Raw genomic sequence first — 144179 nt, forward strand, 5'->3', positions numbered from 1 at the left:
CGAACTGAATGAAATACGTTGTCTTCTACTTGTTCTCTTTTCATATACACAACTGTCTTTCTGCCTCACTCTTTCCTCTTTTCATTAAAGATAAGTCACTCATTTGTATTCTACGGCAACAACCAAGATTAAGGTAGATCTAGAAAAAAAAAAAACATAATTTGCATGATGCATTGGCTGATTAAGCTAAGCGTCCCTCTTAATTGTGTTGTTTTGCACATGGTGGGGCTTTCATGCTGATACTCACTCATCCCATGCAATCTTACCAATTCAGTTCAATTTCCTCCCCTCTTCACTGCATCCATCAGACTTACCTCTTGCTGTCATGTATATGACAGGTTATGGTCATTGGAGTACTGAATGAATAGTGAATTATTTGTGAGTCTCTTTGGGTTTATCAGCAGGTCTATATTAACCGGGAGCACAGTGATCTGTCCTCGCATTTGTTGTTGTTGTTTTTTTTCTCTCTCTGTGCATGTGTGCATGCATGTGTGTGTGTGTGTGTGTGTGTGTGTGTGTGTGTGTGTGTGTGTGTGTGTGTGTGTGTGTGTGTGTGTGTGTGTGTGTGTGTGTGTGTGTGTGTGTGTGTGTGTGTGTGTGTGTGTGTGTGTGTGTGTGTGTGTGTGTGTGTGTGTGTGTGCGCAGGCACATGTTGAAGTGTCCTCCCTGTAGCCAGCTCTTCTCTTTTATCCTAATCCAATAGGCAGCAAGGCGCTGACATAATTGTAGATGGCCACACTTCGATGGGAAACTGCACTAAACGCATTACAGGTGACTTGAGGGGGATGACACAAAGGGCACTCTTACATTATGTGTCAAATAAAATCAGACAGCCAAATACAAAGTACAAGGCTATTGTAAGGCATGCGAGTGCACAAAAACCAATTACAAGAATGCGGTTGTGACTTATGTTGCCTGGAGCAGCTCGGTTAGGTGTGAGACAATCATCCAAAGCAGCAATCAGCTGGGGGGGAACTTGAAACGCCTCTTGGGATGGTCAAACACCAGCAACAGCTGAAATGACATGAGCTATAACACATCACACAGCGTTGTTGGTGTTGTGATGCAAGTATTGACAACACAACAAAGGGTGGAACAAAGGAACACAATTTCAATAATGTGTTATTGTCCAGCAAAATCAAAATGCCCCTGATTAAATCATATTTAGTTTATTTGCATTAAAGCATTGGGAGATAAACTAAATCCTGAAAGTACCAACAATTAACACACTAGACATAATACAGAAGAAAATAAGAAAATAATTCTGACACAAATTCAATAGCGTAAGATAATAAAGCTGAATGTGCAATTCCACATTAATAGACCCCGAAGCAAGCAAAATGTACTAATAAACGTCATCAATCTGATTCAGGCTGTTTTTCTCTGAAGACGCCTTTCGATGGAAAAGCAGTGAGGTTTGGACGTCTCACACACTGAAAAGGAGATTTGTGTTTTGCTTCAGCATTTACATGACTGTGTCCAAAATGCATCACTGCGCATCACTATACCACTATGAACTGAGCAGAACAAAACGAGAGACCTTCAAGAGACAAAGAAGCAGCGACAATAGTCTATAACAGCATCAAGAAAAACAGTGCTGAGGAAAGCATCAGTTTTTTTAATTTTATTAAATCACTTTTTTTCATTTTACTGCTGAGAAAGCTATATGGTCCACAATGTATATTGATTAAGGAGTAACACGTGAAATACTGGTTTGGACACAGCCATTTGTATATGCCTAGAGGCTATGTGCACCGGTCGACACGCCTCAATCATTAATGTTGGATAGATTAGTCGACTGTGCTCCTTATGCTGACATTCAATAAGAATTGTATACTTCATTGTAGATTAAGCAATTAAAATTGTTGTACTTGTAGTCTCCAAATATGGTAAAATTAGCTTAGTACCTTATTGTTTGCTTCTGAATTAGCTGGAGTAGCTCGCTGTGTTTTCTGGCTGTGCAAATGCACAAATCTCATTGACTTTAACGTTAACAAAAATAAATATATAAATCCACCTGAGCAAACTAAAGTGTTTTTTTGTGCCCCCAAGCTCAGACGGAAGCATTAAGGGTGAAGTGCAATTAATTCTTACTGTGTAATAAGAGTTTTCACTTGGAAACGAACAACAAATTGGATCTCCTGATGAGTTCATCCAGTTGCACTTAATTTCATGGTCATTAGAGTGACTTCCAAGACTGCGCTAGGATGCTGTGAAAGTCATAGAGAAAAATTCTTTCATTTGAAAGTGGCTGTTAAAGTATTCAACATACGTCCCATTGACCATGGATATGATACTCCCTGTGTCAGTCCAATGAGCCTCATACAGCCCAATTAGACATTGAGTGGGTCAGATCAGTAAAATGATAGCACATTCAAATTTTGGAAAACTCCAAATGTTGAAATTTTTTTCGGGAAACATTTCATGTGGAAGTTTACATTCTTTGCAATGTCTTTTTTTTTTAAAAAGAAGAAAAATGCTGTAATATCAATATTATGCCTTCCTCATTCATGACTTTCCTCGCAAAATTGTCAAAAATGTTCTTCATCTGCAGCATTTTGCAGCCTTAGATATGAATGCATTTACAAAATCAAGCTCACAGTGTGGCTTTGATCCCAATCCCATCTATAGCTATATCTCTATCTCGGAAACGGCAGTTATTTCATTTTGTTATTATTATTTAGAAAACATTACAGTTACAGTTGCTCCAGTGCATTTAAGATGTTCACTTGAAAGCAGCAGTAGTTATACGTTGACAGAGGCATTTGCTATGTGGGTCAGATGCATTGTCCTGCTGTTACACTTGGTGGTACAGAAAGTCCTCATGATTTCAGGACAAAGGAACTAATTTACTTCACGCCCCCACACTGCTCCAATCAGGGTCTTCTGTCACACAACACACCAATACAAGGACATGCAGGCAATTTATTACCTCCAAACTGTCTGCCAATATTTTTCTCTCTGCTTGCTATTTAAAGCCACAGGTAAGCAAAACAAAGCTCAGTAGACGGTTTTACCTTTGGCTTCAGGCAATACATGGGTTTTTTTTTTTTTATATTGCAACATTAAGACACAAGGCAGTCCAAAGTGCTTTAGAAGAACTTGCAAATGGATTCAAATGAAAAGAACATGAAAAGAGTAAACAAAGTTATTATTACTGAGCAAACTGATCAATAGTATAAAGTACCTGTGAGCCTTGTTAAATATATTTCCATTCCACTTCATTCATCTGTGTTGGTCATCAGTCATAATTTGTACTGCTTATTTTGTATGAGAGGAGTCCTCGGGTCTCATCAAGTGTTTTTAATGCGTACTGCACTGGAAGTAGCTGGAAAAAGCCGAGCCATAACTTGTAGATCTTGTAAACCAGAGGGGGACGAGGATATAAAAATACAAGGACGGCTCAGCTCAATACAAGACAGGCCAATTCCATTTCTTTCCCATTGCGTCACAAATCATGTCAACAGTGCATCGATGCATTAGCAGGAAGAAAAAAAACCTGGGGCTGGGGGAGTACAGACACAACCTCCGTCAGCACCTTTATCAGGGCATTTGTCTGTGTTTGCCTGATTGTAGCGCAGCATGTTAAATAGTACAAATGACACTTGTTGCCTGCATGGTGTCTTTTGCTTCACATAATGTTAGTTTTCAACGGAAAACATTTTTATGGGAGATAGTTTCATTCAATATGAACAGAATAATAATTATTCATGGCCATGATTGCTGGTTTACATTGAGATGTGTGAAGTTAAGTTATAAAAAATTCTCAAACCGTGAAAACCATATAGTGAAAGGTTAAACGACTAAACTGGCAACAACTTCCAAACAAAAGCTTTTAAGAAAATGTAAAACAGCTGTAATTGCTCATGAAATGACTGAATGAGGTGAAAAAAACTAATCTAAAAAGCTAAAAGAGTGAAAATGGCGAAACCAGATTAATTGGCCCAAAAACTAAAACACATGTTTAAAAAGAAACTGTTGAACCAATGGAATCCAAAACTTAGACAAAATACTCAAAGATCTCCCCATAAGTGAATGTACTTGTTGGTACTAGATTATACATCCATGTTTTGTGTTTTATTTGTTCTTTTGTTGTACTCATTTGCCTATGTGTCCATGATTTGTTGTTTCTTACACTAAAATATATACTGTGCATATTGTTACTGAATGTAAACTGTGGAATGAATAAAGAAAATTGACAAGAAGAAAAACAACTTTTTACATCATATAATCTTTGTAGGCTATACAAATGTAAAAGCTGTAATATCTTCAATTTAAAGTTTAAACACATTGTGTGGCTCAAAATTAATTTAATTTACTGGAAAGTGGCACGAAAACAAACCCTGATATGGGGTGTTGACCTGTAGAAGCTACATACTTCTTAATTGACTTGACATTTGGACAAAAAACTAATGAACTGACATGATAAAGAAACCTGTGCAGGGCTTAACCTCATAATTTGCAGGTGCGCATTTTCCTTGTAAGAAGAGGGTTTACAAAGAAAGTATTACTGCAGCCGCCGCGCGCTTTAATAAGGACATTGATTTTGTCTGTAGTGATGGATGCTCCTGCTCTGGATGTACATCGATTAGAAGTGAAATCACGCAAAAAAAACAAAAAAAAAACCTCAAAGTTGACGCACGGTAGAAAGTGCAGCTTTGGGCAGGCTGGGTGTGTTTTGCGCTCACGTGTCAGGGCGGAGCGTCCCTTCCTGGGCTGTGGGGGCCGGTGGATGCAGGGGGTGCCGGGGGGTGAGGGTGCGGGGCGGTCTCTCCCCCCCCCCCCCCGACAGTTGAAACACTGAGCGAGCCTCTCATGGCGTCACTTCTCCAATGGACTCTCCACGTGAGCAGGCTGCAGTTCTCCCAGCCACCACGGCCCGCTGCGAGGATCCAACCTCAGTCATTAACAGAGTGAAACGTGGAGTTTTTTGAGAGGTCTGGAAGCTTTGGACACTTTGAAGTTATTCGTTTTAAACATATTGAAGATGCATTTATTTTTATTTCTCCTCACTGCACTATGTTCAACCTGTTTGACAACCCATCAAAAGTTTATTCAACCTATTTGTGGAGAATAGATTTCAAAAAAACAAACAACACAAGATGAAGTGATTCTTTATTTCAGTGTGGCACGTTTCTAACCTATTTGATATCAATACTGATACCTGATTTAAGATAATAATCAGGATTGTTGACCAAGAAATGAAAATAAATCCGTTTTTTCAACTGTGGTGTTAAGTTACTTTTTAATCACACCCTTTTGCATCGTCAATAGCAGGCATTCAGGTGAGACTCTCTGTAAGTATACTGAATATCTATGATTTAAATCCCCCTTTTCAGATACACCCAGACACTGATCTATGTATATTATTGGGAGTTGTCTATTAGAATAAGTTACCTTTTGACTACAAACACGCAAAAGGTTAGAATATGTCATCAAATTTTCAATTGAAGCATGATTTCCGCAGTAGCAAAGTAGATTATATGATGTTCATTGTAATCTATTATGGGGAAATTACATATTCATTTCACAAAAATGCTAAGACTGCTTCGTTACAGTAACGTAATTCATTACTTCCAGCTCTGGTTACAGTAGTAAGTGGACAGAAACCAGTAATATGACATGTGATTATAAGGAAAAGCTTATGTGCACTGATATATTGTAATAAGATATTTTATTGATTGGTTGATTGATTGATTGATTGATTCATATATAAACTGAAAGTAGTAAAAATAGCATGGGAAATGTATAAAATCATTGCAACTATACATGTTGGTTAAAAAAAACAGCTGGACATTCAAAGTAATATAACACAAAAACAATTGCTCAGTATAACAAAGTATAGTGAAGAATATTCCATGATGATGCATTCATATCTACATACCTAAGTTCAAACTGCATTAAGATGTTTAAGTTGCTGAAACATACATTCAGAGAATATACATGCATGATTAAAAGTATGCACACGGTTATCTTATTGATTGATGAAGTGAGAAGTTGTCCATGTCCATGACAGTTGCTTGGACTTTCTTGCCAGAGACAAAAAGCCGAATCCAGAGTTTGTATGAGCGGCAAGGTGTGAACAGTAGCTGTTGTGAGAGATCGTGGCAGCTCTCAGCCCCTCCGGTGGGTTTCTTTTTGCTGTGGCTGTCCGCTTCAGAGCAGAGTGGATAGTTGGCGAATGAGGGCGCTTCTCCGCCATGTGAACGCTCACTCTCTCTCTCTCTCTCTCTCTCTCACACACACACACACACACACGTACACACTTTATCCGTTTCTGCGGCGTAAAGGGTGTATCTTCCCTCCAAGTCGACCAGATGATGAGCTGAGCTGCAAATAAGTGAAATAATAAAAAAAAATATATATATATATACCTGCAAGAGGAAAGTGCGCACCAGATCGAGAGCGTTGGTGCGGGGATCGTCTCGGCCGGAGACTCGCTCGGAGGAACCGGGCTGCAGAGAGCCAGCAGGACCCCCGTCTGTTGATGTTGACCACCAGATGACCAACTTTTGAAAAGTCGATCTACGCCGTCGTTGATTGCAGCTTTCCGGCTCCGAAACGCGTAACAAGTAAGTTTTGTGTATGATTTTTGAGCAGTTCCAGCTGTGTGTTTGTCCGTTTTACGCAGCGTACGCACGACTCGGAATCTTGAAACTGCAACCCCCCCCCCCCCCCCCCCCTCCCCTCTCTCCACATCGGGCAACTCTGCAAATATTCCCGACTTGTCTGAAACATTTAATGCGATCGGACCTGTGCTTTACACACTGTTCATAAAGACGCGCACGAGAGGTTAAGTCTTTAAATTCCTCTACAACTTGGCTCGAAACGACCAAAGTCTGACGGGTCTGGAGAGGATGAAATGACAGCCGGGGTAGGATTTGACGGCTTTCGAGTCTCAGCAGTCACCCCGGGAAGTTGTCTTCCCCGTAATTTAACGCACGCTATAAAGACGAGCTCGCACAGACCACTGCAACCTGGTTGAAATGAGATGGAACTGCTTTCCATTGGACAGTCTTGTCTGCGACTCTCTCGTTACCGATTGCTCTTGTTAATCACACACGTATGTGGGTCTTCAGGTCGTTTTTCCAACCCGTGTTGCATTGTGTCACGCAGCAGGCAAACCGTAGTAAATGTTTCAGACAAGTCAGGGATATTTACAGTGGGGTGCCTGGTGAGTGACACATGTTGCAGTTTAAAACCTTTGAAGGTATGTACATCTCACAGGAACACAAATCCATTAAACTAGTAGTTACTAGTCACTCGTAGATGGAAAGATAGATAGATAGATAGATAGATCGATAGATAGATTATCCAGTGTTGACCTATTTGGACTGAATACATTTTTAAATACCACCTAGGTTAAGTAAATCATTCCTAATATGGAAAAGTGTTTCGTGCCAACACAAACTAAATAAAAAAAGTCTAATTTCTGCTAACGCCTTGAGCAGTTGGGATATTGTAAAGCTTGCAGGCTTCCTTCTCAGTTTGTTTGCTCTTTATAAGTAAACACTTAATTTGTACTAACTGGTTGAACTCACTGCAATAGAACACCGGAACTGCATTACTGTTAATTAGGGGGCACAGTTACTGCGCCGTGGTGATGCACCGCAGAGGTCCTGCATGTGTTTAAGGTGTTTCTGTATCAACTCACCTGAACGTGTCATCATGAAGCTCTGCAGAAAGCCTGAAAATGATTCAGTACAATCATGCAGGACTTGCATGAGGACACAACTCTGGTGCACATTTCGCCACAATCCAGGGCCTTTTTCAGCTCGGATCTTTAGAGTTTGGTGGCTTGTTTGTTTTGCGAGGTAAGCATTCCCTTTACAAAAAAAAAAAAATGTGTTTTTCCCCCTTTGGTCTTGCTTAACTCACTGTTTTCGCTATCGTACATGTTTCTCTTAATGTCTTCTGTATGCGATGTATCTTTCAAATGTATTATAGTAATCACCAGCAACCTCTCACATTACTGGAGTTATGGACATCATCAACGCCCTTTTGGTTTAAAATTCTGTGACTCAACATTTGTCTGAAAATAGCTATGTTTAATGAGATTTATTTTTGAATCAGTTGCTCAGAACGAGTTCAGAGGAGAATGTGACGACAGACGTCTAATGGCTACAGTTATACAGTTGCACTGACAAGGTAGCTGAAGAGACATTTTAATGGATGAGGCGAGGAGTTTAGTCAGAGACATTAGTTCCATCAGTCTCTGTCTCATTAGTGCTGCACTAAATATATACCATTAAGTACATCTTTATTTTTTGGTACATTTTGATACCTAAACAACACTGTAAAAAAAAAAAAAAAAAAAAAAGTGATATTACACGCGGCTTGTCTTCATAGACGATTATCAGGATGTGGTTGTGCATGTCGGACTTTCAGAGAGAAACGGTATATTTTTGGTAAATAAGAGAAGAATGATATCCATCTATTCCTAATCGAAATCTAAATCATATAGCCTTTAGTCATAGGCCATTGGATATATTGGACTTCCGGTGGCAACCATGTCGACACGGGGAAACACCGCGCTATAAAAGCCAACTAATACCCGGATGTATATGACTCGAAACAGTAAAATGTTGAAAATCCGAACATCTAATGGCTTCTTTTGTTTGATCAGATTATTTGAAGAGCTGCTTCCGACAAAAGTAGTAAAGAAAAACAACTGTTACTTAGTTATAAAAGTGAAAACATTTGATTTGTGGTCCTTCACAGCTATCGGTTGTGCACCCTTGCATGTCCGTACATGCACAAACACAGTTTGGAATTCTACAAAGCAGACATTTTCCACAAAGATCGATTTTCAGATCTCTGCAGCACATATGTTTCTTTTTGGTCTCTGCTGGACTCGGCCTTTTGCTAAAAGTCTTCTGTTCTGATAAATACAGGTTTTCTGCATATACGCACACGTGAGCACGTCCATGCAAACACCTCGTTGTCTCTTCTTTAGATGTACACACACACACACGCTACTATTGCACATATAAGTCGGGCTTGCAGATGTGTGACCTGATCTGTTCCAGTCGAGGCTGCTCCCATGCCAGCGTGCTGACTCTGAGTTTTCCACACTCGCTGAAATAAGAGAGGAGGCATTAGAGCCATCCAGTAGCCATATCTGAAGCGCTTGATAGTGCTCATAAACACACATGCACACATGTTTAAATTCATGTGTACTATGCCTGCACTTAGAGACCCCCCCCCCCACACACACACAAACGCACACGCACACACACACAAAGGGCTTTCAAACTGACAGAAAATTCAGTTTCTCACTATGTCAGAGTTTTGTTTCACTGTGACATACCTCATTTTTGCACATACGTTCCTTCTTGTTTTTACAAGCTGGTATAACAGGTTCCCGTGATGACATATACGGACGTCTTTCTTTAAGGTCTCACAGGTTTTCTACATTGTCGTTAATGTGTCACCTCAAATGGCCTACTACCGTACACATTGGCCTCCTTTACTGGACTCTTTTATGATGGTTTATAGGCACAGTTTTTAATCTTTAACTTGTCGACATGTTCAGTGCTTGTGGGAAGTCGGACAGGTTGGTGTCACTTTCCGTTAAGCCAACAGCTCAAGTATCCTTTTGATGAATTTACTCGTAAAAGCTGCTTTGAGGCATCACACTCACATCCATTTAGCTTTAAATGCCTTGATTATAGTTTATTGCCTTTGGGTACATTTTTACCTCATTGCCTTTGAGAAATAGTAGAGATTTAGTTATATAGGGTTGGAAAGTAATTTAGTGAGTGCTTCAAATAAGTTAACAACCTTGGGAAGGATAGGTTCATATCATTTTTCTTCTTTTGCCCGCTCGGAGCAGCATAAGAGCTGGGATTTTAGTAAAAGCTTTGAGCTTCATGGTATTTGTTGTGATTGAGACTCCAATATATTTAAAGAGAGAGATGAAACAAAGGAATAAAAGACCATGAAGAATGGCTAATAGCAAGAAAGAAGTCAGCAAGCCACCTGAAGCCCTTCATGTTTTTATTTGGGGTTGTACGTTACTGTTGGTCGAGAGATGTGAATGAGACTGCATATAGCTGCAGCCTTACTCCATAAGCTCAGAAATGACTGGGAAAACTTTACAAACGCAGTAGAATTGGATAGAAAAAGTTCCAGTGTGAACGGCAATAGGCTTTATCTGCTAAAAATGATTTGAATCCTATTTGATGGATGACTATGACTAATAAAGGCATAATGTTTAACACATTTGTCTACCGAAAACTGGGATCTCACAGATTACATATTGGTTTGTGTTCTACTCATGAGAAAACAGACATGCATTTGTTTATCGTATGATACGTTGGTAATCCATCCATCCATCCATCCATCCATCCATCCATCCATCCATCCATCCATCCATCTCTTATACAGCTTCATTCAGTTCATGGGTGCTGGAACTGATCCCAACTAACTTGAATAACGCAGGGTTTCTGGGAAAACCAAAACAAACAATCACAGACACCTCAAAGCAAACTGAATTAAGACATAAGACTAAGTCCAGTTGCCTTGAGACGTTTCCTACCTGGACAAAAGTGAATAATATTCACATTCACACCTATCGGGAATTTATAGTGACAAGCTGACCTCCATATACAAGAGTACTAACCACTACAGGGTAAGTAAGTAGACTTAATGGTTTAGTTTAAGTGAGCAGTGTCCACTTATTGTGCAAAGAGAAGGTATGTATAACATCTGATCAATGCCGGCTACACAGTCCTGTCATTTTGGATGTTCTACAAATGAATAAACCTGGACTTGGATGCAGGCTTTCTTTCTGCTCTTAAGAGTTTCAAACAGAAATGTAAGTGACCTCTCACCTCTAACCTCTGTTTCCTTTCGCTTCACCCTCACACCACCACCCAATCGATTGCTTACTTCATCCTCCTCCTCCTCCTCCTCCTCCTCCTCCTCATCCCTTCTTAGCTGTTTTTAAACAAACACTGGTGAATACTACAGATTTGAGGAAACGCAGGACAGGCATAGTGTGTGTGTGTGTGTGTGTGTGTGTGTGTGTGTGTGTGTGTGTGTGTGTGTGTGTGTGTGTGTGTGTGTGTGTGTGTGTGTGTGTGTGTGTGTGTGTGTGTGTGTGTGTGTGTGTGTGTGTGTGTGTGTGTGTGTGTGTGTGTGTGTGTGTGTTTTAGGGCAGAGGTAGTGGGAGGAGAGTTGACCACACAAGCTTGGACTAAATGTTTACCAAGGGACCCCAGAAGGCTCAAGCTGCGCCTCCCTCTTTTCCGATTGGCTTAGACAAGCTCTTCCTGCGACTCTGACAGCCTGTAATTGGTCAAGAGAAGGAAAAGAAATAAGGGACAAACATGCAAGACATGGGGATGAAGAGTTAGCCTTGCCAGGGCTTTCACAGACGCTTTCACATGAAAAATGGGTGGGACTAATGCTGGGATTAACATGAGGCCACATGGTGGACTGAACTGGCTGCCTGGACCTCTTATACATTTCTTTCACTGACCAGACTGCAGAAAATAAGATAATACGGAGGGAAAATGGTGCAATGAACTTACCTTCTCATTGAATAAGTATTACATGTTCGAGATATAACCAGAACAGACATTGCTTAATTGATGTACTTTGTAAAGATTGCTGGCAGTGAAGAAAGTGGAGGGAGTCTGAGGTGATTTGAAGAAAAAAAAAAAAAAGCAAGTGTGGAAAATGAGGATAATTGTACAAGCAGCATTTTAGTGAGACCAGATGATCCTGCTGCTTGACAGCTCTCTGCCATGAATTCTTCTATTGTATAACTTGGCCTTGTATGGCCCCTGGACAGTTGGAATTCATCCACACACACACACACACACACACACACACACACACACACACACACACACACACACACACACACACACACACACACACACACACACACACACACACACACACACACACACACACACTGGGCATTTATACTGAAGGAAAATTTCAGTTGCTCACTACATCAGGGAGTTTTGTTTCACTGTGACAAACCTCAATTTTGCGAATGTGTTCTTTGATCTTCTTACATGCTGGTGCTTCAGTTCTCACTTTTTCTTCAAAAAGTTAACTGCGTAGGCTATGTTTAATTGGCACTGTGGCACAGAGACGGATAATGGCCTCACACAGACATTTTACTTGTCATCATTTCTTGATGTTCTCTGTCTGAACTTTTGCCTTTCAAGAGGCTGAATTTTATAAGATTAACTTGTCAGGCTTCGAGTTATTCTCCTGGCTGGAACATAGAGGCTGAACAAGCAGGCGGTATAGGCATGATTTAGCTGGGATCACATCCGATTCCATCCCCTGATCGAATAGTTGCTCAATACTAATTAGAGTGCTTTCTGTGCACACATTTTTCCCATTAAGATGACAAGAATTATTCCCTGAGCTGAAAACCTCTTCTGTTCAGTTGCTTTCTAACACATCGTGTGGACAATTAATCGGACCAGTCGCGTTTACCCCGCGATACACAGTGAAACACATAATTTACTCAGTCACCTGCCAAGCTCGTGAAAAGTGTTTCGCCCGCTCTCTTTCCAAACTGCTTCCAAAGTCGACATTACAGCTAGCTCTGTTTAACAAACCATCTGGCATGTCAGGTTATCCAGCCTTGTTCAAAATGTGGTCTGAGGTGCCCACATTATTGGTTGCTCAGTAATTCTCAGTGTAAACATGAAAATAGAGATGTCCTCAAATTGTTTCACTCAACCTCAAAACCTGCAAACCATAAGACAGAGAAAAGTGGGATGGGAGAAATCCTCAGTGTTGTAACTTGCTGGAGAGTCCTCAGTCCTCAGACGGCACTAGAACTGGGGGAAATGCAGGCAGGAACATAACCTCCACGTTTAGGGTTGTTGGCTGCTCAGCGAACTTGTGGAGACACAGCTGTAAATAGCCAAGGGTGCGGACTGGAAGTTTGGCCTATATTTAGAGGTCTTAACTGGGGGAACTTGTCCGTCAACAAGATCTTATTGACCCACGGGGACTTTTTTACTTATTTTCTTTTTCCGTCAAGAAAAAGGTTTTTGAGCATTTAACGTCTCGCTCGTCGAGTTCCAAATGATTTGCTCTAAAAATCAGCAAAAAGGAGCTGGATTTGTAAAGATGTGTATTAAAAGAACACGCTCAGTATGCAGGAGGTTACTTAAGGTGAGAAACTGTGAAATATAATTCAACTTAACTTAATACTCTTTTCCTGAGCTCGTCGCGTTTTTTTTATTGCACAGTTTTAGTTTATGGTCTGCAGCCAACACCGTTTTTGTTCACCCTCATCAATCTCATCAACACAGGTTCCAGATGCAGACGAGCAGATCTACTTTCTGCAGGCAGCCTGACCCCAGATGCAGATAATGAGGCACACAATCATATTTCTCTTTTTAGTGAGTCGAAACCAAAAAGAGAACAAAGAGAAGACGAATGTCAAACCTCCCAGGGATCCTTGTGCAACACAACTGTAAATAAACATTGTTTGCAATATTAATTCACTCCAGTTTACTGTTAGCACATGCAGTGCTCGTCAGCACTCTTAATAATATTATTCGTTACTTGTGAATTGGAGATGTGAAATCTTTTTTTCTTTACCATGTATATATGCAAAAGACGTTTTGTATAATTGCATTTAAGAAATGTTCCTTATTGAAAAGTGAATTGTTTCGTCAGTTATTTCTACACTGAAGTATTCTGTATTTAAAGTTGTAATTATGATGAGTTTTCAATTTGATTGAAAAATAGAGGGAAAACGACTGACTTTATGAAATACTCAAATATTTTGAGTTGCTGTATTTCTTTATTTTAATATTTTATCAGCTAAAAGGCTATGGTAACTATCTGTCTCTATTCCATACTGCGTTATTCAACAGCCACCAAGCCAACATGACAAAATACAGTTTGGTAAATCATTTTTAGTAAGAAATGTCAAGCCTGTTTTTAACACTTTCTCTTGGTTCCAGTTTTTGTAAATAAATACATCTATTTAAACCATCCTAAATGTTTCTTGCCATATCAAAAAAGCCTTTTCCGCTGTCTCTCCCCTCAACACCTGCCAGTCTGAAATAAAATACTTGTAAACCTCAAACTACCCAAAACCTAACAGCGACAAACCAGAATTCATCCTAATTGGAACCAAATATGAATTACTATAATACCTCCTCTTTTTCTCTCACCATCACATTAGCAGTCTTGGTGTTGTCCCCAATAGGTCATTGTTTAATTTCCACATCACTATATCACCTTTATTACTATAGTGTGTATTACTAAATACTATCTGGTCTGTGGATTTCCCTATAAATAATTTTATTTGTCCTTCCCCCTCCCCTAAAACAGCTTTTATGTTCTATCTTTCTCACAGCCCCATCAGCTCCCATATATAGATTGTAATTCTCTCCTATTTCAGATTTGTCACAAAAAACTCCAGACGCTTCAAATGGCCCAAAATTGAGCCGCTCATATTATCACCAAAACACCCTCATTCCACCACGTCACCTCAGTCTTACAGCAACACGACTGATTTCTGATTAAAGTCAAACAGACGACATAACTCTTTCTCTGTGCATTGAAGGTCTCATCTGTCAGACAACCTCTACATTATCAGCTCCTACCGTCCCTCAGACCCTCCTCCTCCTCCATCCACCTCACTGTGTCCTCAGTCTGCCCCAGCACCATGGGGATCATAGCGCTCAGCCCCTTGGTTCCCACCAGACATCCACAACATCCACTTCTCTCCCTGTTCAAAACCAGAGTGAAAATTCACCTGTTCTAGACTGCTTCCTCTCTGTGATCACATTACAACCTTGATTCTGTGAGCTCTTTTTTTTATCTGTATAATGTCTATAATGTCTGTTTTGAAAGGTGCTTTTGAATAGAATGTGGTAATGGAAAGCAACTTTTTTTTTTGTATATTGTAAATAATAGGAATAAAACTAAAAACTTCATGTTACATCAGTTTCAGATCCAGTGTAACATTAGAAATATGATTACTTTACTAAAATGCAGAAAGAAAACAGAACACTGTTTTGGTAAATGTATTTATCATTGTGTAAATGAAATTGTGAATTTTTTGTCTGTATTACAATTTTTGGGGATGCACCTGTGCTGTTTAAAATAAGAACTTTGAATGGAATTGTTTCAAATAATGCAGAACTGGTACAAACACAAACATAATCCTTTTAATTTGAAATGCTTCATTTGCAAACTGAGATTTCATATTCACCAGTTGCAAATGAATGGCAACCCAATATCTGCTCACTGGTCAGCAAGACAGAGACAAACACAAGGGACTTCCGATAGTCTGGGAGGTGGTTTTCTTTTTTTTCTTTTTTTTTTTTTTCCACAACGGCACATCATGGAGTTTTTTTCTGATGATAATAATCCCGGTGCCTCTGTCCCGCTCTCATTCTCTCCTCTGTGTCTCTCCAGCGTCATGGCTGTCTGGCTGCCCTGCTCCCGTCCCGTGCTGCTCCTCACTATCTCCTCCCTGGTTTGGACATCCCCTCCAGGATCCGCATTTCTTATTGACGGGGACGACATGATATCAACAGGTAGGTTAAAGTCAGCTTTGCAGCTTTGTGCTGAGATAACTAATCAGGGAGAATAATATGGGATGACGCCTAATCATTGGCCAGACAGTTTATCAGACTGTTTACATGCACGTCGTCAGATATTAACGTGTTTGCGCGCCACATGCTGTTGACACTTGTTATCGCGTCTTATGTCAGACATCAGTTGCAGAAAGCTGTTTGCTTGGATATACATGTGGAAAAGGTTCACTGTTGAGCAAACGTCGTACTTTCCTGATTTGGCTTGTCAAACAGGTTAGTGATCAATCGATCCGGGGTAAATAAATGGCTGGGGAGTCTTTTGTCAAAGTCCAGGGACGGGACGATGCAGGATGTTCAGCCAGCTAATCCAGCTGTCACAGGACCATTTGAAATAATTAGGTGAAAGAATGCTGCGGACAAGGAAACAGGCCCAGAGTTTGAAATAATTTAGCACTTAAAGCCTCAAAGCCAAAACGACATCCAAGATCGCAAATTTCAAAATCAAGAACACTGTGTTTTATTGCATCATTTCTGCAGCACATGGAACTGGACTAAAACAAACTATAATAACCCAACTGGAATTAGAAGTTGTTATATATTGTAGCCTTGGCCTGCAAATGTCTTGTTTACTTTAAGTCTGGGCTACCTGAGAGCAGACGGCACCACGATCGAGGGAAGTTCTCACAACCGAGAAACACCAACGCCAGTGAATGGATTGGTTCTGTTGTTGCCTTTGTCAAAATGCCTCTATCACTCTTTAAGAGAAATAGGTTACTGTCTGTTGTTTGGTGGGTTCAGTGTCTGCATTCCAGAGTTGGAGTTTATGAGGGTTGCGTCTGGAAGATGGATGTGCAGGGATTTTCTTTCAAAAGGTTTTTATTGTTCATGGACCTGCTCCACTTTGCATAACCATGACTGGACTTACTCCAAATTGAAGTTAATGGACTGTGGATTTCAGGCATATGCCTTCTTTCCCCCATCCAAAGTGAACTGGTGGAAAATTCAAGCTGAGATTGGGTTATTTATTTATTTATTTATTCATTTATTTGTGACTTGGGTTTTGGTAAGGGCTGTTGGGGAGACCTTTGATTAATACCTACTACCACCTCCTTGGATTAACTTAAAACATAAACACCACAGAAACAGTTACTTTACTTTCATTTAGGAAATAATCAGTTAGTTTTGGAATAAGCAATGGTTTATATCGTCTATCAAGTAAATATATCAAATTAGTTATTCTAAAATTATGTAACAATTTTTTTTTCTGTCTTTCATTTTTGTTCTCCCCGAATGAGTCCAACATTTGTCCAGATCTATTCAAACGTGTGTGCACTGAATGACACTGAGAGTATTTGGGAACGTGACGAAAGTCATCCTCGAATATACATTTTGGTGAGCCGCTGTCCTGCTCGTGTATTCTTAGGCGCATCTGCTCATTGCTTGAAGGAGCTGAGCCAGACGGCATTAGACAGAGACCTGAGAAAATCTCTAAACCATCGCTGGACGGCTCGTCTGGCTGCTCCCGCACTTGTTTCCAGAGTGGAAAGGACGCTCATTACCTGGAGAAAAGACTGGGGGAATTTTAACTCTGTCATGTGGACTCTTGATTTGCACGTGCACTTTGCACATGAACACCAATTGTCATCCCCCCTGTATTTGCAGTGCTTTGTTTGGTGGTGTCGATCAGGACGCGTCGCGTCAGCGTGGATATTGAAAGCTATTAGGTGGTTTGAATGTTGTTTAAGTTATTTATAGTGCAGCTGACAGCCATGGCTAATTTATCTTCTTCATTTTTGCTGCATAAACATCCACAACATATTGGATACAGCTGACATTTAATGATGTGCAGTGTTCACTGTCCCGATTTAGGATGTGGCCTTAAGCGTTGAGTGTAAATATAATATACATTGTGACATGAGAGAGGATATTTTACACTCACTTATAGGCCGACGCAAAGTACAGAGTTAATGTTTCATAAGCAGTTATGCCATATTGTCTGACATATTGGAACAGGGCAACAGTTTGGCACTTAACCATGATACTTCATTTGTTCTTTGTGTGGGTCCAGTGAAAAACAACTGGAAATATAGCACTGGAATCTGCTGGAGAATGCAAGCTCATCTCGTCTTCTTCTGCCAAGCGTAGATCAAACCCAGTTCTTTCTCTGGTGTGTTTTGTCTGTGGGGAACGTTGCCATTGTTAATAACTACATGTTGACTGATGTTGTGGACTCACACTCAGATTCATTCAATGAATTTGGTCTTGGTTTTGCTTATTGTGGTTCTTTGTGTATCTGCAGCTTTCTGTTCTGAGATTGATGAATGAATCAAGGCTTCAGCAGCCATAATTTGTGAAACAAATCATTTGGCACTTTTTTTTTTAACTGGTTACTTAAAAAAAGTGCAATTAGTGGCTTAAAAATTTCTCACAACCCAATTTTTTTATTCAAATTCAGATCATGTAATCTGCTTTCATTACTTATAAAATTCCAATCTGTTGTTGAGTATACCCACATTGCAAATCTTAATTTGCATTTTTAGAACTAATGAGTTTATTCTCCCAGCCGAGAATTTTCCCGTTACCATTGTGTAAAATGTATTCACTGACTGACTTATTTGTTTTCAAGCTGGGATGTTTCATACAGGTAAATTAATTAGACTAAAGGAACAAAAAACTTTGTGATGTTTTTGGGAGGAGTAGTTGTTAGTTGAACACTTGATAAGCTCAAGGACCAATTAGACATTTCCAAACTGCTCTATTTTATTTTATTTTATTCCGTGCAGATTGTCACAACCTGCTTTAATGTTCTTTTCCCATTTCTCACTCTTTTCTATTCTGGATCTTTCCTCACCTTCCTTCATCAGTCACTTGAAGCAAGTCTCTTGGATAATGTTGGGTAGGGAGATGTGGCGATTGACTGGCCTAAAGCGCCACGGCTTGTGTCGCTTTATGATCCATAGAAATTGTTCTTTTCGTCCTATTCCCATGATGATTTCATGGTGGACACAACTATTAGATGTGCAGCTGTTTTTGTTTTTTTCAAAATCTTTGGGAACATTTGATTTCAAAAGCCTGGATGCAGCGTTCATAGTTTGAATTGAGAGTCCGGCTTTCAAAACCATAGAGGAAAATAGCATCGCTCTGTTGATAGAGCGGTCGTCTCCCAATCGGAACGTTGCAGGTTCAAGTCCCATTTCTACATGCTGAAGTGTCCTTGGGCAAGACACTGAACCCCAAACTGCCTTGGTGAATGCAGTGTGAGAGTGAGTGGTTGGTGGTGGTCGGAGTGGACGATGGCGTAGATTGGCTGCCTCACTTCCTTCAGTCTGCCCCAGAGCAGCTGTGGCTACTTACGTAGGTTACCACCATTCAGTATGGCCGGAGTGAATATTGTAAAGTGCCTTTGAGTGTCCTGTGTATATAAAGCCCATGCATTAGTATTAAGATCAATTTTGCTAGTAAAAGGAGTCATAGTATCTGCGAAAGTTTCCAGTTGTTGTACTTCAGCACAAACTCTTTAAAGTACTCTTTCCAGATCTGTAAAACATCAGATCAAGACATACAAGATCCGTCTTGTCGAGCCAGAGGGAGTTTGGACCAATCTGTTTCTCCCAAAAGAGACTACTTTGATGACAGTAATGAGAAACTGTTTCTTTAAATGGCCCGTCAGCTCATCCTTTTTTTTCTTTTTTTATAAATTCTTGCATTTTCCCAATGTTGTGTCAAGGACACTGTCACAAACTGTCTCGTGTGTGAAAGGTGTGACACTAATCTGGATGAACACACTGTAAACATTAGCATTTGGATTAAGTGATTATGGTTAAAGACCACATTGGCATCCTGATTATAAAGTAATTACTCTCATTATTTTCCTTTGGAAAAGCATCAGTCACGCTATTGTTTTTGTTTCTTTGTTGGAGGTTTTCAAAAAAGCATATGATTAAGAAGGGAACAGAGAAGAAAGCCGGGCATTGTTACTGTTATTTACTCACATTTTAGTGCCTTGAGATGATACAGCAGTACACATTTAATAATATCCCAAAACCAAGTTGAACTTACAAGTACATTGATATCAAAGTTATCACTTGATAGTTGCACATAAAGAGGATTTCATTTCAGCTACCACTTGTTACATATTAAGACGCCTGTAAATATTCCCATGTCAAACAAAAGGGTGTGTGCAGTTAAGTACTTTGTACAAACAGGCCAAGTTTTGAGCTGTGTCTTTACCCTCGGGACTTTTGACTATGCATTAGCGAGCAAACTGAAGTAAAAGCCCGTCTCTTTGGATTGAATTTACCTGTAGATAAGGTTTTCATACCAGCTAATGATAACCCGGGTGAGGTCAATGCGCTAAACATTTCAACGGGTCGACCTTCCCTCAAATGTGAAAATGGTCTCCAGTGAGCGCCGCGGTGCTGTGGCTCTGGACTTCCTCAACAACCGTTAAGACATCGGTAAACACAGAGCGGCCGGTGATAGCGTAAGCAAACACATGCAGCTTGTGCCTTTCTCAAGCTCGACCAACAGCCACGGCACTGGCTCCACATTTAAGATTCTCATTTAAGAAAAAATGGCACATTTATTACGTCAGAAAAGGCGTTTTTGTCATGTTGACTGAGCTTGTTCAAAAATCACTCTGTTGTTGCACAGGAAAGCTTTCCTCAAATTGTCTTTCCGCCGCATTTTTAAGTCTGTTGTCAGGTCAGCCACAGAACAAGCCGAGATTAGATTCTAGGAGATGCTCCTTTATAGTTAAAGGCTCACCAGAGCGGCTATAGGCAGTGTTTGACTCTATCTTTCCCCACACATGTACACACACTCCCCCCCCGCCTCCTGCAGCCTGCCCTGTGTGTCTCAGGAAGACTCACTCCTCAAGCACAGAGATTGATCCAGTTGAGCCGGGCTGTGTTCTTGGCCACAGAGGTGGTAACCAGTGGTAACCGTACAGAGGCTGGGTCTGCCCGTCTTGTACACACAAGCTACGGTTACATCTGCTTCAAAGACGAGCAGTGGGTGTGAGCAGTGAAGCTGGGGCCTCATGTGGGATACTTTGCCTGAAGTTAAACACAATGTTGGAGACGTGAGAAGCAGGCGAAAAGAAATGCATACTGCAGATGGTGGGAGCTGTGGGAGAATACACATTCGGTGGAATTATGTGTAATGGAAAGATTGACGCGAAAATGCTGAATCAACAACGAATGGATCTGAATTGGAAACATTACCTCACTTTGACAGCTGCAAGTTTAATAAAAATAAAAAAAAGAAATTTAAAAATCAATTATAAGCAGCCAAGCTGCCGAACCACTGAAAAAGTAGTGAAAGTCAAGAAAAGAACAAGTTCAGAGCTACTGGTGTGTTTGCAACGCAAACTACAAAATACAACAGTGGTAGCAATTTCAGCCTGAACGTGAAGCCGCAAACATTTGATGACTGGGGTGTTTGTTGAATAGTCAGCCCAGGATCGCTGGGACCTGTCAAGGCGAACAGTGACTGAAGGCAGAGACGCAGTCGCACACACACTACCACTACAGGCAATTTAGGGTCAACGTTTAGCCTGAAATGCATTTGTTTGGACTGTAGGAGGAAACTGCAGTACCTGTTGAGAGAAAACCCACATACACACAGGACACACATACGGATAGCACATAGAAAAGCCCCCAAGCCCAACATAAGGAAACGTGCGTTGAGTTAAAATGTGTGTATTTAATCATTTTTTCTGAACTGGAACCTAGGACTTTCTTGCGACCCCACATGTTCGTAATATAACCTTTTTCTGGGTTATGTTTGTGTAGCTCCTTTACCTACTCTTCTTACATCAGTGAAAGTAATCTTGGTGTGTAATGTTGAAGTGTGACGTTAAAGTATGATGTCCTAAATTTACAGATGCGTCTTGACAGGTTTGATTAGAATATCAGTGAAAATGTAATTGTTTTGGTAATTATTTCCACAGACACAACATACAATGTTTTAAGTGTATTTAAAACTTTAATTGTGAAATTAATGTGACCTAGTTTAAATGAAGGTAACAACATGTGATCTCATAGATTACAATGTTTTCATTTTCCCTGATCAACAAGCCAATTTCAGAAACTATAAAACCCCCAAAAAAGTCTTGAACTCTTTCAGGTGATGTGTAATAATATAAAAATGTGAAGAAAATGGACAGTTTGAAATTAGTTGAAATTGAAATTTAGCTCTTTCATTGTTTTCAAAACTAATGAAATAAATAAAGAAACTGTGGCTACAAAGATGAGTAATTAATAAACCGAATGTAAAATGAAAAAGAAAGTTAAGAATAACATATTAAGAGAGCTCTAAATCAACACATACATGCCATTTCATGCTTGACAGCACAGCTGGTCTGGAGTGATACAAGTGTGTGAGGGGTGAGCCGGTCAATAATGGACATTGGGGAAAGGACGAGGTGTGCTTTCAAAACGAGCAATAAAACTTTTAAAATGAAGCATTAACGCAACGGGCAGTCTGTAACGAGGTGTGTGTGTGTGCGTGTGTGCGTGCGTGCGTGCGCGCGCGTGCGTGCTCGATAAGTCACGTGATGCCTCAAATGATCACTTAAAGAAACAGTACACATGTGGAACTCACAGTCACTTGCATAAGTGTAATAAAAGAAATAATTGCTCATTTAACGAGGGGTATGAGCTGTTAAAGAGTGCTTTTTGCAAACATGATGTCAGGATTGCAGTTGTCAGCAGGAATTCGGTGTAGGCAGACATTCCATAAAAGATACAGGCTCTTTTTCATTCATTTAGTTGAATGAGTGTCGCTTATAACAAACGGCTACAGCGGGGGTTGACTCATAATTTAACCAGAGATCTCACGCCGCAGTGTGAGGACCACACACACACACACACACACACACACACACACACACACACACACACACACACACAGCAGCTGGATGCAACATTACTTTGTCTCAAACCTGTGACAATCTGCTAAAGTCTCACGTCTTTCCAGGTGTCAGGTCTCCAGACTATACGTCAGATGCTCAGCACTCATATATATTTACTCCCACTTGGACATGATACGCTATAACTAAGCCAATTCTGTGGCTTGTCGTGGCATTAGAAGAGATTAACGTCATTAGTTCAAGCTAATAAATTGCTGGGAGCAGAATAAGCTGACGGGGTCACTGCATGGTTAAACACACCAGACTGTGTCAGCTGGACTTCAAAGCTATAAAGATTGTTGGGAATCATGAGGATCAGATGAACTGAGCTCTTGTCATCCAGACCTTCCAAACTTTAAAGGAGAAGAAAAGCCATATGTCCTGTTGTGTTACTGGGAGGAAAAGCAGGATGCATTCAAGCAATTGAACAATGGCACTTTGATATTCTTTGTCGGTTCTTGTTTTGAAGGTGTAAGTTTAGTCCATATGTATTTGTGTGCGTCCGCGCACCTACATGTGAAACTGCTCGTGCGTGCAGGCAGTTATTTATATCACCTGTTTACATTCCCTGGTTTGTATCTTGTTGCATTCTCTCACCTTTCTCCCCTTCTCTTCTGGCCCACTTGTTTTCCTTTCTGGCTCGGTCAAATGCCAGAGAGTCCCAAAATCAGTTGTTGGACTCTGTCATTTCTGACTTGTTTTTTTGTTTGGAAACATGTCCCTGAAAGAGAGAAACTGGTCAAATCAAATGGTGAAACAATCTGATCGGAAAGTCAGCTTTAGCCAACGCCCCTGTACTGTCGGCAGGTGCAGAAAGACCAGTGATCTTGGAAATGACTGCTCCCATCCGCTCAAATCTGCATGTTTGTTATTTCTGCAGCACACTAAATCACAAATTTATTATGATTGCAACATTCACAAGTGCAATATCGTCTACTGAACCAAGCGCCCACCGCCTTTGTAGATTGTAGCGGTGAAGATTGTGAAGCAAATGAAGAGAGCACAGTCTGTGATGCCTGAGAGGGTAGAGACCAGCGAGGGAAGTGTGATGGGGGAACTTGTGGCTAAGAGAAACAACCTGTCTGTTATTTGCAAGTATGAATCCAATGCAGAAAGACATTAACATCATATATATAATTAAGTCTTCAATTCATGGTCACCACTGCACACTGCAACACTATCACATGTTCTACTAGTATTGTGCATCCTAATTCAGTATTTGTTTCTTTCAGACCTACGTTTTTCCTTTTATTGATGGTGCCTTTTACCTTTCTTTTGATCTAGATTTTTACCCGTTCTTTGGTGTCTTAACAGTTTTTAGCTAACATATTTTTTTATTAATTGATATTGTTTCTTGGTTTATATAAAAAAAAAAAAATTATAATCCTGTGCTGCATGACTCACTGTAACACCACATTCACTAAGGGGTACAAGTAAAGAAACCTAAATTACCTATTAGCTATTAGTTTCCTTCCTTCAGAAAATCCAACACGTGTTTGAATAGGCATTGTGAAATCATTTTCGGAGTATAATGAAATTCTATTCTGACGGATTGTGCTATTTGCCTATTTTTTAATTTTCTTTGTGTGTGTGTGTGTGTGTGTGTGTGTGTGTGTGTGTGTGTGTGTGTGTGTGTGTGTGTGTGTGTGTGTGTGTGTGTCTTACTCTGAGCACAGTGTCAGTGTGTGCTGCCAGTTTCTCCATCTGGATAACAGAAATACACACACTCGGGGTGACAGAGCTGCAAGAAGCACATATCTGGCACGAGTGTTGTGGTGACAGTCAGAAGTCAGCAGGGAACAGGAGCACAAATGTGAGCACAAGTGAGGTTAGGACCTATGTTCAACATCAGTGCCCGCTGCGTTTGGACATGTAAAACTAGTCAATACGGAAAATTACAGCAAAAAAACGAATCTGCATCGATTGGAGAATAGATATCATCTGTAAGAGTCACAATATATATTAAAAAAAAATTACAATTGACACTCTAACGTGTCTCTGAAGATTAAGTCAAGATCAGCCATCCATCTTCTACATCAGTTTTATCGACCTAAAGGCCGCAGGAGACTTAAGTCAATCCCAGTTGATATTTGGCAAAAAGGCAAGGTACACCATCGATAGGGCAGAGTGGATATTATGACTTTCAGCACTGAAAAAGTACAGACATTTATTGTAGTGATCATCTGTTTAGTCAGAATTTGAGGCTGTGTGTGTCCTGAAGAGATGGTGGACAGTACAAACAAGCTGTTTGGAGTTGCCTGAGCTGCTCTGGATGACAGAAAAATACAGAAATCATGTACTCTTCAGGTAGTTGGGCTGCAACATCATCAAAAGCACATTTGCAGTTTTCTGATGAACCAGTAAATTTGGCTCGACTCAACCCTACTGTTTTGATAATTAGTTCCTTGGTCTTGTGCATTTTTTTTTTTATCACCCCTGTCAAGCTTCCAAACAATGAGCTGATGTTTTAAAAAAGGCTGGCTAGTCAAGGTAAGGTAATAAGCAGAATGTCTTTCAAGACATATGACCAAAGCCGGTTGACCTGATTGGATTTGCTTTGAGATGCCTCCTGGACAAGTGAAAATATGCTGAGCCAAGCAAGCAGAGTCAAATTCAACTGGGGAGATTTGTTTTATCAAAGCCTTACAAAAATGTTTTCTGAAACACATGGACATTGACTTCCCAGGTCAGGGTTCCTCTCTCGTCAATCTCAGTCTATTCCAGCCAGTCCTCTATAGAGAAAACACAGCGAGGCAGACAGTCACGGGCACCTATGACAAATTTAGTTTCAAGAGCATGTTTTTGTAAACCAGAGTAAATTTGAACAGATCCACACATGCGCAGGGGGAACCGTAAACTCCACAGAGAAAGGCCCAGCTCAGTCTAACACACAGCATTCTTACCATGAGATGAGAGTGCTAACCACAACACCACTGGGCTCTCAGTGTAACTGCTAAGAGGACAAACAGTTTAAGATTTGTACGACATGTTCCTATGTTTCTCTGAGTTCATTTGCACGCGGCATGGAATTCTGAGGAACGTCCCTGTCGATGATAGCTTCGGCACAATGAATCACCTTCAGTGCTTGTGAACCTTTTCTGGCAGAACCAGTTTCAAAAGATCAACAATGCCCTACAGTTCCAAACTAGATTTGCTTGTCCTGCATTTAAAAGTCTTTTCAACACGAAACCGATGCTCCTATTTCCATTTCAAAACATGGACAGTCATGGACAATCTATAGTTGAATTCTGTGAGCCTGCAGTTATACTTGGCATGAATACACTCAGGCTTTTACTAAGTTGTGTTATCCTCCTGTGTTTTTCCCCCACCTTTCATCTGTCCATGAAGCAGCTTTGTGAAGCGTGAACGAACTCAACACTAACTTCAATCTGCAAATGAGCTGGAAAAGGTTGTAATTCATAATGCCACAGCCTCATTTCACTCCTCATTACTGGCGAGCCTGTCACAATACGATAACTGATCAATCCTGCTTACAGCTGGTGAGAAAGCCCGGGGCCAGGAAGCTTTCTTTAGCCCTTTTAGTGGATTTTAAATCTTAAGGGCTAGAGCTACCATGGAAGTAGATAACAGTTTGACTATATGGACTTATGAAGACAGGACACACACACACACACACACACACACACACACACTGGGCATTTACATTTACTCACTACATTGGGGAGTTAAATTTTTTTTTACTGTATCTTATGTTTGTAAATATGTATTATTATGTTGTGTGCCTGCCCGGGGACTGCAGATGGAAACCAGCTACTGCTAAAATCTTAAATCTACATGTGCGTGTGCGGTCACAAAATTACTTTTATTTGCAGCTGAAGGCTTTAAATTGCTGATCATGAAATAGCAGCCGACAGGCACAGACAGGATTTACCTTCCCATCGCTTAAACTCTATGATGGACGGTTATATATTGCTACATGTATAAAACTGCGAGCACAGCCCCGAAGAAATTTGGCAGGTAATGAGCCTTTATATATGGTGACATTGCCTCTCAGCTGGCATGCCAGTTACAACTTGAACAATTCCTTTTTGCTATTTCTGTCCTGTTAAAATGACATTGTGGTGAAAAAAGAGACACTGGGGAAAAGAACATGAGTCCTTTGAGGAGTGGCTGCACAGCCTTTCCCCTTTGGCACACTTCGGAGTATAGCTAAAACAAAAATGCAAACAGACCTTTTTTGTAAGAATAGAATTCCCTTTGACCCTCATTATAGAGACAACAGCCTTTGTATTTTTAGGTTTCTTCCCCTCGACTTATATAAACGCTGTCATGTAACTTGATATATAAAACAAAATGTTATAACAAACATCCCAGGTTAGGGAATTATCAACATTTATATGCTGCAGTGAACGCGACGATGCAATATCAGGTCTTTAAAAAAAAGATTACAGAAGGGTTTTTTTCGGGGGTGGGTTTAATTGTGGTTGTGTTGCCCTTTGTCCTTTTGTGTGAAATCTGCAGCCCACATAGTTACTTTAAAACAAGGTGATACCTTAATATCAGCAATCTGTCCCTTTTTAGTTTTAAGTCTTCCTTGCATTCAGTGTCTGAAGAAAACTCTTTGATGGTGGCAGCTGGAATTTGTAGAATGGGGGAGGGAGGCCGAGTTGAAGCAGCAAACCTCTGGGAACCATGACAGAGTGCAAGGGGATGAAGGGAGGTAAGGCGGAAAAGGCACAACTGTGTAGGAATGCAGTGCGTTATGCACCTTCACTGGCATCAAATGGAAACTAAACAAAGTAATCAAAGCTTCCACTTGGGGGAAAGTACAAGTGTTGTAGTGTTTGTGGTTTACTTGTGTTTGTCTTTGTTTTGCAAAGTTGTATGAGTCTTTGAGTAAATCAAATATGAATGCTGTGAGTACATTATTTGTTGTGCTGAAGTAAGCAATGTGAGTTTATGTGGAGATCATTTGTCACGACTCATGGTGAACCCAAAGGCAGACTCGTACAGGTTTATTCAAAAAGTCCAAAGGCGGAGGTGTCCAAAACACAATCCAGAAGTCAAAATCCGGAGTCCAAAAAAGTCCAAAAGTACAGGTAACATGAGAGAAAACACAGAATGGCACAGAATCTCAAAGACATGGTGGTACAATGAAAACCTGACACAGGAGCGAGAGGGGTTTAAATATACAGGAAAGAAGAAGACACAGGTGAGGCATGTGAACACAAGTAGACGCACAGAGGGAAACAACGACGTGAGCAAGGCAGTTGAGTACCAAAATAAAACAGGAAGGACGACAAACAGATAAGACACTCATTCTTTACACAGATGAGCGATAGGACATCATTTTGTATTGTGTTCCTAAACTATGTTAAGAATATGTTCTGCTCTCACCCGTTCTAAATGCTTTGCCTTGTGTTCTGAAGCATGAATATGTTGTGGCTCTGGGCGTGATTTACAATGCAGCCAGTGAGAAGAGGGAACCGGGGGGAGTGTGGGTAGAGCAGAAATCAATGGTACCTTCAGCCGCTTATTTATGGTTGCGCCAAACTCTAGCTCTCTGTGCTCGATGAGAAACTGATCTGCAACAGGAGAGAGAGGGGAGGGACCGATGATGAGGGGTGACAGGGTGCCAAGGGAGATGTGGAAATAGCTGAGCCAGTATTTCACTGTGGGGCAAAGGGGATAGAAATGTACCAAATGTGTGTGATCAACAGGCAGATTTTTAAAGTCCCAATGATTAAAGTCTCACGAAACACAACCCTATGGTCAAATAAGTTGTTTATGTTCCACCTGTATGCACATCTTTCTATTATTTCACTTGGAGCAGAAGCCAATGTCAGATGTCCACACTGTAAGGCAGTCCAATATCCTGCCAGAATGTGTGAGCAGTGTTGCATAATTCATGGTTTCATTAGCTATGTGTAGGTCTGAACCTCTGCCACTGAGGCTATATGGTGTTGATTTATGGGTTAACTGTATGTGCAGTACAGTATGTTGAAAAAAATTTAATCTGCAAGCAACCTGACTCATTTGTCAGCTTGAGTTGCTGCAATATTTTAACTGTAATATTCCATACACTAAAAACATTCATGGTTTCTATATTTGTGTGAATGGACATTGTGTTTTTACTGTGACGTATAATAATCTCCTAAGCTCACAAGCAGCTCATTCGTTAAAAGCCATTCTGTTTTTCAAGGGCTGTTGAACTTGAGTTGTTTTGTCCTGCACCATGTGCTCTCACCCCTTGAGATTTACATTAAGCTGCAGTCCACCTTCTCGGATCTGCTGTGAGAAGGTCACTATGTCGATCTGCAGAGGTCATCGTTTCAGAAGGAATGGGGTTAATTGGAATTGGTTTTTCTCAGTATTGTAGCAGCAAAAATCCAAATCCCTGCAGGGTTGAAAGTTATTAGTAAAGGTTGATTGATTAGCTTAATGCAGTGAGTTTCTTTGTCTGTCGTGTCTCCAACCTTAACCTGTGTCTGACTGTCTTTCAGCTCCCAATGGGCCTCATTTCATTGAGTGCTCTTCGAGGGACCAGGTGACATTCTGCTGTTGGTGGAGTCCAGGCACCTTCCACAACCTGTCCTCCCCCGGAGCACTCAGAGTCTTCTACCTAAAGAAAGAGTGAGTCTAATATCCATATCGTACATTTTGGTCAATGATGGGAAGCTTCAAATAGACAGTCATACAGACTCAGAGTTACTGTGCTGTAACTACCAGCATCAGAAGGTGGTCATGGAGTCCAATAGTTCTGAAAACAACAGGTAACGCCGCTGTAACGCTATTTACACATGACGTCACCAGCTCTGCCACGCAGGCAACTCGGCACAACAAATTGATCAATTAATCTGTCTTCTACCCTTTTGATGATTTTGATTGCGTTTGCTGCATTACTTGAGTTAGAGAAACATCGATTTTAGCCTGGCCACTCAATCAAATGATAAACAAATTGAATAGCAGGCTGTCTATTTGTATGACCTCGTGATCTGCCACTTGACCAACATGTTGGGGAAGCTGCTGTGTGGCCTGTGCATCACTTCATGTGACCTTCATGTGGGCCTTGACATAGAAAGAAACACTACTGTCATTATATAAGCGAAGATTTTCTAAAGTGTTATGCTTTCCTTGATTTGTCCGACTTTCGTTGCTTTTGTTACTCTTTCAGACACCCCACCAGCAAATGGAAGGAGTGTCCTGAGTATAACTATTCAACTAGAGAGTGCTTGTTTGACCGAAACCACACATCCATTTGGGTCACCTACTGCATGCAGCTTCGTGGTCAAGACAACATCACCTATTTCAATGAGGACGACTGTTTCACGGTGGAGAACATTGGTTGGTAGCCAAGATTTGAACACACATTATGATCTTTCACAAGTAGGCCACATTAGATAAAACCCAATAAACATATTGTGTTTTCCACATTCAGAACTTCTAAAAATGGACCGATTGTGACAGAATGCTTCATAAATGTATTCAGACATTTCCCATTATTATTATTCAGAATGTGGAGTACTCATAAATTGGTATTGATAGTGTGATAGCCGGGTTCATCTATCATTCTGCAATCTGGCTCAGGTTAAATTGGATGGAAAAAATGTACATGTAGAATTTGTAGAGGAAACACATACAGTCAAAAGATTGAAAAATCATATTTCATCATGTTGTTTTGGCACAAAATTCATGTGAAATATGAACAGTTTACAAATGACTGTCAATCTCATTTCAATTCATCGTTATTTTTTTTCACGAACTCTTTTCAAAGCCGTCATAACAGATTTATTTCCTCAACTGTTAAGATTAAGTTGGGCATTGTCATGAATATCTTGATTTATTTTAAAACTTCAGGATTGAGTACAATTTTTTTAAACAGCCTTTATACGTGTAGCGCAAGATCAAATAACTTTATTAACAAGGTAACCCCCTCGAGATTTAACATGTCATTTGCGAGGGGGTCCTAAAACAAGCGTCTCAAAATGAAAAAAAAAAAAAAAAAGAAAAGAAAAGAAAAGTGGTAAAATGACAACAAAAACAACAACAATCAAAACACACAACATGCAAACACGACAGTGACTCTCAGCGTTTCTGCATGATCGTACCACAAATTAACATTTTCTGTTGTTTTGACTTCTGATCTTTTGCTTTTCTTCATAGTTCGACCTGATCCACCTGTGTCTCTAAACTGGACCCTGTTGAATTTAAGTCCTTCTGGGCTAAGTTATGATGTCATGGTCAACTGGGAGCCCCCACCCTCTGCAGATGTCCGGGTGGGCTGGATGCGAATTGAGTATGAGATGCAGTACAGAGAGAAAAACACCACAAACTGGGAAGCTGTGAGTTCTGCTCTTTGATTTCCCCACAGCAGTCTTTCATTTTAAGCACATACAGTTAGCCGACTTATAAACTCACATTTTGCACATGCATAAGCTCTCACAGATGACAACATGCATCCACTCTCCTAATAGTACAATTTAGGTAGGTCACAGAGGCAGAGTTTCAAGTTTCCCCTCCCCTCCCCCATAAACTCTTGTGACTAAAATTCAGTATAGCTTTGTTGGCAACCCAGAGCAAGGTCCTCTGAGAAAACACTGCCTCTCTGAAGGAAGTGAAGGGAGGGATCTGTAGGTCAGAGGCCATGGGACCTTGTACAAGCTGATATTCATTACAGCTTGGCAAGCCAGTTTGACGACTTCAGCCTTGGAAACTGTTTTAGACCCTTCCATTATGATAGCATGTTCCGTGTCCAATATATCTGAAATAGCTCCACAATTGTACCTTCAGAAAGGTCACAGTTACATGCATCCAAAAATAAGCATGGACTCCTTGGACCCCCTGCTTTTTCCTCACGTGGCTTTGATGTGTTTCTATCAGGAGCACCACATCATGAAAATCTAAAACTCAATCCGTTTTACTAATCCATCGTCATTTTGTGTCCATAAATTGCAGTTGGCGATTCAGCCTTATACAAAGCAGACAATCTACGGTCTGCACATTGGAAAAGAGTATGAAGTTCACATTCACTCGAAGATGCAGGCCTTCACTAAATTCGGCGAGTTCAGTGAGTCGGTCTTCATTCAGATGGAGGAGACTGTACCGTTAGGTAAGCAAACATTGACAGTTTTGTTCTTTGAAATAAATTTTCTTTAAAAATGTCTGACTTGATATTTTAGGGCAGAAACAACATAAAATCTGTAGTTTTCTTATTAACAATGACAATGATGAAAACTGTGTTGGGTTTTGATTTCTTTTTTCAGTGTCCTCAGCCTCGCTCACGCTGGTTCTTATTTTTGGGATTGCGGGCATCCTCATATTGATCATGCTCATAGTCATCTCTCAGCAGCACAGGTAGGAACAGCCTCAGATTGCAAATGTCAAATGAGCCACTTTGTGTGCCGCGTGTGCCCAAACAGACACACAAGTACTGAAAACTATGAGCACATTACTTACGTCATGTTCTCATATCATTGCAGACTAATGATGGTTCTGTTGCCTCCAGTTCCTGCCCCCAAAATTAAAGGCATCGATTCTGAGCTGTTAAAGGTACGTTCATTGGGAATAATGACTGCTTTATTACTGAATTTTTGAATGAATGGATGCAATTGTTTATGAAGAGTGAATCATGAAAACAACTCATACAATTGTATGAATGTATGAATGTTTTGTACAAACTCCACGAAAAGTAAATAGACAATGAGAGGATGACTACAACATTATTCGGGTTTTGGTTCAGTTCTGTGGGTGTTATATTGTCAGGTGGTGCATTCAAGAGCTTTATAAACACAAACAAATGCCTGATCCTTCAAAAAAAGAAAATAAATCATCATTGGAATAATTAAAACAACAATGCTGCTCTTTCATAACCAGACAAAGGTGAAACACAGTGACATGTTTTTTTTATTCCCACACTATCATATGAATCACTGCAGTATAGTTACATTCATCAAAAAAAAACATTTGCTCAATGTAAACTTTTATATTGTTATCATTATTTGTATTTTATTTGTGTCTTACATTTAGACTGTGTAAGGTTCCTTTTGTGTCTCTGTCAAGTTCACGTTACTGACCTGTTTGTCGCTTCCTGTTTATATTGTGAAGTCCTGTCTTGTCTGCATGTCTGCATCTCTGTTCACTTGTCCTTCCTGTTCACCCCCCCCCCCCCCCCCCCTCTCCATGTGTCTGATTAGTTTTGATGAGTTCCACCTGTGTCTTCCCTAGTGTATTTAAGCCCTTTTCCTCCCACGTCTCAGTGCTCCAACGTCATTGTCGCTTGTCTTTGTGACCCCAGCCTTTTCCCAGTGTTACCTTGTATGCTTCGCCGCGCTTTTTTTTGTCCTGCCTGGACTTTGACTACTCGCCCTTGGATCAGCCCTCTGGTTTTGTACGCCTGGTTTTTGATAAACTCTTTGAATATCTGATCTGTGTCTGAGTTTGCGTTTTTGGGTTCATCTCGATCCGTGACAGACTGTTGTGTGTGTGTGTGTGTGTGTGTGCAGAAGGGAAAGCTGGACGAATTGAACTTCATCCTGAGCGGCGGAGGTGTTGGTGGCCTCCCTCATTACGCCATGGATTTCTACCAAGATGAGCCATGGGTGGAGTTCATCGAGGTGGATGATGAGGATGCAGACAGTGGAGAGAAAGAAGATCACCAGGGATCAGACACACAGAGGCTTCTCGGCCTGCCCCAGCCCATCAGCCATCACATGAATAAAGGGTGTTCCAACGCTATCAGGTAAGGGTGACAAGCCTTTTATCACATGTGACAAGGTAACTTTGCAAACAAATTTCTATTCTTTGACTTTCGTCCTTCCTTCTCCGCTAGCTACCCTGACGAAGATTCAGGCCGGGCCAGCTGTTATGACACAGCCCTGTCTGAGCAAGACTCCCTAATTCTGATGGCCACTCTTCTGCCAGGCCAAACAGAAGATGAAGGCGGCTCCACTGATTTTGTAGAAGCGGCCCCAGCCTTGGAGAGAGGGGAACAGGCTTTTGTCCAAGCTCAACAGACATGGGTCAACACAGACTTTTATGCTCAGGTTAGCAATGTCATGCCATCTGGGGGTGTTGTGCTGTCTCCGGGCCAGCAGCTCAAAATACAAGAAAGCGCTGCAGCTACGGAGGAAAAAACACAAAAGAAGGGAAGAGAGGGTGAAGACAACAAAGAGACTAGAGAGAGGAAGCAAAAAGAGCTGCAGTTTCAGTTGCTAGTAGTAGGTCCAGAGGGAAGCGGCTACACCACAGAGAGTAATGTCCAGCAGATCAGCACTCCGCCTAACTCCCACGTGCCTGGAGATGGATACCAAGCTATACACCCTCAGCCGGTGGAGACCAAGCCTACAGCCGCAACAGAGGATAATCAATCGCCCTACATTCTTCCTGACTCGCCGCAATCCCAGTTCTTTGCCCCTGTTGCAGACTTCACCGTTGTGCAGGAGTTGGACAGTCGTAGTCTGCTCCTTAATCCGCCCCCCAACCAGTCTCCCCCTCCCTGCCTGCCACAGAACCCTCTAAAAGCCCCTATGCCCATAGGTTATATCACCCCAGACCTGCTGGGGAACCTCTCCCCATGAAAATGACAACGCCACTTGACCTTTATATATGGGACTGATTAATCAATAAGTCCCCCTGCAGTCACACTACCTGATTCCTGCTGGAAACCGATTTAGTAAAAAAAAAAAAAAAAGGCAGCACACTGGGTGGGCGAGTGTGCACGAGTATCCGTTTCCACGGGGTGCTGAAATGAAGACGCGAACGGCGACAAGGTGTACTCTCAACATTTCGCATCTGCTTTACCAATTGGTGCGATGCAGATGTTGCAAGATGTAAACATCACAAACTAAACATTCAGTTTGCTCTTTTTGTCTACATCCGTACAGCCACGCTTGACTGTAATGAGTCAAAAAGAAAAAAAGCGGCGTCATGTCAGTGCTGATTTGCCTAAGATTGCCTCGCTTCTCTGACTGCTTGTGTTTAGAGCATTGGCATTGTCGAAGTCGTAATCTTACAGAGCAATGTCGGTCAAAGATTGATGAGGGGAAGACGAGCACACACTATAGTCATGGTCTCATGCTACTTTGAGATTCTTGAGATTCTTACTCACTTCGCCATTTTATATTAGTGCTTCAGCAGAAATATATTTTTTTACAAAGGAAATAAGCCGAACACAATGTTAAACATAGCTATGCAGATGTAACTTGCATTCCTGGCCTCAATATGTCTCAACAAACGCAGTTCATATTTTTATAAATACTTGGCCAAGCTTTGAATAAATCACGTCAAGATGAGTCCCTGTTAACCATATTATGTATTTTTTTGTTCATATTCGTTATGTTGAAAGGCACTCTGGAAAATGAAGGAAATCTCAGAGTAATGTAGATATAATAGAGACAGATGAAAAGGGAAAAACAAATAAACCGTGGCTCATTGCAGTTGAATAAAACAATTGATATTTAAACCTTCAGATTATTGTAAGTATATCCTTTTATTGGCATCATCACTGAGAACGTAAAATCGATTTCACCATTGAAATGTGACTCTTGCAGTAAGAGGTGGAAGTCCTTCACTCACGCCTGCGAGCCACTCAGTAGAACGTGTAGCACCTCTAAGTGCCTTGCTGAAGGGTACATTAATAAGGTTAATTTAGGAGAAGGAAAGGGAATCACACACACATCATGCTATTCAGATAAATCTGATATTACATCCTTCAACAGCGACTCCGTTTACCCTCTGCTCTCACTTGCAATCTGCTTTTAAAACGGAAACTTTAACGGTGTCAAATTAAAATCATGCTTCTCTCGCACAAAGGGGGGCAGTGTTGATTCACGATGTGATCCTTCACAAACTTTCATAGTGTTGGATCCTTATTTTGGTGAGTAGTTGCAGTGGTCCAATTGGTAAAAGGTATAATAATGCTCATCATGTAGAGTACATCACTATGTAGTTGCCAAGAACTTCAGCCATTGTTGTGTAAACTGTTCTTCCAGCTACTTCTCTGAGTGACTTAACACGCCATCATGTGATGCAAAGCTGCATTGCAGGACTAAATAGGTTGTGAAAAGTTGGAAAGCTTTCTGACTTTGGCAGATATACCAGCAACATCCCACAAAATCATCTCCGAGGTGATGTCAGAACTGTTTTTATCTCATTTGGCTTATTATCACAGGTTATATTAATTTACAGTAAACTTAAATATTTAACATTGTACCAATAAGATTAAGCTTTTTTCGTGAGAGTTTGACTTTCTACATACAGTAATGATATTGCAGGGACAGTAACTGGAGTAAGCTGAAAGACTGTGAAAGTAGTGTAATAGATGTAATCAGCCAACACTTTATACGTCTTACTTGCCAAGTACATTGTGCTAACTACATGTGCCTACGACGGTGTTACTGGCTTGCCATTTCTGTGCTGCGGTACTATGCTTATGTGTATAGATTTGAGCATTTATGTATCGCTAAGTAGAAAAAAGTTCTGCTATATGTACAAACACTAATGCACAGACTTAATACCAGAATATGTGCAAAGATTGACACAGTAACACACAAGCATGCACAGACACACAGAATTATTAAGAAAATGCCTTAATCTTGCCTTCTCAGTTATAAAATGATGAGCTGAAAGTCTGTTAAATCACAATGTGCATATTTCCAATCAACCTCATAGAAGCAAACAGACCAAAAATGTTTTTTTTTTGTTGTTTTTTTATGGTCAGTGGAAATATTAAAAACATTTAGTTCCAAGTTGTGCTCTAAAATAAAGCTACTGGTAGACAAGTATTTGGATCTATATCGAGTGTACATCTGCTCCTGAAGAGAAACAAACAAACAAAAAACAAAAACGTGCAGATATAGATTGGGAAATATGTGCACAGTAGTGCATGATTCTCTTCTCATTGTGTTGCGTAAAAAGACTTTTTGGTAAAATAACTACATTTAGGGCATTTTTAGGGAAAAGTTAGGCTTAATTGTTTAGCAGCATTAGCACACAGTTTAAAATGATCCTTGTTTGATTGTAAGTGTAAACTTTTAAAAAATGTGTCCTATTTCTCGTGAGTGTTTGGTCCTTCACATGTGTTTAATCCTTTGAATTGTATTACAAAGACTTGACAATATGCCTGTCACACACACACACACGACAGCATGGCATACTGTGTAAAACAAGCTGCGTCAACAGGCTGATGCAGGTTGTCTCAGATGCATGGTTTGTGACACAACACAGTGTTTTTATTATAATGTGTCCATGATTGAATCATGGGCATTGTTATTGTCCTCAAGCTGGCCTCGAACTGAGTACTTCTCATTACAGGCAAAACATACTTTACAATACAGAAGAAATGCAGCTAGCATTTACATTATGTTGCTTTGGACACATTTTTGGGGATATGCAGGCAAATGCCTCAGACAGAGTAGGTAAGTTGTACGGATAATCCCTTAATAAAGACAGACACAAAGCTAGAGCCATGAAATGACAATTTTTGAAAATGTGAATCTTATAAATGTGTGCCATTCTCTCTCTATCTCTCACTCTCTTTGTCTCTTTGTTCTGTTGTTCCTGCCTGTAGTGCAGATAAAAACCAGCAAGTCCGTGCTGTTGCAGAAATGTCTTAATATATTTGCTAGTGCTATTAAATTACAGTTATATATTTTCATGTTGTTAGTGTTTGTAGTCAAAATATAATGCTGATGCTCGGTACATGTATCCTACGTTCAGCCTTACTGTGGTGTGAAGGGATCAGCCAAGAGAGTGCAACGATCACTGTGTTGTGTAAAATTGTAAATGCTTTGTGATAAAAAAAACCCAACAACAAACAACTTCAAACAGAAGAGGACTGATGTCTATAAATGGTGCATGGTCTGGATAAAATGGGACGCTATGATTTGTTTTAGTTGTTTGTTTCGTGATCTGTAGCAGCACAATCGGACTGTTAGGCTCTCAGACTTTTTTTTTTTTTAACAGTGTTTACTCCCAACCAGAGATCCCCAGAGAGAGAGCCGTCTGTGAATATAAAGGAAAATGACAAAAAAATAATAATAATGGGGAAAAGCACTGTTAATGTTTCAGTTGTGCCACAATGATTGTGAATGTGCGCAAACTGGAAGATGCAACGCAAGCATAATGCTGAGAAACCATCTAAAAAAAAAAGTGAAATAGTGACATCTCTGAAAGTATTTTCAAAGCTTACAGTGAGCTGGATAAAATGGGGGTGTTGTTGGTTTGTTTTTCAAGCTTACTGTATTGATGTTTACGACATTGAGACTCTGAGTTTTTCTCTCTTTTTTGCCATGAGCTTGTTTATGTCATTGTGAGCTTATAAATGTTACAGACACTTTAGAAGAAGCACTTTGCACACACACACACACACACACACACACACACACACACACACACACACACACACACACACACACACACACACACACACACACACGTTTTAAAAAGTACTCAGATTTTGTATTTTCAGACTCAAGTGTGAATTACTTATTACAATATGTGTTACAACATGTGATTATGTTTAATAGCCAGCACAATAATCAAACCACAAAGAACTGAAACTATCAATAAGCTTGTACAAATGTCATGTAGATAGAATGTATTTCACACTAACCGGTTGCTAGAATGATCTATTGTAATGGAGTATTTAATATTTTTTATCAGATTTATGAATAGATAAAGCAAATAGAACTTTTACAAAGTTATATCAAAATATAGGCAGAGTGAAATAGTTTTATTTTAACTATCTTCTCTTGTTTTTTTTTTGTTTTGTTTTTTTCCCCCACTGTGCTTTTCCTGCGTCTCAGTATTGATAAGTGCATTTTGGGTAAAGCTATTTTATAATGATGCGTTCTGGACGTGGGCCTCTTGGTTTTGCATCGTGTCTAGGGTCATAGTAATGTGTCTGGAGGAGATCTGGCTGGAATTTCTCGAGGTTGTCACTCTTTATCAAACAAGGAACAATGAGCCACACTTTTCTCAGCTAGTTAGGGAAATATCTTAATTCTTGACTTGAGTGCAGCAATTGTTAGTCAGGTTTTTTTTTTTTTTTTTTTTTTTTCATGATGTTCTGTGGCGCCACTCTATTTTCCTTCCTGTGTTATTTATTTGTTTATTTAGAGCCCTCAGATCACCCCACCACCTCACCTGACAACCGTAAATTCGGAAGCATCACCAATATGTTCTCCGTTATGTGTCATGCAAGCTCATAAAACTGGAATAAGCCTACATGCTGGATTTAGAAACATTTGCATTGTAGTCTCAAGACTGAAAAACAGTTTGTATTGAACCCAGCAAATCATTATTTTTTATTATTATTGTGCCACAGTCTTATATCTTTGGAGCCTTGTCCTCATGCGTTGGCTGCTGTTTTACTCAGGGCCAAGAACTGTAATGAGCTTTGATGATCTGCTATTGTTCTTTTACCAATTGAACCTTTGTGGTGTTGTATGTGTGATCACTAAGCTCTTGACATGTTACACAATAAATATATGCAGCATTTGGTGTGTCCTGTCCGTCACTTTGTTTTAGAAATACATTGGATTGATCTTAATACTCCCTCTGATCTGTACATTGGAATCGTTATTCCACCCGTTTAGTGCTGATGCACGCGCAATCGAGATTGTGTTATGGATTATTAGTAATTTGCCATGGCATCTTAACATGGACCCCATTTAGCATGAAACTTAATATAGTCTTCATAGACTCTCATTAAGTCACTAACAACGGTGCCATTTAAAGCACACCAGCAGCATGATGTCAGGCAAAGGTCAACTCAGATCAGCACCATGACAGAAGAAAAACAGAAATGAAGAAAAACACACAGCACATTGTGGCGGGTGTTAACGTGCAAATGGTTTTGTGCACATACGCCAGAGTAAAGTGGGAATAGCATGCATGTGCTCCGTGGAGGGAGACTGGGTTGTTTGTGAGCAACACAGAAGAACTTTGTGTGAACGAGTTCACAAGTGTGTTGATTTTCTCGCTGCCCGCTGGTGGAATAATCAGAGAGGAAAGGGCTGCAGAAACAGTTTGAGGAGAAAGCATATTGGACAATTAAGACAGAAGCTGTGTACTGCGCTGCTCTGTGTGGGGCTGATTGAATCAGAGAGACAGCCACTCACAGCTCTTTGTCTCAGGACATTGCAGGTAATTACCCATAAGTCACTGTTCTCCTGTATTGGATCTTCAGCCCAATTACGCCCACACAAGCCGCCCGCCTCAGCTTCATTTATTACCTCCGGTTGCTTGTTGACCTTTTCTGGACACACAGTCCAACGGGCAATACGGCTACATTGCACCGAGCAGAGCAGCAGGTGTTGCACCTTGAGGTTTGAGACAATGTCTCAGTCATTGAGCTGCACATTCACATCATTATGCAGCTGCTGCCATAAAAAACAAAAACAAAGTACAAAGAAAAAGAAAGAGAAAGAGATTAAATGTAAAATAAGTCAATTGTGACTTTATCTCCTCATTTAATATAAGCAAAGAAGTATAGTATTATAAATGTTGTCTGTACAGCATCTGGAATATCATCAAGTTTACCCTTTAACACACAAATGATCATATTTAGTCATTTCCAGCCATTTTCAGCATCTCCTTCAAGTGACATGTTAATATTCAAACAGACACAATGCATAGTGGTAGTAAACCATATTTGGGCAAACAAGACATTGTATAGTGGAATCACTGAACTCAATATGGTGCGTAGTTAATATTTGTCACATGTGAAACAGCACTCTTGTACTCGTGGTTGACAGTTGTGGGTTTGGATTTCGGCTGAACCTTTCTGTGCAGAGTGTTCATGTTCTCCCCGTGCATATACGTTGTCTTTTCTTCTGTGGATGCTCCAGTGTCTTTCAACAGTCTGGAAACATGAATTTGGAATTAATTGCTCACTCATCTGTGACTGTCTGTCTTTTTGTATCTCTGTCCTGTGATGGACGGCCAACCTGTCCAGGGTGTCACCTGTCTTTGCAGATTAACTGGGATCCACGTCCGTGACCTTGAATCAGATGAGACGATATAGAACATACATGATTCCGCAAACCCCTCGGGGGGAAATTACCAAGTATTTGAAGCTGCTTCAGTCAAAGAAACAGTTCAGATTAAACTGAACAGTGACAACTGGGTAATCCTAATCCAAAGGAATTGTCAATCAGCAATTCAAGGTTTGTTTTTGGGTTTTTTTATTGTTTACTCTTGTTTTATCATCAGTTGTCAGGCTAATGAACTAAATTGTTGAACAATGAAACATGTGAAACAATTTCCGGCTAAATAGGATTTAAAAAGAATTTTACATACATTTTTAAGGATGATCTACTGGTGCAATTATTTATTAAATTATTCATTCTTGAAAGCATTCACTTCTATTCTCTTTTCTTAGCAACAGCAAATATTCAAAACACCCAAATGAGCTTGTGGTGCATGTACATATACACAAAAAGAAACATTATTTGGTTCACTGGAAGTAAACCTACAGGAAAAGGTCAAGTTAGTTTAAGAAAAAATCATAAAGGACCGCCAAGGCACCTGTTAAAGTTACATTTACAGTTACAGTTACAGCTCGGCACAGTTATAAAAAAGAAAAGATAGGCCACTCCATATCAGTTCACTATGTACAGGCTCTATCAGTATCATCATAAAAGAGTTGATGTGTGTTGGTGGTTGCATGTGCAGAGCTGTATTGCCATCTGCTGACAGATGTTGAAAAAAGGTTGGAGATCTTTTTTTTCCCCCACCTTCCTACTTGGTTGATATATGCAGGCTTGTAAATGACAACACGGTACAGCTTGTCAATCTCTGTGCATTGTTTTACTTGTGATGGACTGGCGAACTGTCCAGGGTGTACCCCTGCCCTCATTTATACTAAACTGGGATTGGCTTCTTTTTTTTTTTATTTATCACGATAAAAGGTTCCTCTACTTTTCTCCAGTCTTTCACAAGTTTCTCACACACTCTCAACTATCTCTGCGGCTCTCTCTCTATTTTCTACCATATATATTTTTCAATTTTAAGTCTAAATTTTACTCTATGCATTTCTGCAACATATAACTTACCCTGTCAAATACAGAAGTAGTGGAGGCTTTTTGATCTACCGATGATGTGCAAAAAAATAATCCCTAGTGAGCTGACATATTGACCGATCGCTTAAGTAAGGGTTAGTCTTAAGGTTGAGTGAGGCAACGGATCCATGATTTGCGCAGCACAGTCGTCCAGAAACTACGATATAGATCTGGAATAGAAAAGAGTGTCTTTACTGGAATTAAAATTTCAGAAGCTAATTCTGGATAATTCAAATAACGACACTCATGAGAACAATATCCTGTGTTTGTAGGTCATGGTAAGGTACTGTGATCATCTGGGAGGAACTCTGCTGAGTAAAGTCCAATGACTCTGACCTTTATGTTTCCAGAAAAACTCCACAGCTGAACAAAAGTTATTTTTCTCTGTGGTGAGAAGTGATTAGAAAAATTATGTAGCCTGCTGATTTTTTATTTTTTTTGCAGCTTTCACCCCCAAATATCAGCTTCATTGTTACACATATCCATTGGTACATGCTGTTTATGTTTTACAATGTCAATAATGAACACACAAACTCACTAAAGATAAGTAGCACCATCTTTATTTTAATCGTCTTGTTCATCTCTCTCTTGTGTCAGAGTGTCAGCTCAACACAGTTCTCTGTACGTGCATCAGGTATTCAGGGTGATTGTCACCTTCCCACTGAAACCATCATTAAGTACAGAGTGTATTCCAGCGGTTACTCATTCAATGCTTTCATATTTCACTTCATCCCTCACTACTGGGCTACTTTCAAAAAACGCTTTGTATAAATGTATGCAAATTATAAGCTACATAGAAAATGTATGCAATCAAGAAAAAAAAAATAAACCAAAATAAAAAATCCAATAGGAATGCTAAATACTCCATATTTGAAATGTGTGACTTTATTTTTTGTGTGAAAGCCTATTTACTTTACTGTTATGTGCCAAAGAAAGATGATCTATAGCATTTATTACAGACACACATTTGGTCTGGTCTGGTTTTAGATCCTGTTTTTTTTTTTTTTTGCCCAGTGGTGGGCCAGTGCTTCAGGGTTTTTTTTGTTTTGTTTTTTTTAATACTAAGAATAGGCAGCACTAGATAATGCCTATTTTACACTATCAGACTTTTGTTAATATAATTTCTTATTCTTTCCAATGTATCAGTGTTTTTTGCACATTCTTTGTCATTTTCTGAACTCTAAAAGTTTAAAGTGTTAATCGTGTTCTTGAAGGACCCCCTCTTTTCTCTCCTGCCTGACATCAGTCAGACACCACTAGCGCATAGTTTATGTGCCTGCTTTCATAAAGGATGGAGAGAACAAAACAGAAAAGGCCATTGGCGAACATGATGACCACATGCACTGCTGAGAGAGGAGGAAAGGAACCCACTGACGGACATGCTGAGGCAGATAAAACAAGAACTATTCTTCAGTGCGTGCTGAGAACGTGTGATACGCTCGGGCTGATGTTTTTCTTGCCTTGTGTTGTCTCTATCTGTGTTGGGCACCTCTTGTTTATCTACTCCATATGCCGACTGTTGATTGATCTCTCCTCTCTCAGAGTAATACTTGTTGGTAAAAAAGAACGCTGAGCCCCGATGTTGCTGGTTGGTTCTATGTGTGAAGCTGATCTCTGGACCAGCTTACAGCTGCTCTCATGCTCAGCTAGCAACACCTTGGGGTCAGGCTCACTGGGCTGTCTGAGGCTGGTGTCAGGCAGCAGGAGGCAAGCGTCACTGTCAGGTCTCCCTGACATTATCGGCTATGTTGCCTGTCAGTCCGTGTCACCGTCAGGAGGCTGGCAGCGCCTCATCACAGTGTCAGAGACCAACTGGCTGCTCGCTCTCTGCATCGCCAAACAGCCTGCGTCAGTGTCAGCATCAGCTAGTCTTAGGAGAGGCTTCGTTGTCAGAGCCTGCTGCCCTCTGTCAGCTGTACTTTGACTTTCACCTCATCTTTTCGGCAGCTCAAGGCGCACCGGCATCTGCGTGAGCACCCTGTGACATCACCTGCACAGGCTCTGCTTGCTGCATCTGGCCTAAATCTGCACGATGTTGGTCATGTGCCTGTTGCTGAACACCTTGTTGACCATGACCATGTCCATGGTCAGAAGCAGCATCACCATGGCTTCCATGATGATGACCATGGTTGTGATCATGGCCATGACCAAAGCCATGGGAATGAGAACCATGATCGCCATGGTGCCCATTGCCATGACCGTGATGATGTCCATGATGATGACCATGACCATGACCATGACCATGACCATGACCATGACCATGACCATGACCATGATCATGGTTATGTTGGTCTTGATCATGGTTTGCAGGAGAAGCAACATCTGTGTCAGGCTGTGCATCTGCTTTCTCTTTGCACTCCTCTGGGATCTCAGCACTCTGCAAAAAAGAATCAAATTCATAAGATACTGCAGCACAGTACATTGTCTTTTAATGGCTCTCATTGTGATCTATCATCTATCTTTAAAATAAATATCTGCAGAGTTAGATGTGATCTATACCTCATACGCGCACTCGCCACATAAACGCTTGCAATATGTGTCTTTGATTGCACCCTCGATGTGGCCCTGTCCAATGATGGAGTATGGAAGTGAGATTTGGTTGGTGAGACGGCCACACCTGATGGTGGAGAAACAGGTTAATGCGAGGTTAATGACAGATTGGGAACAATGATATGATAATGACAATAGATAAAGGCAAAACAAAACATATAGACCTGATTTCCCTGATATGTGAAAGAAACTCTGGACATAACAAACCTGTCGTAAATGAGAAAGTCATCCTTGTCTCCATTCAGTGCCTGCCAAACATCAGGCTGCTGCTCCTCCTGTTTGTAGAGTGTGATGTTCTCTGAAAGTCTCTGGGCCATCATGGAGTGCAGGCGCTGTGCCTGCTCCCCCTGGTGGTTCACAACCATGTAGACAACATCCTTCAGACCGTCACTCTCCATCTTCTGGCGCAGGCCGTCCATTCTGCTCACATGAGGACAATATCTCAAACATCATTTTCAAAGTAACAAACTTACCAATAGTTCCCCTCTGAAATAGAAAAAAGCATGTTCAGAGGAAGGAACGAGGCTACAGTTGCAATGCTTAAAGTCTAGACCAGGAATGTCAAACATAAGGTCCATCAGCAAAATGTAAAAACTGCAAATATTCTTATGTTGTCACCAAAAAAAACCTGAAACAACTATTCTTTCTCATTTTACTACAGGTGGTCATGCTGTTTGAGTCAAGTATAAGACAGACAGAACACAGCTTTGAAATATAAGCTATTACATTACTGATGCATCAGTGAATGTGGCCCAGTGGCGAATAAAGTAGCATTAAGCAGGCATCCTAAAGACGGAAGAAATTTGGATCTTTCAGAAGATTTACCAATAAAGTTTAAATTAAATTCCAATCATTTCAGAAGCAACTAACTTTGAAGAAAAAAAAAAATTTCACTTTTTTTTTTTTTGCACATGTGATATCAAATGGGATAGTATTTAAACATTCTATTGAAAACAATTTCAACTAATTTGGGTTTTGTATAAATGTAAATGCCAAATTTTTCTTGATCTATTTGTGATTCTTTTTATAACACAAAGGAAAGCATTTGGAGTTATATAAAGGTTCTTGTACAATGATTTTACTACTCCAGCATACTTTAGATCACACTGAGCTGTATTTAGCCTCTGAACTAAAATGAGTTTGACATCCCTGGTCTAGCCTGCTCTAAATGTGACTTGGATGGAGTGTTTTGTTTTTGTTTTTCTTGAGTGGCCGCCAAGGTGGAGGCCTGGTGATTAAAGACGTGCATATACCTGGAAGCCTGCACCAAACAGAACAGTCAGCTGGCCTGGAGAAGGGCCACCACCGTCACCCGGCCCATTGACGCCTGCATGGGATACGCCTCCCCTATCTTCCAGGCTGGAGGCTGCTGACAGCGAGGCCCGCCCCCATCACTCTCTGCCCTGCCCCCATGGAGCAGGCAGAGAGTGAGGAGCAGGCTGAGGCACGCCCACATCTCTGTGGTGCCCTCTCACTGCCCCGATCTGAGGGAGGGGAGAGAGAAATTGAGAGGGGACAGAAAGGGGTGAAAGAGCTGAAAGAAGCTGGCCTGTACACAAAAATGACACGATTGTAATAGAAAGAGTCCATTTTCATAGTCTTCAGAGGAAGTTCCTAACTGGAACTAGTCTTTACTCTGGTTCAGACTGAATACAGAAGTGTGCATTGAACTAATCAGTCGACTACAAGTCACCGATCCCAAATTTAATCTCACTGTTACAGTAAACACAACCAAAAATGGCAGTGTTGAATTTAAATCTACATTTCTGCATTCTGTGACTACAAACATGAAAAGTACAAACATCAAATTATCCTTTTCTTTTTTCTTCCAAAAGTTGGTCACTAACACACTGCATGCACATTTACACTGTTTGCATTTATTGCATTTAGTAGAGCATTTCAGTGTCCTCCACTGAAATATGTGTTTTTATCAGTCTATTTCCCCCACCTTTGCTGTTAAATCCTTCTTACTCACTTTTCGTTCTAAATTATCTAACAAAATGTAGTAAAGTACGTCTCTTACCCCTGGGTTAAAAAGTTTCCTTCCCTTAGTTCAGCTCTTTGTCACTGCAACTCCTGGAACAAAAACAAGCCTCTTCCTCAACTGCTCCCCCCTTTTATACTCCGCCTGTTGTTTTTCTGTCAGGAAGGAGGACAAAGTTCATGCACAGCTGTATGCTGATGCCTGCAGTTCTTTCAAGTTAAAGAAGACACTGTAATGAAATCCCCTCATGTGGAAAGGACACAAACATTTATCAAGGGAAATGTTTAGTACCAACTGGCAGATAGATAAAATTGAACAGGACAATGAAAACAGGAGGAATCATTTGCTTCTGTTGTGAGTGACTTAGGTAGTGGCTAAATCATTGATTTCTTTGTTAAACATCGTGCATTTTGTTGGATCAAGTTTTTCAGTAAGAAACATGGAACAACATTGTGCAAGTCCCTTTTTGCTGAGGGAGGGGAATGAAAAAAGAACATTGGGTGGGACTCTGGTCAGTGTCCAGTAAGCCTCGGATAAACAGCTTGAAAAAAAAGAAAACTAAACTGAACAGGCTCATGCACATGAGACATGCTTTTACCAAGGCAACCTAACATACTTCACCAATAAACACATGACAATGTTACCAAGGTGTTCATGAAGATATAAGACCCCAATAAAACATCTGTATACTGTTTATAGTAGCAAATAATGAAGTAAAGTTTATCATAGAGTAAGAATCTGGGTCAGACACGTAACAACAGAGAGCTGAATGATAAATTGTGTGTTTTAACGTAAAACTAACGTTTTGTGGAAGAACAACCAAAGCTACCAAATACAATTTAAAATTTGAGGGACTTTAATGAATTATTTTGATATATATATATATAATCACGCTTTAGGAATTATTACCCACATCTTGCACATTTAAATATGGAATGACTTCGCATCAAAAAAAAGTAAGACACTGTTCTATTATAGACTTGTTATGTAATAACATTAAAAAAGTCTCAAAGTGCAATTAACCAGACTGTCTGTCTGCAGATATAGGCCATGCAGTTGGGAATACAGAGTGAGATAAGTAAGTTCAAAAGTCATTTCACCTTCAAGATAGTGAGTCAACTCAGAATCGATATGCTTTAAAACTCAAGTGACATAAAGTCTTATCTGATCATAAAATAAGTGCTATCTGTTACGGATGTTCCGACCTGCCCATCTGCTTTTTGTCTCCATGTATAAGTACTGTATATTGCCTGTGTGGAAAGATCTGGGCTGTATTTTGTGTAACGTTGCTGAAGTGACATGTGTTCTGCTCATGGTGTCAGTGCACAGAGTAAATGGGGTTGCCTGCAGCACTTCGTCAGCGCGGTGAGAAATCACAACTTCAGGCAGAGTATCTGTCAGGTCATACAGTAAAGGACAGCATGCGACTTAGAGTTCTCCAAGTTTATTCAATGACCAAGTGTTATTCATTAACAGTCTGGTGTTGAGTTCATGTCCTCTTTCAGGACTGTGTGACCTTGATATGACAGCATAATGTTAGAGATTTGATAGATTGTTTGATAGGAGTTTTGTCAAACTGGCTTCATATGATCAGTGATAAGCTACAAGAGAAGTTCTTCAGGCATTGAGATCATACAATAAAATAAAGGAAAGATAAATGAAACAACTTATCGAAGTAAACGCTATTGGATATTTATGATTTGATCAAACATGACCCGGATTACAGTTGTTCAATTTTGATCATGTAGTATATTTTCATGTTTTTCAGAAAACATTATTTGAATCCCCCCCGGGGATCTGCACCCATGATACCATACATAAGTTATTGCTAATAAATTGAACCCCTGCTTCCAAATTCCCTCTTGTTACAGAGCATTAAGTTTTAGCATCAGCAATAACTCCAAGACTCCAAAGTAATTTACATCTTGATGATATACTTTCCAAGGTGCCTTTAGGAGACTGTACTTAAATGTAAAAGCAATGCCATGAATGAGGATTGAACCCCCACCTATGCAGATCACTTTATCAACATCTATAGTACAGAACTACCCTGACGGTGAGTCACTATAGGGACCTATTTGAGTTTTTCACATTTGATTAAAGTTGAAAGAAAAACAAGTGTGCAAAACAGAAAATGCGACATAGGTATGATCCTTTCAGGACCAAGTAAGTCATCTCAACCAGTATGCTACAGAGACACCTAGAGGCCACAACAGTGTTATGCACAATTTAATTTCTCATTTGTGTAACATATCAATCGAATACTGAAAAAAAATGAAAGGTCGTGGCGTGATCAAGAATCTTTTCCATCTATCTTCTATCCTGGTTATCCTATCGGGGGTCACAGGGTGCTGGAGTCGATCAGAGTGTACTGTGGCCAGGGCAAACACATATAGACAAACAACCAAACACTCCCATTCCCAGTGGCAATTTAGTGTCACCAATTGACATCACATGTCCAAAGATCCAAATACCAGGAGGATAGCCAAACACACACACCGAGAAGATACAAACTCCGCACAGATCAAGGGCCATACTGGAACCCATGACCTTTTTGCTGGGAGGCGAGAGTGCTAACCTCTGGCCCACCGTGTGTCCTCTTAAGAATTCCTCTGCTAGGTGTTTTGGCCGCTACACCAGAGAGCCAGACTGTGGTTGACTGCACGTTTATATTTTTCATTTTCCTAATGGGTAACTGAGCAAAACACATCTTTGAATCTCTGGCTCGCCAGCTGCCTTTAGATCCATTTGTCTTAACAACAATTATATACATCAATATGTAAAGCAAGTGTATACTGAAGCCTCTTTAGGGTTTTCTCCATTGTGTTGAGTGCAGATATGAAAAGTGTTTAAAGAAGGTGCTGCTGAGATTTATATGTTTAAAATAAATTTTGTGAAGTAAAAAGAATAGAACAATTTTTTGCATCTACTGTACAGTTTTATCAACAAAAGAAAAGGTGTCAGTGAAGCAAAGACTGATACTAATTCGAATTCTGACCCATTAAAAACACCCATCTGTCTGTGTTAAGAATTGCTGAAAGCAATAGTAGAATGATTTTATAACATTTACTAGACCTTCCACCCAGTGATGGAATTACACTGTGAACAGTTAAACACAGGACAAATTGCCCACAATGTTATTAGACTGGAAACCCAAACTGAAAATATTTCATATCTAAAACCTGTGGTTTAATTTTAATTAATTAAATATAGTGATGCTGGTTAATATGCGTAGCGCTGACCTACTGTATATTTTCAGGCTGTGAGCCTGACACTCTCACCTCACAACAAGAATGTCATAGGTTCAAATACTAGCAGGGCCTTTCTGTGTGGATTTGACCTGTTTTTCCCGTGTGTGTGGATTTCCATCGGGTACTCTGGTTTCTTCTCACAGTCCAAAACCATGCACATCAAGTTAAATAGTTATTCTATATTGGCCCTAGGTGTGAATGTGATGCTGATATGTTTTCCAGAGTGTATTCTGCCCTGGCCAGCTGCCCAGGATAAAGCAGCATCAAAAATGGATGGATGGCAGAAGACACAATACATCATCACAGAAAATATCCCAACCCAGATGAATACAAGCGTACTCATCTACGCATGTCACAAATCAGATTCCAAACTCAATCTAACAATACGACTCTATAACTCCTCCCTGTAATTTAATTTAATATGACTTATTCAATATCACTTATTTAACTTTACCCTGCCGTACTGCTGCTTTAAGGTCTATTCTTTTTATTCTGTATTCTTTTCTGTGTGGAGCAACTTGATTAATCCAACAGAGATTATTAAAATATTTCTATTCTATTCTATTCTATTCTATTCTATTCTATTCTATTCTATAAGGCTGAGTGAGCTGAGTGATTTCTATTAGTTTTCCATAGAAATATGTATAATTTTCAAGGGAGTAATTAGGGAATTGTGCTAAGCATTCGATCTAACAGTATCTAAGCCGACGCTTGAATGTGGATCAATGTTCCTGCAAACTAATACGAATTTGTTTTGATCACATATTTTGCCCCTGAAGCAAATGAAATACTTTCATCGTTTGTAGCCTGACACTCCTTCAACACTTAAATCTGTTTAAATGAGTAATTCGGCCTTTTTAGAGTATGAACTGCCTCTAATGTAACTGTAACTGTAACTAAGCAACGCTAGTTGGCGTCCTGGACTTCGCAAGGGTTTATGGGATACTGAGGCCCTGCTGTCGAACGACCGCCCTTTTCGTAGCAACGGGGCTAGAACAGCAGTACATGCGTCGTTCTAAATATCGTCGGATAACAATTGTCTGAAGCAGCATAGCCAGACTTGGGGTAAGTATACCGGTGGAGATTAATGCTCAATCGAACCCATAGTGGTTACAATATGGTATTCTGTCCGGGAAAAGTGTATTTTAATGCGCGGTTTGATGACGTAATGTTGTCTGTCAGACGCGAAATGGCGAGCATGCTAAAAGGCCTGTTACCTGCAGCCCTGCCGGGCTGGGGGTCGTGTTTCACCTTTATTTCTCACTGGGGAACCGGTTGGATAGCTGTATAGACACCTCTTAGGAAATAATGCAGAGCTGTGTTTTTGCTGGGAGTGTAATCATTTTGTTTTTCGAGCAGCGGCCAGGGATATCGTGTTGTTTTTGCTAAGTATGCTAACGCTGAGCTAGCAAACCTGTTAGGCGAGTTGAAATAGCCCAATGTGACACTAAAAGGATTGTTTTCGTTTTAGAAACTATGTGATTAGTGCTATATCTAGATCAACTCTCAAACGCCCGTGTGCATTCATTTTACTGCATTATATAAAAGTTTTTCTTAAAGTTCATTTCACACAGCTCTCTTCGCTTTTTGGTAGTACGTTTTAATTCCAAAACACTTCTATCCATAAACGATTGACATTTTACACATGTGCAGTCCTGCAGGCTTTTAACCCGAAAGAACAAGTGCTGCTAAAGAGGGATACTTTGTTTTGATGATGCAATAATTTCCCAGCATTGTCATCATTTGCTGGACACTTTGAGGTATATTACCTCTTTTGTGGTGCTTGTGAAAGTTTACTCACACAAATAACAATATATATCTTCACTCAAGGCAATCTCAATGCAAAGAGACATTGAGGTAACATGCATCCAGTAGAAATCCCCCATCTGGCACCTAACTCCATCTTCAAAGATGTTACTGCTCACCCATCAAGCCAGATTTATCAAAGACTACCTCTGCCTTCTTGGAGTGGGAATGTTGCAGCAGCATGCCAGCACCAGGTGTGCTTTTAGTGTCAGATTGACCAACACAAACACACGCTGGCTTTACTTGTGATAAATGCTTGCTGAAGAATGAGATGCCATCCCACAGCAGTGTGTGAGCAGGTTAATGACCACAGTAAGAAGACGTTTGTGGCCACCTAAGTTTCTTCCACATGCTACTGAGGTGCCTGATTTTCCAATATGTCTCGCTTCCGCAAACCCCAACAAATCAGAATCAGCACCAAACAATAACTGTCTGTCGCTGGTTGAACAGATTTGGCAAAAATTGTCATGGCTAAAACCCACATACAGTACTGAGCTCTGCATATCATCGCACATTCATTTGGCTGGGATATTGTGACAACAAATGCTGGCTTTAACATCATCCGCTGAGTCCTGCACCTTTTAAGCTATATTACCACAACATTTTTCTTATGTAATTATTTACATGGGAACAGTTTGCATAAAACTGTCATTCTCTGAAATTAAATGCTAATTAGACGACTGATCCATGTAGAAAATGCTATATTGTCTCCGGCAATATGATTACAGGCCTCATCTTATTTTTCGTTTGTCTTTCTTTTGCTTACACAGAGGGCGTCAGGTCACTAATGGCAGCAGAGATGCAGGTGGAGGTGGAGGTAGAGATGAATGGAAGCGGTGAGTATCCAGCTCATTACAAAGTGATGATGGACAAGCTTAATGAACAACGACAGCTGGATCAGTTCACTGACATCACATTGATTGTGGATGGTAAGTACTATTATAACTCGCCTTTAATTCTGTATTGCTAAAATTTGTAAGCTATATGACTTTTTTTTTTTTTTTTTTTGTGCATGTTTCTTTCCGACTGCAGGACATCAGTTCAGAGCCCATAAAGCGGTATTGGCTGCATGCAGTCAGTTTTTTCACAAGTTCTTCCAGGATTTCACACAAGAGCCACTGGTGGAAATTGAAGGTATTTTGTGTTTCAATTTAATTTATTTAAACGGTGCACTCCGACAGGGATGTGTGCGTGTTGTTGAGAGCTGTCGTTCTTGGGATTTTCTCCCCAAACAGGGTTAAGGATATGTCTCAAAATAAGTTTATGTCTTTTGGATTTTGTAGTAAGTAATGAGACACGAGATGTCTTCGTTACAGAATACAAACATTCCCAGTTGGATGACTTCTTGGTGGAAATGAAGCCATCAGTGCTCTCTGGTGGACAGAGTGTGTCATAGTGACACTTTGAGACAGAAATCACAGTCATGATTCTTTACATTGACAAGTTTTGACAACCGCTCGGCTAGCGACCCAGGTTGTGTTCATTCCTGCTGTCTTTCACATTTGTTTCTGTTTATACTTTCTGTGTTGTGTCTTTTTGGTTTAATGGACAATGCTTATAATGTGTACAGAGCCATGAATGCAAGATATGTTTTGTTGTTCTCCTGCAATTTAGTTAGGAAGCCAAATTAGCAATTCATATTTAATATTTATGTGAGGATTACAATGATTTAGATACTTTCTACGTTTGCACCTTCTCAAAAAAGAATTTGGGCGACATTCAAGTGTATTCTTTTGTAAATATGTCATAATTTTATTGAAGGTGATTTAAAACATCAAGTAATTATTACTGTTTTTGTTTTTTTTATTAGTGGTGAAATGTATAAACACCCTTCAGCGCACGATTTGGGTTATAATCTACTGGAAGTATATGTCACGTCTGAAACTCATCACATGCTGTGATTAGCCTGTTTACATCCACTGTGTTTCTGCTGCATTTCGACTTGAACTCCAAACCAACTTGAATCAAAACTCATCTCGGTAATATTTCGAAGAAGACTGAATCCTGCTTTTGTTTTGGTCTCATTGTTTGGTAGTCAACAACCACGCCAGGGTTCATTTAAATCAAACCAAACCTGACATGGGTGAACGGATCCTTTACATAGCTCCCTGCCGTGTAGTTCTGCAACAGTCTAACGACTGAATAGAATAGAATAGAATAGAAATACTTTATTAATCCCAAAGGGAAATTCCTTCCCTCCACTCCACAAGTTATATAAGACTTGCGTCCTGCTTTAACAGTACTATACTGTAGCTTCTTTCCACTTCGTAGCTGACTTGTAGTCTGGCTTCAACATTTGTTGGTATAGAGATTATTGCACCTCTTTGTCACTGTCGTATAGAGCAGGGTTCACTAACCACTTGCCTTTCTGACACATTTAACCAGGAGTGAGTAACACAGCCTTTCGCCAGCTGATGGAGTTCACTTACACGGCCACTCTGGATATCGCTGGGCAAGAGGAAGCACACGATGTGTGGAAGGCTGCTGAATACCTACAAATGCAGGAAGCCATCAAAGCACTCAGCAACGAGTCAGTATTTAATCTGAGTATTTACTGCTTAAGGTTTTCTGTGAAATATTTAACGGGCTTGGAAGAAATTTGTCTCAAGAATACTCGTACCAAATATTTTAACCTCTCAGTGATCTCTTCTGTTGTAGGATAAATGAGACTCCCTCACTGATGAAAAAGAAAAGTAAAAAAAGGAAGATTGCCGAGACATCAAATGTGATTACAGAAACGTTGCCCTCAGCGGAGGGTGAACAGGTCTGTATGTTCTTGATCGTCGTTTACTTTAAACTTACATGATATAGGCTAGATTTTAGTTAACAAGATGTCTGTCAGAATTCGGTGAGCTTTGCGTACATGTGGTAACTTGAGACTGCGTTTCTTTATTGCCTTGTAGAGGGAGATTGAAGTTTTCGGGGACGGAGCAGTTGAAGTAGAAGAGTCTGGGCTGGAGGAGGTGGTTGATGCTGCGAAGAATGCCCAGGTGACGTCGGATGACTCTGCTTTGGCGCTCCTTGCCGACATAACGAGCAAATACCAGCAGGGAGAGCCAACTCTACACGTGATCAAGAAGGAAGTAATACAAGAGGCACGAGGACTTTTTGAAATTAATAAGTCGATGAACGTCGGGAATGAGACATCTGACTTTGAAAAGGTGAATTTTAACTGTGGTCATTTCTGTGTTCATGCATAGCAGGAGGTTGTGTATCAGGAGGAACTGGTCGCTGCCCCCAAGGTGTTGGAGAACGTCGAAGTTGTGGAAGTCCAGATTTCGCAAGTGGACAACATGTTCCGCTGCGATAGGTGTGACCGCAACTTCAAGCAATACTATCACCTCAAGCAGCACTTGAAAACACACCAGGGTTCACTGGAGAAGCCCCACGTGTGTGGCCACTGCAGCAAAGCCTACTCTCGGGAGGGCGCCTTGAAGCAGCACATCAGCACATTTCATTTCGATGCTGAGGAACTGTCTCGAAACCAGAAGCCCCAAAAGAAAGTGCATGTTTGTGAATACTGCAGGAAGCACTTCGACCACTTTGGCCACTTTAAGGAGCATTTACGGAAGCACACTGGTAAGGGGAAAACAAGTGTACCACTGTAGTTTGCGGTTTATTTGACTATATTTGCCCATTACGCACATTATGAGTCCAAACATATGTGCTTGTTTTTTAGGTGAAAAACCTTACGAGTGTCCAGATTGTCATGAGCGATTTGCAAGGAACAGCACACTCAAGTGCCATATGGCAGCCTGTCAGAACGGGGCCGGAGCCAAGAAAGGACGAAAGAAGCTCTATGAATGTCAGGTACTGTTTCACCACAATCGAAAGACTGTGCTGCCAAGAGGCAGGCCTCACGACATCCCTTCAGATCTGCCTCCATTCTTTGTGGAATGGATTCAGCCGAGCACACCAAGACTTTGTGGTATTCCCAAGATAAAAGTGGAAATTTCAAACACGGCATTTTTTTAAAAAATTTTAGTCCTGCACGGTGATTTTCATGATTTTAACTTGTATTTAGACGCTAGACCAGTGGGACTTTCTCCTGGGGCAGGGAGAGCAGAAAGAACTCTGCATTGCAAGTGTAATGTAAACAATGTTGGCTCTTTGTTGACAACAACCATCCTCCGACACTTGAAAAAATGTATTTTTAAAAAAAAATCTCATTCATGTTCTTCTCCATCAGGTCTGCAGCAGCGTGTTCAACAGCTGGGACCAGTTCAAAGACCATCTTGTGAGCCACACTGGAGTCAAGCCAAATCACTGCACCATGTGCGACATGTGGTTCACTCACGCCAAAGAGCTGAAGGCCCACCTCACAGACGTCCACTCCATCGAGGACAGGTCAAGTGAAGAACTGGTCATTTCGGACTCCGCCGCCACGGCCGCTCTCACCATAGCAACGCAGAGCATAGAAGGAGGGGGAACGGTCCTGCTGGATGACGGGATCCAAGTCGAACACGTCACGATGGAGCCTGTAGAAGTGATGGAGATGGCGGAGACGGCGACGGTTGTGGTGGAGGACGGCGGGGTGACGGAGATGTGCGAGGAGGACGTGGAGAGACTAAAACAGGCAGGGGTGCAGATCCAAGTGGTGCATGTGACCACGACTGCAGTGGACGAGCAGCATGTGGTGAACTCTCAGGTGGGAGTAGAGGTGGAGGAAGAGGTGGTCAACGTTGAGGAAGCAATCCAAACCGTGGTTGTATGAGAATGTGGATGCAGATGAGCCAACACTTTTTTGGATGAGGGTGGGATTGCAGCATGTCGCCTCAATATGTCCTTGAATGTCTCTGTTCCCAACACCCACACTCTGAACTCTGAATTTATTTATTTTGAAGCTGTTTGCCATTATAATGCACAGGCATGGTGTCTCCAGTGCGTCTTCAATCCGTTTTCATTATGTTTTTTTTTTGTTTGTTTTTTTGTTGTTTTTATGATTTCCTTATAAACTTGGGTCACTTGGCATCATGATTTGACAACAAAAGGACATTTTGCAGCTCATTTAACATCTGTCGTTTGCTGCTGTTTTCTCAAACTTATTGCTACAATTTTGCTAATGTTTATTTTCATATCAACTTTTGGTGTTTTCATAAAAAAAAAAAAAAAAAAGAGATCAGAAATAAAACTGGTTTTGAGGATGACTTGCTATTTTATCCATATGAGATTTGTTTTGACCACCAGTGAGATATAAAGCTGTTGAATGTAATGGTATTGATGTTTTAATGCTTGATGAAATGTTTTCTACAAGAAAAAGATGGCTTCGGTTGCAGTGTGACGTAGTGATTAGTGCTCTTGCTTCACAGTAGGAAGAACTGGTTTCAGTGCCGGGGTGGATCTTTTCTATGTAGAGTTTGCATGATCTCCACCGTCCAAAAACATGCACAGCTGATTGGTGAATGTGGATTATTGTCTGTCTCTCTGGGTTCAGCCTGTGATGGACAGGCGACCTCTCCGGCTCCACACGACCCTGAAAAGGATATAATGGGCGTAGAATGGTTGGAGTAATCAGAACTTAATTTGGAATATTTTCCAATTTGCTTTATGGAGAATAATATTTATTTTTTTAATTTTTTGAGATCTTTGAGTAAACTTCAGAGTCATATAGGTATCTTTGGTGGCTTTTGAGTTTCTCAACTAGAGTGTATCAGACTACTTTCAGGAGGCTGTCTATGTTGGGTTATTATTAGAGATCAATCTGTGTTATTTGTGTGTTGAGAGGCTTGAAAGCAACCTCAATGACACATTTATTTTTTGTTTTTTAATAAGGCTTCAGGCTTCAGTCCACAGCATTCATGGAAGCGGGTGCTCATATTATCACAAGGATAATAAAAGAAAATCAATATGCTGGTGTTTGTTCAGCTGGTAAATACAGGAAGCAAACACCTTTCCACGCCATTCGATTACTTTCACGGCCACGTGCTGGTCCCCTGACCCCACCTTGACCTGGTGCGACACGCACGTGCACGCGCGCGCGCACTGAGTTCAGGTTACCTGGGCGAGTGTGTGCACACAGCACGGGACACCTCCCGATGTACAGATCTGAAGAGGGCTTAACGCCGGCGTCTGATTGGACGCGGGGGGAACGAGACCCTCCTCAGGCAGCTGCTGATTGGTCCGCTCCCCCGCCCGTCAGGTAGATTTCCCTCACAACAGCCTGCACAGGGGAGAAGCTGCGGAGCAGGCGGTGGGCTCAATGTCACCCGGCTCTTCACTGACGATGGCTGTGGCAGCGGGGTCGGTAAACGCTGTCGCCGCGGGCTCACGGAGACGCTCCCGCATGTAAGATTGATTCTCACCGGTCACATCCGAGGTGTTTTTAAAAGGGCTCGGTTATTGACGAGAGATGCTCTCAGTGGACGGCCTGCTGCGGGGGATTATTAACTGTTGACTGTCGTTAAATGCGTGCAGAGAAATTACTTTGTGTATCTCGAAATAAGCTTTTGTTCCAATACCTGCACTCTGTTTTTTTTTTTTTAAATATTGTGTTTCTTTTAAAGTAGAATCCATGGCAGGCAGGAATCACTGTAATCTCACTATTGCAGAGTTCGTGTCATCTACCCATACAAGATTAAGACTCACAATAGCCACTCTTTTTTTGTATGCATATGCATTATTTTTCACCGCATATGTTTTTTTTTCTGTTAATGTAGTACTCGTCATTATTGCGTTATCAACTTTATTTCTTCCTTAAGCACCCTTTCACGCACGTGTGACACGTGCGTGCCCTGTGTGACGTCTCACTTTGGGGTAATCAGCAGGAGCCCAATTAACTTCTTTTCCATTTCTGATTCAGCAAAGCTCACTGACACCGAGCTACAACTGGACTGAGTCTGGCTCATGCACCTGTTGCACACAGATTGGAGTTTCAGTTGTTATTATCATTTTTTTTATGACTAATTTAATCTTTGTGTCATTGGAGTTCTTCCTCGGTGTTTCAAGTTTTGTGTTCAAGTTGAAAACAATCAAAGATATCCACATTAGAAACACTAAATCAAATCATCGTCAAATTACTTAGTTGTAAGAAATAACTGGCTTGTTCACCCACTGAAATGAATAAAAAAAAAAATAATTTAAATAAGGTTTTATAGATAATAGATGTGTTTTTGCCCTACTGTAGGAAGCTGATGACTATGTGGACAATCAGGTTGGTGATTTGTAATGTTTTGCAGGACAAGAGCAATCTTCATCATTTGCCTCAGGTTAGATATTAACTACCTGAATCTATGTCCTAGGGAAATATGTTTTTCTTATTCCCACCTAAACAATATTTGTCCGCAGTTTTCATTCTTTTGAGCCCCCAACAGTCGGGACATGAAGCAGTGTGCTTCTTGTGTTTTGTTTTGTTTTGTTTGTTTCTGTGAAACAAATCTCTTTCATCTGCAGATCATGAATGACAAGCACACTCACGTGGCTCTTTAAAGCTAGAAGAGATACATGACCAAACAGATATTGAATTTGGATCATGGGCTACAGGATTTAGGGACGTCTGCGGCATTGTTATTGTGCTCCCTGCACACAGTGTCATGGTAACTTTGTTCAGGCCTCAGAGACACACAGTACCTATCTGGCTGTGTTGCTAACAACGATGTACAGGACAGTATTTTGTGTTCTGTTTTGAGCTTTATGTAATCGCAGTTTTAGTTTTTTGCAGCCACAGTAGTTAATGTACAAAGAAAAAACAACATTTGCTGGTATAAAAGGAACAGAACGTTCCCATATTTCGGCTGACCATTCCCAGAATATTTCCTTGCGCTGTGCCTTCAGTGAACACAGATGCCGGCGCTGGTTTGCCTTAGACTGTTTGCTCATGGGTGTGAAGGGAAGAGTTTTAAGAGGTCAGCCCGGTTTTTCTGAAATGTGACATATTTGCCCCGTAGATTCCACAGGCCCCTGCCTCTCTGTTCCTATGCGCCCCATGTTCTTCATTGTTACAGCTTTTTCACTCCTGTCAGCTGTGTGTCTCAATTACCACAGCGGGGAGCTTTGTGTGCCGATCTCACTGTGCGAGCACACTCGTGTGCGGATTTACCCGGCTGTGCTCGTGTCTCGTCTGAAGAAAAGACGCATGAATCGTGCACCTGGAAAAGGGTGAGTGAGATCTAAACGCCGGTGGAATGAAAGGCACATTTAGAGGCTTTCCAATGGGAGGGGAATTCTCTCCTCTCATTCAGAGAAGCAGTTCCTCCATGCGCTCGTCTGAGTCGTCACATGGAGGCTTGTTTTTGAAGGGGAATTTAACAGATGGAAAGAGCGCGTTATTGTGGATTCACAGCTGCTGTGGATGGGCTCGTGTGTTTTCTGTGTTCGGAGCGTGTGAAGAGGCTGCTGATGCCAGCAGAATGATCAGCAGGCGAGTGCACCGGGCAAGCCCCGTCTCTTCTCCTAGGGGATTCTCAGACAAATGATTGACTGTCTGGTGAGTAAGAACAGAGCTGTGCTCGACAAAGCTAATTGTGTTTGCTCATTAAGAGCTGTTTGCAGACTCACTGACATATCCGTGATCACTTTATATTGATATGAGTTTTAGATATAAGAAACAAAGACGACTGGGCTGGATGCAAGTCACTCAAATATTTTAATATTTGAGTGCCTTTACATTTCATTTTAAAGGACTTTTTGTGCAAACTTGTTAATTTTAACATCAGGGAACTGCAAGGGATACGTCTATAATGTAATGCAAAAGCTGTGTTTACTTAATCTGAATAAATTAAAACTGTATGGTGAAGCAGAGTGCAGTTTAAAACACACGCTTGTCCAATAACAGACTCTGCAGTTTACAGGTTTCCCTGTTCATATTTGAGGTTTTCTAGGTGCTAAACAGTTTTTAGCATTTTTCAGACTTCTGAATAAATCAGATTTGTGGGATTCGGACTGAGGCAGCAACATTTTGTAAACAGCAAAACACAAAGTGATACGTTTTTTTGAAACAATTGATTTTCACTCATTTTATAAAGTCAATTTAACACCTTTGAAAACAATGTTAACAAATTGCTTTGGAAAAAAAAAACAGCAGTGAAAACAATTCAAGAATAAAAATACCCGCATTATTCTAGAAACAATAACTACAATGAATACGCAATAGCATTAACTGACTGACAAACTTACTTCAAACATAATAGCAGAATTTGAAGTGAAATGTAAAATAGCCTAACGGAGTCAGACAAAAAATTGAATAAGAAACCAAGTAACAGTGTCAATATTCAATTTTGAGACACACACACACACGGGAAAGCTGAGCTCTTTTAAAAAATTAAAAGTTGTGAGGAGTCGGCTCTTAGCACAATAACAGCAGCATTCCTGTGACAGGTTGAGTCAATTAATACCTTGATTTCAATCGTTCAAAATGTTAAAAATCAAACCAAACATAAACATTTTAAGAGGAACCATATTGCACATTGTACATTAATCTGTCACCATAAATTCAGCTCAGAATATTGTGATATGGCATATTCCATATTCATGAAATCAAGCATACTTAATGGATAGAGTGTTATTTTGGGCTTCGGTAGGACCCGATCCTCAGGTCACCCAGTTAGTGTAAGATATTTTATGCATTGTACCCCTTCTTCGGCCTGTTGCTCATCTTTTTCTGACAGCTTTGACAATTATTTCCCATATTGTGGTGTTCTTTCATTACTCAGTCATGTCACATTTCATTTCATGCTTGGAGGTGCTCAGCACACCAAGTAATGACTCCATGGTGAATGCAAGCGAACGAGCATCAGGGTAAATACCGTCACCAGCTTATGCATGTGGGGGTCTATTGCGTGCAAATCCATCATTTGAAATCTACTGTTTGTGGTGTAATTCTCGGCTGATCATGTTCATGCTCACAAACTAAACGTGCAATCTACTTGCTTGAGCATGTCATTTATCACGCTCTTGTAGGACGTTAGTAAATCACGCTGAGAGCCTCCTAAAACATTTTTGAACCGTGAGAGGAAAACAAGAGTACAAACCCCGCAGGCCCCCTTTTTGAACAATCGGTCTTTCCTTCTTCCAGCGGAGCGCTGTTTCTTCAGGTCCACGTTAGTGTGCTTTTATATGGATTAGCCATCTTATTCCTGCACTTAATCTGAGTATTTTCTGTCTGATTGAAGCTCTGTGGAAGTGTCATTAAAATACTGTGCGCTCTCTTCTTTGGCACTCAGTCCCGGTTAATGTCTAATCCTCAGCCTGAGGCAAACAGGCACTCAGTGGCTATCACTAAGCAACCAGGTTTCATTGTCACTAAAAGGAGTCCAAAAATACTTTCAACCTGTACTTGAGTGGTGATCAGAGGGTCCAGTTACTTTTTCCAAATAGCTTTGTTCAACCTTGGTAGGTGTTGCCCAGGCATACTGCCTAAATATTCAGCCTAAAACACGAAGACACAATAATAATTGAAGCTTGTTTGTGTTTAACAGATCCTGAGATGTTCAGCCGAATATTACTCCATCACTGAAAGTTACATTGTCCTCTTTCTACAGTCTCGGAGCTCTCCTTCCTCCCCTCTTCCCATTGAACGTTTTATTCCATGCGCAAATGTCCTTTTAGTCTTATTTACACACATAAAAAGACGAGTAATCAACGTGTGTCGCTTTGTGCTTGAAAGTGGAGGCCTTTTTTCTGCTCGCAAGTCTTTTTAGGCCGCCTGAGATCAATGCGTAGATATTCATGGTGTGATGACAGGAAGGGTGTTTGAAGGCTGCAGGGCCGCACAAAAGAGAACGGCTTTGATTTCCTCGTAAGGTTTTAATATAGACTCATTCATCTTAACATAGGGATAAATGAGAGTGTCCCTCCATGAATGCACCGTGTTACGACGAGTTAACCATTTTGTAGCCTTGCTTCAAAAAATATCCTCCTCTGGCTCCACAATTTCTGTCTTTGAGCAGATGACTTATTTTAAGATTCATCCAAAATAACCATTCTGAACTGATTTCGTCACTCCACAAACAGTCTTCATATTTCTGGCCTGTTTTTATTTCATAACATGATGAAATAAGGCAAGTTTCTTGTGTTTGTATTTGTTCATATTACGGCCACAGTTTTTGTCCGGGTTTGAGAGCCGTTCTGTGTTGTGGAGTTTTCATGGTGTCCCCGCGTGCGTTTCATCAGCAACGGCTAAATTTGTTGAAGGCCTCATCAAAGACTCCGTGACTGTCTTATCGAGCTGGATAAAACAGTACAGGAGATGATATTCAAAATAATACTCTGAGAGGATGAGACTAGTTAATTCAATGCGTTTCAATTAATCACTTAATGCATTAGCGCTTTGGGGCTGCTCACGCAGCTGAAAGGCGCTATATAAGTGAAATCCATTTACCATTTTGCCATTAGTCTGTTTGCCCCTCTCAACACAGGACATAGGAGGGATATTCATTTTATGCACCTACTCTACAATACACTGCTGAAATTGAGCCAGTTTTCCCTATTAATAACTCATTAACTATACCTTATATTTGTTATTGTGATGAAATATATTCTGGATATTTAAGATTCACAGTTTTCGTCATACCAATCATACAACTCATTTTTGAGTCGTTTTAATTTTTGCTTTTTCCTCTCATGGGGCATTGTTAGAACTTTGTCCTCACAGCAGCATGGAATTATCACCTACTTACAGTCTTATACAATCTCACATGCACACACAAACACACATGGTGCTTGCTCTTACTCTGCAATTTAAAGTGATGCAGGCATAGTTTGGGTGATGTAAGTTGTTTTCTCACCGAGCAATGGGAGCTCTGATTTGTTTTCCTTGGTTCTCATGGCAACCTCAGCTTGCGCTGCACTTGGAGTAGGACTTGAGCCTTCAATTATGTAAGATTTCAAAAGATACTCGTGTTAATACTGCACGGGCGCAGTTGTGTTGACCTATACATTTGAACACTTGAATGTGGACGCTGAAACACTGGTTTCACTAATTGCTTTATGCAGATAAAATTGTTGTTGATTTTTGTATGTATGTATTTTGTTTTTTGTTTTTTTCTTCCAGGTTGTCTCATTGACCACATAATGGATGGACCCTGACACTATCATCTGTTCACACTCCCCCATCCAGCCCCTCTTCCCTCCTCCTCACCCCGTGGTCTATTTATACCCCGGAGACTCAGAAGGGTCCATTAAAGCTCCAGCAGACCTCGTCAGTAAGCGACAGCAGGGAACGCGCATCCGGTGGCACATGGTCTATCCGACGTGTGAGTTCACCACGTCGGCACCCTTCATGAAGCTCGATGTGCGGAAACCAAAAAGCAACAACCAGTACAAATTCTGAAGATGCAACAAGACGGCTTCAAGCTTCAGCTGACCCGCTGACTATGATGTTCAACGGGTGTGAGGACATTCTCAGCTGCAGCAGATGTGGGACATTTTGAATGGAGCAAAACTTGTGCGTTGTGTCCTATTTAGGCTAACTCACATACTATTGGTTTATTGACTCAGTTTAGTAAATAGTTATGTTCTTTGGGCAAAGACGCTGACTGGGATTTACCTTCTAAATGGCTCGAACTTCTGAAGGTAAGTCAAGTCTCAGAGCAAATTTCATTTTGCCCTGAATACTTGATAATGTAAATCAGTAAAATGTTAATGTTGAAGGATCATGAATGAGTTTCCTTCTTACCTTTTGTATTTGTGTTTCATGCTGTCTACTCTTTGTTAGCATCAAGAAGAAACTGTATATTCCTCTGTTATTGTAGAAATGTCAAAGAATTCTTAAAAAACTCTATTGTAAAAAATCTTGAAATACATTTGTAATATCTAAAAGTAGTCTGAGAGAAACTGCTCTAAATATATTTAGTTTTGCTTTTATCGGGTTATTTCTGGACTTTGCGTTGTTTAGCATCACATACTAAATAGTGCCTACTACTGAATGTTGTTGAGTAACACACTTTCTTGAAATATCATGTACTGCATCAGAAGAAAATTGATGAATTTTTGTTTCTGTGCTTGCAGCCCTGCATCTCTCTCAGCTATGACTTAATTCCGCTGCACCCTGGGGGTTCCTTGCAGGATGACGGCTGTCTGCCCTGCCGAGAGTACCCCAGAAGGGGCTGATCCTGGGGCAGCGGGCTCCAAAGGGTCAGGGGCAGCAGGCACCTCAGGGACCAGCTCAATTTCAGGGGCGGAGACTGGGGAGTCTATTGGAGAATCCATCAGCGGCTCCATCGGAGGAACAGCTGTGGGTGCCAGCCAAAGGCACTCCCGCTCCACCCGCCAGGACAGCTCCGACATCAACACAGATGACGAGGGCGCCACTGTCCGCCGCCTCACTCCACTGGAAAGGCTGAACCTGGATATGTGCCAGGACGAAAGGTAAGGTTAAAAAAAAAAAAAAAAGAGTAAGATTTATAACTTCTTTGTCATAATTTGTTTTGTCATCACTGTTCAGTAAATGTTTTTATTGTGTATGTGATGGCTCCACCATAGTTAACATGTTCTCTTTTGCACTGTGCTGACAGGGTGGTTCGAGAGCTAACAGTCGGCAGAAGGATCGGCTTCTACAAAATTCGTGGAGAGATTGGTTGCGGCAATTTCTCCCATGTCAAACTAGGAATTCACGCGCTCACCAAAGGTAAAGCCTTATGGGGAGTTTGACTGAACTGACAGTGCGGAAACAAACACAATGTCACATTCAGCATTACATTTGCCTGATAAACATTTATTTTTTTTTCAATGAACAGCAACATTCATTTTTCTTAGTACCAACTCACTAATAAGGCCATGTGTGCCTGCTTGACCAAGTGGGCCGATTCAGCCACAAAGAGACAGATTGTCGACTGCCCTTGAACAGATGGATTGATTAGAGATCTCCAGTTTCCTTAGCGACGGCTAAAATTGCTGCATGCCTCATCAAAGGCTATAGAGAGATGGAGGAAAATGTGTGTGTGTGTGTGTGTGCGTGCTATCAAGTCAAAAACTATGAGCTGCAATGCATATTGAATGCTCCTATTGAAAGCTATGTCACTGTCACTGAAAGGGAGCCTAATACCAGCCTTAATAATGCATACTGAAGCACAATTAGATATCTCAACACCATTTTGCTTCTCAACAAGTTTTCAGTATTTAGTTACCCGAGTTTCATCTAATGTATGAATCATTCAAAGGATACAGCCAGTATTTTTGCTATTCAAATTTGATATATGTAAAATATTGAGATTTAATTTTTTTGGAGTGCTCACTTGCTAGAAATCATTTGTCTCTTCTACTTGGGCTCCATTTCAGTTAAAAAGAAATGGTATTTTGAAAAAAAAGGAAGATTTTTTCCTGATTCTGAGAACCTGTTTTTTTCCTTTCACATTTGGTCTAAAGGTGAAAATAGATCCCCAGAGAGAAGATAATCAGGAAAGGTGCTTTCACGGGGCAGCTAATCCTCCATCAAATTAACTAGCGACGACTGTCAGCCTTGTTAGCTTCAAGGTCGACTCTTAGTTTCGGAGGTGATCCCAGACAAGCGCTGCCATTTTTTTCGCTATTGAGATCTAAGCCTTTTTTTTTTTTTTACATGCTTATTTGAACAAGATTATAAGAACAAGCAAATTATCTTTCTTCATTTTAAATGACCTACTGTCTATAGCTAGCTGTCTTTATAAATTCCTTTCTTGGCATCACCAGATAAAGTGGCCATAAAGATCTTGGACAAAACCAAGTTGGATCAGAAGACCCAGAGGCTGCTGTCCAGAGAGATTTCTAGCATGGAGAAACTACATCATCCCAATATCATCCGCCTCTATGAGGTTGGACTCTTATTTGACTGTAGCTTTTGTTCACAATCTTTTAGATTAACTTTATCTGATCACAAAGTGCTGCTAATCTGGTGTTCTTATATATTAGGTATTCTGGTGTTGCTCACATGTTTGTTTTATTTTGTTTTTAGGTGGTGGAGACTTTGTCACGGTTACACCTGGTGATGGAGTATGCTGGAGGAGGGGAGCTCTACACTAAGATAACTACAGAAGGGAAACTTTCTGACACAGATAGCAAGATTGTCTTTGCTCAGATCCTCTCCGCTGTCAAACACATGGTAAATGAAAGGAAGAGGCAGTGTGTAATGCTGAGGCCTACCCCAGCTCTTGAACCCCCTCCCCACCTGCCGTATTACTGAAATGTATTTTACCCAGAATACTTTCGGAAGCAGTAATGGTGATGTATTTGTAAGTTTGAATTTGAATAATTTCAGTATTTACAAGTATAATTTTGTACATCAATCAATCAACGTACTACCAACCACAACAGTGGCTGCTGCAACATATATAAGTCTCATGAGCATCTTGTCTAAGCAAATTGCTTCTAACAGCTTTGAGGCCCTTAACCATGCTGTATTCTATACACATTGTCATTTCTTAGATTATAACAAACTGTGAGAAGTGAAGGATCTATAATATGTAATTATAGATTCAGCTAAATGTGTTTCTCTATTCTCCATCACATTTTTAAGTTTTTCCTTACTCTTTCACAGCATGAAAACAACATCATCCATCGTGACTTGAAGGCAGAAAACGTCTTCTACACCAGTAGCTTTTGCGTCAAAGTGGGGGACTTTGGCTTCAGCACACTGAGTCGTCGTGATGAGACGCTCAACACGTTCTGTGGTTCACCGCCTTATGCCGCGCCAGAACTCTTTCGGGACGAGCATTACGTCGGCATCTTTGTGGACATCTGGGCCTTGGGTGTGATGCTGTTCTTCATGGTGTCGGGCACCATGCCATTCAGAGCGGACACTGTCCCCAAACTGAAGCGATGCATCATGGAGGGGGCCTACGTCCTACCTTCCTGGATGCCCGACGCATGCCAAAGGCTGGTCAGGGGGATTCTGCAGCCTATACCGACTGACCGCTGCACGGTGGAGCAGATGATGGGTTGTGAGTGGCTGCTCCCTGTCGACTTCCCTCGTGCCATGGAGCCATTTAAACTTGACCCGTCACACCTGGCAGAGAATGAACCATCTGAACTCCCGGAGGAGGAGGTGGAGGTCAAAGCGGCACTGGAGACACTGGGAATCACCTCAGACCACATCGTCAATAACCAGGGGAAGGACTGCAGGAGTTCCATCACTGGAGTTTATCGGATCCTGCTCCATCGTGCTCACAGGAAGCGGGTCACTGAGAGCATACCCGCCGTCACACAGGCAGTTGCACCAACAACGAAAAGTAAAAAAGAACGACTAAAAGTATACAGAAGTTTACGGCACACTTCTAAGCTATGTGTGATTCTGTGACGAAACTCATCGCTTCACACTGGAGATTCATCGACTTTAATTATAATATCTTCATTCAAAGTCTGGGATGAGACTGCATGGAGTACATTAGATTTTCTGGGGGAAAAAATTGCTTTTCAACCCAGTTGTATGAATTAAAATTAGGGTATGTAATGTAACTGCACTCAGCTGTTAAAAACAGATTTTTTTGACTTTACTACATGGATGTTACACTCATTTTAGAGGCCACATATGTGGTCATATTTGATTTTAAGTGGGCTGGACCTGTAAAATATTGGAATATATAGTGACCTTTAACTAAACACAACGTTTTCCCTTTAACCTGCAGTGGAAAGGAGCATGATTAGGTTCTGAAACAGATTATATTTGATACCTTTTTACTGCTTCGTTGGCAATAAGGTCACTTTCTGCCTCCGATTTTTCACTCTCTTCCAATGCTGGCAGCTATACACATTGGTTTTGACCGCCTCAGACGAACAATAGCCAATATCATTGATCAGCGTTTAAAATCTGTGGTCTGTAAAGAAAGGGGGTCCCACTCAAGCAAACACAGACCACAGAAGATCATCAAGAATATAATGACCACCATCTCAATACAAAACACAGTGTAACTTCTGCTACAACAGCGACCAGAAGAAATGCAAAAACAAACCATGTGATGTTCCAAACAACACCAGTGCTGGATTTAAACAATAATTGGCAGATTCCGATAAAAGCAAACGGTGGACCACATCCAGTTTCTCCATTTACTCCCATACCTAACATGTTTTTCTTTCCTCATGGCGCTGGCAGTGTACACAGATGACATACAAGATAACGTTGTTATTCTTACGTACTGACGTGCGTCACAACTTGTCACCTGAGTGGGGAGTGATATAGTGCAGTCCAGACTTCCTTTCCTAATAGTACTGCAAAAATACTTTTCAGACTAAACCAGCCGTCATTAAAAAGATATCAAAACAGCAGTTACTTTGATTGAGACATTTCAATCAATGTCATTAACATTATTATTACACTTTACTAGGTCATCGTCTGAGCCAAAATAGACCTGATGACAGGCTGGTTTTGCCCTGCGGGCAGTACGTTTGACACCCCTGCTTTAGTATCTTTTTCTTCAAGCACTTAAAATTAGACAATGTAGAAATGTTGCTTTCAATAATTCAATAGTGTGTCCTTTTGCAGGCAGAGACATAAAGCTGGCAAATCTTCTGGACTGATCCAAAGGGCAGTTTATTTTGATGATTGGAAAGCGTTCGAGAGTGGATAATATATAAGTCATGTGGAGCAGACGTTTATATTTCACATCTGTTCTTTGCTAAGTTGTGTTATAACAACATTGAGACATAATGTAGCATATATTTTCAGGAATTTTAAATATACCACATCATATTGAAATGGTAAAGGGATGAAACATGCAGTCAGTACATAAAATGTGTGTCTATATTGTTTAAATGCACTTTTCTTTGATGCCTTAGGTATTTTTTTTAACTGTTGTGAAATCACATCAGCTGGTTTCATTGTAATCAATATTATTTATGACAATATAGAAGTCCCACATCTAATGTGATGTCGATCGAAATGGTACTGGGATGACCACACTGACCTCTTTACTTTTATAGTGGCCTGGGGGAGCTGAATGGCCTTAAGCTATGTGTACCACAACAAAAACATCCAGAAGTAGTGATTCATGTGGAAAAATCCATATTCAATTTTTGACTGAGACAGTTTGACTGATCCAGTCAGCAATTGTGTGATGCCATGGCCATGCTGCTGAACGGACTTAAAATATTGAATAAAAGAGAAAAAAAAACTAAGTAGATAGTCATGTTTTTTTTTTTAAATGCCCATGTGTTTTTCCCCTCTAATGTTATTAATAATGACTAATTGCTTCCTCCCACAGCATTCTGCAAGTTGATTTTTTTTCACACTGGAATGACACATTTTGAAATATAGTGGGGTTTTTTTTTGTTTGTTTTACATTCTTGCTTCTGTTATTGTTTATGTAACATCAATTACTGCAGTCATCTCGCCACACTGAGTCACTTTCACATTCCGTCACAACAGCTGATGCAATGCAAGCATGTTGCAATCTGATGATTTAGGAACTGTAGAGCCTCCAACTCTAAATTCCTGCATGAGAGCGGCTTTGCAAGATCCTAATCACTTTTCTTCTCATGATGGCTGCCTTAAACCTGTTAGAAAGTCTGACTCTTATCACATCTGTCCTCTTATATGTACATTCTTTCCATCTCAGAGGACATATGTTCAAGGCCTATAAGACTTTGAAAATACTTATCTCAGACCCTCACCAGTCTCCATCATGATCCTGTCTGGTTTTGTATTATTCATGAATACCTGATGGTAAAGAAACATGATCTCATTCAATATACGCCTTGTTGTATAGAAAAGAAACTTTATACTGCCCATCAAACAATGCAGCATATCTTAAATTACACTTACATGTTGAACTTATTGATATGTAAAAACTTAGCAAGACCACTGTGCCATATCATGGATGGAACTTATATAGAGTATATCAAAAATCCATCCATCTCCTGTACCGTTTTAGCCTATGAACTGTTGTGGGTGCCGGAGCCGATCCCAGCTTACTATGAACAAGGGCAGGTTACAAATTGACAGGTCCCCAATTCATCACAGGGCAAACACACACTCACATTCACACCGAGGGGCAATTTAGGGTCACCAGTTAAACTCACATTATTTTTTAATTTGAACCCATGGCAATCTCAATGTGAGGCAAAAGTGTTAACTGCTGCTGCTCCACCATGCAGCGCCCTATAGAATGCATATATACTTATATATCTATTTTGCTTTTTTCTTAAATGTGCACAGGAGGCTCACAGTGGAAAATAAATCAATTGCATCGCAATTTACTGAAATAAAATTTCCACATAATTTAGATTTATTGCACATACACCAAACTATTTCATTTTTGTTTTACTGTTAACAATTAGTCGCTTGTGTCTGAAACATATTTGTGTGCGGAAAAACATCAGAACTACATTTCCCAGAATCCCTTGAAAACCAGCACGTTTTCCTTTCCGCCTGTACGTGATGACGCAGTTTCTGCCGCGTTGGAAGGTGGTTTCTGGAGGAAGGGCTGTGACGGAAGCAGTAGGAGGAAAGCTGAATCCACAAACCCAAAGACGCACCAGACGCACTTACTTCAATGTTATTGAGTGTCCTGTCATCAAACGGTAAGAAATCTTAGCTGAATCAGCCGAGTTTAACGTTTTCTTTTAGCGTTTCGAGTGACTCGAGGGACCACGCCCTCAACAAGTAATATTTTGGCAGGTTTATGAAGCTAAGGTGAGTGCTGGCCTTGAACATTTTCATGATTGTCAATATTAATAACGACAACAATGCAGATCGTGTTGGGGGGGGGGGGAGGGGACAACAACTCACGAGACACTCAGTTTGGGCAATTTCCATTCTTCAAGTCTTAAATGGGTCATTTCGTGGTCTTGCTGTATTTCTGCAAGCTATGGCTCAAATGTAAGCGCATGCAGACTCGATCCCACTCTTTCGAACCGCAGCGAAGCGCACGGCACAGAAATTCATGTTTCCTCCAGAAAACCGAAGAGTGTGAATCTTATTTGTTTTGACATTCGATATCGTACGGATCTCGTGACAAAGGCATGGAGGGGGCGGGGCCTGCCAGACGATGAAGTCATGTTTAGACTGATGCAATGTAAGGCTGGAGGATTCATAGGCGTGCAGATGGTATGTTAAGATGAGGTTATTGTCATTTTTTATTAAATATTGTGGTCACTAATAGGCCGTAGTGGCGCTTTTGCACGTGTGTCTGCAGCCTCCACAGGGAAGCATTGCACACTATTGAGCAGCAACAGAATCAGACAGTGAAGCAGGACCATCCCCCATTTACTCCCCCACATCCTTTTGTCCTACTGTTAGTGTCTGCAGTTCAATGTCAATGTGATGCCGAGGGCAGAACAGTCATACTTATACATATTTTCATGCAGTGGTATGTCTGAGGTATGATGCCCAGCATGTAGAGATGTTTGTAGTTCATTTTGGTCAGATGATCTGAAATCAGTTCACCTCAGGCATGGAAGTTACTGATTACCAACACTCGCATCACTGTACATAAGGGGGATTTTGGGGTACTTGTAAATTTAAGTAAGTGATTTTACTCACAATTGAAAATAGTTTGTGTCCTGTAATTGACTTAAAAACATGAAACTCTCCCTGGGGGAGTTATCCAGCTCCAGATGGCTGAGAAGGAGCACATCCATCCTCCCACTCAGCTCATCACCTGTTTGAACTGAAGCCTTCTGGCAAGCACTACAGGTCGATAATGACCCGCACATCCAGATTAACCAACAGTTTATTATTATTATTATCATTATCTTTGGGCCATCAGATCATCAAATAACCATTAAGTGGACATTAGTGTTTTGATATCTCATCCCAGGCAATCCTGTTTCATCTTACCTTATAGTTTCTTTTATGGGTAATTCTTTGACATTTCATATTAATGCACAAAGTGAGCAACACATATAATTGCACTATATTTGACATATAATGTCAATAAAGTTATTCAATTAAAATCTCAAGTTGTAACTGAGTACGCCCTTATTTTTGCACAATTCAAAGCTTTTTTTTTCCTCAATTCAACACATATATTCTTTTAACTGAAAACTAACGACTTCATATATGCATTGGATTTCCGTATTGCAATTTTTATACTTAAAATGTAGATACCTTATCCATTTAAGTTTGATTGAAGGCCCGCTGTTGAGAATGTGGTGAATAAGTAACAAATATAAATAGTTTGTACTTTATATTTGATCAGATTTTCTCACATTTCTTTTACTTGTAAGTTTAAACATTCTTAGCAATGGAGTCGGATGTATTTTCTGTACTCTGTCTACCTCTGATAATCCTAATTGCATCATTCAACTTGAACTTTCATATCAAACAGGATTCTTTACAGCCATGTAATAAACTCATTTAATTACTTGTTTTTTTTCTGATTAATTGTCATTGGAAATGGTCTGTGACCCCACAGAAAAAAAACAAATACAATCACTTTTTTAACAATTAGATCATCACTCATTCAGATGAGCTCAATATCTTGTTCCCAGTTTTCTCAACTGTATTGGTGTGAAAAAAAAAATGATTCGCACTTTAACCACAAACAAAAGCCTATGACGCCAAGAAGCATTTAACGTCCATCACTAACTTATAAAATCCAGCATTGTCTTGGCGATGACATCACATCAACATGCCGGTAGAGAAACTTTCTCCTGTTCTAGTATTTAACCTGCTGTGTTGTGTATCGCCTTCCTCCAGATGTCAGTCACTGAGGACCTTCCCGACATGGACGGCGCTGACCTGTTGGGGTTGCTGTTCCAAGATGGAGAGGATGGATCTACTGAGCCGTTTTTCCCTGATGGGAACGGACTCATTGAATCCTGGCTCTCTGAGCAAGACGTAAGATTTCATTCTGGATTTGGAGCGAAGCTTGTTTGATTGAAGGCAATAGTTCTGTTTCAGTCACTAACTGGAGAAGTCCATGGTTAAGGATCAGTAAAGTGAAGATTTCTTAGTCTACACGTCAACATTTCTGCACAGCTGACCGCACAATCGTCTTCTGTGAATTTTCTTTTAATGCTGTTTGTATGTGTTGGTTTCAGAATTTAACATTTGCCTCTTTGTCTTCCAGATGCTGACTGGGATGGACACTGAGGACTTCCTGTCCAGCCTGTTAGATGTTGACGACCACACAGAGGCCACATGTCCCTCTCATTCTCCGCTGGGCAGTGACAGCGGCATCTCTGACGACAGCAGCTCTGGAGCCGGCCACAACAATCTTGCGGGATGCCCGAGTCCCCAAGGCAGTGAAAGCGACGTGGTTCCCAGCCCCGGTTATTCTCAGCCCAGCCCGGTGCACTCCGACCCTGCCCTGACCTCTGGAGAGCTGCAGACGGAGAGCCCCGAAGCCTTAACAGTTCAAGCAGACCACAGCTACTCTCTGCTGCAGGGCGGAGGCGGAGACGTGGACCTGGACATGCTGCAGAGTGTGAGAGCAGAGAAGCTAGACACAGACGTCTTCATTGATCTCGGTCTGTGCTGTTGTCAACAAGAACTTCCGTTTGTACGTACCTTCCAGCGCGGCTCATTTAGGAGTTTCTTTGTTTTGTTTTGGGACAGATGATCTGGTGAGCGAGGAAATGGAGGAGGAAGACCTCACCACTGAGCTGCCTTGCACTTTGGCCATTGAGGACACAATGGAGGATTCAACCGAGAGCAACTTTACAGACCAGGTCAGTTTCTTGAACTTTTATTTATTTTTTAATTTTTTTAGCAACTTCACAGAGATTTCATTTACCTACTGGTATTGTCTGACATATGCCGTAGATTCGATGGTTATAAAAACATGATATAAAATGTGTTTTCTTCTTTAAAAAAAAAACTGTTTTCCTCTTCCTCTCTCTAGTTCCAGTTTAAAGAGATTGTGCTCACTGAGGAAGAGAAGCGACTTTTGGCAAAAGAAGGAGCGACAATTCCCTCACACATGCCCCTCACAAAGGTCATTTTCTTATTTATTGACACCTTATAACAATGTAATCATGTAAAATCGATCCTGCTGCTCCTCGGGTCTGAATACTATGAAATATATATATATAATATATGTGTTGATTGATGCTTTCAACTCTTTTTGTTTTACTTTATTTTTGGTTTGTTAGAAAATTGCCCTGTAATCATGGGTTTGATGGACAATGTTTAACTGTGCTGTTCTTTATGGATTTCATCACCTGCCATCTCCACATTGTGACTCTGAAACAGGCAGAGGAGAGGACTCTGAAGAGAGTCCGCCGGAAGATCCGCAACAAGCAGTCTGCTCAGGAGAGCCGCAAGAAGAAGAAGGTGTACGTGGATGGACTGGAAAACAGGTGAGATGAAGAGAGTTGACGCATTAAAAAAACAAAAAACAAATGCGGTGTCCATACTAAATAAACTTCCTTGCATACACACGTTATGTTGTATTTTCTATGAATTGCACTCAACTAATGAAGCTCAGAATTGGCAAGTGCCATGATATTTGGTGAATTCAAACATAGAAGAAGGCATATATAAAAAATATAACTTCGTCTACATTATATGGGTAAATACAGCAAAGCTTGAGGCAGGGATTTTTTTCTTTTTCTTAAATGTACACCACAATAGCATGTGTGTTCTTGTACCTAAGGAAGTACTGAAAATGAAATACAGCAGCATCGTGAATATGAAGTAGCAGTGATTGTGTAAGAAGAAATAACACAAATATTCCCAAGTGAGATTAGAAGGTTGTTCTACATTTTGCACATTATCATCTTAGATGAACCAACCCAAAAAAAAAAACATGTTTTAAAATGTATTTTATTTGTCTAAATATTGTTACAGTGAAGTTGTGGAATAGACAAAGACATGGTTATAGCTGACTGGTCCTATAAATAAAAAATTTTTTAATTAATGTTGATGCGTTTGGAAATGGTCTTAGATCTTGTAGCCTCGAGTGTTTTCTTATGTAGCTTTACTGACTTTAGACGAATATTAGAGAGTTTGATTTATCTGAATTCGCCCTACTTGCAGTGCCTTATTGTTTAATGTTCATTCATGCTGATTGGCAATTTTATATGCTTTTTTAATAGTTTTGAGTATCTGTTAAGATTTTGACCGTCTGAATCTTTGTCCACTTTAGGGTCGCAATCTGCACGGCACACAACCTGGAACTACAGAAGAAAGTCCAAATGCTCCACAAACAGAACATGTAAGACATACTGTCATACTGCGCGCGTGTTTGCCTCTGCATACATTTACTTTTGCATACATAATCTGACTCTCTGTTTCAATCCCATTCGTCCAGCTCCTTAATAGAGCAGCTGAAAAAACTGCAGGCGATGGTGAAGATATCAACCATGAAGGCCAGCACCACCAGCACCTGTGTCATGGTAAAGTCTCCGCTGTTGTAGTATTTTCTACTTTCCTCCACTGATTACTGTTTGTATAGGAAGTGGTCAGCTGTTTGTTTTTTTGTTGTTTTCTTCCCCCCCCCTCACTTCGTCTCTCCTGTTTGCCCTCCAGGTGTTCCTGCTCTCCTTCTGTCTCATCATCTTCCCGTCAGTCAATCCGTTTGGCCGGAGCTCTGAACAAAAGGAACTCTACACACCCTCTTCCAGTAAGTTCCCTTTAAAAACAAACACAGAGCTGCGTTTTGTTGACTTCTCTGGCTGCCATAGTTGATTATGACCTCACAGTGAAGAGAAGAGAGGGGAAAAAAAAATAAAAATCTTTGGAATTTTAAAAGGAAAAATGATGCTGAAAATAATACAATGATGTAGACGGTAAAATAATACATCTGCACTATTCATATTATTACATTACTTTTTTTTTTAAATTCTTGTCCAGTGTTGTGTGAGTTACTCTTTACCTCTTTGAAAAGGATAAAATTGCCTATTTTTTTTTAGCTCAAAATGTCAGTGAGTGACTTTATATTCAACGTTGCAACAAAATTCTTGACATACTGAGTTTTTTTGAGCGACGTTCAAGCCTCAAAACGTAACAAATATTGCCATTAATTCATCCTTTATCCCGCTTTACCCAATTTAGGGTCACATGACAACCATGGAAACGCCGACAATCACACCCACAGACAATTTAGAGTCATTATTTAACCTGAAACGCATGTTTTGAACTGTGTGAGCGAACCTGAGTACACAGGAGAAAGCCATGCAAACATGGGACCTAACCCAGTCTCTAAACACTGGCCATCTTGCTCAGAGCAAAGAGTGCTAAATATTACACTCTGCATCCTTTAACAAATATTGTTTGACTCAGGCCGTCTGTGGGAGCTGTTAATATCAAATTTGTCAAATGCTGCTGCATCACTGACTTGGACTTGTCTCAGAAATGGGCATAACAAGTCAGTTTTGGTAGGAAATTGGCATTAGTACTGCCTGATTACATTGCCGCATCTCCACCTTCATTTTCTTTATCAAATCTGCCCGTCTGCTTTGTCCCTGCCAGTAGACACTGCTGCAATACTGTATTAGCTCTTCAAGTGACAGGTGGAGGTTGCCAGTGCGGTTCTGTTTGGTTTTACTTAGAGCGTGATCATCAATGAGTAATCTCCTTTCCCAGTAGTGTGACTTTGCTGACTCGTTTTTTTTTTTTTTTTTTTGTTTGTTTCTTGCTGCAGTTATCTTCCGGACCTTGCGCTCTCTGCCACAGGAGAGCACAGATGCCGTTTCCTACCTTGAGCCTGAAGAGGAGGAGCTTCTCTTAGTGAGTCCAGCAGAGGTGGAGAACGTGAAAGCAATCTTTGCAGGAGGCCAGAACAACCACACCCCTGACTACCAAAGGGTGGAGCAATCCAACTCGGAAACTGGCGTCAACAGCAACTCTTCGGCAGACTTCCCCGGGCCGGCCCAGGCAGCTGACATGCAGCCAGGATCGCCCGGAGGCGTGGGAGCCTTACAGGAAGGAGCCATCGATGGCGTGGTGGCCTCTGCAGTGGCGTATGAGGTCACAGGCACTAAGGAGAACTGGATAGAGCGGAGCCCGCCGTCCGTCATATTACAGCAACACCGCTCTGATGAGATGTAGTAGGGCAACGTTGCTCAATTCCTCCAGCAGAGGGAGCCAAACTTTTAATAATGGCGGGTACCAGAAGGAAGCTTTTACCTTATAAGGACAAAAGGGAAGACTATCGTTAATTCACAAATAGGTTCTGAATGTCCCAACTTTTTCTCCCCCTTTCTTCCCCCTCCAACATACTACTGTTATTATTTTGCACTTTGTTCTGAATATCAAAATGGAACTTAAAAGAGATTTATTTACTATTAAGTATAAACTACTTAAGAAGCAGTGATGGTACACACCGCTGGAGTACACATGCAAGCTGTGCTAGTACTTATGATGACCAAGAGAGGCCCATTTAACGGCACCATTGCTTAATCATTTACAAAGGGCATTCAGTCGATCACTTTAAGAGATGTAGAAACTGATGGCATGATGATTTTCTCACCAAAATTTCAGGGATACCTTTGTTTTATCGCTTCCAACAGATGTAGACTTTAACAAACAGTGATCGTTAAGGAGCTCCCTAAATCATAATTCTCACAGGCATAGTAAGTTATTCAGAGCATAAGTAGTCCAGTGATTTGTACCGCAAGTATGTCAGCAACATAAATTGCTTAGTAGAAGATAGGCTGCTTAAAGCTCATGAAGCTTGAATCAGAGTGGTTGCTTGACCACCGTAACGCTTAAGCCATTGCAGGACATTTGGCCATTTAGAAGACTTGTAAAGTTGCCTAGTATTTCCCTTGTAACAAGGGTATCCACGCTCACTCATATTTTTGGAATGCTTTGTTTTGATGTTGCACAGGAAAGCAAGACAAAATACTCAAAAGATTCTGAACCCTGGTCAGCTCATGCCAGTCTGCCCCTTGAGATCTCCTCTTTTTAACGACTTCACAGGACAGCTTTTACCTTTATAAACTCGTCTGAAATACTTATACGAAGGGGTTTGATGTATTTGCTCTTGGAACCGTTTTGCAGTAAAATATACTCAGAAATGTAATGACCTGTCAGTTTTGTCAGTGAAGCATTTTTTTGTGCTTTTCCTTGTTACTGTCAGTGATAAATGGAATCTAAATGGTATTGAATCTACTTTGTAATCACGTTAAGCAGATGTACTGACATTTGAAGTAGAACTGTAATGTAAATATATGAAATGATTGTTGCTCTTTCTGTACATTTGAACTCTTTATGTATAAGACATGTCTGGACATCTATAATAATAAACCTTTTTTTTTTTTTTTATATCAGAATAAGTCCCGACTGGTGTTATTGACGAAGAGGTGGAAGAATCTCAACCATTATGTTGTTATGGGGATTTAAACTTCAGGAGATTTGATAAGTCAAGTCTGCACCTACACAGAATTGTAACTGGAACTCTTGCACAAACCCTTTGAAGCTGTGGAGGCTCAGTTTTCATCCTTATCAGGAGTCCTTCCTGGCCTCTTCCGTGAAATGCGTTTTACGGGTACAAACTCAGTGTAGAGTGCTTTGTCACACCTTTTTATTGTTAAAGTTCTGAATTAGGTAAGTTCCTGTAAAGCACATGGGAGAGCTGTTTCTATTTATTCTCCACTGGGATTTTCACAGCCTGTGCGAGGGTTACTCCCCTTTGCAAACATGTCTGAAAGCCTTGGCTTTGTGTATGTAAGTACCACATGACAGAAAGTATGTATTCATATATTTCTGGTGTAGTGGTGGGCACTCTCACCTCACAACTGAATCCCTAGATCAATTTGAGGTTCAGGGCTCTATCTATGTATAGTTTTAATAATCTAATCTGTGTGAGTGAGTTACCTGTACCGGTAATTCCTCAGACAGTCCAAAAACATGCATATTAGGTGACTTGTTGTCTCTCAATTTATTGCAGAAATGTGACTGGTGATCTGTCCCAGATGTACCTTGTCTTTCACCCACTGTAATTTGGATTGTCTCCTTCCTTCTGTCACCCCAAGTTGGACGGATCCTATTGAAAGAGGGAAGGAAATTATATTGATGAATAGATTCAACTTTAAATTCAGTGAATCCAAAATATGTATATACGTCGTAGTTTATAAACACATTTGTTTTTCTCCAGTTTCTACTCTTCCATCATGACAACCAATCACTATTTCTCTGACTTCATCAGCAACCTCAGCTGTGGGGTGGGTGAGTCTCAAGCGTGATGAGCGAATCATGAGTCACGAGCTTATTCACCGTCATATTCAGACGAGTTGTTGCACGTGGTGACGTCCACCCTCTCGAAACTAACAGCAGGTGGCGACACTAGTCCAGACTTCTGGCTTAACTGACAGGGAGGCAAGTTCAACAGAGGCTGAGAAAAGTGAGGATACAGGTCATCCAGTTATCGTGCTGACACCATCATGATGTGATCAAATGTCAAACAAGTTCGCGACTTGACGGGTTGCTGTACAATGAACCCGAAATCCAAACTTGTTGTAGCACTTGTACACCTTTGAGTGCCACTCAGAGGCAATAATATTGTTGAAGACAATGTGTTTTTGTGTTCATTCTGCATTAGTCATTCAGACCCGACATAATTGCTCACACTATAGCAGACACGTCCTTCAAGTTAAGACAAGATCAGCATCCCAGTGCGTAAATATGCACACACGTGGGCTTATATCTGAAAAGCACATGTTGGTGAACGTTACCATGCGTATTGTAACGAAAAAATAAACTGGCCTGGAAAGGCTATTGGTCACAGCACGTGGCACTTTTCAGCAGGGGGACCCACGCGCATCTGCCCAACATCTGCCGCGGGGCACCTAATTGGAGCTGGGGCAACAAAGGCCCAAAGGGCGCACGCACATACTCAAAACAACCGCACGCACACCCTCACGTCCCCCTGCGCCATGGAAGCACCGGGGGCAGGTGGAGGACGTGAGTGATATTGTGACGCAGAGTCGCCCCCATCTTTTATTACTCTGAGAACCGACACGCGTCGAGACAGACTCGCAATTATAGGTTTCCCTTTCAACGGAGCGAACAAAACCCGGCGTGTGCCGCCGGCCGGCCGGCCACAAGCTGTTCGGTCACTCCTCCAAAGACACCGTGTCATCAAGAGCTGCTTTGCTTTGGTCGGGTCAGGACTGGCGTGTAGGTTTCTGTCTCTCCTGAGACAGTTCTGTAATTCCCGGGCAGACTGTAAACACAGCAGCAGGTTGAATAACAGGTTGGCAAGCACGCGCAACGGCGCGCACTCAAGCTGTTTATCCAGGGCAAAAGGAAGGCTAGACAGGGAAAGTTTGGAAGTGCTAAAAATATATCTTTACAGTCTTTCCCCACGCTGGGGAAATCCAGACCTTGGAAGGTACTTTCAGCATTTATCATGGAGTGCAGGCTGATTTCACTTCTGTCCACTCACATTAAAGATCCATGAACGTTGGAAGAGGATTGTTTGCATCTCCCATGCCCCAACGAAAACAACATTTTGTAACAATTACATAATGCAAAAACGCAAGATACAAATGATAATAATACCACACACGCAAATAAGCTGAATATTGAGGGAAAACATAGTAAATACATGGGTTAATAAAATAATATCAAATATCTACATTATGCAAATAACCACAATATTAACTTTTTGGACTTGCAATGACCACAATGTGATTTATTGACATGTTTTTCCACGTTCGATTTAGGTCATAAACACGAGCCTGTTCTTAGAAGATATTATTGAAGACATTTCTTGCCTTGTTGCATCAGTCATTTGTTTATTGCAATAACTGCAGAAGTCCGATAATAAAAACAAAAAAACAAAAGAAAAGAAAAAAAAAAACCTGGACCTTTAGTTTTTGTACACAGTGATGATGTTGGATGTTGACGAGAAAGGGAGAAATCGTTGGTGGGTGGGTGAGGGGGGGGGGGGGGGGGATTTCTTGAAAGGTTGTAATCTTTCCCCACGTGGGGTTGTCAACAAGCCAGGCCAAAACTGTCCGGGACTTTTGCTTTCCTAACCGGGCCGCTCAGAGCCAATGACAGGAGACTGGAGCGGAAAAGACCGCCCCTTGCCGAGAAACTGCACCGAGCCGCTATATAACCACCCACAGCCTGTTCCGAGCTCAGAATAACACTGGAGACTACACGGACTTCAAGCTGCAACCTTTTTTCTTCTTTTCGCTGCTCTTTCCCGATCGCGCTTGGATTATAACTATGACTCTGGAAGAGATCCGCGGACAAGACAACACAATGGAAAACGTTGATAGGTAAATGTTTCACCATGTTCGAGTCGTTGAGTCTATTTGTCTTTCACTTTGAGTTGGAGGACAGTGTGCTGATGATGTGTTATTTCTTCTTTGTGAAGGGTGCAAAGTGCAGGCGCAGCTCTGGAGGAGCTGCTCGTCGCTGCCAAGAAGCAGGACTACCTGACAGTCGGAGTTTATGAATCTGCCAAAGTCATGAATGTGTAAGTATTGCCTTCAGTTCGTGCTCACTTTTTTATTTTAAAAAGATAAGAGAAAATGCGCACAGACGCATGACTGCCTATTCACCGCTCCGCGTCTCTTGTCCCGCAGTGACCCAGACAGCGTGGCATTCTGCGTTCTCGCCACCGATGAGGAGTACGAGTGTGACATCGCTCTCCAGATCCACTTCACCCTCATCCAGGCTTTCTGCTTCGACAACGACATCAACGTGGTGCGCGTCAACGATATCGAGCGCCTGGCGGACCTTGTGGGCGCGGAGGAGAGTGGAGAGCCCAAGGACGCGCACTGCATCCTCGTCACGGTACGTTCCCGGCAGCACCCACTCACACTCAGACACGAGCCGGCAGCCGGTGAATCATGCATGCATCATCCTGCTGTCTGAGGTTTCTGCACACGCTGCGCACTGACGACGCGTCATGGCTGTTGTAGGCGTTCCTGTTTCTAATTTTTCTCTCTTTTCGTTTTCTAATTTTAGAGTCCCAGTGCGAACCCATGGAAAGACCCAGCTCTGGACAAGCTGAGCCTGTTCTGTGAGGAAAGCCGCAGTGTGTATGACTGGGTGCCCACCATCACACTCCCAGAACGCTGAAGTGACTTTTCCCTCGAAGGTGCTTCACATGATGATGATGAAAAGAAAGTCAAGGAGCTGAGCTTCAACTGGGGCTGCCGAGCCTGTCTGCCTCATTTGGATTAAGAGGCTGTGGCTGTGACCCTCCTGCAAGAGTGCATCCTTCCGGGGCATTCTGGGTCAGCACATTGGTTCTGGATTCCCCTGTGGAAGGGTTCAAGTCCAGGGGTCAAGTGTAGACTGGGTCAGGAGTGTGTGGACTGGACACTTGAGATGGAGCTGGACTGTGCTGCATAGCGCAAGATGAGAGGTAGTGAGCCAGCCATGGCCCAAGATAACGGGCATCCAGGAATCTGAGCGGAGAACGTCACAGACAAAGAGACTGTGCAAGAAATGGACTATTGAGAAGTGTGGAGGTGGAACTGAATCTCTCTGCAAGGGAACAAGTCAGAAACTGGTCCAGAAGATGGTACCTGAATGTGTCTGAATGGACGATACTTTCTTTTGCAGCACAGCTTTCAGGAAGTCTTTGGTGGGGGGAAAAAAAAAGAAACTTTTTCCCGCAAATCCTGATTTATTTCAGCTGTATCTGTAACTGTGACACATTTACATGGACTATCAACTTTTCTTTCATATTTGCAGAAGAAAACTGCAGTATAACTTGTACTCATTTTGAACTGTTTTTTTGAATAAATATTTGAATCAAACTGTTTTTCTCAGAAACGTCATTTTTCTTCTTTGCATGTTTCACCAGCATTAACTAACCCCAGAAGTTACTTCAGTTGCAGCAGAACATGGGAAGTTGCAGCAGATTGCACAGATGTACAAGTACCAGGAAGTGTTGCACGTTGTAGTTACAACAGAAGTCATACAGTAAAATGCAGGGTGGGTTCAAGAACAGAGTGGAGCATTTACAACACGAGGCTTTGAAACATGTGCTTTTCCTGCTGACCGGTTACCGCACACCAGCTCATTTGTGCAAGAGTGTGCAAAAGTGCTGAAGTTGGAATCGAGGTTGAGTTGGGGCATTCCGGGTGGGCTGCAGGAGACGGCTTTCTGTTTTTTGTTTGTGCAGTGGCAGCTGGGTCTGGAGGTCTGTGTGTCAGTTTTGTGCAGCCAAGTGGAAACAATAGACTGTAATGAATGATTACCCTAAATTTGCTCAACTGGACAACTCTCTAGTGAGACTTTACACATTCGAAATACTATCGCAAAGTCACTTTCCATAAATCATTCAATGAAAAACGGATTCCTCACAAACCGTATTGAAAAACATTCAGGGGAAAGTACTGGTATCGCTGCAGACACGTGCACACTAGAGCTGAGAGGTGGCAGTTGTGGGGTTAAATGACCATCAGTGGGCCAGTACAGGAAGTGTGTGAGCCGATGTGGTCGGCTCTGAGGTGAAGCTGACGGTAAAGGAGGGCCCACATCAAAGAGTGAGGAGACTTCAGAGGAACTCATCTCGATTTTCTTGGCAGCCCCTCGGGTCTCCAGCCAATCGCTGGTCGTGTCTTGCATGTGCGCGGACACGGATGCACCGGGTGCTCAGAATCATGAATCTGTTTATGTGCATAAGTGCACATGAATGTTCACCACCTTGCGCAATTTCCACAAAACTAAAGGAGGTAGTCCATTCAGCTAAGTCGATTGTCAGCATTGTGGGAACAGAAGCAGCTTTAGTGAGAAATGCCATGAAGGGACTTTCCTTTTTGTGTTAGTTTCTGAGCCAACAGGTAAATTCAAAATGTCATACATGCTAGCAAAAGTAGTCATTTACAACAAACCTTATAGAAACTAAACTAGTCCAAGCTTTCTTAGGAGACTAATATGACGAGTGCAGGTTTTACTATGATGTGCTCTGACTGAATGTGAAACCGAGGTCTGAGTGCAAAAGTCAATGTTCTGAAAAACATACTGATAAAACTCCCAGCCAGCTTGCAGAGTAGATCAAATCACATTCAAAATGACCCACAATACCAATAATCACAGATAAACATGTGTTTCTATTGAGCACGTGTACCCACAAACACCCAAAATACTCAGGTATTGTATTCTAAAGAGGTCAGATCTTCTTAGAGAGCTTTCTTTGTTCTCTTGGGGGGGAAAAAAAGCAATAGCAACGTAATTGTGTTTTAACTCGACCCGTTTTCAGTAATAATAAGACCTTTTTAAAATGAGCAATATAAATGTTGACTGTGTTACTACTTGCTCCAAGTGAGCATAATATTGAGTGAGTGTATACTGATTGCATTGAAAGAAAAAGTGAATGTGATTTTTTTTTGCTAAATCCTTGACCTAGTTTAGATAAAAGTTGCATTAACTCTTTGTGATGGATCTGATTTGTCTTTATCCTTTCAAAAACATGCTGGTCTGTATCACTCAGTTCAACATTAGCACTACCCTGCTCCTTATTTATGCCCCAGAGACTCATGCAAGACCTATGCAAGACTGAGGAGCCACAAAAACTTTGAAACTGTTGAAAAATCCTTTTTGCCATAGGTGTATATTTGCAAGCAGAGAACATTAAAAAAAAAACAGGCGGCTGCAAAGGGCTTCTCGCCACTCAGCTGCTGCTGCTATTTGTGTGAAGTTAACAAACATTCTTCCTGAACTGGCTGGTGTGCCAGAGCCTGGAGCAACAGTCCAGACTGTTGAGGCAGCAGACTGTCTGCATGAAGTCTGAGCTGGAGATCTAGGGCTACGATAGACTGAAAGGGAGGGAGCAAGACCAGACAGATGTGCGCTCTGACTTGGAAACATTGGTGTGGCATAACATTAGGTAGTAGTTTCAGGAGTTGTAATTCTATCTGGATCTTTTTTTCTTCTTCTTCCTCTTCCCAGAGCACTGCAGCAATGACCATGCATGATAGATTTGCATGTTTTAAATCAAACACACGTTGGCAAACTACCTGTAAATACCTCACTTGTGATCTTATAATCAAAGTTGTCACTTGTTTTCCAAAAGGTGGTAACAAATGGCTGAATGGGACCACAGAGGCTGTCGGGAATGCTACATCATCATGAGTAACGCAACCCTCATTTGCATTTACAACTTTATTATGTTTTTGTTTCCATTCTTGCAAAGTTTCTAAAAAATAACGTTATCGTGCAAAAGCTCCTCCAGCTGAATATCATCCAAAGGAAGGCACTCAATTTGAATATTGGGCTGCAATATACAAAATAAAACCTCAAGGGCAATTTTTCAGGGGCTCCACACATTATATATTGGATGGTTATCTGTTCGCCAAGGATAACACCTACGTACTTTTTATAAAATACCCACATCTAAAAACACGTGGGGATTTTATGATGATGATGATGATGATGATGATGATGATGATGATGATGATGATGATGATGATGATGATATTTTAGATTTTTTTTTACAATAATAGATATTTCACTGAGACTTTGGTGAACGAGCTACACTTGCCAGAGTTGCATTACTTGATAGGTAGCTGTGGCCCCTTTCCTCTTTACTGCTTCATTTCACCCACGGTAACCACAGCACGATGAGGTTGGCAGGCAGCATTGTCCTCTTCCACTCCACCCAGCTCGAACTCTTTGGCACGGCCATATCGGCACCATGAGATCATGGCCCAGCTGGCTCAGGCAGCCAGTGTTGGAGAGACAGATAGATAGATTGCCTGATGGTGTTGGGTGTCTCTAATTTAAGTACAGGGTGTGTGTCACTCACTGTAGAGATGAGCTGCACCCTCGCTGCTGCGCACAGTGAGCTCACTACCTCAGAAGAAATGTGGTGAGCAAGCACAATGTAGAATACACAACTTCCAGAAGCCTTCCCCTGACTTTGCAGGGGATTTCTCATTAGTGCTGTGGCTGTGAGGCGATGCCACAACAACATGTGCACACACTGAGGCACCTGTTTGTGAGTAGTCACTATCAGGTGGTCAGAATGACTTCATACAGGTGTTTTTTTTTTAGTTGATTGGTTTCAGTCAGGCTGTAAATTCTGAAGCATACACATGTACTCACACCTGTGCCACCGGGATGACCACAACTTACTCGGAGGGATGAGATCACATGATTCAGAGCTCTCGGCGCAGAAGGTAATGATCACAACTACCTTTCTGCAGCAGCTGTAATCAAAGTAAGCAAAACAGCTGTGTGTCTCTCACTTTCACAACCAAAACACCTGACCTACACTTTTCAGATCCAACTCGTCCCCTTGGGGGGGGGGGTTAGAGTGACACACACACACACACACACACACACACACACACACACACACACACACACACACACACACACACACACACACACACACACACACACACACACACACACACACACACACACACACACACACTGTAGCTAATATCAAGTGATACTCTCGTATCAAGTGGAAACTGGTGAAACAACCATCTTAAATTTACTGGCCAGGGAGGGAATCTTCTTAAATGTAAGAGATAATCCCTTCACTATTTGAGTGGGGATATAATCATCTGGATGTTTGTTTTCAAATTGAAATGTCTGTAGAAATTGCCTTGGGCTTGCATCAGGGTGTTTGTTCAGCAGCAACTGAATGGATTGACGAGACGGGACGTTTGAATCGTGAGTGCAATGTTGATAACATTAGCACAAACATGATTATGTGTCGCATTCTACTGCCTTTTTTGTCATGAAATTGTGGCCACTGTATTCTATATGTGTCATGCAGAGCCGAGTGTAGTGACCTCACTCTAACTTCATCAGCTAAACTTAGATTGCATTATAGAAACGCTGCATTCCTGTCCTGATAAAGTCTGGTGGACACCAGGACACCAAACATGCAAGGCACTCAATAACAATAAGCGCTCCGGTAAACAAAGGACTTGACAGAATAAAGAATGCAACCCACAAGCCTACAGCATTCCAGATGCATTGATCAAATGAGATCAAGTCTTTAAGTCTGTCCTTTTCGCCACCATAGGATAAGTGTAAACAACAAGGGGGGCATTTCAGGGCAACTGAAACAGCTTGCTCTCAGAGTACAATGGAGGTCACATGGTTTGTTCAAGCATAGCACAGAAGGATAGCAAAGAATAGAAAACTGAAGGAATCATGGTTAATACACATGCCTCAAGTAAAGCATTTGTGATTTATTGACTAAACTGAATGGAATTTATTGAATGTGAGAATGCATTTTATTTCTCACACACACCTTTTTCTCTGATCCCTGTCTGCATCAGAATTCTATTCACATGTTCTGGTTTGTTCTGGCTGCCAGTCTGGCTGAGGTGGGGCAATGCTAAGTGATTTGCTAAATATGGGGAGCAGACTGTAACCTCGCCGGGGCTGACACATTACTAACATAGCTGAGCTTATCCTCCCAGAAGCACATGTACTCTAAGCCATGCCAGGAATCCCTCTCCCACCCACAATTCTCAAGTAGAGCAGCAGGCCGGAAGGCATGACCATAGAAGCACAGCAGGCAGGAGGAGAAATGTACTAATGCTGCCGTCCACATGGATACAAGCAGACACTGAGACATACAAAAAATATGAGGGAAGCACGAGCTACTTTTTTCCCCATGTGAGAGGGTTTGTGCTCTGTCCCGGCATGCAGACAGAGAGGGCAGACAGGGTGACGGTGTGGATTCAAGGAGACGATAGAACGTCTCGATTCTAAATTCCTCTACACTGATGTTTAAGGCTATTTCAGGTCAAACACAATGGTGCCTGAAGTGGCAGCATGCGTTCCCTGTCCTCAAGAGCAATGTCAGCTTTGCGCATTTGCTCAAACAGGAAAGAAGAAAAGAGATAGGAGGACATTCTCTGCAGAATATCAATTCCATGTAGTTATCTTTTGGGCTGTGCAAGTATGAAAAAAACAAAAAGAAACGCCTCAAAATAGAAGTAACATGCTGTTCAAGTGCTTTGGTGCATGCTTGCAGAGGGACTAGAAGCAGCATTTTATATATATTTTTCCCCCTCTGCCTGAGGATGCGTGAGAGAGAGAGAGAGAGAGAGAGAGAGAGAGAGAGAGAGAGAGAGAGAGAGAGAGAGAGAGAGAGATTGATCACAGGGTAAACAAGGTGACTGCTAGACGGCCTCTCTGCTTTCAGTGCACAGGCTAATTAGAAAACTTAAGGGAAGCCGAGCTGCAGGCAGCATTGCCAGCCTTGACACAGAGAAAAAGAGTGAAAGACAGATTAGAGGAAAGAAAAGATTAAGGAAGCAGGTGAGGTAGAAGAGACTGGTAGAAGTGAAGGAGGATCCCTGATGAAAGCCTTGTTTGCTTGGGCAATGTCGTCACTCCATTACAGGTCAGGGTTATTAGGGGAACGATGATGCAGCTGCTCATCACGCTTGTCTCCGTCTCATGCACAAACAAGTTGACTTTCTTTGAAAGTGAGCATGTGTCTGAGTAAATCCATGTAAACACATGTCCAAACACCTCTGAGCCTGTCCATACACACAAACACATGTGTGAAAATGCAAAACAAGAGTAACATGTGATCATCTCTCTCTCTCTTTCACCATGATGGGAGAGTTAAATATTAAGTTGGCCACAACATGTTTTCAGGTTCCCTGCATGCATGCGAGCTCTTTATGCTTTCTCAGGAGTTGAAAACATGCTCCTTGAACCATCGGGGTGTTGCGTAATAATATCCGATCTTTACAGGCTGACCATGTTCTTGGCAACATATCTTATCTAATAGTGACTTTACTCTGAAAACAGCCTCCGAACACTTACTGGCAGACCAAAACAAACAGCAGCTGGCTGCATGTTCATACACCTTTTCCTTAACTGCCAATAGCAAAGAGGAACAATGAGACTAAGTACAGCTGACAAACATACCTTTTGTTTTGGTTAAATATAACTCTGAGAAAACGCAGGCACGCAGGCACGCAGGCACGCAGGCACGCAGGCACGCACACACACACAGTGTAGGTGAAGCCTCTTCCATGCACGAGAGTATTGTGTAAGCGTGCACGGTCGAGCTTGATGTGCAGAATTTCAATTTGAACTTTCTCCCAGAGGATGACTTGAAAGTGCAATTAGAATTTTGCACGGTGCACCGGAGGAGAGAGCAATGTTTTTCAAGGACTTTTCAAGGGAGTGATGCAATTGCCCCTCTGCCTTACACTAGATTTTTTTTTCTTAGCAACATACCATACTTAACCCAGTAACACACTGAGGGTGCATGGCAACAGTGGTTCATTCCTCCCACCTCCTCTGCAGCGCTTCCTGCTCTTGCAGCTCCATGATGCTTTGTGCAATTATAAGATAAATACCTTTACATCTGAACAAGACCCGTGTTTATGTGGGTGCACTGTCATTGATGAAAAACAAAAATAAGCTTTTTGTTTTGCTGGTGTCACTTAATCTGTAGGAATAGAGGAGCAGGCAGAAGGAAAACAGGAGAGGGGGGGTTAGGGAGAGGGGCTGTACTCCATGTCCTGAACAACAGCCAATAGGAGGGCAGGGTTTTTGAGAGGCAGGCATAAACATGAGTAGTTGCTGCTGGTAACAGAAATCTGATTGGATGTTGAGAGTTGTTGCTCAACAGGATAGGTGTTCCAATGTGTGGGTATTTTGATCACTGTTATGAATGTGTTTATCTTCTGTTATGTTCCTTAATAACCTTGTTATTCTTTCCCCTCTGTTTTAATTCACTGAAAAGAACTTTAAGGTCAAATCACAAACCACAATAGACTATTTGAGCTGTTTTGAAACATCATTGGGCTTAATCGTCTGAACTTTGGTTACCTTTTGTTGCCGGCCTGCTCTGGAAAGGCCAAGTTGTGTCATCTTAGCCGTAAAAGTAAACACAAAAGGCTGGACATCCAGTAAAATAACAAGGGGGCGCAGATGATGTGACGCCAGTTTGAGAGGACAGGTTAGTGACACCACTGCATGATGCACATGTTTTTTCACGCTGACGCAGCACCGCTGTTGACTTCAAGCGTACATTTCAGTTGCCTAACATACCATGAATATCCAGAGACATTTTAATAGCCTGTTGTTCTATGTCTTTGTAGATTTGATCGTCTGTTTGTCAATTCAATGACCAAACACTACTCACAATTCAACACATGGTAAAAGATCTCAATGGCAACAGAAAAACATGTAATACTAGAGGTCAGCCACAATGTTGTCTGTCTGCATACAGCATCACATTCTGTTTACCACAGAGTCTGAGGGAGCACACTATTTGGCACATGGCAGGTTTGCAGCTGATTTGTTTACACGGGGTTCCTTCCTGCAAGGGGTGGTGCTTCACGCATGCATTCCAGTGTTGCTTTGGAAACAGCACCTCTGTTGTAGCCAATAGGAAGATGGGGATTATGACATGTGCATTTGTGTCTCCGAATTAATCAAGCGGTAGTATCTATCCGCTGGTGTGTTGATGGGGAGGATTTTTTTTAATCAGCTCACTCAAGGAAGGAAACACAGTGGACAATAATACCAGGATCAAACAAACAGGCCACTAAGCCAATTAAAAATCAACAGTCTAATCTGTAAATGGAGGGTTTTGAGGAGCATATGTGCAAGTGTGCCTGCCTGTTGTATTTTGAACACACACACCGTATGATTGCTCTAATGTGTTGGCTGGGACAGAAATATAAAAAAAAAAAAATTCTCACCAATTTTATTTTTGCATGAGTAACTATCATGCTGTCACTAAAATTCCTTTCTTAGTTGGTTTGTGGACACATGTGCAGTCGTCTGTGTGTACAGCTGTTATAAGATGGTATAAGAGAGGTTGAATGTCGGCCCATGGCACCTGTTTCAGGCCCCTTTACCATCAGGATCTATTTTGTCTCTCCATTTATCACTTTATTACTGTAGACACAAATAACAGAAGCTCTGCTATCTCCCTTATTATAAAATATGATTAGCACACAGGTAACATGTATGGACACAAAAGGCAATAAAATCTTTCATATTTTTATTACAGAAATTTTAAGCTGAGTTTATGTATACACTTTTGATACATTGATATAATAATCAATTAACATTGAGGGAAATAAATGTAAACAGACACAAACGAGGAGTCAACAGACATAAGTACAAAGTACAAAGAATATAAGTGTGTTTTTGTCTCACTGTTTGCACTGTATGTGTGTGAGTGAGGAGTGATCTGTAGTAGGACCTATGTATTGCCTGCCACACAGGATGCAGCTGCAGCAAGTAAACAATAGCTTCCACAGGCAGTGTGATTGTGTATGCATATGCTTTGTGCATAGCTGTATGTAACTGTGTGTTTCACTCACCATTTCCTTAAAACAGAGCTTTCTTTGTTGTTGCTGTCTATCCTCTTTTCCTTCTGTCTAGAAATCACCTGCTCTTCAGTTGAGTGCACCCTGAGGCCAAAAGAGAGGTAATTTAATCATCAGTAATGCACTGTTTTAACACACCCCCCCCCCCCCCACCCCCCCACCCCCCCCACCCTCATTTCTTAACAAGTCACAAACAATTTAAAAAGCACATAAGTTTAATAACATTTGCATAATCAGTGGAACAGGAATGTAGGAAATGAGTGACAGTTTAACCAAAGATACAATACGAACATGCAAGAGTAATCCTTGATTGATCTCGTCAACAGGGATCCCTCTGGAGCTTTAGTGTCTTGAGCAAGGACACTTAAAGACATTTGCTTCAGGACACTTTCGACCAAATGTGCTTCAATTTGAGAAGAAGCCAGATTCATGAAACAAGAAATTCTAGAAAACATTTTTTACCTTCCATCAACCTACACTTTTTGTGCGTCTATGATGAATCTGTGAGACGGCTTTTTAGTCCTGGTCTGCCTGTAGAGGACCAGACAGTTTATGAAACATAGGAAAACCATCCAGCCAACCATAACATCCTCAGCAGACACCTCAACTCTACCCAGCAACTATTATTCTCTGACACTGTCTGGCTCTGTTGCTGTTCAAAAACACAGACTTGCATGTGTGCTCACAGACAGACACTCAAACCACAGTCAGAAGACCTCACTCGCTCTGTAACGCAAAGAGGAACTTTAGCCGTGTCTATTTTTCTTTTTAAATGCATGTGGTGTAGTCACTTGTGCAAATCTTGTGCATCAAACCGCGTGCCTGTCCTCTGCACGCCTTGTCTGGATGCATGCATGCAAAAGAGTTGGATTTAGAATGTTCGGTAACTGCTGTTTGTCTCCATTAGATAATCATACAGTATTTCCAGTGTGTACAGTGTGGGTGGAGGTAATAGCTAATATGCAGAGAAGGGGCCCCCGTGTGGGCAAACTTCATCCGCAGCCCCAGAGCAAGGCATGTCAGTGACGTCTGCCTTGGAAATTGACAAAGAGCGACTTTGTTGCCTTTGTGGGTGGATCGAAACATCCTGGCCTTTCAGTGTCCTTTGATTGCGTATATCTGAATTTGTATTAAGGGTGGTATTTAAATGACAATATGAGGGATGTATTTTCAAACGAGTCATTATATCCAGGCTTACTATTAAAGTCGTGCAAATTTCTCCACATGCGAGATAAATAAAGGGAGATCTTATCTTATAAAATGTGTGTCCACTGCAGGATTTGGGATAAAACATGTTTTCACATTGTTTCTATTTCAATCAAAATCCACCCAGGTATCTAGTTTCACTCTGTCTATGGGCCTCTCTTTCTCACTGCCACACTTCCCCTCGTCGAGTATACTCTTCAAGTCCATATCTAGTGTTTGTGTGTGTGTATGTGTGTCAGAGCACTTGTGTCCTACTATGTCCTTTCCAGCTCTCTCTCTCTCTCTCTCCTAGCAGAGCCAGACATGAGGCGTCTCTCATTCAAATGCAGTCTTCTTTGTTGGCGTGGATTCAAAAAAGCAGTGAATGTCTCGTCAAACAGACACATGCAAACAGGCGCAATGCACGCACACACCAGTCCCCCGGGGCTTGTTTCCTTTTATCTGGATCTCACTCAGTCATCGACAGTGCAGCAGGTGTGAGTCAGCCGTCAGGTGTATGTGTGTCCAGGAATAAGCGGATCTGTATGTGCATATTCAGCCGTGTGGCCCTTTCGCTGCAAACTACAAGCAAATCCCACCTCATTTGCCCACTTGAACAAATCATATAAACACACATTGACTTTCACCCCGTTTCCAAAGCAGCTGTAGCTTGGAGAAAACATTGTTGAACACAGAAGCAAGGGCAAATCATCGCATTTGCCTGGCTGATACTCCACCAATCAGACAGCTGAGGGTGAGTGGAATCAGAAGCTGAACCTATCAGAGGAGAGAAGAGAAGGGTAACCAATAGGAGCAGGAGCCAGACAGTGAAGCAGTTGGAGATAGAGATAAACCAATCAGGAGCCAGAGACCAAATCCATTGAAGTGTTGTTTTTGAAGCTCTGCAGAGAACTTTGTCTCTTGCAGCGGAACATGCAAGATCTTAATGTACTCAGTAATAATAAATTTATAGCTATAAATAGGAGGTCCAAACTTTCACACATTGGTGTGTTGGTGAAAAATCTCACCCCGTTTACCAGGGACGCTGACAAGCTCAAAATACACATAGGTTTGTTGCAGATGTTGCAAGATGATGAAATCCCGGGAATAGGCAGTGCAAACAGTCAATTTGGTTTTGTTTTTCAGCGTTGGATGGGTTCGATGGGAGGACATCATCACTATCTATCAGCACTTATTGCTTTTGTGTGCATATATTGTTAGAAAGTCCAGATAGGAAAGCATGTCTTTGTGTTTGTAACGGGTCACCCTAAACCCTCTGACTTCATGGACAATAAAGCATAGAGCCGTGTCATCGACACACGTGCTGCCAACTGTTGCAGACACACAAAGCCAACATAAAAACCACTTTACTGACTGTGAAGGGCCCCCTCCCCATGATTGTGGCACACTCCAAAATCATGAGCTCCCCCCACCCCACCCCGATCCTGGCCCCATTGTCCCAAATGAATGAGTGGAGGGGCGTGTGTCTGTGTGTGAGGACAGCTGGCTCTCTGGCTCCATCAGAAGCAGCTGCCTCAGCCTCAGGCCCTCAGGGTGGAACTGTGCAGATTAGAGGTTGGCTTGGGCGGGGTGCAGTGCGTGTGTGCAAGTGTGTGTGCGTGTTTGTGGCAAGGGGATGTGTGGCCTAGTCTGTGGCCCTTCTCTGAATGAATGGACCTCTCCCCCTTCTTTGTCCCACCCCTGTATCATTTTCTATTTCATAGCCTCTAAAAACAAAAGGAGGCACACTTCTCTGAAAAGACGGAAAACTAGGGTGCAGTGTAATTAGAGGGTAAAGAAGGAATTGGGGGGGGGGGGGGTGTAAACAGAGAAAGACAGACGGCGAAAGTTACAAGCGACGGCCTAAGAGGGAGACATTGGGATGGAGACAGAGACAGACAGAGGGAGTTGTGGGTTTCCACTTGGTGCTGAGTTGGGGCCAGCTCTGGTGGCTTAGTGACAGCTGTTACTCCTGCATATAGGATATCTGAGCCAGGCTGTTTCAAAATACAAGAAGAATCTGAGGTCTACTTCTAATGTACTGTGTGCATAAGAAAAATAGGTGCTTTCGAAATATAGGATTATGGATGTGTACCTAGACAAAGTGGCATACTATATTCCAGTAGGTCTGCAAACGAGGAGAATATCCTGGTGGGTCTCACAGGAAGGAAGATAGGTCGATGGACATTTGTCACCTACAATGTTATCTTATAGCCCTGTTTTGATCCATGTTGATATATCAAAATACAATGACATTTCCAAGACAGAGGTAAAGTTTGTTGACACAGAGGACTAATTCAGTGTGCCACGACGACACCATGTTTACACAGGAAGTAGGGCAAAGGGAGGCACATGCAAATCTGTTTAATCATTCTGGTGCAGCATCAACCTTGAATCCTCATGTAAAGTACACAGAGCAGAAGGTTAAAAGCCTTAAAGAGCCTTGAGTCATATGTTTGCAAAATCCAGGTGATGGGAAATAAACTATAAATAAATGATGGGCGACGTTAGACCCTTCTTAAAGGGGTTGCAATATATCACGAAAGAAATAGCAGCATGAAACGTCCCTAATCAGATGCTCACCTTGGATGTGTTTTCAAAGTGAACTTCTGTGTTTTATTTTCTTTAATGCAAATGAATGTCTGACTCCCAGGTGATTCTTGAAAACAATTTTTTTTTGCAACATCCAGACTTGTGTCCTTCTCCATGTCCTCCTCCTCTTCCTCCTTCTCCTCCTCCTCCTCCTCATCCTCCTCCTCCTCCTTCCATCTTCTATACTCCACATGCAGTGCAAACCCACTGACCTTGTTGCCAAGGCAACATATCAGTCTGATCCCGAGTGACAGCTCTATTCAAGTTGTCATTGTCTCCCATGACAACCAACGAGCAATCCTTAATTAGGCTGAAAGATGCTCCAGAAATTAGGATGACGGTTGATTCAATTACGACACCCTTTGTCTGCTCTTTGTTCATCACACACACTGTCATCAGCTGTGATGAAAAAGTCGTTTGTCTCAGAACATAACATTGCAAAACAAACAGGCAACAATGCATCTTATTGAGTTTTGAAAATGTTTCACACACTTGGTCCCACGTGGCCACATTAAGAACGGCTCGTTTGGTTAAAACTGCTGAATCTGCCCGATCTTATGTTGCCAGCAGCAACTGCCTGGGGTGTCTGAGGACATACTGGAGTCTTCCTGAACACAGCAAGACAATTAGCTGCAAGGAGGCATCCAGCAGAGGAGAAATTCAATGCCTGGGCTCTTATGCAAGGCTAGAGCTGTCAGAAGTGACATCATGTTGACAGGGATTAGACCAAATTAAAGACACAGATCTTGTGAATATTGTAGGACATAATATTTTTAACCGCACTGTACAGCACATATGGAGTTCAGTTCAAAAAATATATGGAATGCTTATTTAAGATTAATCTTCTGACCATTTACAATGGCTTTTAGTTTAAAACTGCACATTTAAACCTCGTAAAACACACCAGCCGGCAGAGACAGGTTTTCTGCTTATTTAGCAGATGTAAACTTGTCAGCAGGTAATTATAAAGCAAACAGGACTCATGCGTTCATATTTGTTGTTTAATGCATTTTAAAAATGTGAAAGTTTAGTTATGACAGCTACAGTTGTGGGCCATGACCCAAGGGGGAAATTACAGTTGAATGAATGATTGGATGCTTATATTTCATACCATTTTATAAAAGAGGATGGATTCATGTCCTCATGATGATTCTGGATTCTTTGGCATATCAACACTGTTTCATGCAACACCGTGTATAGTCTATATCCATATCAGTATTCAAGAACTGTGTGTCATGCAAAGTATCATTCATTTGATTTATTTTGTAAATTGCAATGTAATGCAATGTAATGGAAAACATGCGTTGTGTTTAGTTGCACTGGCTTTCATGATATTGTGAAAAATAATTAAGTGGTTGATAAATCTCAGTGTCACTGACTTCGCTCTGATGCTCCCTATTGACCAGCTCGACAAAAACAAAAAAACAAAACAAAGAAAACCCTCTTGCTCCACTGTTTCCACAACAAATTGACATACTATACTACTATTTAGTCAGGAAAAGTGCTGCAGGACGACATGCAAGCACATTTTCACATAAACACACAAGCACACCTGTCCATATCAAATAAATGGCACACTTCTGCTGTTGAATGTCAACACACGCACGCACGCACGCACGCACGCACGCACGCACGCACGCACGCACGCACGCACGCACGCACGCACGCACGCACGCACGCACGCACGCACGCACGCACGCACGCACGCACGCACGCACACACACACACAGGGCATGGTCAGTGTGTAAATACAGAGTGAGGTTTTGGGTGTATCTTAGTCGTTTTCCTCTCCTATCTTGGCTGTTTGCACATTCAACAACACGCTTTACTGAAAGGCTGATAACAATCTGTCTACACGGCCATTTGACGTTCCTGCGTCTATTCATTGTGCCTCCTGTTTTACTACAGAACCATCATTGGTGCAACAAGCCAGCAGCTCCTGTAGCCCTAATTAAGTAGCTTTTTTTTTACATTGGGAAGACCTTACTTGTTTGTAGATTGGCTGATATACCTGACCTAATTATACAGTTTTCACCTTCTGATAATGTGCTTTGGTGCAGAAGTTGGGATCGATGAGGTTCCGATGTTTACAAAAGTTCCCCTGAGCTTGCAATAACCTATAGTCATCTTAGTTTTCATCATAATAATTGTTATAATGATGCGTAGATAAAGAAATTAAGGATAACTGCATCATGACATCAAAACATACTATGGTTTCTGCACTTCTGTTTCGGATCTTGTGACTTTATACGACAAAAAGCATAAAATCACAAAATCATAAAACTAAAAGACCAAATATGAAAAATAAAAAAACAACAACAAAAAATCAACAACTAAATTCTCTCTTACATATTGCTGCAACGAGGACAGGTGCATGGCTGTCTGGGGCAACCCTCTGACAGTATACACAGCTGTGCATATACAGAGCCCTGTTCTAAAACAGTTGCAGCGCTACATTTTATACTCCCAGTGCACATAAGGACACACTACCTTTGAAAGCCCCGGGTATATCAACAACACCAGGAAAAACTAACTCTATCCTGAAACCACTCAATGGCCTAAGAAGACTTTACGAACAAAACAGCAATTATAAGAAATATTCTAATTGATTCAAACTTGTTTAGTAGCATGGCTCATGAGGACACACGAGGAATGAGGTCACAAGCACATACATGCTTGGCAGACGTTGCTTTGGAAAGGATGTCAAAGAAATTTCATGATGAAACAGCTCCATCCATCCATCCATCCATCCATCCATCCATCCATCCATCCATCCATCCATCCATCCATCCATCCATCCATCCATCCATGTTGGCAGTCAATCACAGGGCGTATGCTGAGACACACAGTATTACACACTCATTTATTCCTTCAGGCAAATTACAGTAACCAATCAACATTAAATGTCTTTGGATTGTGGGAGAGAACCTAAAGAAAACCCCCACAAAGGGAGTGGATGCAAATTCTAAGCCCCCCAAAGCCCCCCAAGCCCAGAATAGAACTGGGGATGTCAGTGGAGAGTCCTCGCCACTACCCCAGAGCACACCCCTCACCATCTGACATTCATATGTGCTCCATCAGGATCTTTTTCTGCAGGAATTTGTAAAAACAACAAGCCAGAGTGTGCAATTGGAAGTAATTCACATATCTGGACGAAACCTCAAACACAGTTCCTTTTAATTAAGAGTTAGGAATGATACAAAATGTTATATTGGATAATCATGCTTATTCTTTAATCTACCTTGGTTCTTCTAATACACGACACAGAGCACTAATAATTACTGCATCAATGGGCTCATCCCCATTCCCTTAACCCCAAAAGGCGGAGGTACAGAGTGTTTTGTTCACTCTACCATATCTAGGAAGCACTCAGTATTTCTCAGTGAGGGTTTGAGTTTGGGTGCGAAACCAGACTCCACATCGGCACACTCTCACACCAAAGTAACAGTACACTTAGCCTGCTCAGTCTGGATCCCGAGCCCCATGGCGAAAACTGAGACAGTGCAGAGAAAAGGTGAAAGATCAGGCTCACACTCCTCCAAGACATGAGGTTGTCCAAAGAGGCTTCCTCTAATCTTTAACCGAGGGGGGAATTCCAGCCGACTTTACCCTTTGGATGAGTTAACGGGCCCAGTTTCAAGGAAGAAGTCGAGCACTGAGGAATAGAGACATGGTGAGATGTTAAATACCTGTGTGAAGTCTGGTCTCTCATAGGCTGTGCATGTGCGTGTTTTCAGCACATGCCAAACAAAGTCATGAAGAAGTGAGATCAATAAAGATCAGAGGAGAGGCTGGAAAGTCCGCGCTGACTCAGTATGCTGTCACCTTTCACATAAAGCAACAACCGAGAGGGAGGGAGAGGAGAGGAGAGGAAAGGGAAGGAAAGGAAAGAAAGAGAGAAAGAAAGAAAGCAGCAAACCTATGGCTTTACAGTCCATCTGAGGTATTATTAGCCATGTTCATCTTTGCTGCAGCTTTCACCATTCTGTCTGCTGCTGCATGCAGCGACACAGCAAGTGTTTTTTTTTCTTCTTTTTTGTCTTTGTTAAGCAGCAAACTGTAAGATGTTTGAACTCTTTGAAGTCTGAAAGACAGAGAAGAAAAAAAAAAAAGGATCTCAAGATGAACGAATCCTTTGATCATGTGTCGGGGAGTTTTAGTCTTTGTTAAAGAGATGAGTGAGTTTGAGTAACTTCAGCGGCCTGCTGTCATGTAAGTCTGCACCGGGAGCATACCGTGTCTTTGTCTGAACTTTGAGCTCTGACATTGAATCACTTCTGGATATAGATTAGTTGTTGTATTGAGTTTTAGGAGATCTTTGCCAAGTGAAAGGACAGCAAAGAGACAGAGAACAATCCTCTATCAAGTGATACATTTACTGGAAGATTAATCATATTTAAAGGGCAGCTACACTTGACCTCCCTGAACATCCTTCCTCAGCACGAAGAAAAATAATCTTCTGCCAGTGTTGCTGGAACGCCATCACACACTACACATCTCTTTTGAGTGGAATCAAGACTACATATTAACTTGTGTTATTTTTAGAATCGCCTCAGTTTCAACCTAAAACACTTTACATCCCAATATAAGCACATTAAAACCAGACAAGTCACAGAAGTGGGATTTTTATTGCTCCGGCTAATGGTAACTCACTTTGATGTGATCGTGAGTACTGAATTCAAACACCATTTAATGTGAGCCAGACGTCTCTTTTTCTCAGCCGAGCAGAACTCACCTACATCCTGTTCTCCTCCACGGGCCAGCGATGAGGAGAGAGGGACTGAGCGGGTTTGTCTGGCACAAGGACAAAATGATTGATATTCATCGTAGAGATGTGGCTGTGTTGCTCTCTGAAATGGAAAGAACATTATAGATAAAATAAAAAAAGAAAGAAATGCAGAGAAAGAAATGACAAAATCACAATTGGGCTGCATGGTGGTGTGGTGGTTAGTGTGCTTGCCTCACAGCGGTTATATTGTAAGTTTCATTCTGGGCATGGGGGCATATGTGTGTGGAGTTTTCATGTACTATGCAGAGTGTCGCCCACCCTTTTACATCGGTTGCCAGCCTGGATTGGCTCCAGCACGCTGTTACCCAGAGTTGGATGGAATGGGTTCACATGCTGCCTCACATTTGCTCAGTTAGCACCAAACAATGAATAATATGAAGAATTGTACTCACACTTTTCAACCTGTCTTGCACTTCAAAAGACAAATCCGGCACTTTCCAACAGCCATGCTGCTCCAGGACTTTTGAACTCTGGTTGTCATTTTTTGTACCATTATGATGATTTCATTATGTTTATAATCTATCACCACCTTTTTAATGTTTGAATTATGTGTTGGGCACTGAATTCATTGGCAGGGTGAGTTTTACAAACTCAGTGACTGTCTGCAGCTTTATAAAACAAAAAACAAAAATACAGGACAGCATTTACTCAAGGTGTTTGATAAAAGTGGCAATAAGCAAACTAAAATGAAATGACCTACAGTAGACATTTGAATAAATGAATGAATATGTCAGGTCATAAAGAACTATTGTTAAAATCTTAGCAACCTCAGTATTTTGACTCCAGAGGAGGTGAAAAAAAAAAAAATCCTAAACCATCAAATAGAAAAAGTATCTTAATTGTTCTTTGAGTATTAAGCTGACAAACAATAATGATAATAAAAACAAATATTTCATCCAGATACGGTTTTTCTGAGCTTCATAAGCTGTATTCATAGATGAAATAGTTAGTTAGATTTCCTTGACGAATCAAACACTTAGGTCAAGGCTTGAGCCACATCCCATAATGCAATCCAGGAGACATCCATTGCTAATTCTGTTTCCTAATGGAAGAATGTTGACAGTATGAGCTCATCTAAATTCTCAAGAACCCATCAAGCCCTTAAACCCCTGGGTTATTCTGAAACTGTGGTTAATCAAATAAATTGCACATCCATTTTTATCACGACAGTGCCGGAGCAGCTTCTCAATGGAATGTGTTATAGTTTGTAAAAAATATTGCCTTTATGACAGAAAATGTTGACAATCTGACAATATATTATATTGCACACACGTGAAGAAAAACAACAAACAAAAAATAGGATGTTGACATGAACATCAGATGGATGCACGCTCCAAGCATAAAAATTAAAGTGGCCCCAGACCAGCAAAACAATTTTGTTCAAAAAGTAGTTCATGAAATCTACATCTATGGTTTTACAAGGCCTGAAATTGTAAATATAAGATTTTAAGGCCTGATTTGTTCATATGATGAACAAATTTCTCCACATGCGAGATAAATAAAGGGATATCTTATCTTAAATGAATCGAAGACTCAAAAAGAAACAAAAATACAATTAAAATATCCCAAATCTTCACAAACTTCTCATTCTCGGTCACTTCCTCACTGGCTTGCTGAAGGGGACGCTTCTTTGAAGTGGCTGCCAGGAACCAAGCTTTAAACTGGGCCGAGTTAAAAGAGGACGTGGAGGGAAGAGTCCAGCTGAGCACATACAGCAAAACGTACAACCAGCTGCAGAGTGCGTAATCCGCTGAATCAGGAAATCAAAATTGCAAAGTAATGGCATAAATCTACACAGATGCTTTAGTGCTGATATGATACCCTTGCATAAACTTCAAATGCCCCTTAGCAAATACAGGCTAAATGGCCTGTTGTGCAAATCCACTAGCGGAGGGGTTCTTACTTCATGGAAATGAATTAAGAGGTGAATGCCTTGTTAACGTCCCTGCTAAACGTCTCCAGTGCAGCATTGCCGTGCTCGATCCTGAAAACAGAAGCAACCACCGAGCAGAGAGGATATGATTACTTTCTTAGTAGTACTCTGTTTTCCGAGAAGTCCACATCACACTCCTCCACTGCTTCTCCAATGATGGAACAGAAATCAAGTTCCCTTCCAATATAACTAATCTAACCCAGCTTTTGTTCACACCTTTGATTTACTGTCTGTCTTTAAATTGATATACCTTTGTGTAATTTTGCACATAGTGAAAAAATTTATAAAGATTTCAAGAAGGCGGTGTGCATCGAGGCTTGTTTACCTCTTCAATGTCCAAACAGGCACAAGGACACTTAATCATGCACTCTTCTGGTGGAAAAAAAAATCACGCCTGCAAAACAGTGTAAATTTAGTAAAAGTCAAACATCCAAATCATTCTGTGCAGACTGTCACTTCCCAGGAAACCTTTGAAAAGATCTCTGAGTCATAGCTGCAAGAATGTCTCCGCAGTCGGTCTGGCACGTCGGGAAGGTGAAAGAGCAGGAGAGCGCAGTTTCCTCCTTTCTTTTCGTGAGTCATTTCAAATGCATGCGACATATGAAGTCTGTGCATGCCACATGTAATCAAGGAGTCACACTGACCAGTTCTCCTCGCAGTATTTAATTACTTATCTCCAGCGTCATGCCGTCCCTCCTCCCCGACATCCATCAGCTCACTAAGCCCTCTGTGCAGTGTCTCGAGAGGACCTACTGTGTGGCAGCAGCCAGCGGTTAAGTTTCATAAACACAGACGCACACCGGGTGACAGATTTACACTTTACTCGTGCTTTCTTTTCCTGACATGTTCCGACACATGCGGCTAATCACCAGAAATGAATAGACGGACAAATGGATGAATAGACATCGTATATGAATGGAAGTATAAATTTAAGATCTAAGAGGAGCTCTTTTTACAGTGACTCCCTCCTCCCCTATTTTTCTGCCCTTATTGGGCTTTTAGGGCACAGCAGCTGCCACACGCACATAAAATCTTCAAATCCACACTGGACAGGTAGTGCCACATGTGTGGAATTAAAAGCCTCTTGGAGGACCCAGTCTTGGGTTACCAGCTGCACGCGACAGCTGCCTGTAAAGGGATCCAGTTTCTGGTGGTTTTTGTACAGTTGGTGATAGATGGGCAGAAAAAAGGAGGAATTGTTAACCCCCACCCCCCACCCCCACCCTCCCCTTCAGGCCTCCTAGCAAGTAAAAGACAGTTTGACTGTCAGGAACAGGAGGAGCATTATCTAACTATGAACCCGATCACACCCTCTTTAAAAAGAGTGAAATATAGCGTTAAGATAAACGGTATGTGCAACATATTGTGTTTGCATTGCAAATATGCGACACTAAATTAAAAAAAAATAAAAAATTTCCAGGTTGCCACATTTTTTACCTCCAGATTGCTGAGTAACTAGTAATTTTATCTTGCAAGTTATGAGAACATATTTTTTGACAGAATGTAGTAATGCTGTCTCTAATCTGTCCATTCTAATCTGATACGGGGACAATGTACTACACACACACACACACACACACACACACAATTTCATCTTCCCTACTCTACAAGACAGACTGGGTGTCTGTACAAACTATGAGTGCCTGACTCTTTCTTCAGCAACAAGGCAGCACTAAGATGGCCGGAGAATAGGCTTTTGTATAAGCATCCTGCACTGGGTGTGAGATAATAGCTGATTCATATGGGGAGATGACGAGCTGTGAGGGTTTATGTAAGGAGATCTCAGATGTGTGAGGCTGTTTCTGACGATTGAAATGTTCTACCTATCTCAGTAACAGCCTCAGTCTGTACGCTCTGTATCTGCTGTTTACTCTTCAGGGAGATTGTAGATTCGACCAACACGAGATGATGTCATGTTTGCCCGTTTTCCTTCTGTTTCCACTGTTGAATCAGATAGTATTCTCTTTATCTGGTGCCATGAATATCCAAGAGGGAAAACTGCAACTCCTCATGTTCAAGTGATATACAGCAGCATTTATGTCATTGAAACATGCTTTGCACATGCAGACTCTTGTGTCAATTGATCTTAGCCACCTGTAGGGGCAATCCTCTTTTTGTAAGACATCCAAATAAAAAGCCACATTAAAAACATTTCATAGTACATTGTACTGTAATTGTTTGTGGCAAATAAAAGACTTGACTACACAAGTTGCATAAGTTATTCATCGCACAGGAATGTGTATTCCAGGTGTGAATCATTCTTTATCTGTCTGCTTGTTGTTGACATCGTAGGTAAATATGCCTTGTGCCTTAAATATCGGGGCCACTGAAGAAAAAATACAAATTCTGAAAATTTCCTCATGCACTTCCAGAAAATGTCAGAAAATCAATGTAGAGATTTTACGGAAGAGCATTAAGGTCACTGAAGAAAATTAAATCGGAGGTAAAAACAAAATCCTCATGCACTTCGAGAAAAAACATGAAATTGTTTTTAATTTTCTTTTAATCCAAACTGGAAACGTCCTTCTCCTCGGGTCCATCCCTCATCAAATCCCTGTGGATGCTGAAATGATCCCAAAAGGATTTTATAGCATGTTGTAGAAGCCAGATCAATGACTAACAAAAATATCTAATTGCTTTGTTGTGTCCCTTCTTTTCATCCTTCATTTGAAATATTACAATCTACTTTTTAATCATGCTGGACCCTCTGTCCTGAAAGCCCATATTCATTATCCAGTTTCCAAAAAGCCTGAACTGGACATCAGTTCATTAAAATAATCATCACAGCAGTGTGAAGACTTTGCTTTCCCAGGAAATTGTGCAACTGAAACCATTATGCGATAATTCTTTCAACCTTTTATAAGCAATCAACAAAAAATGCAAAAATATAAAATTATCTCCTTTATTTAATTTTTTTTTAAATCATTTTCTTTCTCATAATAGAATGGTCGAGATTGTGATATAAATCAGTTAAACATTTGACATGTGTTCATGGTCATAGTGGCTGCATGTGTGACTGCATCTTCAACCAATCAAACAGTCGATATGTCCTATGTCTTACGTGTCTTATATGCCCCGTGGCTTTCTTATGTGAATCTAAAAGAGTGAAAGTAATGGCCATGCATGTGTGCACCCCTACATGCAGTGTATCTACAGGAGCAGTCAATGAAACACTCCATAACATTCAACAGAATGTTAACCCTTATGTAAGATCACAAGTGACTTCCCTTGGTTGTCACATTGAAGCACAACGATGCATTAAGCAAGACCACTTTGTGCTCTGGCTGGTGAACAATGCAATGATTTACACCTGGGGAGGCAAGTGAATGCAATCAACTAACCGCAATCTCTCAATCCTGGTCCTCGAGGGCCGGTGTCCTGCACGTTTTAGGTTTCTCCCACTTGCAACACACCTGAATGCAATAAGGCCTCGTTACTTGGCTTTTTCACAAGCTTGATGATGACATCAACATCAGATTGAGAGTGTGCTGAAGCTGGGAGAGAGCTAAAACATGCAGGACACCGGCCCCCGAGGACCAAGATTGAGAACCCCTGCGCTTGGATAATAAGATGGCAGTTGTGAAAGTCCTCATGACAAGAGTCACTGCAGAGCACATGTTTTCTCATAAGCAGTTTGCGGTGCGTTGTGTGAACCAGGGTTGTATAACTTTATGGAAGCACGGGGAGACATCATGCTGTTTTGTGACGAGGCGCTCAGTCTCTGTATGTGCATGCTTTAATATATAAGCACAAAAAGGGAATGTGATTTGTCACATGGCTTGTGCACTGGGCAACGGCGCTCCATTGTTGTATATAACTACTGTCTGGAATGCTATTTTCATACAAAATGGAAGAAAAAGCAAGAAAGGTAAAAGATGCATTTGCAGATTTTCTTTTCAATGTGGTGGGTTTTTGATAGTTTTATCTTCCACTTCAAGAAAACCCCCCCAAAAAAACATCCATTTCAATTTCAAACGTCACTGGTTTTGAAGCTCATAATGTTCTATGACAGAATCAACAGAATATAGATATAATATCTGTCTAATTGGCTGATGTCTCTTCTGTCTGCAACGGTAAACTGATCTTTGGCTCACCAGTCAGCACCCGGGTTGCCAGATGTGACGCATTGTTTCAGCCCAAAATACGTAAAACCCACGCACCTCAATTAAAACCAAGCCCAAATCTCAGCCTGTCTAAGAATCATGTTAAAACCCTTAAACCTTTATATGTCTGATAAAGAACACACCATAAACACACAAATGCATTTAAAAGTAAGAGAGTTTTGTTCCCAAATTGGGGGATACCCGCCATATCTGGCAACGCTGGTCAGCCTGTGTAGATTCATTTTCAAATGATTGTTAAATACAAGCCAACAAAATCTGGACAACATGAGGAAGGATAGAAGAAAGAGAATGAGGAAAAGAGAGAGCACAGCTTTTAACATTTTGGCGGAGCCGCTTCCTCCATCCGTGACGTCAGTCACACTTCAATGACGAAACAGTCGCATGTAGAAAAAATATCCGAACTGGTCCCACATAGGGACGAGGCCTGGGTCTGGTGTGAAAAAAAAATCAGAATTGGTGCTTTCACAGAACCACAAAACAGGTTGGATATGGGTCACTTGTGAGCAAAAGAAATCTGAATTGGGTTGCATGACTGTGTAGTGTGAACGAGGCCCAAGCTTCAGCACACCTCAATCTAATGATGTCATCATCAAGCTTCTAATGAGCCTCCTATTGCATTCAGGTGTGTTGCAACTAGGAGAGACCTAAAACATGCAGGACACTGGCCCTCGAGGCCCGGAATTGAATACCCCTGCCCTACACCATCTTGCTGCAGGTAACCGTCATAGCAGTGATCCTAAAGTTTGTTTGCTTGTTACTCTAGAATTTGCTGTAGCTTGCATGCCAAGTCACTAGTTGTGCTGTTTTTTTTTTTTTTTGTAATACAACCGCCCACACAAGCGTACAGAGAACGGTACGATATAAACATTCAAGCTCGGTCTTTCTCAGTCATATTGCCCCGTCAGTATCTGTTATTTGTAAACCATTAGCTACGTGTGATCTATATGATCGTGGAGTAAATGTACACTTTTGAAGAAGGGCTGTTGATTTCAGGAGTGAGCAGCACAAATGGTACTCTGGAACCTGCCATTATTATTTGATATCAATAAACAGACATGTGCGTGACGGTAATGCAGTGTAAACGAGGCCTAAGACAATCTGCAAACTCTTCTCCCCGGGAATTGCTAATTTACCTAAACACTGAAAGAAACAGCTCCTCTCACCAGCATACTAAAACTGGAGCCTTCATAATACACAAGTGTCTTTTTCTGGTTTTGTTTGAGATCAGCAACTCTGATTTCGACATGTTCGGCGCATGTAATTGTTCAGCCCACCCCTGTGATCTCGAGGCCTCCCAAGGATGCCCTGGAGCCCAGAACCACTGCATTCAAGGAAGGATACACTGCGTTATGTAGGAGTAGACACAGACAGCTACAATGCCCTTGCACCCACTGTTTTCTTTAATTGAAGCTTTATTACTTCTCAGGCATCCAGTAGTTGTCCAAAATAATGCCCACACTTCTCGTCACCATGAGTTTGGTGTTTCGATACAGGGCAGGGAGGATTCATGTTTTGTTGTTTACATCTTATTCCGATTCTACCATGCAGGAATCTAGATTACTCAGATTGTGCAACTTCTGATCAATCTACTATAATAGGATTTGCTGAGTTTCTGTAATTTGAAGGTGCAGTTCTATTATTAACAGATAAGAGTGAGGCAGTGCGTGATCCCACGGCTCCTGTTGTATCTAGTTTTCTTCAAGGTTTGACATATTGTGAATTCAAAGACTATTTGCATACTTTGGTTGTAATGAGGGTGAGTCAGCGTTGCCTTTCAGTCGTCACAAATCTGTCTGATCATTCTCCTCTGATGTGTCTTCTCAAACGCAAAGCATCTCTACACATATAACATTTCTTTCACTATACCAGCAGATCAGCTTTAACCTACTATAACTTCCTATGCCTACTTGATTACTGCAATTGAGAGTATGTTCTATGTTCTTGATTAGAAAATTCATCCCTTCCCTGCTTCATTCAGACTAGGCAGACAAGATTCAAAAGAGGCTATACATACATAGAAATTTGATAGAATGTTGCTGATTTTGTTTCTAAGCAGTCGTTTTTGTTCTCATTCTAAAATCATATGGTCCTAGGTGCCATTTCAGAGTATTGGAACAAATAATCTGTATGAATTTGCTGGCTGTGTGCACAGTTTTGCAGGTGCCCTGGAAATGGAAAGTAGGACACAACAATCCACCTCTAACAAATTGTTCTGCACATCCAGGCCGGGAGAAAAACGTGGCAACACGAGCAGCACACACCTGACCTGACCACATTCAGCCTGTTTTTCAGTCCTGCTAATACGTTCATCTCTTCTCTCAATAGACGGTTGACAGAACTCTGGAAAAATATATATTTAATTAACAGCATATCATCCACAATGCAACTTTGCATACATTTAGATTTCACAGTGTGTGCCCAGTCATAATAAATGTTTGTTTCTTTTGGATTGGGTCAGAAAAGATCCCCGGCATCACATGACAAACCTTAAATAATAAAAACTGTTCCCTTGTTATGAATTAAATAATGGTTTGCAGGACAAACTTGGTATTAAATCACACAGAGCTGAAAAAAAAAAATAAATCCAAGTTGTTAAATACTGAACACCAAAGGGAACATGTAACATGAATGTATTTAATCCCACTGACGCATCACTGAAGAATATTGTATCTATTTTTAATGCGCTGGCTTAAAATAAAGGCTATGTGTTGCTTCCTGATATTTCCGGGGATTTTACCCTGTGGGGAAATAAGGATGTGCCGTCAAAGAATTGCTTGCTTTTGGGGGAATTTTGTTATCTTTCCGAGCTGTGACACATAATCATGGAGGCTTTTTGCCCCATTGTTTGCCCCGTAGGAAAACTGATCTTACAGGAAGAGGGGGATAAAAAAAATCTATTCTTTTGAAATAAAGAACCATTGCTTCGAATGGGACTGCTTGATGTTAACGCACGGCACAAAAGCTGTGCAGTGGCAGTTTCACAAAGATGCATTACTCTAAGTATTATTTCATAGCTCAGAAAGTAACAAAACCATTGGCACTGAATTGTAGGTATTGCGTTTCGAGCATGTGATTTCCACGTTGGTTTAATTTTTTGTTCTTTTTTTTAATATCAAAACCAGAAACTGGATGATCTACTACTCGACAAAATATTTTTCAGATGGGTTAAGACGCTGGTAGACATTTTATCTGCACGCACTGTTCTATGTCAGGTTTGAGACGAAATTCAAATTAAAAAAGAACATTTTAGAATGGAATGTAAATGCCATGCAGATCAACAACTTGCAAAATTCATATAAACTTTAGCTTACACAGGCTCAACAGTTATGGACATTTATATGTGGACACGTCAGATTGTTTTTACTGTAAAATTCAATACAGTTTTATTTATATAGCGCCAAATACAAGTCAGTCAGCTCAACACCTCAGACTACAGGAGTTGAGTTAGAATGTTAGTGACATGTAATAGTGAAGCTATATATATCACTATATGAGAGAAAGGGGGGGAAAACCCTCACTCAGTGCGGTAACCGTTTTCAAGCAGTCTAAACCTACAGCAGCTTAACTAGAAAATGGTCCAGAGTGGCCTGAACCGGTTCTAACTGTAAGCTTTAATAAATAGAATGTCTTGAGCCTAACCTCAAAAGTGGAGACTGTGTTAGTCTCTCAAACTAAAACTGGGAGCTGGTTCCTCATGAGAGGAGCCTGATGGCTGAAAGTTCTGCCTCCCATTCTACTTTTAGAAGGAACCTCTTGTTAGCAGTACTCTGAAAATGAAGAGTTCTTCTGGGGTGATATGGGACTAACGCGTCTTTAATATACGCTGGAGCCTGGTTGTTAAGCGCTTTATAGATCAAAAGGAGGATTTTAAATTGGTTCCAGTCAGGACTCTCGCTGCAGCATTTTGAACCAATTGAAGAGTTCTTAAGCAGTTATTGGGACATTCTGATAATAGGGAATTATGTTAGTCTACACTGGAAGTAACAAATGTATGGTTTAATCTTTGAGCATCACTCTGAGTCAACATGTTCTGGATTTTAGAGATATTATGCAGGTGAAAAAAAGACACGTTTAATGTGGGAGTTGAAGGATAAGTCCTGGTCAGATATAACTCCCAGTTTCCTCACCGTGTTACTGGAGTGAAAGTAATACCATCTAGTGTCACTATATGTATGGATAATCTGTCTCTCGTATGTTTTGGGCCAAATATAACAGCTTCTGTTTTATCTGTTAGTTCAAAAGTGGGAAATTTCATCTCATCCTGACCTTTCTGTTTTTTGGGTTGTTTAAACCTTTAAATAAGCTTTTAGTTTGACAAGTTGGTCAGTATCATCTGTATTGTATATACGTAGTATCATAGATAAATGAATGATGATGATGGAGATAGAGATGTTTTAATAACTGTGATGGGCAGAAGCAAACTCATCACTCCATCATAGCGAAACAAGGGAGTTAGTGAAAGTTTTAAATATGGCGACCAGAGTGAGGGTATATCTGTTTCCTTCCCATCAGCAACTCGCAACATGTACATTAATTGACATTATTTTCACATAAAGGGGACAGTTTGCCTGTCATGTGAGAAATGATTCAGGTTTTGAATAATAGAACTGTTGACTGAATACATGGTGTTATGTCCTTGTGCCTGCTTCTACTCATGCTTCACTCCTCATAAACCCACCCTTCTCTTGTGCCTTGTTGTGATCGTGGCCCACTGAGATGTCTCATCTTGCTGTCATACTACTGGACCACAGAGTCAATACCACTGGACAGCTCAGCGTCTATCAATATCCAGCACCACTCGTATACCGTGACTATCATGTGCTTACATGAGTCATGCGGTACCACATGACAGTAACAGCTAAATTGTAAATACTGTACTCCACTGAGTCAAACAAAGCTACACTATTTTTATTCATATAATATTAATGGGCAGTGCTACTCATGAAGTCTTCCTCAATAGTTCCTTTGTTCAGTGTGGACAGTTAGAAGAACTGAGAGGAGGAGGGAGAGTCATATGAAGAGAAGAGAGTTGGCAGGATAGTGAAAACCTTGAAAGCAAACAGTCTCTCTGTGTGTGGGGGGTTATTATTTCACATTCATTGTAGGAGGTGGAGGAGGTCACTGCTACCCCCCTACAAGCATGAAACTGTGAACAAGGCCTACTCCTTGCTCTGGACTCCCTCCAGACAGCCTTGCAATCGCACCAGCTCTGGCCTCTTGCGCAAAAAGGAGCCATAACCATTCAGCTGAAGCTGAGCAGAGTTTGTGCTGTTCCTCTGTTAATCAAGACCTTCAGCAGCTGATTGTCAAAAAGACGCAACCAACCTGAACAGGGACGCTGAATGCAGCGCGGAGAACATATGTGATAAAGTCATCCACAAACTGATCCATTGTTTGCACAAGCGTACAGATACATACAAACAAAGGCGCACAGGCAGCGGGAGATTTGCCTCTGGCCTCCAGTGGGGGTGCTCCTCCTGCAGATGTGTTTGATGTTTTCTATTGCCTTTTGTTGCATCAGCACAAGACAGTCTTTGTATGCCTGTTCTGCAGTGCCATATAGGAACAGAAAAGTCTGGACCGTAGCATCAGCAGTGTTTCTGACCACAGTGCAATCTAGGCCAGTGCGATCTGGGTCACACGAGGAGTTTACTGTAGGTGAGCTCGGGACGCGCGCACGCACACACACACACACACACACACACACACACACACACACACACACACACACACACACACACACACACACACACACACACACACACACACTTCTTCAATTACTGCTTTCACTTATCTGTGATCACGTCTGCAAATGATGATGATAGCAAAACACACCAAAAAAAAACATGCACAGGGTTACATTTGTGCATGCCTAACATATGAATCTAATATGCAGTTGTTGTGCATAGTTTTAATTTTTCAAACAAAGAGCCAGTCTGCTGAAAACCATAAACTCTGACAGCTGTTGTGTCAAGAAGTGAAAAGAAGAGCACAGCTAGCACAGAAAACAATGTCTTTATCTGATCAGATAGGGTGCATACAACACATTCTTTTTCTCTAAATATTGCTGTCATAGTGTACTGATTAAAAACTCAGTCCTCACACACAAAACATTCTTAAGTTGAGTCTGGGCTTGAGGGTCTTTTTTTTTCTATTTAGAGTTTTATTATATTATACCAAGGAAGCCTTAAGATCTTCGTATGCATGGATGGTTGGATGGATGGATTAGACCTGTGAGTGTGTACATAAATATGCATTTGAGGCTGTGTAAACCAGTGAAAACCTCCTGAAATCGATTTACCATTTAAACCAAAAGTAACCTTTTTATTTCGGTTGGGTTTTGTCTATGCATGTTCTCATTGGCTGAGGAAAAGCCTTAGGATGCGACACGTTTTAGTACATGTGTACTGCTGGTGCACTGCAATGGTCAAACTGGCCAAACCAGAAAAACAGCAAGTCTAACTTTATTATCTGTTAAATAAAGTGTTAGGTGCATTTTTATATCTCACAGCATGGACAGCCACAGCACTGTGCTCAACAAGACTCGACTAGTTTGAACAGTGAGGGATGCTAATTATGAGATTTAGCAAGGTTCATGCACAACGAGCTACAACATTGCTATAATTGTATTTTCAACGAAAAATGGTCGTCTTACAAGTTTGTTCTCTCGTATTGTTGAGTCACACTGAGACTCAGCAGGTCCTGTCAATAAAGTACAAATCCAAAACCAGATACAGTACAAAATATTCAACTTCTTTATCTTTATGCAATTTTGTTTGACCAGAATCCGTGTAAACATAAATTATTCTCAACTGGTATAAAACAATTTTTATTAAAAATTTATTGGGATATAAAATGTTTCCCCCGTGTTAAAAAAACAAAACAATCATAGAGTCTTTTATTGTTTTCTGTAATTTATGTCAGTTTTCATTTGAAGAAGATATTTATTTACTCTCTATATATCAAAGAACATTCAAATATATGTTGATATTTATATTAAAACACTTTATTTGGTTCAGAAGCAATAGTTGTTTTTTTCTTTAATGTGAAGTCTCACCACATTTGATCAACGTCTTATTGGACTTCCATTGAGTATATTTTCAAAAAATATATATTTTCATAATTTTTCAACCAACAAGCAGTAACTCAATTCTTTTAGGGAAAGTTGCCATCTAAATTAATCCACTCACTAAGAAACGATATTCAAAGATGTGCTTTATATAAACAGTGAAAAGCTACATCTGTCTTTTGCCGGTACTCACTTTATCCAATCTATTAATAAAGTCGATCCAAGGCTGGACACATTTAAATGTGAAAATCACACATTTTGTAGTGGAATGGAGCTTCGGCTGTTATGTTTTCAGTTCACAAACACAGTTCTCATGATCCTCTCTTTAAATTAATTTGTTCATTCATGGTAACCCCGGTTAGATCAACAATAAATACAGTATGTTGTGAGCATTCAGTACAGTTGGCACATGCCACGCGCCTAAAAAAACATTGTGTAAGCACAACACATGGTTATTATTGTTGCTTTTTAAGCACAAATCAACCTCGTCATAATCCTCCCCGCACGGATCTGCATAGTCAAACAATCCTTTAATTAATTCAGCCCCCAAAAGGGCACAACATCACCATGTGGATGTCAACAACACGGCCGCCACATCAAAGGCCACATACAATATACATACATACATACAAAAATACAGTGCGTCCCTGAAAACACAAAACAGAGCAAAGCATCCAGATACACATGTTTACATATTGACACATATGCACTCTCACAGGATCAGTGCGGTCTAAAATCCCCCCGGGATGTTTTTCACAGCAAGAGCCAGTGACTGACCGGCCCCCTGAGGATTTGTGTGTGTGTGTGTGTGTGTGTGTGTGTGTGTGTGTGTGTGTGTGTGTGTGTGTGTGTGTGTGTGTGTGTGTGTGTGTAGAAGAGTTTGAATAAGAGAAAGAGAAGGGTGTGTTTTGGGAGAGTTAATTTTAGCAGAACAATTATGAGTGAGAAGTCTGTTCTGGTTATCAATGATGTGAGCTTGAGTGTAGCTCTCTGCTAGAAGTGTGTGTGTGTGTGTGTGCGCGTGTGTGTGCGTGTGTGTGTGCACGCACGCGTGTGTACAATATTTCATGGCCATGTCTTAATTGTCCTTAAAGTTGTACACCAATAACTTGCAGCATAATTTGGAAAAAGTTGATAAGTAATGTATTAGTTACGTTGAAGATACGATACAAAAGAGGAAAAAAAGACAAGAAAAGAAATGAAAGAAGAGAAAAAAAAGGTAAAAAGAAGAAAAGTTAACATACAGTTTTATCGCCAAGTAAAATATCTTAATTAAGTATGAAGTGATGGCCACCAGCATTTTCACCACCAATGCTATTTGTGCTTGAAACCCGAAACAAAGTGGTCCCTAAACTTGCTGAAACATTTTGGTTATGTTGTCATCACTTTTTCCGTTTTGCAGTTATTGTTCATTGTGTCACAATTTTATTGATCATTCTTTTATGTCTTTCTCTCCTTGTAATAGCTTCTTGCCTTCACTGCAGTTTTATGTCAGAATCTCTGCATCTTTTTAATGATGTGGTACACGTTGTAATAATATTAAACAGAAGGAATTTAAGCATTTACTAATCTCACACAGGAAGGATTACGATCATCATTCAATGGGGGGGGGCTCCTCCATTCGCAAATAACCATAAGCCGCAGATCATGTCACAGTAAACAAAGCAGAACAAAAGAATTGGTTTGTTTTCTCTTTGGATTTTGAGGACAGTTTTTGTTTCACATAATGCTACTGCAGTTGGGGTAGTCAACAAACCCAGGAATTGAATCACAGAGACTCTTTGTATTAAAGAGTTGACGTGTTATCTTCCACATTGTCTTTTGACCTCCTAAATCACCCAGATTGGAAACAGAGTTGAGTTGTAATACCAGATGAGCTGTCGTGTCTTGTTGTGTTGTGTCGCGATTTATTTATTTATTTATTTTTATTCGTTTTGAGAATGCCAACCAACCAAGTCAGACTGAGGTTGTTTCACTGTGGTTCTGAAAACGGTGTAAAGTGCAAAAAAAGGAGCTGCTGAAGCAAGGACTTTCTTCAAGAGCCTGTATTATCTGTACTGTCATCACCGCAGTCTAGATGTCTGTGCTGATACAGGTCTGATCATGGCCTTCAAAACAGACTTTTGATTGTAAATCTTCAAAAGTGCACATGACAAAAAGCCTGTTCAGCCTGCATTGAAGTACAGAGGGAGTTCAGGCCACCTTCCTGAAATGCTGATCTAATGGGCTTTTTCGGTGGTTTGATGTTCAGCAGCAGGTTTTCCCAACATCACACACTTGTGTCTGCAGCTGTTGCAGTAAGCGTTTAGTGTGCACCAGAAGAGATGGCCCTTTGGGGGTTCCCCCCAGTGCAGTCTCTCTCGCTCTCTCTCTCTCACCATGTGTGCTCGGTAAAATGAATGGCATCAGTGGTATGCATCTTAAACCCAAAAGCCTGACGTCTGCAGCGTGGAGTTTAACGCAACATTCCTGTGGAGCCTCCTTCATAATCAAAAAGCTTGTGTGTGTGTGTGTGTGGGGGGGGGGGGGCATTTTGTACATTCAACAAAGCATAATGAACACTCCAGGGCTTTGAAGCATATCGGATTAATATGGTCAGACCTTCGGATCCTCATGCAGACAAAGGTTGTTTTTTTTTGTTTTTTTTAAGTAGACGCCTGCTCGCTAACTACAGTGACAGCTGTGTAACCGGCTGGATAAAGTGTCAGAACAGAAAACGTTGTGAGTCACTCTCTTTCTGTCATTCTGTCACTACGAGTGTATTAATAATGTAGGAGAAATGAGGGTTGGCCTTCAGTTGCAGCATTTCCCACTCACATCCAGTTACAGTTTACAATAATTCCTGCACAATTTCCCTTGCCTGAGATAAGTCACGGCAGAAAAAAAAAAATAAAAATCCCTTTTACAGTAAATCTCCTGAACTATGAGGACTGGAAGGCTTCTGTGTTTTACAGTCTGAGTGCAGTGCTGCATCTCTCCGCTCCCACTCACAGTAATAAGTCTCCTAACAGCTTGTTCTGCATTTCAGATGACTTAGTTGTGCAGCCAGCCCTCAGGGTGTCTTCAGGCTGTCGTGTTTGAATAACACTGACCAGGCAATTAAACTCAAAACTAACCATCTGATGAGTAGCTCATTATTTCTCTTAATATACACCCAAGAGGGTTAACATGACAGGATGTGGAGGCAGGCAACTGCTTCTCTGAGATAAGGGGAACTTTTCTCACCATCCTTTTTTCAGTTGCATTGCTTCTGTACTTTTATGTATTTGTTAATTTGCACCGTCTATAATCAGGGGAGGAGGAATGTTGCACTGCTGTGGAGGTTTTGAAAGAGCATGTAGATCTGAATCATTATAAATCATCGGAGTGGATTTTTTTGACATTCAAAAGAATCCGGCTGTTGACTCACCCTCACCTTCACTGGAGTCGCCTTGTCCTGATGAGAGCTCTTGGCAGTGCTGATGATAGTTTGTCATCTGACCACTTGGTTCAGACTTCGAAATTGTGAAGGTTAAATATAATAATTTATTGTACTGTGGTTATGGCAGGGCTCCTCTCATTAGACTCTCACGGTGCAGAACTAAGGACATTGCAGGCTGGCTGCTTTTACTATATAAGAGCATCAGGACACTGTCAGTGTGATCAAACGACTGTGAAATTAGTTCTCATCCTCGCATCTGCACATCTGGAAGCGGCTTGATTATCAAATACAATGGAATGGCCTTTTATTCACACGTCTTCTATCTTTGTGGTTGCACACATTTCCTGTGTGTGCAAAGTGGGCGTCACCCAATCATTGTGAGAAAGGTTCCACTTAAACTGACTGAACGGGTGGGGCTGTTGACGGTACCTATTAACCCCAATGTAGGTTGTCTGTGATCCTTAATCAAAGCAGTCGACAGACTGTTCTGTGGAGGCATCCTGGAAACCATCCCTGGCCCACACAATGACTTCTAATTAGTGCACAAACTTGCTGAAGGAGTGGCTTATTCTCTCTGTGTGCAGTTTCCCGCCTCCTGATTATCCTTAGGAGGCTTTTGGGCTTTGGAGACTGTTGTGACTCAACTTCTTTTTTTTTTTTTTTTTTGCTCATGTTATATTTTCAAAGCTGGCTTTTGTTCTCACAATGTTTATGAGCAGTTACTGCTCGTCAAGCTCAACCGAAAACATCTGTTAGCTTGTTTTCCACCTCGGGAACAAAGACTGCGTTCACAGAATTTCCTGACGAGTAACACACACATCAACATGCCCACTCATCTGCAGCCACACCATGTGATATATGCAGCGCTCCCAACCGCTCCAGCAGGTGGTTATCTCCCTTGTCCTGACCCATGACCTGCATGTTCAGCTGTGGTTAGTCACGAGGCCTGATAGTGAACAATCCATCAAGAGGAAGGAGGAAGTCGCACGATTAGGCCTCACTTATCAGCCGAAACATCCGGGATCCAAGAAAAAACTGCTAGTTGGATTTTCAGGAAAGTGATATGCATGAATTTGATTGTGCATAAACACTGTTTAATGTCTTAATTCCTTCGATTAAATAATAGGAGGGAAATTATTATAGTTGGTCCTGAAAGTCTATTAGCTACTGTTTGTAAAGATCGCAAATGTTTGGATTTCCTGCATGTAACACACCCACATGATGAAACCAATAAATGCATATACACACATACAGAGTAGCAATATGAGCCAAAAAAGCAAATGTGAAACTTTCGAGCCTCCTTGAGGGTGCACGCTTACATTTGAGACATCCATGGATATTTATTGTTGGGTTTTGTTTTTTGTTTTTTTTATCAGCGTAAGAGAGGAATATGAGAACAGTAACAGTTGTTGAGTGAGTCACAAATGTTTTTAAATCAGCACCAAAATAACTGAGAAAACAGACCAGATCCATTTTTTGCAGATAACAACTTGCTCGCTGTTTGAGCTAATTGCGGACATCTACATGGACACCAGAGAGCTGGATTCCTCCGATATGCTTTGGACCCATCACTCCACTTCTTAAAAGTGCGTCTCTCAATGGAATTGATACAGTGCGTGCTTTCGAGGACAGCTGTGTCACTTATGACTCCCTCCCGCTCTGTCTTCCCCGCTCTCTTTTTCGCTGTGACAGATGCATACTGCACTTTTGCAGCTGCGCTCTCACCTGTTGGGTGAGAGTTAATGAGACATGAGATGTCACCAGTCGACGGTCGGTGAAAAATTGGGTCTTTCAGGGCGCAGCCACAAAGAGCTGTGTGGCTGTGTGGAACACAAAGGAAGCGATACATGCTGCCTGACACAGTAACCTATTTTGACTGTGTACATTCAACATGCTACTTTGAGGAAATATATGATCCCTTGTGCCTTGCAACACTTTAGATTAGAATTTAAACATGTGTGGGAAGATATTTGCTGGTTAGAACCATCTGACTTCAAAGTGTATATCACACGAGCAAGAGCTGTTGTCAACATATTGCTGACTTGCTCTGCGCGTTACAAAGCAGCCAATGGCAGCCTTTGTTCTTCAAAACAACTCACCTGCTCCATCCTCACTCTCTTCCATTTTTCCTCTTTCTTTTTTTCTTTTCTTTTCTTCTTTCTTTCTTATCCTGCTGTGTTTGGAGTGCACACAGGTTCACACCCTCAGGTTCCATGACTGGCATATGGGAAGGACAAGTAAGAAGAAGAAGAAGAAAAAAAAAAGAAAAAAAGCTATAAAGGTTTAGAAAAAAGAACGGGATGAAAAGAAGTGAGCGTGATTCAGGTATTCTGGATTGTACAAACCAAGAAAAGAGTGGGAAAACAGAGGGGAGTGAGATGAAAAGAAGGCACCAAAGATCTGTTTGATGTGGTTTTTATTGGCGTTGTGCTGATGGCAATTCACACAGTGATCTCACACAACTTCAATCATTTGATGTTGAATAATTAGGCATGAGGTTTACTGCAACTTGACTGCATCATACACTCGGGTTGGGCCATTTGGGAACAAACTCCAGTTTCGATTTTTTTGACACAACTTGGCTTGAAAAAGTTGACTTTACCCGTAAACCTCAAATGCCTTGTCGTGTGCCCTCTTACAGTCAATTTCTTGCTGCTAATAGCAAATAGCCTCAAACAATATTACAGATTTTTTTTTTCATTCACAGTAACAATAAATTAATGTCAGTCAGTGTGAATGTTAGTGCAAAAAATGTATAGTTTAATAAAAAACAAAACGGATAAAACAAACAGACCCCACCATCAACGAAACACTCCTCACTATGAAATAAGTTACGTTGAATTAATAGATTACAATCAAAGCTGTAGTGTATTAAATCCAGAGGACTGCTGCATCATGTTTCCATAACTATGTCACAAGACGTGTCACATTCACCTGGAGTGTAATTTTCACGTGGTTACAGACCATAACGTCTGGCATCCGGCAGTATTGTTATATGGAACGATTAAGGTCCGTCTTAATGAGGCGTTTACTGAACAAGGCACACAAATCACTATTCTCATGTGTTGTGATTTAAAAAATTATCTGCACAACTGCTTTGTTGGGGCCCAGAGTTTAGTTTTGCTTTCGCAAACTTAAGGTCAACATTAATACGACACGTGGCAAAGTCCATCAGTGGTGTGTTTTTTCCAATGCTGGTAAAGATTTGTTGCCGTGTTGTTGTGATGGATACGCTAGTGGCTTGGCCTACAGAGGATGATTGGTTAATGATGAGCAAGTCGCAATGTGTCACATCCTGATTTGACCCTATAAACGATCAATCGCACAGGCCTATTTAATACACAGATTCAGCTGTCAATATATAGTATCGTGTGGACCTACAGGCCTGTTTGTTACAGACACATTTACCTAAGTGGGTGCCATACTCATGACAAAAGAACAAAATTGAGTTTAAATACTGTTACAGCACTCTGAGATTGTTTTTGCTGCTCATGTGTGCAGGTAAAATTGTTGATGTGCGCGTGTGCACTATGTATGTGCAGTTTGGTTTTTTACAGTCTAGAATGGAAACCACTGCGTCTTGAAAATGTTGCACTGTGAAAACCGACTCCCAACACTGCTGTTGAGTAATAGAACCAATAAAATGCAGCAGAAATCTTTCCTTGCACAATGTGTAAACAGGGCCTTAAAGGCACTGTACATTAATCCCTCTTGATGCAATTTGCTCTTTGTGCTGTGCCACAAATTCTCAGGGGTATGTAGATGAAAGGTGGGTGAACAGAATTCTGGTGTTCTCTCCTTCAAGAAGCCTTAAATAATCTTAAAACTTAGTTGAGTTTACTCTTTGGAGGACTTTTGAGGTGCTGGCCGGCTACTTGTGCGGCCTCTCTGAGATTGTGCTCTTGTGGAAAAGGCATTTGTGGGACTAAAGTACGGAGATGCGCGTCTCTGGATAATGGGCACAATATTCATTTTTAACATGATATTAAACTTTTATTTTCTAATGCTTAGTAACAGTATATTGCAACAGCTTTAAGCCATGCTGCGATAACACCGAGATCTTCCTCTCTGGAACTTCTTCTAAGGTCTGTTGTCTCACAATTCAATCCCCACACATGCGTGCATGTAAAGAGGCACATGATTATTCCATGATAAAGACAATGTTGACAACATCTGGAGGTTGCTAATCACTCTGTTCTGGGGGTGGGGGGGGGGGTTCTGGGGGTGCTTGACATCACATACACACTAACCCTGAAAACCTTTTAGAAAAATGCTTTACTGAGCAAAAAAACCCTTACAATGAATGTTCCACCTTCTGTGTTTTAATCCCTGCGTGTGTGTGTGTGTGTGTGCGTGTGTGCGTGTGTGTGTGTCTCCCTGAGTACCCATATGCTGGCTGCTTTGAACTCATTAATCATGGATTGGAATAGAGGGAGGGGATATACATTGGAAAAAAAAACATACAGGATTGAGCAGGATTATTCCAGAGTACTTGTTAAAAAGTATTAATTTAGTGCCTCCACAGAAGGTTGCATTTACACAAGGGTCAGAAAGGCTGCATATCCCTAAGCTGGAAACAAAGTGGTGATATTACTGTTGGGAAACACATAAAGGAAAGGGCAATGGGAAAGGAGTGGGATTGTGAAGGAGAATCCAGAAATGCAACAGTGATAAGAGAAAGTGACACACAAAGGCCTTGTAGTAACTCCACACCTTCAGATGGACACAGCCGGAGTTCCCAAACACAAAATCCCCGGAGTCTATAAATAGAAATTTGTTTGGAATTAGACTCCCAAGCAGGTCAGGTTAAAAAAAAAAAATCCCATGTGCAGAATAGCTGTTTCTGTCTCTGCTCAGCTATTTTGGGAAGGACTTCCCCCACCTGGCTAAGTCCTCTCCAAAAGCAAATTTGAACCTCCGCTGCAGCTGAATTTCCTGCTAAACTAAAGGTCGAGTGTGGATTGTTTCCGCGTCTTGTTTTCTGCTCAGTCATTATGACAAGTACCACGTCAGCACCAATAATGAGCCTCAGTCTCCCCCCTCATCCTAACCCCACTAATCTTAGTACTGCTCTGGGAGCCTGAGCTCTGTAATAACAGGAGCCTTGCTCCTATTGTTTATGGTTTCATGCGCTCTATTTTTAGAGTCGCTGCTCTTTTTTTAGCCACAGTGACACAAATAGATCCAGCAAATCACAATGTCCCCACTGTGTTTTGGTGCAAAGGGCTGCTGATGTCATGAATGAGGCAGAGTGGTAATAAGTAAACAGCCCAGTCTTCAGCTTCCAGTGGTTATTTTGTAATCACAGTGTTTCAAACACAGTTTGTTTTTCTGCATTAGATCCATGGAGAGAAAACAAGTGGTTTTCAATAACAGACACTTCTTTCGTTAGATAACTAGATTCATTGAATATTCTGCAGAGTTCCCTTTAATGCAACAGGCTTTTTCCTAAACATAAAGGATAACACAAGTGATACAAACAACTGCCGTCATGTTTGGTCGTGGCTCAGCTGGGAGAGTGGCTTGTCAGCATGTCTCATCCCACACTGTCACGATGTCCAAGTGTCCACAGGAAAGATACTAAATACTAAGTTGCTCCTAGTGATGGAAGTTGAGCACTTTGCATGGTACCTGTCAGTGTGGTCAAAAAGTGTGTATGGATGCTCGTGTGTGTGAAATGGATCTTGTAAAGTGTACTGCTGAATTAGTAAAAATTTGCAAAGTCCATCTATCATATGAACCAGAACCTCAGGGCAAAATGATCTCATCATAAACTCAATTTAAAAGCCATGATACATTATAATGGACATCACTCAATAATCCTGCAACTTTAAAGCGGCGTGTATGTCAGATAACTGAACAGTTAGATGGACTCTGCAGGGAGATCACGTGACGAAAGGGTGAGCAGACACATCATTAAACTTGCATGAGGAGTGCTCAGTCAAAGTAACTTTGCTAACTGGACGTCTCTTATAGCTTCATAAGCTTTCTTTTATTTTTTCCTTCTCATTTTCAACTCGTGCATCTCCTGCTGATCACTAACAGTTTGAAGAGTCGACTGTGACGGAGATGTCTTGCTGAACAGTTCTAACAGTGGGAGCTGACAAAGGCAGCCACTTGCTTCTAATTTAAATGTCAGTTTGACCATTTCAAAGCAAAGCCCATTACTTGGAATACTCATGAAAGAAAATAGTCTGCACGGGTTTTTATTTTGTGAAATCCTACTCATATTGCAATTACTATGATGAGGAGTCATCAGTCTGTCTCATTTGTCTTCTGACTATCACAGTGAAATACAAGAGTCTTGTATATCGTCCACTCTCGCTGCTCCACACAAATGTGAACCACACTATTTGCCTGTAATTGCTATTTCTCTCTTAGCTCTCTGTGGTTATCCAGCACGTTGGAGCTCAGATCTATTTAAGGAAACAGCTGAGCAGCCAGGATTTGCAAACGCTTCTGTTCCGAGAGCAGAAAAACTGCTCAAGTCGCAACATGATTTTCCCCTTTTGAGCAGCAGAACTTTCATAGTGATACATCGCTTTGATTTTTTTCTTTTCATTTTCACAAGGTAAGTGAGGCGAAACCTCGAGCCTCCAGAACTGAGTCACCCTGCAAGCAACAGGAGTTGCACACATGTTGCTTCTGCACATGTACAGCCAATAAACGGTGGTCAGACAAGACGAACACGTCTTTTGATGGCCTCGTGAGCAAGGAAATTCAGGCAAAGATGGTCATCCGGTGCAAAAATAAAACATAAAATGCTTGCAGAGTCAAATGTATGCAGAGACTATATTGGGGGAATTAAAACCATGTGAGATTCAGGTTACTGCTTGAGCTCAGATGAACCCGCCCTTGTGCTGAAATGCAATTTCACAGTAATGCATCATGCTTGAGTTAATGCAAATAATGTACGGTATTGTTGTGACTTTTTAGCAGTTGCATACACATGCATTGGTTTTATAATGTATATTCAGTGAAAAGGGCACAGAAACAACAGGATTCCAAAGCACATTGAGTTTGGAGGCTTGAAGAGTGACTGATGAAGTTTCAGTTCTTTAAAGCAAACTAGTGTTTGCCAAGGGGAAAAAAAAAGAAGTTATTTCTGACACCAGGAAATCACAAGAAAAGTAACATGATCAGCCAAGAAGTTGTTTGGGAAATTGCTGAAACATAGTAATGTTGTAGTTCCTGAATATAAGAGCAACTTGGTACTTGAAACAATATCTTGTCTTTCTAAATTAAGATATCTTAATAATGATAAGAAGACAACAACAAAACAGCTTCAATAAACCACATCATGTGAAAGCAGTGGAAGCATCACAGTTACTATGAACACAGACAAACGCTAATAATAATGAAAATACCTTAAAACAATAAAAGTTAGTTTAAGAGGTGATTGACATTGTTCCTTTCATGATACTTTATATGGTGTTATTCCCAAATCAGCAAGTCACGCCACACTTTCTTTTTTTTTAGATGTACAAGACACACACACACACACACACACACACACACACACACACACACACACACACACACACACACACACACACACACACACACACACACACACACACACACACGCCTTCTAATTGCAAATGACTGGTAGTGTTCAACACATGTTTCTGATCACTGATGTAAAAAAAAAAGAAAACCCAATTTGATATAGAACATGCAGTCTTTAATTTCGTTTTTAGACATATTGCTCTCAATATGCCACAGTTCATCCTTTATATCAACACAAATTAAATGACTTGAATACAGCCTATCACACAAACAAAAACTGCACATGCAGGTTTGTATCCCTTTGCCTTGGATGCTCCTTGCAGCTGCCACGGCTTGCCTTTGAACTACCTCAAAAGACAATTTCAGCATCTAAAAGCCCATCTTCTCTCTCTAATTACAGTGCATCTGTATTATAGGGCACGCATAGAATTCTTAGTATTCTCCTGTGCTGGCTTTGAGTTGGCTTGAAACAGGAGTTGTTCTCTGTCGTCTTGATTACCCCTCTTCTGAAGCCGCTGTCTTAAACCCTCTTTTAAGCAGGCTAATTGTGTCAGAACTTTTTATGAAGTGAAGTAGTCTGGTGAAGAAGGTGCAGATGTGAGGGTTGTGCGCACAAAGAAACTTTGTATAATTCAACACCAGTTCATGCTTGGAAATGTGTTTTCTGTTAGAGAAACACACCACCTTGCCACCAAAAGAGGCTAATGGCGTAGTCTTAACTAAACTGGACTGCGGCAGTGAACACTGTCATTCAATATGCTTTTAAGCGATGCTGTAGCCTTGGGGTATGCAAAACCCAAGACAAAACCATTGTGACTTCCCAGTTTTCGTGGAACACGATTGTCAAATGTCCCCCTTTTTTTTCCCACCGTTAACACAAAAGGAAGATGTGGGTTAAGATATCTGGGCCAATATATAACTGTTCGACTAACCTCCTTCCATGTTCCAGCTGGTCTAGATTTGATAGAAGTGCTCAATTTGACCTACATCGGTGATATCAGAAAGCGTACATGTGCACTACCCCGAAATAGATGGGACCATCAAAACAGGAAAATTTATCAAAATTTAAAAAAAAATAAAAAATAGAGCAAAAGCTTTGCATTTGCATGCATGTTTAGTGTGTTCAAGATGTGAGCAAGGAGACAGTGATTCATCCTGTAGCTCATGCTCCGTGTATGAACATGTGATCACAACCCCAGGGGGTTCAAATCAATACTAGTCAGGTATAGCTGTTAGTCAGAGAGTAGCTGATGAAAAACAGAGGCCAAAGTGGTGACAAAAACTATATAACATGAAACAAAGATGAAAGTGCACCCACACACGGCACGCACGTACCTACACAGAAACACCTTCTGGTTGTGTGGGAAGTCTGAATAAGTGACTCAGATCTTCGGGGTGTATGTGGGTGTGGGTGTTTATGATCCCTTAGTATGGTCTGTGCATAGGCAGAGTTGCATGTGGAGGAGCACATCGAGCAGGGGAAAAGGGTATGTTCCAGAGGGAAGTGGCTTAATAGCAGGAAGCAGCACAGACGCACTCTTTTGTATGCCTGACTGGAGGTGAACAATACATATATCTATCTCTCTATACATATATAGAATAATGTCGGTGAAAAAAATAGAGAGGATTCTCTGTAAGCTGTCAAGAGAAGAAAAAACACTGAAAGAATTGGAAGTGCAATAAAAGAAAAGAAATTGCTCCATTAGACTTTCATGCACAGGTTTTTTTTTATTATCATCTTGCCATGTTTCTGGCTTCTACAACTTGGAATCAGCAAACCAATTGACTTATAAAATGAATCTAGAAAGTCTAAAACAACATTAGCTGTTTCTATCAGCATCTTTGTTTTTAATGCAAAACCAAAATGTAACTAAAATACATGTAATTAAGCAGCAGCTCAAACAATCTCAATGGTAATATAAAAGCCCAGAAGCCATAAAATCTTAGTTGCAATGCATGCGTTTTAAGGGATTAATTTTACTTTCAACGACAAGCATTCATGCACAAAACATCACTGAACGCACAAATACATGCACACAGAGAGGTGCCATCTGTAGAAGCAAATCTTTCTTCCCTTGATCTATTTTGGCTGCAGCAGGTCAAGTTTAAGCTTGCTTTCAGAACTAACCAGAGAGAACCAGATCCATCAATAGCGTCCACCCACCTGAATAGCAGATTACCTGTCTGTTACAAAGAGGACAGCCAAAAGACCACAGATGTAGGGCAACCAAAGATAGAATACGTGTTCTTTTAAGTGGATGACAGGACAGTAAATATCCCTTAAGATGGCTGCCTGTTGTTCCCTGTGTACTTTCTAGTGGGGATTTATTCTGACCCAGCCTGGAAAGGTTTATTTTTGGAGGCTCAGTTCCTTTTAAAGTAACCATTCCTTCTATTTCTAGCAAACCACATCTTTGCAGTTTCCATCTTGGGCTATCAGTGTTTCTAAATCCAGCATGGTTCCAAAGCGGTCAGTGTGTAATTATCTCCATGTTGGTTTTGGAGTAAGCTCATGTGATTGTGGCTATGCAGCAGCAGTCATGCTCTGAGACGTAAGGGAGAGGTTGTGCAACTGTCTGTAAATTATCAGAATTACTCACTCTGGTCTGTTCACTTGGTAAACTATGCACCCAGACACTTGATGTTGTACTTTTTTTGACAGTTAAAAAAAACAAAAAAAAAAAAACAAGTTATGAATGCCGAGGCTGTGGCCAAGAGTCGAAACTGCTGGGCTAAATGTTGACTTGAGTGGTAGCACTTTCCCAAATAATAGGCTTGGATTGTAGCATGCATCACCGATTAACAATATGACTGTCTGTCTGGTTCTTTTTCCATTTAAAGGTTTGATTTTGTGTTGTAGCAGTTCTCAGATATGAGGGTCACGTCATCTGCAAATACTTAATTGAGTGTTTGTCTGTGTTTGACTCATAGTCTGGGAGTGTCTGCAGGGTGGAGAACTCTTTGAATCAAACCAGGATGGCGGCTAAAGAGAAATACCATTGGTGGGAATAAAATCACTCTCATTTTCTGTTGCACTGATTGAAACTGAAGCATTACATTTTCATATTTAGAGCCACATCTGCCTGTCACATTGAAACGGTTTTATGTGTGGTCACAGGGTGGGTATTTAGCGTACGGTCTAGCCGGAGCAAAGGGTGCATGTGCATGTGAATAGAAAATCCATAGCCGGTATGTGTGAATCATTTTGTCAAAGGTTGCATGAATCTGTCTGTGTGTCTGCATGCATATAGTTGTGAACAGTCTGTCTGCGGGTGTGTGTGAAGAATGAATTGTCAGTTACAGTAGATCTCAAGGCCCCAGACACCTGTATGTCATCCAGTCCCCATAAAAATCATCCCAGCCAAAGCAAGCATCGCAAAGACACAGATACTTACCACTCGTGCACCAACAGGTTTTATTAATAGCATGAGACCTCCTGAAATGTCTAGAATAAGCATGAACATGCATGCAGGCATTGGAGCCGATAGCAGACACAAAGCAAAGCCCAGCTTTACAGTCAACATCTAATAGTGTAAACACAGAAGCACAGTTTATATTGTGTTCCTATACACCACCACATGCATGCAGTATGCAAAAGCAGTGAAAATGCTGTGTGTGGGGGTCTCAAGGCAAACCAAAGAAAGCAGATCTAAGCTACTGTGATAAAGTGCTCTCAGCTGTCACAGCCAAAGCTTTATTTTAAGAGCGTGTGCACTCAGGGTGATGTCCTGCCTTAACCTTTTTAATAGACAGACATGAGACCTTACACAACCCTCTCTTGTTTACAGCTGAAGCATGCACTCTGGAATCCTCCAAAACGCCACATCATGTGCAGATATAATATGGTTATGTTGCATGCAGTTTTGAAGGTATAATACTTTCACCAGTGAACATTCTCTGCAGCTTTCATTTGCAAGGAGTATTGCTGCACATCATGCATGAATAGGTCTCAGCATATTCAAATAATAAAGGGTGACTGGCACATATGCCATCACCTCAAGAGCTGTTTTTGTTATTTGTTTCTATGTGTCCCACTGCCACCTTCTGGCTTGGATGATTAGATTAAAAAAAAAACTAATACTAATGGGATTAGTTAGCCTTTCCACCTGCCACAGTATTATGCCTGAAAAGGAGCATCCCCTTAAAGTCTGCTGACCCCCCACCCCCTTGCAGTCTTTAAACTCAATTTCATTAGCTTAGAGGAGCAGCTGACAGTGAGGTTGCAGTCCTCGGGCATAGCTATGTTTCCTCCTTTGCCTGTGTGCGATAAAGAGATTAAAAGAGGGTGACACTGAAAGAAAAGGATTAAATATGTGATACTTCATAGAAAAGCTGAAACAAAATTGCCTTTGCACATCAAAGATATAGCCCTCTTGCTGGCAGGTATTGTTTGTCTCTTAAGTATATTTCACTAAAACACATCCATGTTCAACAGATGGGGTTAATATGTTTCTCAACTTAAAGTTCTTACTTAGCACTAGCCCACCCTGCTGCTCAGAAAGAGATTCTGTTCTGTTGCTGACTTTTGTGGAGGTGTGCAATGTTGGTGGTTGACAACAAGGCCACCTCTGCAATCAAAAGTGGGTAGGGACATACCCCAGAAACTCAGCCTACTTCCCAACCGGGCCCTGAGAACCAAAGCAAGTACAGCATGACATTTTAAATCCCACATTATTCCAGTTGAACGTAATACACTCAACCAGAAAAATATCTCTCGTCCCCACAAACACACGCGTCTGTACGAACGGTGACCCTGTGGCTTATTACGCCTGGTTGTCCACCATGTAGCAAACAAACCACAGTTACCACGCATTACCTGTCAACAAATCATGAGTAGTGTGTGTGTGTGTGTGTGTGTGTGTGTGTGTGTGTGTGTGTGTGTGTGTGTGTGTGTGTGTGTGTGTGTGTGTGTGTGTGTGTGTGTGTGTGTGTGTGTGTGTGTGTGTGTGTGTGTGTGTGTGTGTGTGTGTGTGTGTGTGTGTGTGTGTGTGTGTGTGTGTGTGTGTGTGTGTGTGTGTGTGTGTGTGTGTGTGTCACAGCAATTCACCACATAAAACCCTCTCAGAAACACCTGCGCACTGGGGCGCCACACAAACAAGTGGCTCTTTGACACATTACATTAGTAGATATGTGAAGAACATCTTTTATATTTAAAAAAGAATGACAGCTTTTCTTTTTCTTTTTCTTCAGATGATGTACTTGATGGTGTGAAAGGCAATAATGAGTTATGTGTCTGGGTCTATTAGCTGTTCCTGTTGAATGGTTCATGCACAGGTTGAAAGTCCAAACACAATACAGATGACGCTGATTCATATGTCACATCATGCTTTTTCAGTATCTAAAGATCCCTGACAAGAGTATTCTCTTCTTTAAAACTGAAATCTTCACATTTATAACTATCTGAAAGAAAAACACGAGAGGAGCCGTGTGATCCGGTACCAGTGAACGATATCTAATTTAGCTGTTATGCTATCTTTTGCTCACCAAACTCAGCACACATGAGCGTCAACAGATAAAAAACTAAATAAAGAAAAGTGTAGCATGTGCAAGACCACCATGGTGGCTCCTGTATCCACTGCAGGGTTCCGTTACTCTGCCATTGTATGCCGTGGAACAACAGATGCTTAAAGAATCAGGACTTGTAGGAGTTCGAGGAAAGAAAGGGACACAGAACAAGGGATGGGAAAGAACACAACATGTAACAGAAAAGAGATGAAAGAGGCTGAGAGTTAGAAGGATCCTGCATCCATGCATGTATCTTTTTTTATCTGATTATTCAGACAAGGGACACAGTGAGGTGGCCAACACCATGCATAAGGCAAGGACCGTTTACAAGACCGTCACAAGGTGCCCACACACAGACAACCACGCAGACCGACAAACAACTGACAACTAACAATTGCCACACTGTGCTACTCTGATCCTGCAGATTTGGTTTAAATGGGCTCTATCCAGGTTCAATTCTGAAGGAGTAAAGGTAGGTTTGGGCACGATATGCTGGGAAAACTTCAGCCATAATTTTTGGGGGACTTTTTTGAGTTGAGTGGTCAGGGTGCCAGACTGGGGACCAAGAGGATTGTGGATCCAAATCTCGCTGTGCTAACCAAAGTCCCTGGGTGGCATCCCTAATCCACAACACACTCAGTAATATGAATGTCAACTTCACTTGAAAATGTTTGCCTGATCATTTTTTTTAGCTGAGTGATGGTGAAATCTTAGAAAGGAAATCTATTATATCATGGCCTCATTTCTTCATTATGTTGTATGTTCCAAATCACAACAACAAACAGATTTCTTTTTTCCTTGTATAAACGATGGACTTCACATTTTGGATTTGATGTGGGCACATACGCAGGAAGCGAGCAAGAGTTCCATACAATGGCAGAGTGAAATGGTCTTTCTGTCCCCTAGTGCTCACGTCATCTCCTCTCCATGCAGTCAGATAACTCCAGAGACAAAAGAGTTTCCTGTCAGTCAGATAATCATCAGACGCCACATTCACTTCCTCTACCCAACAGCCACAGCGACTGCAGGACGAAGAGGCACTGATCCGGCACCAGCTTTTACTTTTACTCTCGGGGTGATGTAATTAGGTACAAGCTGACTCTCGAGCCGAGTCAGTAAAGACCATGACTGGCGCGGTGAACGGACAGGTCAGAGGTCGAAGATCATCACACTCCAATAGAGGGGTCAAGCTAATGATGACATGTCTTTTTAGCCGTCTGCTGCAATGGTGACCATTGAATCCAGACGACAAATACTGACACTGCACTCATTTTGTAAAACCCTGGCAAAATTTCAGGTTGAGAAAGGAAGCGATGGCCCCTGCATCTTGCTGTACAGTATCCGTAAAATCAGACTAGAGGTATAACAAAGCAATAGGAAAGGTGAATAATAGGTACGGCTATCAAAAGCACAGAAATGTTTTGCGAAAAACAAATACTCGCTCTTTTTTACTTAACATAATCATTCAAGTCTTTGTTCACTTAGTTTACTTTAAAGTTTTCATTAGAACTGGCTTCAGTACTGAATGATTTAAAGAACGTCCTAATGATGCATGTGTCTACATGATTAATCACCCTTGCAAGACAGCATATTAGCTGCTTAGTGTTTTAATCATGCATAAACCATGGTCATGTGCATGCTCGCTACCAGCAGGGCATGGAAGCAGTCCACCTCCATCTTGCAGTGCTCAATTAGCTTGCAGTTTTAAAACATCACAGTCATTTAGTAAAATGTTAATATACACGATGAAAACAAGGTCGCAGGTTTGCTGTTTCAAGAAAAAAGAAAGGGGCCATACAAACTTTCTGCAGCTGTGATGCACAACTGCTTTCCGCCCAAGCATTTGTATATTAACCTACAGTGAGTTCTTAATATGCCCATTCTGAAAAGATAATCTGGCTGATCATTACAATGACCTCACAAGACCTAATTCCAGATAATTTAATTGAAAGTAAAGGCTTCAGGAAGCTCATGGAATATCTTTAGCCAGAATACACCATGCCAGGATGCAAAATGAACCAGATCACTGCAAAATTGTGATTAAAGACTTTAAAGTGCTCTCAATAAACCATATATTTTGAGGACAATGTTTTTGTATTATTCAATATAAATGTTGCAAAATGCAACTGCTCAGTGTCGTACATTATATTGCATGGTAAGACATTAGTCTCCAGGAACATCTCTGGTGCGTACACGTTATTTTAGCCATAGAAAGTCAGTGCAACTCGCTATGAGAACCTGGTTGGTTTTCACTCTGGATGTTATTCCTGCTGCAACTGATATTCAAAACGGGCTCCCCCACACTCAAAGTTCAGCCACCTGATGCTTTAAGAGGGACATGACCAAGTAAAAGTCAATCAAAGGTTCAGAAGCTGGTAACCAGGAAAAACGTTATTCGTCTTCAAATCTCACCTGAAACAATTAGTGCACACCATTAAGTGTAATCTGGTCAAAACTATTCACAGGGCATTGTGCTGAACCGTTTCTTCAAACTGTTGGGAACAGTAGCACTGTAAGTTGTTTTCTTTTTTGTCTGTGGGTGTTGTGTGAAATCTGTGAGCGAAACAGAAACTAGGCCGCAGCAGTGGGGGGATTCCTCTGCTGAAGGAAACTCCACTCCGCTCGTCATTCTCTTCACTGAAAAACATCATGGGCTCTAGAGCTGAGGTTGTTTTTCACGTCTGTACAACTGTTACTCTATCCTACATGTCATTTAAACATCTGGAACTTCCATAGCTAATTCTACGCGTTGTTCATATTCAATATGGCAAAACAAGCAGTCATTTTCTTCATGCATTGCTTCTCATACAGCTTCTCGACGTGTGTATACATTGTTTTTGGTTGATAATACATGACATTAGATGCCGCAGACCCACACACCAACAGCCTCACCACATGCTACCACGCATACTGGCAATCCCACATACACACACCTACTTACCACCCGCATAGACAAGGGCTGAAAGCATCCTGGAGAGAAAGAGCCATGAGTCATATGCCTGACTGCTGTGAGGTTCTGTCCCTCTCCCTCAACCCTGCACCATGTGGTCTGCCCAAGTTTCAAGACACTACACTTTACGCACTCTGACTCACCCTATTTCTTTGTCTAAAAAGGTCAGGCTGATAGCTCATAACTGCACCAATTAGGACCTCTTGATCAGGAAGTGTATTTCAGCTTCTCTCATGAAGGAGAGACCCGCGGTAATTGCTGCAGGTCTCTTATAAAAGGATAGAACTGCAGTAATTTCTGGACCATGTGGGATTAAGGGTGAAAGAAAGGTTAGGAATATGATATTCACAGCTTGAGGTTAAATTGGCTTGAAAAGGTCAGGTTTTTTGTCGACAAGATGTGGGTGTTTTTTTTTGCATCAAAAAAGAAAAACATTTGCAGATCAGACATATTCTATCCTGTCTACAAATGTGAGATCCAATAACTTTGACTTGGATTTTATCAATCATAGACAACCAACTGAAATTCAGAACTTGATTTTAGTCAATAGTTACTCCTGGCACTACTAATTAGTCACTGAGAATAAAAAGTACAGAGTTACTTGGAAAAGGTTTCCTACTAACTTTTTAATCTCATTTGGGATTTCTTAATAATATACACATAGCTGTGTTATTGCAGTGTTGATGTCGCATACTAACTAAACTGATTCCCTCAGTAGGTTCTGCAGAAGTCATATCAGTTAGTTGGAAGTTGTAATCTGCCGTTAAAGTCCGATATCACTCGCTCTTGAAAGAAATGGAATCAAAGTAATAACAACAACAAGCAGCAATAAAACAGCTGAGATAAAGTACCAACACTCAGACAGCAGTCTCACTGCATGTAACATTAGCAGTGCATCATTCATGATGTGGACAGTCAAACTGAGTTAGATCAGAGGTGATGAGGTGCTTATACACTAGTGAGCATAAGTTGGGTAATGTTAAATCTAGGGAGGATGGCAGAGCGAGACAGTAAGTCAAAAGTCTTTCTTTCATCTACGTCAAACAAGTCATGAATATTGAGCTCTGTGAAACCTGAGTAATTTTAATCACACTTATGACATTTTTCATTTGCGTTTCCCTGCTTCAGTGCATGTGCTTTTCCCAAAACTGGTGGTCACATCATAAAATGACTTTGCATGTTTTTGCACCCTTCGAAATATTGTTTTTCAGAATTATTGTTTTGACTTCATAAGTTAGACAACATAAAGTGTTAAAGTGCAAGATCAGATTTCTCGGCTGTTTTTTCAAAAGTTTGCAGACAGTGACACTTGTTTCTTGCAAATCTTTGGGTAGGGAATGTGCAAGTCTTACACATTCTAGAGAACAGTCTCTTTTAAACCTGATGTTAATCCTGACAACATCAGTATCGAGGTCACAATTGAAGGAATATATGTGAAGTGGAGTTTGCACATGCTGGAGCAACGGTGAATGTCACTTACAAAGAAAGTCTCTCTCTTCCATAGAACAGTTGCTGTGGTGACTAAGAGCCATCATTGTGCATGATGAAGCTCATGTTGAGCAGAAGTTCAGTTACACACCGCGTCTGCTGCCTCCTCAAAGCACTGAAGGCCAAACTGCTCATTGCTATAGCACTCCTGACAGCCCTCTGTTTGCCTCACTCTATTATGCTCTGACTTTTTTTTTTCTCCTCTCACCTTGAGTCACTGCTCCCCAGGGAATTGAGGGGGGGGGATGGTGAATCAGCCCCGGGGGTATGAAACCGTGTTAGTGTGCGTGCATGCATGTGCGCACAAATGTGTATTTCGCGGGCGTCTGTGTGATTCAGTCGTGTGGGCTTTGAAACCTGAGTAGTGGGCAGAGATAGAGAGAAGCACCAGCAGCACGATGCAGGCAGTTACAAAGCAGCAGTACTTCCTTTGCCGTCCCTTTTCTGCTCCCCTTGCCCTTGGGGAGATACAACAGCTGCAGCAAATATACTGTAGAGCACCACCCCTCCACTTCTGCACCCTGTAGATGACTCCAGCTCATGATGGCTCACAAGAAAGCAAAAAGCTCAAATGACTTCAGTGCATTTTAACCTGCAACTTTCATGTGTAGCATCACAGCATCTGCAATCTGTCATGTTTGTGTAAATCAGTTGTTCCACCAATGCAAGAGCAGCCTAATTGGACGCGGATAGAGCCACTGTCAGAAAATAGGTGTACTTGGCACTCAGTGGGGGCATTGTTAATGTGTGTTTATGAGGCAGGGCAGCTGTCCAGTCTCTTTTATACAGCCCAGGGGACAGCAAAACGACAATACAGACAACTACCTCTGACCTGGTGACCTCTCAGCCTGCTACTTATTGACCTCCCACCGACAGTGCAGTGTGTGGCCCTTTTAAAAAGATACACTTTCTTATTGTTTCTTTGTCTGTCTGCATTCACGTTAGACAGATTTAATTCCAACAGTTATCACTCAAAAGGCCAAGGCTTGTTTTATAGTTTAAAACTGTTCATTCAGAAAATCTTGTCATTCACCAACCTCCTTTATAAAAAATCGGATTATAAGCAGCCTGAAATCTTAAGCAAGGTAAGTGCAGTCTGGAATATAATTGACCACAGAGTTCCTTATCACACTTTGGTGGACACTGGCAAAAGCTTGTCACTTGTCTGGCTGCACAATTTCTGCAGCCTTCAACTTGTTTCCTTAAACTCATTGTGTGGCTTTCCTTCTGATGCGATTTGGTTAGCTGTATGGCAGTTAGCTTCTACTGCTGCATTAATGCAAACAAAAAGCATCAGAAAGTGAGTTTGACTTTGTTCAAAAATAGCAGTTAATGTTCTTTTACATTATGCAATGCCACCCCACAGATCAGATCAGAAAGTCTTTCTTAGGCACCAAGGCTAGAGTGGTCAGCTACTGGTATTTTTAACTCGCCTTCACCCACTAAGCTTTATTATTCACTGTTTCACATCATCCTCCACACTCCTCACATACAACAGAGTGATAATGGCCTATTTTCCTGCATTTTCTGCTTTTTTCTCTCTCACAGCATGGGCTTCTCTAATCTGGAAGCACAAACCTAAGGTTCCACTTTTGTTCCCCAACAATCTGCCTTGTTGCTCTGTCTGTGATATCGCGAACACATTCTGACTTTTGGATTGGGTGGTTTGCAGTGTACCCGGGATGAGCTGACGGGAGTGTGTGAAAGTTACCCCTGGCTTCATAAAAACAGCTTCAGTGTGTCCACAAAGAGGAAAAGCAGTGGCACACGTGGCCTCGTGGGTAAGGAACACTGACTCAAAGCAAACAGAGGAGGGATCAGAGTGAACATGTTGCTTAATTAACTTGCATGCAATATTTACGATGGTGCTGTAAAACACAAATGACTAATGAATGACAAAACATGGATACTAGTACGTACATTTCAGTAAACATGGTTTGTGTCCTTGTTTTTGCAATGTTCCTTTGTCAAATATTGGTGCATTGCCTGAAAGTGATCATATTGGACTTTTTAGTCAGGACTGCATGTTGAGCACTTTTCTAATGCAACATGCACACAAAGTTCTAGAAATGAACACATTTGTGGTTGGCATTGATCCATCCAGTCATCCTTCTAACAGGGCTAAATGGAAGACAGACACCGCAAAAAAAATCAGCTTCGTGGATTGTTAAGGAACGGTGCAGCTTGAGTAGTAGCAATATCAGAATGTTCCCTCAAATCCTTAAATGAAATTTCTCATTCCACTGTCGAAGCACTATGCAGCTTCTTTTGGAAGTTACTCTTTGAACATGTGTGCAGGCACATGCCTCACCATAACTGCCTGTTCCACTAGGTGGTATTTTGAGAACCTCCCTCTGTAAATCAGTTATTAGAAATCGGCACGCAGTCTTAGGCATGAGTAGTAACTCCACTATGTATGTATGCTTCTATTTCTAAACGCTCTCCACAGCAATATGATACAATGTCAGTCTCTTCTGTGCATATAATAGCCCTCTCAGTAAGAATGACTAAATATACCTTAAAAAGGATTTCTGGTCATCACACAGGTTTCTGCAACAAATATAGCATGTTTGCTACAGAGGGGTAGGCAGTGTGCTGCTGGTAATATTCAGTTGTTACAGTAATCGCAAATGACCAGATGAAAAGAAATGACTCTGCATTTTTACTGAAACAAATCATGGCCAGCACACATTAGAGCGAAGCGAGTGAAACACAACCTCACAATGCTTTTTAATAGTTATCGATCTCCTCTCCAGCTCTCGCTCAAGAGAAAGTCATTAGCAGTGTGAATATCTGCTTGGATGCGTTGTTATCTGGGTGTGTATTTGTGCTCGTAGCCCGTGTGATGTGCACAAGGCAAAATTTGTAGGTGTGTATGTGTGACCGCTTTAGATCTTTTGACAGTCTTGGCACGGGGCAACCCTGCAGGGGCCAAATCAGACACGGTGTTACTGGAGCCTTGTGTTTCATTCTCTTCACTCTGGGTCAGAATGTCCTGCACCATTTCTTTGTTCCAATTATTTGCCTCCTCCGCTCCCTCCACCTTACCTCAACTCTCTTCATGCCTCACATGCACTCTTTAAACGACCCCTGCTGCTGCTCTCTCTTTCTGCACAGGGAGAGCAAGAAGGAGCGATTCTGAATGTATGGCGCTGTTTGTACAACTCCTCGTGCTTGTGAATGCTTTGCATCTTTGTAGGGAAACTCTCCTCTTGTAAAGCGCAAATTGAAAGCCCACCGATATCAGCCTCTGCGTCACCAGGCGCTTCCCACTCTCACTGTGGGGGAGGTGTTAAGTCTTCAGTACATGACATGGGGGTTTTTGAAGACTGCGTCACGGTGAATGGGCGCCACAGCTCCGGTCCTCAAAAGATGTATGGGGGCAAAAAAAAAAGGGCAAAAGTGAAAAAGCATTGGGAGTGAAAAAACAAAAGATGATTTACGGTAAAGTGACACCCTGCAGGAAGGAAAGGTTGCTGGAGACATTGTAGTGACACAAAAGCCCTTCAAGCAAGAAGCACTGCTTGCCGCCGGTGTTTCACGCCTGCAGTCGGCTACATAACAGTTTTTGAAGGAAAGATGAGAGGGTTGAAAAGAAGGGATGGGAATTGTTGAATTTTACTCTAATGCACAATAAAGCTCAGCCAGTACAATAAACAGACTACCCCTGAGGACTGAAGCTTGACACCACTGTTTGTTGTAAATGCAAGGCTCAATTTTCTCCAGGAAAACCAACCAACACATTCCAGACCTTCATGCACATACTGGAAACAGTTGCTTCACAGCAACAGATAGATGAAAAAGAAAAAATCCATATGCTGGCAAGCCTCGCCCCTCCTGTCCTTCATGCTACTGCGGAACGGTATTCATGTAATTTCATTCACATGCACAAGTCCTTCATAGTGGCTGTGTACTCAGTAGAAGCATTTAATAGATAATAGCTTTGGGCACTGTTTCACACGGAGATAAATGAGCAGTATTGTACACTGACAGTTTTCAGGTGTCATCAGGCTGAGAGTTACCCTCAAATCGGATATGTGGAATGAATTCCTAAAATAGAGGCAAGCATGTGTGACTGAATGGAAGACCATGTCTTATAAACAAGACCTTTTGGCGGCGGTACATGGTGGGACTAACATGTAACAGGAGCTGTTATGTAATGATTAAGGTATTCTGTGGAGACGTAACTCATGCTGGCCAGAAACTCACAGATTGCCCTAATTGGGATTAATTTTTTTGCTTGACCTTTCTCAGTCCCAAGGCGACTTAAACTGAATCCAAACATAGACAAACCTTTTCACCAGTCGAGTGCTCAGCAGGCCAGTGATGTCACTGCCCGGCATGCCATAGCTCCAGAGCAAGCCAGCGTTGGTATTGCGCTGCATACCAACACCACATGATCCCATCATAGGACAGTGGGGATCTGGCTCTCGGGGACGCGAAGAGAGATCACACAACAGTACTGCATGTTCTGTCACTCAACTTTCCTAGTCAGGTGACCACATGTGACCGTCTGACCCTCTCCTCTCTTTGCTTCTACCTCTGACCTTGTTACAAACCGCAACAGAGCTGATTCGGAGCAGATCTGTCTTAAATGTTCTTGCGAGGATCTGCACAGTGTTAGTAGTAAAGGCATGCCACAACATGCCGTCACATCAGTCATGTGACTCTGGTGCTTGTAGCTCGATGAAATAGTACTTTCATCCTGCCCTGACTCATGTGTAGCAGCTTCAGGTAAATATCTAGAGTGCAGCATGCAGTTATTTAGCCAGGAAAATGTTTCATAACACTTTGTGAGAGTGAGCATGATGGAAGATGTAGAGATGGCAAACCCATTAGACACAGTACTATAATTAGTTCAATAAACCAGGCTGGAAACCACGGCAAACCTCTTAAAGATTCTGCTTTTTACAGTATGTCCCTCTGGACGTCCGCAGATGTGTCAGCATTCATACCATAATACAAGAACTAGTATATTGGCAGGAATATTTACATTTTGTAACACAACAAAAGTATCAACGTCAATGTAAAACCCTGAATATAAATCATTTATCTCAATTCATATCTCATCTTTATATATATAAAAATGTGCAAATTTTGGACTCATGACGGTTGATCGTCTTTATTGTAGATGACATCATTACAATCAAATACTGACTCATCAGTGTGAAAGCTGCACACTACTGACTATGGCAGAGCAGATACATCTCAAAGGGTTGTAACGTGATGAGATAGACCTGCTGACATAAACCCCTGGTGGACATTTTGTTTTGGTTTGGTAAGGTTCTTATTTTGGGCTGATTCATTGTGAATCATAATCCATAAATGAGCAAAGTGACATCGGTGCAAAAGCCAGGGGGACGAGGGGAGGACCGTCCTTAGGAAAGATGTGAGCTGAGATCCAGCAAGTAAAATCAAAAACTGAGACCAATATCTGCTGCTTCCTTTGGCGGTTGAGGCAGTGCATCATGTTGAGCCTGATGCAACTCTCATTTAGGGGCAGTGGGATTCAAAACTTCAAAAATGCATGCTTGTTTTGCCAAGTTCCTCTTAACGCCATTAAAAAAAACGAAAACAAAAAAAAAAAACCCAACAACAACTAAAACAAAAGTAAGAAGACTGTAAGGCATTTTTTGTATGAAATATTCACCCATTAAAAGATAGAAATGTGTGAGTAGTTCAGAAGAGGACAAATTGTTGGTCAACTACAACCAGGACTTTAGACATTTGAAATGTGACCATGGCTAACTGACACCAGAGGCTACACGGGTTGGAGACCATTTAGTTAAATCTTAGAAAGTCACTTGTTGTATTAGCTCTAATGCCACATCTTAATGTGACTTATAGCGATCAAATAAACTGAGTAAAAAGTGACAATATTTTCCTCTGATGTGCAGATACATTATAGAACAAAGTGTCGGCAACAAAAAGCAACAAAGTTGCACTAAGTGCAGTTATTTTGTTTCACTGAGTCATGATCAAGTACCCAAATGAGCTTTTGTTAAAATACAGGCTTGTCTCAGAAATCTCTGGAAATTGTAAGCAATGGTTTGTTAGATGGCCAAGTATCTGGCGCCCCCTGCTGATCAGAGTAGAGTAAAGAAACCGGCCACAGGACTGCAATATACTTTCATCTTTGAAGTTGCAAATTCTTCAGTTGGATACATTTCTTAGAGGATGATGAATAGACCAGAAATTACCCAAAATAAATGTATACTGAGGCATTAAGTGGGTAAAAAAAAAAAATCAAACACACACTCAGTTTTGCAATGATGATTTCCATCCATCCATCTTCTCTACAGCTTTAACATATGCAAGGTCACCAAATAACCCTACATGCATGTTTTAGGACATTGGGAGGAAACCGGAGTACCCTGATGAAATCCGCGCACACACAGGAAGAACATGCAAACTCCACACAGAAAGACCCTGCTGGTATTTGAAGCCGGACCTTTTCACTGTGGGGCGAGAGCCTTTGCTATTTTTAATAAAATTTGTAATAAAGCACTCAGGGTTGGGAGCTATTAATCTACAGCATTAAAAGTAATATTAATTCCGGGTGGAAGCTGCCCTTAACAACATCCCACCACATTCAGGAGTGGTTTTCCTGATGGCTCTTCCTGGAAGTATGACACTGCATTTTGCTGCGATGGGGATCTGCCAGCAGTTCTTGTAATGGTATCCACACCAGAAGCCAGCAGTGAATACAGAAGCTGTTTTGCTTCCCGTTGTTTGTCACACACTTTCCCAGAATCCACCAGCCTCCTAATCATTATGTGTTGATTCATGGCAGGCTGCTGACTTTCGAGTAGCCAATAGTGGAGCGGGGGAGCATCTTCCTCTGCATCAGCTGATGTTTCCTGCTCTCCCCTCCTCCCCTTGGCTTTATTGGAAGTCACTGCAGATTTTTATCAGGAAACAGAAGCTCTGCTGTTGATCATGAGCAGGAAGAAATGCACAAGGTACACGAGCAAGACATTTCTCAAATGAAGGAATTTTAATTGTATTGTGTTGCTCGATAGCTATAATAGCTCCACCTAATGTGTCTTGTTTACTTAGTACACTTTGATTTTTAGCAAATCCCTGTACTAAATTCACCCCCTTCTAAGTTTCTTATATTCTATTTCCTGGAAGACCACATGCATTACCCGACTGGATAAGGTTGTTATGGATGATACAATGCACAGCCCTTATTGGGTTATGAGTGCATTATTCACGTGTTCCACTGGGATGTGAAATGTATCTATGAAGTCTGTTTTTGTAATCTTCAAGCTTCAGACTGAGATGGTCTGATGTGATGGTTTTGTGTTAAGGTCAGCGGTGTATCCATCCAGTGAATTTTAAGGGTTGAGAGAGGTACAGGAGGTACAAGGAACAAATCACACTTGATAGGGTCATCAATCAGTGATAAAAAAGGAGAGTTGCTACAAGGACTGCACAATATATTGCAACATTATTGTATCAACACTTAGAATACACATGTTATTAAAAGACTGAACTGCAATACTGTCTATCTATTATAAACTTACGCTCTGCATGTGAACATATTTGGCCAATGAGATGGAGCCCTAGATTGTGTTGACTACAGATTGTATTTCAGAAAGAGTACTTTTATTTGGAGGTACAAAGATTTCAACATCATACATCATATGGATAAATGTTTATTGATCACAGTTGCAATGCTCGACAGTCTTACTGTATTGTGCCTCTTTAAATGCTATTCTGCAGAATATTTTTTAAATTAAGATATTCCCTTCTTTATAAAGATGTATGTGACTCCTTAATTTTTTAGAACCAAGTGCTCCGTCCTTGGTCGCAACATGGTGCCGTGGTATGTGGGAATGTGAGTATATGTTGGTCTGTCCATCTGTGTTTGACTGGTGTCCTGCCCAGAGTGTAGTCTGCGTTTGTTCCTAGTTCACTGGAATAAGAAGTGGCTAAAGTACAATCAAATGGATGGATGTCCTATTGATAACACTGCTTCTTCAGGGCAGAAGCTACCAGAATCTTATGCAGTTTAAGTGTTGCAGAAACAGACCAAAACGATTTTAATTTTGTCAACTGTCACAAATGTTCTGTTTATTTATTTCACTTTCTTATATAGTGTAAATCATGCAGAAATATCTTCAAAGTACGCTGGTTTGTATTATATTTTTATTTTCTAAAATATAGTACCTCTTAGCAAAGTCACGCAATAATTGGCATAACCTAAGACCACTTACAATTGGGAGACACAGGATACCAATTAGGATACATACATGGGGGCAGCTCCAAGTAAACTTTTAGTTTGCTTTTCTGCCAAATATTTTTAATTTGGCCAAATGTATCCCTGAACCTCGGTGCAGGTAACAACAGACACATCCTTTTAAGTTATTCTTTGGGGAAACGGGTGAAGCAATTTGTTAAATTGAATGGTTAGACTATCATAGATTTCCAGACAGCAAAAAGACAACATTTATTTCTCCCTTCTGAATTACTGAAGTAGCACAAAGCTAGTCATTAGAAGAGAATACCTTAAACTAATGTAATCTCCAGAAATATAATGAGCCCATGGCTGGCTATGAACATCTTTGTAGACCACATGAACTACTCTGTGTGCAAATAGACAGAAAAACGCCTTTTTTTTTTTTTTTTTTGCTGTATTAACTGACTTTAGAAGAGGGGAATGAAGTAAATTTAATTCAACCACAAAAAAAAAGTCGTTAAATATTGGAACAGCGTCATATGAGATGTTAATCTGGCTGTCAATGTTATGCTTCATTCAGCGTTGCCTTCACTGTGAATTACTGCCATCTAGTGGTGTTAAAATGGAAGTGTATCCATCCGCCTATCTTCCACAAGAGTGGCTCTCGAACGAGGGTCCACTCCACCAGTGACGTGCGGTCAGGGGAGGCAGGTCAGACAGCGCCTCACCTGCCATCATGATAAAAAAAAAAGAAGAAAAAAAAAAGTACATAAAATAAATATTAATATTTTCCACTGATTTGTGTTAAAGATACATTTTCAGTATGACACTAAACATTTTTGACAATTTATTAAGGGAAAATCGCCGAATTTGAGTATTTCACGATCAAATACAGGGCAGAAGTCCCGGGTGAGGCACTGGAGAGCTGTCACATGACGCGTGCCCCTTTCTGTTCCTCAGCATATCGCCAACATGAACTTTACAGAAATATCTGTTATACAGCAGGACTCTCTACAGTCTGTGTAATGTCTTTAATGCATGCGTGAGAGAATCGTTCCTGCTGATCGCACAATAAAGTGCCGAGAAAAGTCGGCAGGTGAGGCAGGCAGTACTCTACCTCACCTCAAGGGGGCGTAAGTGAACTGACACGTGCTTTCTTGCTGCATTGCTGGCTTCAACAGAGGCAATTGAAACGGGCGCCAAGCTAAAGCCAGTAGGTCAAGAACAGTGTTTTTTTTTTTTTTAGGCTCGGCCTGATCCGACTCACTCAATAAAACATTCTCTCAAAGCTGGACTTCCAGTTCCAAACAGAAGGTGATAAATTAAGGAGATCAATGCTGGAGCTAAAAAGTTTGCTTCAAACTAGGACATTTTTACTGAAGGTCAAAATGAAATTTGCGCTGGACACATCTCTATACTTTAATTTGTGTACAGTAAATATGAATTGCTTTGACACAAGAAGGCTGCTCTATCCATTTTCTATAAAAGAAACTTTCTTTGTAGGACAACTACATTCCTGTGTATATGTTTGTGTTGTGAAATAAGATGCTCTTTTCAGTTCTTACAATTGTAAATCTGACTCCAGAGGAGTCGGTGCCTCACCAGCCATGAACCTCACCGCAGGGCACTGCACTCCACATGCCCCCGAGGGCACATCAGAGGGCAAATTAGAGTCCCTAAAATCCTAATTATGTGTTTGTAAGATAAGTGTATGAAATAATACGTTGAGATTTATATTCAGACGAGTTTTCAAATTCATCTTACCAAAATAAAAGATGCTTTGAAACTGTATTTGTTGGAGTACATTTTCTGTCCACGAATATATTGATGATTTGTTTGATAAATCTAAAATAGATCTTATTCACCTAAAAGAGGACGCTTTCATTTTAGTATCTTGCATGCAGAAACATTTATTTATTTATTTACTTACTTACTTACTTACTTACTTACTTACTTACTTATTTACTTAGTTTTATAAATATTTTCATTTCCAAACATAAAGCAATATTGCAGTAAAAGTGAACATGGTTACAAGCTCCAAAGCACAACAAATCAGATACTAACAATCTTCAATCAGTCTTTTTTTTTTCTCAACAAAGCTGCTTTTCAATAGTTCAAAAATATTATACAGGAGACCCTTCATTGAAAAAAGTTTGAGAACCACTGTTAGTTACCAAAATCATCCAGTTGAGGGTCTCAGGACCCTGGAGCGCTACCCAGTGGACTACGGGTGAAGGCAGGCACATACACTCACTCACGTGGCCTTTTTTGGCTCGTTGAAGCAAACCGTCTGTTTTCACATTCAACTGTGCCAATTCAA

General features: G+C 41.1%; 6 protein-coding genes across 18 annotated transcripts; 5 read left to right on the forward strand and 1 right to left on the reverse strand.

Moving 5' to 3' along the window:
* Positions 1 to 6396: 6396 nt before the first annotated feature.
* On the forward strand, positions 6397 to 34117 carry ghra (growth hormone receptor a). The gene is made up of 10 exons (XM_080468105.1): positions 6397 to 6572; positions 15421 to 15542; positions 28920 to 29049; positions 29591 to 29760; positions 30580 to 30758; positions 31372 to 31525; positions 31680 to 31770; positions 31896 to 31965; positions 32919 to 33154; positions 33245 to 34117. The coding sequence occupies exons 2-10, from the start codon at positions 15425 to 15427 to the stop codon at positions 33990 to 33992; spliced, it is 1896 nt and encodes a 631-aa protein (XP_080324231.1). The 5' UTR covers positions 6397 to 6572; positions 15421 to 15424; the 3' UTR covers positions 33993 to 34117.
* A 7904-nt stretch (positions 34118 to 42021) lies between these two features.
* Positions 42022 to 46262, reverse strand: selenop (selenoprotein P). The gene is made up of 5 exons (XM_080466866.1): positions 46051 to 46262; positions 45281 to 45511; positions 44235 to 44447; positions 43977 to 44094; positions 42022 to 43854 (listed from the first exon to the last, which is right to left on the reverse strand). Exons 2-5 carry the CDS (start codon positions 45481 to 45483, stop codon positions 43426 to 43428), a joined length of 963 nt encoding a protein of 320 aa, XP_080322992.1. The 5' UTR covers positions 45484 to 45511; positions 46051 to 46262; the 3' UTR covers positions 42022 to 43425.
* A 3902-nt stretch (positions 46263 to 50164) lies between these two features.
* znf131 (zinc finger protein 131) lies at positions 50165 to 56342 on the forward strand. Of its 12 annotated transcripts, none has more exons than XM_080468094.1 (9): positions 50165 to 50327; positions 51839 to 51997; positions 52101 to 52202; positions 53454 to 53598; positions 53727 to 53832; positions 53972 to 54163; positions 54269 to 54647; positions 54748 to 54878; positions 55258 to 56342. In XM_080468094.1, exons 2-9 carry the CDS (start codon positions 51856 to 51858, stop codon positions 55780 to 55782), a joined length of 1722 nt encoding a protein of 573 aa, XP_080324220.1. In that variant the 5' UTR covers positions 50165 to 50327; positions 51839 to 51855; the 3' UTR covers positions 55783 to 56342. The 12 variants fall into 12 exon arrangements, with proteins under 12 accessions (XP_080324220.1, XP_080324223.1, XP_080324226.1 ...); XM_080468097.1 differs by having other exon boundaries at positions 54272 to 54647; positions 55258 to 56338; XM_080468100.1 differs by having other exon boundaries at positions 53972 to 54151; positions 54272 to 54647; positions 55258 to 56272.
* Positions 56343 to 63060: 6718 nt separating this feature from the next.
* Positions 63061 to 69063, forward strand: nim1ka (NIM1 serine/threonine protein kinase a). The gene is made up of 5 exons (XM_080468393.1): positions 63061 to 64370; positions 64517 to 64629; positions 65670 to 65791; positions 65932 to 66078; positions 66514 to 69063. The coding sequence occupies exons 1-5, from the start codon at positions 64069 to 64071 to the stop codon at positions 67270 to 67272; spliced, it is 1443 nt and encodes a 480-aa protein (XP_080324519.1). The 5' UTR covers positions 63061 to 64068; the 3' UTR covers positions 67273 to 69063.
* Positions 69064 to 70366: 1303 nt separating this feature from the next.
* creb3l3l (cAMP responsive element binding protein 3-like 3 like) lies at positions 70367 to 78126 on the forward strand. Of its 2 annotated transcripts, none has more exons than XM_080467265.1 (10): positions 70367 to 70490; positions 72610 to 72750; positions 72983 to 73382; positions 73471 to 73583; positions 73757 to 73849; positions 74107 to 74213; positions 75002 to 75070; positions 75167 to 75251; positions 75385 to 75478; positions 76499 to 78126. In XM_080467265.1, exons 2-10 carry the CDS (start codon positions 72610 to 72612, stop codon positions 76903 to 76905), a joined length of 1509 nt encoding a protein of 502 aa, XP_080323391.1. In that variant the 5' UTR covers positions 70367 to 70490; the 3' UTR covers positions 76906 to 78126. The 2 variants fall into 2 exon arrangements, with proteins under 2 accessions (XP_080323391.1, XP_080323392.1); XM_080467266.1 differs by having other exon boundaries at positions 70447 to 70602.
* A 2827-nt stretch (positions 78127 to 80953) lies between these two features.
* gadd45ga (growth arrest and DNA-damage-inducible, gamma a) lies at positions 80954 to 82588 on the forward strand. Its single transcript, XM_080466782.1, has 4 exons — positions 80954 to 81089; positions 81188 to 81289; positions 81399 to 81609; positions 81784 to 82588. The coding sequence occupies exons 1-4, from the start codon at positions 81037 to 81039 to the stop codon at positions 81895 to 81897; spliced, it is 480 nt and encodes a 159-aa protein (XP_080322908.1). The 5' UTR covers positions 80954 to 81036; the 3' UTR covers positions 81898 to 82588.
* Positions 82589 to 144179: the final 61591 nt, after the last annotated feature.

Source organism: Lipophrys pholis (assembly GCF_963383615.2).
Source record: "Lipophrys pholis genome assembly, chromosome: 7".
NCBI classification, from domain to species: Eukaryota; Metazoa; Chordata; class Actinopteri; order Blenniiformes; family Blenniidae; genus Lipophrys; species Lipophrys pholis.

Coding starts and splice junctions, on each gene's coding strand:
- creb3l3l (XM_080467265.1), top strand. CDS start 72,610: ATGTCAGTCACTGAGGACCTTCCCGACATGGACGGCGCTGACCTGTTG. Junction 74,214..75,001: donor GTGGATGGACTGGAAAACAG/GTGAGATGAAGA, acceptor TGTCCACTTTAG/GGTCGCAATCTGCACGGCAC. Junction 75,252..75,384: donor CCACCAGCACCTGTGTCATG/GTAAAGTCTCCG, acceptor TTTGCCCTCCAG/GTGTTCCTGCTCTCCTTCTG.
- znf131 (XM_080468089.1), top strand. Junction 53,599..53,726: donor ATCAAAGCACTCAGCAACGA/GTCAGTATTTAA, acceptor CTTCTGTTGTAG/GATAAATGAGACTCCCTCAC. Junction 54,164..54,268: donor AGAAGGAAGTAATACAAGAG/GCACGAGGACTT, acceptor GTTCATGCATAG/CAGGAGGTTGTGTATCAGGA.
- nim1ka (XM_080468393.1), top strand. CDS start 64,069: ATGACGGCTGTCTGCCCTGCCGAGAGTACCCCAGAAGGGGCTGATCCT. Junction 65,792..65,931: donor ATATCATCCGCCTCTATGAG/GTTGGACTCTTA, acceptor TTTTGTTTTTAG/GTGGTGGAGACTTTGTCACG. Junction 66,079..66,513: donor TCTCCGCTGTCAAACACATG/GTAAATGAAAGG, acceptor ACTCTTTCACAG/CATGAAAACAACATCATCCA.
- gadd45ga (XM_080466782.1), top strand. CDS start 81,037: ATGACTCTGGAAGAGATCCGCGGACAAGACAACACAATGGAAAACGTT. Junction 81,090..81,187: donor ACAATGGAAAACGTTGATAG/GTAAATGTTTCA, acceptor TTCTTTGTGAAG/GGTGCAAAGTGCAGGCGCAG. Junction 81,290..81,398: donor TCTGCCAAAGTCATGAATGT/GTAAGTATTGCC, acceptor CTTGTCCCGCAG/TGACCCAGACAGCGTGGCAT.
- ghra (XM_080468105.1), top strand. CDS start 15,425: ATGGCTGTCTGGCTGCCCTGCTCCCGTCCCGTGCTGCTCCTCACTATC. Junction 30,759..31,371: donor ACACCACAAACTGGGAAGCT/GTGAGTTCTGCT, acceptor CATAAATTGCAG/TTGGCGATTCAGCCTTATAC. Junction 31,771..31,895: donor GTCATCTCTCAGCAGCACAG/GTAGGAACAGCC, acceptor ATATCATTGCAG/ACTAATGATGGTTCTGTTGC.